We start from the raw sequence: 144179 nt of genomic DNA, 5'->3' as shown, positions 1-144179 counted from the left end.
GCTGAGTCACCAGGAACCTACGGTCATTTTTAAAATAGCCCCTGGATGACCTACTTAGTTTCCTGTCTTAGAATGTGATGGGTAGCAGAGAGGCTCCCGTAACCCAAATACGCAGATCGACAGTTAAGGGTCTGGTTACCCACGAAACACACACGTGAATAAAGATTTTTGGATAGTCAGAAGCTTTTTCCCCAGACTGGAATGGTTAGTTACTAGGGGGGCATAGGTTTAAGGTGTGAGGGGCAAGGCTTAAAGGAGATGTATGAGGCATGCTTGTACACAGAGGGTGGTGGGTGACTGGAACTCGTTGCCAGCGGAGGTAGTGGAAGGAGACACGATAGTGACTTCTAAGGGGGCATCTTGACAAATACATGAATAGGATGGGACTGGAAGGATATGGTCCCCGGAAGAGTGGGGGGTTTTAGTTCAGTCGAGCAGCATGGTCAGTGCAGGCTTGGAGGGCCGAAGGGCCTGTTCCTGTGCTGTAATTCTCTGTGTTCTTTCTTTGTCTGTAGAACTGCAATTGGGCACAACTAACTATGTACAGAATAAGAGAGCAACGGGTTTGATTCAAGGATTTGGTAAACTTTCTGAAGTTCCTGAATGGAGCAAAATACACCCATGTTAGAACATAAGAACTAGGAGCAGGAGTAGGCCATCTGGCCCCTCAAACCTGCTCTGCCATTCAATAAGATCATGGCTGATCTTTTCATGGACTCAGCTCCACTTACCCACCTGCTCACCTTAATTCCTTTACTGTTCAAAAATTGCCTTAAAATTCAAAAGTGTACCTATCCTTGCCTTCATGGGTTCTTCTTGTCCAACATCAGAGCAGCAGCGTTGACAGACAAGAGCTGTTTTATTGCCTTGTGAGCAGCTGTATTATCCTCTTTCCAGCAAACATTCATCATCCTACTATCCACACCATCTCCAGATACATCTTTTGTCCAGCTGCCACTTCCCTCAACCCTACAACTCCAACCCTTTAATCTCTCCTGCTCTCCATCCTGTCACAGAACACCCTCCCTGTTCTTCTTCCCTCTTCCCTCTTCAGAAAATCCCTACAGTACAGAAGGAGGCCATTCGGCCCATTGAGTCTGCACCGACTCTACAGCTGAGAATCCAACCAAGGCCGTCTTCCCATTTCCCCACAAATTTACCCGCTAATTCCACTAATCTAAACATTTTGGACACTAAGGGGCAATTTAGCATGGCCAATCCATCTAAACTGCATATCTTTGGACACTAAGGGACAATTTAGCATGGCCAATCTACCTAAGCTGCACATCTTTGGATATTAAGAGACACTTTAGCATGGCCAACCCATCTAACCTGCATATCTTTGGACATTAAGAGACAATTTAGCATGGCCAATCCACCTAACCTGCATATCTTTGGACATTAAGAGACAATTTAGCATGGCCAATCCACCTAACCTGCACATCTTTGGATCTAAGGGCCAATTTAGCATGGCCAATCCACCTAACCTGCACATTTTTGGACACTAAGGGGCCATTTATCATGGCCAATCCACCCTAACCTGCACATCTTTCAGACTGTGGGAGGAAACCAGAGCACACGGAAGTAACCCACACAGACATGGGGAGAATGTGCAAACTCCATACACACAGTGACCCAAGCCGGGAATCGAACCCAGGTCCTTGGCGCTGTGAGACAGCAGTGCTAACCACCGTGCCCCCAAAACACCCGGGCAGGGGGGGTGTGGAGGGGATGTTCCCTGTTGTGGGGCAATTTGATTTGATTCAATTTGATTTACTATTGTCAGTTGTATTAACATACAGTAAAAAGTATTGTTTCTTGCGTGCTATACAGACAAAGCATACTGTTCATAGAGAAGGAAAGAAGAGGGCGCAGAATGTAGTGTTACAGTCATAGCTAGGGTGTAGAGAAAGATCAACTTAACGTAGGGTAAGTCCATTCAAAAGTCTGGTGACAGCCATTCATGAGTCGGTTGGTACGTGGCCTCAGACTTCTGTGCCTTTTTCCCGACGGAAGAAGGTGGAAGAGAGAATGTCCGGGGATCTTTATTTATGCTGGCTGTTTTGCTGAGGCAGGGGAACTGCAGAAGTAGAAGGTGGAGAGTTTGCTGGTTATTTGGCTTTATAATAATGAGTTAAAGCAACTCCTATTAAAGAAGGACCTTAATCTCATCCAGGGAATTTCCTGCGTTTATTTTGTAGATGGGAAAAACAGAATTCTGGCATGGATAATGTGAATAACAATTGCTCTTTGTTCCTTGATTAAACATTGGGTGGACTGCTTGCATGGAATTGCTTTGTACAATCATGCATATAGAAGATTACAAGTGGCCTAACTGAGGTGATTTTAATTTGATTTGGCTTGATTTATTATTGTCACATGTATTACTATACAGTGAAAAGTATTATTTCCTGCGCCCTATACAGACAGAGCATACCATTCATAGAGAAAGCAAGGAAGGCGTGCAGAATGTAGTGTTACAGTCATAGCGAGGGAGTAGAGAAAGATCAACTTAATGCGAGGTAGGTCCATTCAAAAGTCTGACGGCAGCAGGGAAGAAGCTGTTCTTGAGTCAGTTGGTACATGACGTCAGACTTTTGTATCTTTTTCTCAATGGAAGATGGTGGAAGAAAATACATCCGACGTATGTGGGGCCCTTAATTATACTGGCTGCTTTCTCGAGGCAGCGGGAAATGTCGACAGAGTCAATGGATGGGTGGTTGGTTTGTGTGATGGATTGGGCTTCATTCATGACCTTTTGTAGTTCCTTGTGGCCTTGGGCAGAGCAGGAGCCCATACCAAGCTGTGATACAACCAGAAAGGATGCTTTCCATGGTGCATCTGTACAAGTTAGTGAGAGTCGTAGCTGACATGCCAAATTTCCTTCGTCTTCTGAGATAGTAGAGACGTTGATAACTTTCTCAACTATAGTGTCAGCATGGAGGATGATTAAAGGAGTTGATGTGGTGGAAAGAGAGAAACTATTTCCTTTTTGGAGGGCAGTGGGGGGAAAGATGAGGGGAGGTCAGGGCTGAATGCTTATTAAGTGGGTAAAAGGTATTTGAGGCAACCAGATCACCAAAAACCTGTCCTGGTCCCTCCAAGCTAACGTTATAGTTAAGAAAGCCCACCAATATCTCTGCTTTCTGATGACACGAAGATGAGTGGAAAAGCAAATTGCGTGGAGGGTACAGAAAGTCTGCAGAGGGATCTGGATAGGCTGAGCGAGTGGGCAAAGATCTGGCAGATGGAGTATAATGTTAGCAAGTGTGAGGTTATCCACTTTGGCAGGAATAATAGTAGGAGGGACTATTTTTTAAAAGGCGAAAAGCTGCAGCATGCTACGGTGCAGAGGGACCTGGGGGTCCTTGTGCATGAGTTGCAAAAACCCAGTCTGAAGGTGCAGCAGGTGATCAAGAAGGCGAATGGATGCTGGCCTTTATAGCGAGGGGGATAGAATATAAAAGCAGGGAGGTCTTGCTGCAACTGTACAGGGCACTGGTGAGGCCGCAGCTGGAGTACTGTGTGCAGTTTTGGTCGCCACACTTGCGCAAGGATATTTTGGCCTTGGAGGGAGTGCAGAGGAGGTTCACTCGGCTGATACTGGAGATGAGGGGGTTGGACTATGAAGAGAGACTAAATAGACTGGGTTTGTACTTGTTGGAGTTTAGAAGGATGAGGGGGGGATCTTATAGAGACGTATAACATAATGAAGGGGATGGATAGGGTGGAAGTAGAGAGATTCTTCCCGCTTAGAAAGGATAGCAGGACTAGGGGGCACAGCCTCAAGATAAGGGGGGGGGGTGCAGTTTAGATCGGAGTTGAGGAGGAACTTCTTCACTCAAAGGGTGGTGAATCTCTGGAATTCTCTGCCCGTTGAAGTGATGGAGGCTACCTCGCTAAATATATTTAAGTCATGGGTAGATAGGTTTTTGGTAGACAAGAGAATTAAGGGTTATGGGGAGAAAGCGGGAAAGTGGAACTGATCCACTTCAGATCAGCCATGATCTTACTGAATGGCGGGGCAGGCTCAAAGGGCTAGATGGCCTACTCCTGCTCCTATTTCTTATGTTCTTTCTCAGAAGACTAAGAAAATTCAATATGTCTGCTCCAACTCTCATCAACTTTTACAGATGCACTATAGAAAGCATTCTTTCTAGTTATATCACAGCTTGGTATGGGCTCCTGCTCTGCCCAAGACAGCAAGAAACTACAAACGATCGTGAACATAGCCCAATCCATCACACAAACCAGCCTCCCATCCATTGACTCTGTCTATACTTCCTGCTGCTTCGGCAAAGCGTAATCAAGGATCCCACGCACCCTGGACATTCTCTTCCACCTTCTTCCGTCAGGAAAAAGATACCAAAGTCTGAAGTCAAGTGCCAACCAACTCAAGAACGGCTTCTTCCCTGCTGCCATCAGACTTTTGAATGAACCCACCTTATATTAAGTCCCGAGAACTACGAGGCAGCAGTGCTAACCAGTGCTAATCTCCACTGGGACACTGTGTCGCACAGCAATCTCCCACAAATGGCCAGATAATATCGTTTGGGGACGTGGATTGAATACTGGCCAAGTTGGTGCCACATTCGCCTTTGGGAGTCCGAAGGTTGTGTGTTCAAGTCCTACTCCATCAGTCGGGGGGCACTGAATGTTGGGGTGATGCTCCAGCACTCTGTGCTGCACTGTTGGAAGTGTTTGTACAGGAGGTTAAAAATTGAGGCTCTATCTTCCTTCTCAAATTGGAGGAAAAGAGTTTATTTCAAAAATAAAAGCAGGGGAATTTTGAGAAGGGACGTCATTCTGCTTTGCCAGAATCTAAAGTTCAGCACATGAACACAAACTTCCCCTGTGGAGTTGAACCTAGTCCCAGTCACTCCAGCCTACCCCCTGTAACAATATCATAGAAAGAATCATAGAAACCCAACAGGACAGAACAAGGCCATTCGGCCCATCGAGTCTGCACCGACCACAATCCCACCCAGGCCCCACCACCATATCCCGAAATATTTACCCACTAATCCCTCCAACCTACACATCTCAGGACACTAAGGGCAATTTTTAGCTTGGCCAATCAACCTAACCCGCACATCTTTGGACTGTGGGAGGAAACCAGAGCACCTGGAGGAAACCCACGCAGACACAAGGAGAATGTGCAAACTCCACACAGACAGTGACCCAAGCCAGGAATCGAACCCAGGTTCCTGGAGCTACGAAGCAGCAGTGCTAACCACTGTGCTAACGTGCCGCCCAGTTACTGTTAAAATCCCCTAGTCACCACACTCCAGCGCCTGTTCGGGTACACTGAGGGAGAATTCAGCACGGCCAATGCACCCGAACCAGCACGTCTTTCAGACTGTGGGAGGAAACTGGAGCACCCAAAGGAAACCCACGCAGGGAGAACATGCAGACTCCACACAGACGACCACCCAAGCTGGGAATCGAACCCAGGTCTCTGGTGCTGTGAGGCAGCACTGTTAACCCACTGTGCCGCCGTGTCACCCTAATAGGGTTTGGAAATTGTGCTAACAACAGCCTGTGGCCAGTTGAGTTTAAAAGCACATTCGCATTGCTTGGAACGTACTTATCTCATATCAACTTACTAATATCTAGCATGTTTCTCAAACTTCCAAGAATTGTTATTTAGTCCAGCTCCCTGGCCTGTGGCACAGACGTATCATTTTACTTGGCTCATGTTTATGGGAATGAAGGGGAATTCTGAAACTTCAATGCCAATCACAGGGTAAGTCCAATTTGAATGGAACCTTGGCTTGAGTTCTGGACTAGCATCGAAGCAAGGACTAATTGTTCCACATTATTAGCATTTTTCTCTTAAAAAGCAAGCCACAGGAGTTGGTCCGTTTTCCATAAGTTATAGAATCCATATGGCCCATCGAGTTTGCAATGACAGCCCTCTCCCTGTAATTCCCCTGCTCTTGTTTTTGAAATGAACTTTTTTCCTCCAATTCGAGAGGGAAGATAGAGCCTCAGTTTTTAACCTCCCATACATACACTTCCAACAATGCAGCACTCCCTCAGCAGGGTGCGGGAGCGTCGCCCCAACATTTAGTGCCCCCGGCCGGTGGAGTAGGACTTGAATGCACAACCTTCGGGCTCCCAAAGGCGAGTGTGGCACCAACTCGGCCATTTGGCCCATCGAGTCTGCAATGACAACCCTTTCCCTGTAACCTTGTGTACTTACCCTGATAATCCCCCTGACACTAAGGGGCAATTCGCAGGGCCAATCCATCTAACCTGCACATCTTTGAAGTGTGGGAGGAAACCCACACAGACATGGGGAGAACGTGCAAACTCCGCACAGACAGTGACCCGAGGAATTGAACTCGGATCCCTGACGCTGTGAGGCAGCAGTGCTAACCGTTGTGCCACCGTGCCGCTCCAAATGACAATCGGTGTTAGTTTCACCATTGCTGTGGAGAGATTTGAACCCAATCCCCCAGAACATTAACCGGGGCATCTGTGTTACCAGCCCAGTGTCATTCCCATGACACCATGGTCTCTCTCTCTGATCAAAGTGACATGGTGGCACAGTGGTCAGCACTGCTGTCACACAGCGCCAGGGTTCGAATCACAGCTCAGGTCACTGTGTGTGTGTGTGTGTGTGTGTGTGTCTGTGTCTGTGTCTGTGTGTGCCTGCGTGTGTGTGTGTATCTGCGTGTGTGTTTATGCCAGGGTTCGATTCACAGCTCGGGTCACTATGTGTTTGTGTGTGTGTGTGTGTGTGTATCTGTGTGTGCGTGTGTGTGTCTGTGTGTGTGTTTATGTGTGTGCCTGTGTGTGTGTGTGTATGTCTGTGTGTGTGTTTATGTGTGTGTGTGTGTTTATGTGTGTGCCTGTGAGTGTGTTTATGTGTATGTGTGTGTGTCTGTGTCTGTGTGTGTGTGCGTGTGTGTCGTTTGTGTGTGTGTGTGTGTGTCCGTGTGTATGTGTGTGTGTGTCGTTTGTGTGTGTGTGTGTGTCTGTGTGTGTGTCATTTGTGTGTGTGTGTGTGTGTGCCTGTGTGTGTGTGTTGTTTGTGTGTGTGTGTCTGTGTGTGTGTGTGTCTGTGTGTGTGTGTGTGTTGTTTGTGTGTGTGTGTGCCTGTGTGTGTGTCATTTGTGTGTGTGTGTGTGTGTCATTTGTGTGTGTGTGTGCCTGTGTGTGTGTCATTTGTGTGTGTGTGTGTGTGTGTTGTTTGTGTGTGTGTGTGTGTCATTTGTGTGTGTGTGTGTGTGTGTGTCGTTTGTGTGTGTGTCTGTGTGTATGTCATTTGTGTGTGTGTGTGTTGTTTGTGTGTGTGTGTGTGTGTGTGTCGTTTGTGTGTGTGTGTCTGTGTGTGTGTCTGCGTGTGTGTGTCGTTTGTGTGTGTGTCTGTGTGTGTGTGTGTGTGTGGAGTCTCCCTGTGTCTGCAATAGGTTTCCTCTGGGTGCTCCAGTCACCCCACATTAATTATTCAATTCTTATTTTAGTCATTGCAATTGCCAAGACAGCAAAGGAAGCTTGTTAATCAATGTAACCTTAATTAATTAATTAATTAATTAATATAAAAGCAAGATAGAATTCCCAAATTTGCCCCTCTGTTGAATGCACACAATTAAAAATCCTGTCTCTGAAAAGAAACATAAACAAGTCTCCACACAAACACTGTACACACAGAATTCCTTCAAAAGATAAACAAGTGAATGGCTAAGTACACCCACACGTCCTCATGCAGGTTTCGTTCAAACGCATCTTGTCCATTTGTGATTTTTCTTTGTAAATTATATTTCTTTGCAGTTGAAATCATTTAACTTAGCCCGAAGATTTACGAGGATGTTGCCAGGCTTAGTGGGCTAGGGATCTTCTTAGTGGATTAGGGAGAGACTGGCCAGGCTAAGACTGTACAGTAAAAAGTCTGACAACACCAGGTTTAAGTCCAACCGATTTATTTGATAGTAAACTCACAAGCTTTCGGGGTTTGTCCCTTTGTCAGGTGAATGGAGAGTTCTGGCCTCAGACAGAGCATATAAAGCACAAACAGTTACTGTCTGTCTGATTACTGTAATCTGTAAACTGTCTGTGCTTTATTTGCTCTGTCTGAGGCCAGAACTCTCCATTCACCTGACAAAGGGACAAACTCCGAAAGCTTGTGAGTTTACTATCAAATAAGTCGGTTGGACTTAAACCTGGTGTTGTCAGACTTTTTACTGTGTTTACCCCAGTCCAACGCCGGCATCTCCACATCAAGGCTAGGAATCCCTTGGAGAATGAGGAATGGTCCTTCTGAGGTGCATAAAATAATGAGGGGCATAGACAGGGTGAACGCACATGGTCTTTTTTCCCACGGAAGGAGAATTGAAAACTAGAGGATGTAGTTAAAGGTGAGAGGAGGGGAAAGTTGCAAAAGGGGCAGGAGGGGTAACTTCTTCATGCAGAGGGTAATGGGTGTATGGAATGAGCTGCCGGAGAGGGTGGTCGAGGTAGATTCAATGGCAACATTTAAAAAGCATTTGGGTAAGTACGTGGATGGGAAAGGATTAGAGGGTTGTGGGACAAACGCGGGCAATTGGGACTAGCTGGGAAAGCACCATGCACCTGCTGGCCCTGTTTCTGTGCTGTATTGTCCAGGAGTCTCAGTGAACTCAGCGGGTAGTAAAGAAAGGACGGAGGGGGGGGGTTCCAAGGTGCTTCACAGTCGGTGGGATATCTTTGGGGGTGCAGTAATTGGAATGCAGGATGCAATGCAGCTCATTTGGGCAGAGCAAGCTCATACAAGCAGCAGTGAGAAGAGTGATAATGGTGCAGGAAGCAGAGGTCAGGACACAGAGGAGAACTTTCCTACCCTTCTTTACAAAAAGAAATGTCGTGGGTTTTTTGAAAGATCCCAACGGAGGAGGCATTCAGGACCTCAGACTGACATCTCGTCAGCACAGCACTCCCTCCGCGCTGTACCAGAGTGTCAGTCTACACTTTGTGTTCAACTCCCATGACATAGAGAGGCAAGCACTGTTCACGGAACCACAACTTGCACCAATAGTCATAGCACCATAGAATTTAGATTTGAAAAACTCCCTATTCCTCTCTGCCTCATATGCATACCAGGTACAGTAAAACAATGCAAGGTGGAACTCCATCAGAAACTCCTTAACCTACTTTCTTTTTAATACATTCGTGGGATATGGGCATCGCTAGCTGGCCAGCATTTATTGCCCATCCCTAGTTCCCCTTGGAGAGCAGTTCCGACTTAGCCATATTGCTATGACTCTGGAGTCACATGTAGGCCAGACCGGGTAAGGATGGCAGATTTCCTTCCCTAAGGGACATCAGTGAACCAGATGGGTTTTTCAGACAATGGTTTCATGATCGTCTGTAGATTCTTAATTCCAGATGTTTTATTGAATTCAAATTCTACCATTTGCCGTGGTGGGATGGTCCCCAGAATGTTAGCTGAGTTTCTGGATTAATAGTCCAGTGATAATAGTTAGCGTTTATTAACAGGAGGTTTGAGTTTAAGAGCCGTGGGGGTTATGCTGCAACTATATCGGACGTTGATGAGATCACATTTGGAATATTGTTTTCCGTTCTGGTCACCTCACTATAAGAAGGATGTGGAAGCATTGGAGAGAGGGTGCAGAGGAGATTTACCAGGATGCTGCCTGGTTTGGAGGGTAGGTCTTATGAGGAAAGGTTGAGGGAGCTGGGGCTTTTCTCTTTAGAGCGGAGGAGGATGAGAGGCGACTTAATAGACGTTTATAAGATGATGAGGGAGATAGATAGACTGGACATGCAGAGTCTATTTCCTCGGGTGGATGTAACTGTTACTAGGGGGGCATAACTATAAGGTTCATGGTGGGAGATATAGGAGGGATGTCCGAGGTAGATTCTTTACTCAAGAGAGTGGTTGGGGTGTGGAATGCACTGTCTGCTGTGATAGTGGAGTCGGACACTTTAGGAACTTTCAAGCGGTTATTGGATGGGCACAGGGAGCACCCCAGAATGATAGGGAGTGGGATAGCTTGATCTTGGGTTTGGACATAACTTGGCACAACATCGAGGGCCGAAGGGCTTGTACTGTGCTGTACTGTAATACCATGTAATACCACCAGGCCATCGCCTCCCCTATAGCAGGAGTTAATTGTTAAATCGTGAGGAACGTGTGAGAGAGAGGGTGAAGAAAGATTGACTTCCTTCCCCTGCTTAGCTTGAAACCTGTGGTATCATTTCTATTGACGTGAATTGAAGTTCTGGCTGTGATGTTCACTGTAAACCATCTCAAAAATCTCTGAAAATGAAATTTGTAAACCACATCTGACAAGCAAGTTTGCGTTCCTCAAGAGCCATGCAAGATTTAGTCAGCACTTTGGGTGAGCAAAGCCGCTTCGCGATATGATTGTGGAGATACTGCTGCAATTATCTGAGATGCTCTGCTCAGGAACCACAACATTACCAGGGATAGCTGGCATCCTGTTCATGTGCGATTCATGCAAGCAAAATGTCGATATTGCATCTTCAACCTAAGTTGGCCCAAAAATGATTGCTGCAGATATCTGCAGAGGAATAGTCAATGCATTCAGTACAGCATGTCTTAATCGTAGAATCCTGACTGTGTACAAGGAGACCATTTGGCCCATTGAGTCTTTACTGACTCTTCAACAGAGCATCTTACTCAGGCCCATTCCCCCCCCACTCAATCCCTGTAACTCCACGCATTTATCCCACTAATCCCTCCTAACTGCACATCTTTGGACACGAAGAGGCAATTTGGCATGGCCAATCCAACTAAACTACACATCTTTGGACACTAAAGGGCAATTAAACATGGTCAATCCATCTAATCTACACATCTTTGGACACTAAGGGGTAATTTAGCATGGCCAATCCAACTAAACAACACATCTTTGGACACTAAGGGGCAATTTGGCATGGCCAATCCATCTAATCTACACACCTTTGGACACTAAAGGGCAGTTTAGCGTGGCCAATCTCCTTAACCTGCACATCTTTGGACACTAAGGGGCAATTTAGCATGGCCAATCCACCTAACCTGCACATCTTTGGACACTAAGGGGCAATTTAGCATGTCCAATCCACTAACCTGCACATCTTTGGACACTAAAGGGCAATTTAGCATGGCCAATCCACCTAATCTACACATCTTGAGCCTTGGCTCTGAGATTCCGGGAACAGTTTTGGGAGTCTCAGGGTGGGGCAGAGAAGGGGAGGCCGAGGGAAAATAGAGGCTGATTGGGGCGCTGGTGGAGAGGCCAGCGTTGCACCAGGAGAGGCCCTGCAGTTACCAGAGCTTATGAATGGGAGCTTCCAATGATAAAAAGGGACTGTTGATGAAGGCACTTCCCCTCAAATTCCTACTGTTTGAACCTGATGTATTTTTGCCCCCCTCCCCCTCACCCCCTGCCATGGAACATCTCCTACCAGACTGAAAATTGAGGCTGGGTTGTAAACGGCCTTTAAGTGGTCAATAAGTGGCCACTTGAGGACCTCAATTGGGGAAAGGGATTGGTGAGCTGTCCCGAGACCTCACACATCTCAGCACAAAGCTGCAGGGAGGTCAGAGTGAGCAGGAACCCAGCGAGAAGCCCAGCTGGGGAATTTTACTCACATCCCACACCCTGCTGACAAACCCAGTGACAGGGGGGAGTGTAAAAATCTATCCGGGATTTCTTTTGAAGATTTAGTTGCTGAATGTGTGTTTAAACAGGAGTTGGGACACAGATTTGCAAGCCAACTTCCGCCTTTGAAAAAAGTTGACTGAATGATTGACATGGAGGCTCTCTTGGCTAAAAGAGAAAATGCTGGAAAATCTCAGCAGGTCTGGCGGCCTCTGTGAGGGGAGAAAAGAGCTGACATTTCGAGTCCAGGTGACCCTTTGTCAAATCCCTTGGCCAGGTTGTTTAGATCCACATTTTGGGCTGGCACGGTGGCACAGTGGTTAGCACTGCTGCCCATTAGCACCAGGGACCTGGGTTCAATTCCCAGCTTGGGTCCCTGTCTATGCAGAGTCTGCACATTCTCCCTGTGTCTGCATGGGTTAGGGTTTCCTCCTAGTGCTCCAGTTTAACATAAGAACATAACATCAGAACTAGGAGCAGGAGTTGACCATCTGGCCTCTCGAGCCTGCTCCGCCATTCAATAAGATCATGGCTGATGTTTTCATGGACTCAGCTCCACTCACCCGCCTGCTCACCATCACCTTAATTCCTTTACTGTTTAAAAATGTATCTATCCTTGCCTTAAAAACATTCAATGAGGTAGCCTCAACTGTTTTACTAGGCAGGGAATTCCACAGATTCACAACCCTTTGTGTGAAGAAGTTCCTCCTCAACTCAGTCCTAAATCTGCTCCCCCTTATTTTGAGGTTATGCCCCCTAGTTCTAGTCTCACTCACCAGTGGAAACAACTTCCCTGCTTCTATCTTATCTATTCCCTTCATAATCTTATATGCTTCTAAAAGATCTCCCCTCATTCTCCTGAATTCCTCCTACAGCCTGAAAGATACGTAGGTTAGATGGATTGGCCATGCTAACTTGACCCTTAGTGTCCAAAGATATGTGGGTTTGGCAGATTGGCCATGCTAAATTGCCCCTTAGTGTCCAAAGATGTGCAGGTTGGGTGGATTGGCCAGGCTAAATTGCCCCTTAGTGTCAGGGGGAAATAGCAGGGTAAATACCTGGGGTTACAGGGATGGGACCTTTGTGGGATTGTTGTCAGTGCAAACTTGATGGGCCGAATGGCTTCCTTCTGCACTGTAAGGATTCTATGTTTTTGTACAGCCCCAGTCAAGGCCTCAGGCCATTCCAACATTAAAGGCACTGAAATTCTTTCAAAGGATCTTCTGCTCTCCTTCTAAGATAGTGGCCACACAATAATCTCTTAACTCTACCCTCAAACACTTCAGATCAAGGTCTCAACTGAAAGATGGCACCTACGATCTCCCTCAGTCCTAAGAGATAGAGAGAGAGTGGGAATTGAACCCATGACTGATGAACTTGAGAGGTGAGAATGCTGCTCCCGGGTTGAAGCTGACACTTTTTCTATTAATTCATGGGACGTAGGCATCATTGGCTGGGCCAACATTTATTATCCATCCCTAGATGCCCTTTAAACTGAGTGTCCCAGTTCAGAGGGCAGTTGGGAGTCAATCACATTACTGTGGCTCTGGTTGTAGGCCAGACCAGGTAAGAATGGCAGATTTCCTTCCCTAAAGGACATTAGTGAACCAGATGAGCTTTTCCAACAATGAGTCATCAGTAGATTCTTAATTCCAGATTTTTTTCATTGAATTCAAATTCCACCGTGACGAGATGCGAACCCAGGCCCCCAGAACATTAGCTGAGTTTCTGGATTAATAGTCTAGCGATAATACCACAAGGCCACCGCCTCGCCTAGCCAACAAGCAAGTAATTGGATACTCAAAGGCTGTGGGCAACAGTCATAATAGGTTTGGTGATGGATGCAGTGCTGACAGTTCAAAGCATAAGAGCCAGAGACGTAACGTCACGATTGTCAACGATGTGCGCCCTCCGCAAAACAATTTAAGATATTGACTCCTGTTACAAAGCATTAGATGTCGCTAGCCCTTGTAGAAGTTAAAATGTCAGATTAGGAAAAAAACATGCCTTCTTTTTAACAGCTTGTGAGAATTTTGTTAGTTGCTTTGGATTAATCTTCTCCTTGCCTAGACCTTAAAACCTTCACCAGAGGGTGAAGAAGACCAGATTTTTTTTCCAGAACAAATGCCAAAGGTGAGATATGGGGATATGCTATGCAAATGAAGGAGTAGCAGAAGTCAATTTTTCATCGAATGAGAAAGGGCGAAAAGCCAGGATTTAACTGGCAAATATGCATGTCAGTGAAAGATATGTAAAATCTCTTGTTCCCGATTTGCTGTAATTGGCTATAACTGCTGCGTTGTTTCTCTGTAACCTCAGAATCACTGCGGCCATTTCGATGGAGGGAGTGGGGAGGGGGTTCTCCTTGTGCACAAGTAATTAAAGCCCTTGCATTGGATGCATGGTGTGAGCGCTGCTTGTATTAAGAATTGACTAAGTGTGCCTGAGGTTGCTGGTACCCAAAGATTTCCGATGCCCTTTGCCAAATCTGGCTTTGACGATGATGGAAAATTGGTGAAATTAAGTATTTACTAAGTAAACTTGCGAATTCTGTAAACTGCCACTTCTTGGAACAGGAAACATTACACTCAATACCTCATTTGAATGACACAAAAGCACCCTGCAAAAGCAGGACAGAAATGTTTCAGTTTCATGATCTATTGCTGTTGAGGCCAAGTGACCACTTTAGGAGCCTCGCATTTCATGCTAAAATAAAGAAAACTACTTTTATTATTTGGGATTCTAAAGCTTCAGGGATGGGCTGAATGGCCACCTCCTGCACTATGCTATAGAAACATAGAAGATAGGAGGAGGCCATTTGGCCCTTCGAGCCTATTCCACTATTATCACAATCACAGTAGGCTCACATTAACACTGAACAAAGAACAAAAGATAAAAGAAAATTACAGCACAGGAACAGGCCCTTCGGCCCTCCAAGCCTGCACTGACCATGCTGCCCGACTGAACTAAAACCCCCTACCCTTCCAGGGACCATATCCCTCTATTCCCATCCTATTCATGTATTTGTCAAGATGCCCCTTAAAAGTCACTATAGTATCCGCTCCCACTGCCTCCCCCTGGCAGTGAGTTCCAGGCACCCACCACCCTCTGTGCAAAAAACTTGCCTCGTACATCTCCTTTAAATCTGCCCCTCACACCTTAAACCTATGTTCCCTAGTAATTGACTCTTTCACCCTGGAAAAAGCTTCTGACTATCCCCTCTGTCCGTGCCCCTCATAATCTTGTAGACTTTTATCAGGTCGCCCCTCAACCTCTGTTGTTCCAGTGAGAACAAACCAAGTTTCTCCAACTCTCCTCATAGCTAATGCCCTCCATACCAGGGCAACATCCTGGTAAATCTTTTCTGTACCCTCTCCAAAGCTTCCACATCCTTCTGGCAGTGTGGCGACCAGAATTGAACACTATATTCCAAGTGCGGCTGAACTAAGGTTCTATAAATCTGCAACATGACTTGCCGAAATTTAAACGCAATGCCCCTGCCAATGAAGGCAAGCATGCCGTATGCCTTCTTGACTACCTTCTCCACCTACGTTGCCACTTTCAGTGACCTGTGTACCTGTACACCCAGATCCCTCTGTCTATCAATACTCTTAAGGTTCTGCCATTTACTGTCAGAATTAGACCTTCCAAAATGCATTATCTCACTGCAATGAAGTTATTGTGAAAATCCCCTAGTCACCACACTCCAGAGCATCTTAGTGTGCACTGAGGGAGAATTGTTTTAGCATGGCCACTGCTGCCTCACAGCACCAGGTTCGATTCCCGGCTTGGGTCACAGTCTGTGTGGAGCTTGTACATTCTCCCCATGTCTGCGTGGGTTTCCTCCAGGTGCTCCAGTTTCCTTTCTCAGTCTGACAGATGTGCTGGTTAGGTGCATGGGCCGTGCTAAATTCTCCCTCAGTGTACCCGAACAGGCGCCGGAGTGTGGTGACTAGGGGATTTTCACAGTAACTTCACTGCAGTGTTAATAAACCCAAACAATATCCCAGCTATATGGTCCGTTCACACAACAAGACTGAAACAAATCTCTCGATTAATTTTTAACTTTTTTTCTTTTAAACCTAGAGGAAAAAATATTTTTCTTACACCTATCTGTTGTGGGGGACAAGTGATGATCAATGAAGCATCAGATGTAGTGGGGGTAAGGTTCAAGACATGCTGAGAATAGTTTGTAACAAGAAAATTGGTCAACCCATCTAAAGAATAGCACATTAACTTTTCCTTTGACAAACTGCCACACTGTATATTGAAAGAACATTTTATTCTCTGTGGTTTAGTCTATTGGACTGTTGGATGCTAGAACAGCACAGTGGCGCCATGGTTAGCACAGCTGCCTCACAGCATTAGGGACCCAGGTTTGATTCCCGGCGTGGGTCACTGTCTGAGTGGAGTTTGCACGTTCTCCCTATGATTGTGTGGGTTTCCCCCAGGTACTCTGGTCTCCTCCCACAGTCCAAAGATGTGCAGGTTAGGTGGATTGGCCATGCTAAATTGCCCATCAGTGTCCAAAGATGTACATGTTAGGTGGCTTCGCCATGCTGAATTGCCCCTTAGTTTACAAAGGTATGTAGGTCGGGTGGATTGGCCATGCCAGAATGCCACTGAGTGTCCCAAGATGTGCAGGTTAGGTGGATTGGCCATGCTAAATTGCCCCTTAGTGTCCAAAGATGTGCAGATTAGGTGGATTAGCTATGCTAAGCTGTCCGTTAGTGTCCAAAGATGTGCGTGTTAGGTGGATTGGCTATGCTAAATTGGACTTTAGTATCGGGGGAATTAGTTCAGGTAAATGCATTGGGTTACGGGGATAGGGCATGGGTGTGGCTGTGATCAGTGCGGACTTGATGGGCCGAATGGCCTCCTTCTGCACTGTATGGATTCTATGATTAGCTGACTTGGAATTCTTTGAGACACTCAACTCCCAGTAATAATCCCAATTTGATTGGATTTATTGGTATACAGTGAAAAGTATGGCTTCTTGCACGCTATACCAAAGCATACCGTTCATAGAGAAAGGAAGAAGAAAGTGCAGAATGTAATATTAATCATAGCTAGGGTGTAGAGAAAGATCAACTTAATGTGAGGTAGGTCCATTCAAAAGTCTGATGACACCAGGGAAGAAGCTGTTTTTGATGTCAGTTAGTTCAAGTTAAAATTTATTTATTAGTCAGAATGAAGGCTTACATTAACACTGCAATGAAGTTACTGTGAAATTCGCCTAGTCGCCACAGTCGGGTGCCTGTTGGGGTCAATGCACCCTAACCAGCACCAGCACGTAGGTACGTGACCTCAGACATTTGTATTTTTTTTCCTAATGGAAGAAGGTGGAAGATAGTATGTCTGGGGTGCATGGGATCTTTAATTACATTTGCTGCTTTTCCAAGGCAGCAGGAAATGTAGGTAATGTCAATAAATGGGAGGCTGGTTTGTGTGATGGATTGGGCCACATTCACAACCTTCTGTAGTTTCTTGCAGTCTTAGACAGAGCAGGAGCCATACCAAGCTGTGATACAACCAGAAAGAATGCTTTCTACGGTGCATCTGTAGAAGTTGGAGAGAGTTGCAGTGGACAAGCCAAATTTCTTTAGTCTCCTGAGGAAGTAGAGGTGGTGGGCTTTCTTAACTATTGCGTCCACGCAGAGGGACCAGGACAGATTGTCAGTGATCTAGACACCTAAAAATCTAAAGCTTTCGACCATTTCTACTTTGTCCCCATTGATGTAGACAGAGGGTATCCTCCAATATTCCTCCTGAAGTCTATGACTAGGAGTACTTCATCTTTCTTCCAATTTCCCATTCCACCCCCATAACCCTTCCTCTCCCCTCTTGAAGACACACGGTGACCTTGGTATGCTGTTCCACGGTCTCCACTTGTCCTGTGGTGCCTTACTCCATTGGCAAACCTTCACAAGAGGTCCTAGACTGTTGAATGTTGGTAGGATTTAATCCTGCACTGCCTGCTCCAAACCATTTTTCTTAAAATTTATTTATTAGAGTCACAAGTAGACTCACATTAACACTTCCTACTCTGACCAAGACCACAAGAAACTACAAAAAGTCGTGAATGTAGCCCATTTTATCACACAAACCAGTCTCCCATCCATTGACTCTGTCTACACTTCCCACTGCCTCAGGAAAGCGGTCAGTATAATTAAGGACCCCACGGACCCAGGACAATTTTTCTTCCACATTCTTCCATCGGGAAAAAGATACAAAAGTCTGAGGACATGTACTAATCGCCACAAGAACAGCTTCTTCCCTGCTGCCGTCAGACTTTTGAATGGACCTACTTGGCATTAAGTTGATCTTTCTCTACACTCTAACTATGACTGTAACAATACATTCTGCACAGTCTCCTTTCCTCCTCTATGAATGGTCTGTTCCACGCCCAAGAAACAATACTTTTCACTATATGCTAATACAAGTGACAATAATAAAACAAAATCAAATCGAAATCCCCTATGCACCACACTCTTCGCCTCTGTCCGGGTATGTTGAGGGAGCATTTAGCATGTCAATCCACCTAACCTGCTCATCTTCGAACACTAAAGGGCAATTTAGCATGGCCAATCCACTTAGCCTGCATGTCTTTGGAACACTAAGAGGCAATTTACCACTGCCAGTCCACCTAACTGCTCGTCTTTGGAGTATGGGAGGAAACCGGAGGACCTAGGAGAAACCCACGCAGACAAGGAGAGAATGTGCAGCATCCTCACAGACAGTGACCCAAGCTGGGAACGAGTAAGGATGTGTGACAACGGACTTGGTTTGAGACAGCAAGTTATTTCAATTTGAAAACAAAAGCAGTTCTTAGCAGCCAGAGATAGGGTCACACAGACATAGTCACCAAGCAGAATCCAGACAAGCGCAGGTAGAAGGGCACAAGATAAGATGACAGATTATCTCCAAAGTTGGGCAAGGGGATGTGGTGGTGCATGGTCATTGGCCGGATGGGATCAAACAAGTGATTGACGTAAGGGAAACGACCAGCCCTAGAAGTAAAGTATCTTAGCAGGCGTTCAGAGGGAATGAGGGCTGTCTTCAATGGCAGAGAAGTCTTCCTCACTTCCCAGTGAGCTCAAGAAGACAGGGGACAAAGGAGAGGAAGGCTACCAACAGAAGAAAATGACAGCCCACCATGCCCTCTCTCACTCGTCATGTTTTCTTCTGTCTATTTAACTCATGTATCACATCGAAACTTACTTCAGCTGAGGAGAACCTTTGTCGCTCAGAGAGTGGTGAGTTTTTGGAACTGTCTTCCTCAAAAGATGGTGGAAGCAAAGTATCTGAATATTTTTAAGGCAGGGGTGGATAGATTCTTGATTAACAAGGCGGGGTGGGGAGTAAAAGGTTATTGTGGGGGGGGGGGGGAGGGTTAGGCAGGAATGCAGGGTTAACGTTAGATTTAACGATTATCAAGTCATGATCTTACTGAATGGCGGAGCAGACTCGAGCTCATTGCCACAGAAGGCTGGGTCATTGAGTGGATTTAAGACAGAGATAGATAGGTTCTTGATTGGTAAGGAGATCGAAGGTTACGGGGAAAGGGGTTGAGAAACTTATCAGCCACGATTGAATGGCAGAGCAGGTGTGATGGGCTGAATGGCCTAATTCTGCTCTTACATCTTATGGAGGGGCTAAACGACCTCATCCTGCTCCTAATTTGTATGTTAGTACACATCTTTGTTGAGTACTTGAGAAACGATTCTATATCACTCAGGAGTCCAACTGGTTCTTCTGGGTAATTTGAGACACTGAAATCTTAACCTTACATGGTGAAGGAAGGACTATTTTTGGGATCTCAACTGTTGAGAGAAACAATTTCTGCTCATCTCCGTCTCACACTAACAACCCTTATCTTTAAAAAGGACCCCTAGTTCCAGATTCTCTCACAAGGGAAAATATCCTCCCCACATCCACTCTGTCAATACCCCTCAGGATCTTAAAGGTTTCACTCAAGTTGCCTCTTACTCTTGCGTACTCTCCTCGCTTCTGCATGGGTTTCCTCCGGGCACTCCGGTTTCTTCCCACACTCCAAAGATGTGGATTGGTCATGCTAAACTGCCCTTTAGTGTACAAAGATGTGCAAGTTTGGTGGATTGGCTATGCTAAATTGTCACCTAGTTTCAGGGGGACTAGCTAGGGTAAATATTTGGGACTACAGGGGATAGGGGTTGGATGCAATTATGGTCAGTGCAGACCCGATGGGCAGTGACCCAAGGCCAGAATTGAACCCAAGTCCCTGGCACCGTGAGGCAGCAGTGCTAACCACTGTGCCACCACGCACATAGGACATGACAGCTAATTTGTGCTCAGAAGATATAAACTGGAGATATATGGAGTCACAATCACAGTTTTTAGTTATCCAAAAATAGGTTGTGGTAGGAAAGTAACTGCAGTGAGAACAGGGCAAGATCTTTTGAGTGCACTTTCTGAGTAAGTGCAGCTCTCCTCCAACAAGGAAGGAAGCTCAACCTGACCTAGTTCTGGGTAAAAAATTGGTGCAAAAGGCAACCTCATGAGCAAGAGGTGTTACAAAGAACAAAGAACAAAATCAGCCTGGGAAACAGGCCCTTCGGCCCAACGAGCCCATGCCACCATCACAACACCACCAGTCCACCTCTCTACCCACGACCCCTGTCTAATGTTTTATGGCCATCCAGATTGAGGGAAACTGATTTAGGGACAATTTATTCCTGCCAATCAGCCTAACATCACATCTTTGGGGTGTGGGAGGAAACCGGAGCACCCGGAGAAAACCCACGCAAGCACGGGGAGAATGTGCAAACTCCCACAGACACCGGCCCAAATCCATGTGTCTGCACAGCAATCAGCGATAGTCACTGAGCTGTCGTCTTGCCCAGTATCTTGTCCAGTTTAGGCACACACTAATGACTTGAAGCACTAGGCCAATCTCGAACAACCAAGAGCAGCCCCAGTACGACCCATCACGTGTATGCCCCTCGTTGGACATGAGGTGGACTGACTTAAAACCTGTGAATGAAAAGAGAAAAAACATTATTATCATACTATACCCATTTACATTACCAGGGACGCCCCAATGCTAATGACCCTTATTTAAAAGGATCTCCTATATCCACCCATCTCCAACTCAGTCATGTGCCTGTCTAAGTTACTCTTAAAGGACTCTAGCGTGTTTGCCTCCACCGCCTTACTTGGCAGAGCATTCCATACCCCACTACCCTCTGTGTGAAAAGCCTCCCTCTAATATCTGTGTTGTACCTCTCCCCCCTCACCTTAAGTCCATGGCCCCTTGTCCTACTTGTCTCTATTATAGGAAATAGCTTACCTCTGTTTACTCTATCTGTACCCTTCATAATCTTATATACCTCTATTAGATCCCCCCTCAGTCGGCATCTTTCAAGGGAAAAGTGCCCCAGTTTCTTCAATCTTTCCTCATACCCCAGTCCTTCCATACCAGGCAACATTCTGGTAAACCTCCTCTGCACTCTCTCCAGAGTCTCCACGTCCTTCCGGTAGTAAGGCGACCAGAACTGGACGCAGTACTCCAAATGCGGCCTAACCAGCGTTCTGTACAACTGCAACATTAGACTCCAGCTCTTATATTCTATACCCCTTCCTATAAAGACTTACCATAGGCTTTCTTCACCACACTCTCCACTTGCACTGCCACCTTCAAAGACTTGTGCACTTGCACCCCCAGGTCTCGCTGCGATTCTATACTCCTTACGGGCTTACCCTTTATCATATAACTTCCCCCTACATTATTCCGGCCAAAATGCATCACCTCACATTTATCCGGATTAAACTCCATTTGCCACGTATCTGCCCAATCAACCAGCCTATCAATATCCTGCTGTATTGCCAGACACTGCTCCTCACTGCCCGCCAATCCAGCCATCTTGGTGTCATCAGCAAATTTGCTGATCACACCACCTACTCCCTCTTCCAAATCATTTATATACACTACAAAGAAGTCCCAGTACCGAGCCCTGTGGCACACTAGTAGTGACAGACCTCCAGCTAGAAAAAGACCCCTCCACTACTACTCTCTGACTCCTCTTTGCAATGATGTGGGTATGCCGGCGTTAGACTGGGGTAAACACAGTAAAAAGTCTGACAACACCAGGTTTTAGTCCAACCTATTTATTTGATAATGTACTCACAAGCTTTCGAGGGGACTGCCTCTTCGTCAGGTGAATGGAGAGTTCTGGCCTCAGACAGAGCATATAAAGCACAGACAGTTTAGAGATTACTGATTAGAATGCGAATCCTTACACCTAACCTGCTGTTCAAGACCTGAAGTGGCTGATAATGTGAGTGGAAGGAGCACTGATCACAGTTTAAAGAGATGTGTATTGTCTCCAGACAGTACAGTAAGTGAGGTTTTGCAAACCCAGGCAAGTCACGGGGGTTACAGATAGTGCGACATGAACCCAAGATCCCTGTTGAGACCGTCCTCATGTGTGCGGAACTTGGCTATCAGTCTCTGTTCAGCGACTCTGCGCTGTCGTGTGTCGTGAAGGCCAGAACTCTCCATTCACCTGACGAAGAGGCAGTCCCCTCGAAAGCTTGTGAGTATATTATCAAATAAATAGGTTGGACTAAAACCTGGTGTTGTCAGACTTTTTACTCCTCTTTGCAAGCCAGTTCTCTACCCATCTAGATACCTGACCACATATCCCATGAGCTTTAAACTTCTGTACCAACCTACCATGAGGGACTTTGTCAAACGCCTTACTGAAATCCATATAGACGACATCAACGGCTCATCCTTCGTCAACCGTTTTTGTCACCTCCTCAAAGAATTCTACCAGATTCATAAGGCAAGACTTCCCCTTGACAAAGCCATGCTGCGTATCCTTAATCAGATCGCAACGCTCCAAGTGCGCATACATCCTATCCCTAAGAATCCTCTCCATCAACTTACCTACCACTGTCGTTAAGCTCACCGGCCTATAGTTACCCGGGCTATCCCTCCTACCCTTTTTAAACAACGGTACCACGTTCGCTATCCTCCAGTCCTCTGGGACCTCACCTGTGTCCAAAGAAGAGACAAAGATTCACGTCAGAGGCCCAGCAATCTCATCCCTCGCCTCTCTAAGCAGCCTAGGATAAATGCAAGTGTTCAGTCCAAATAACTTCAGGGGAGGACAAGGAGAAAAAAAAGATTCAAGGTCAAAAGTACAAGAATGGATTAAAAAAAAACCAAAGTTAGCGGATGTGGCACTGCCCAAATTAGAGGAAAAAAATGGCAAATGGAATGAGAAATTATCAATGGGAAGGGTTAAAACGTGAAATGGAAAGGTAAATGCAAGTATATTGGGTGAGATTTAGTGGGCCCGTTCACTGTAAATTAATAATCGTAGAATCCCTACAGCGCAGAAGGAGGCCATTCGGCCCATCGAGTCTGCACCGACCACAACCCCACCCAGGCCCTAACCTCATTACCCCACTATTGACTCTAGCTACACCCTCTGACACGAAGGGGCAATTTAGCATGACCAATCCACCTAATCCACACACCTTTGGACTGTGGGAGGAAACCGGAGCACCCGGAGGAAACCCACGCACATACGAGGAGAATGCGCAAACTCCGCACAGACTGTGACCCCAAGCCGGGGGATCACACCCAGATCCCTGGGTGCTGTGAAACAGCAGCGCTAACCACCGTGCCACAAATCCCATTATGGCCTAAAACCTTGCGAGATTAGCACTGGCAAGATTCGACTTTGAGATCTCCCTCGCTCTGTCAGTGACGTAACCGGGTTCACACCCAGGAAGGACATGAACTTGATTTGCATGATTTTAAGTGCATTACAATATCATTAAACATCTTTACTTGTATCTCCTAGCTGCGTGGAGCAGCCCCCCCATCCTTGTCACGCCGACGCTTATCACTACCAGCTTTCGAATGCAAGAACCATTTGTGATGACCATGCCGGGGACTGTGAAGGTGCCTGGAGGTCCCAGAGATGAGGGTTCAGACTGAGCATCTCCCTCCGGCATCCTAGCTAGAGGTGAGCATTGGTGGGAGAGGTGAGCACTGGTGGGAGAGGTAACCCTCTTCCACTGAGGGAGGGGCTGGAGTTTGTAAAATTCTGATTCTAAATGCAATCGCCAATGCAGAAGGCGGCCATTCGGCCCATCAAGTCCTCACTGACCACAATCCCACCCAGGCCCCATCCCCATAACCCCATGCATTTACCCTAACTAGTCCCGCTGACACTAAGGGGCAATTTAGCATGGCCAATCTACCTAACCTGCACATCTTTGGACAGTGGGAGGAAACCGGAGCACCCGGAGGAAACCTATGCAGACACGGGAGGGGAGAAGGTGCAGACTCCACACAGACAGTCACCCAAGGCCGGGAATCAAACCTGGGTCCCTGGCACTGTGAGGCAGCAGTGCTAAATACTGTGCTGCCTCCCCCTTCTCCCTTCACCCCCCTCCCCAGTCTGGATGACTGTAAATCAGAAAGGAATTACATCTTTTTGTCCCCACTTATAGTTGTGTGTAGGGATTATGCTGAAGATTGTTACAGACAGTTAACTCCTGGAAGTTGTGATCCAAGTCTTTTAGCGTAACTGCTCAGGGCTTGACATAGGCTGAATGAAGGGGTGACCTGGCATCAACCGGGCACAGGAGGGCTCAGAAGTCTCAAGAAAAAAGCAACAGGCTAAATAGCGAGTACAGATTGGCTAGTTTATTAGTAGTTTTAATTGTTAAATTTTAAACAATGCAATTCTTTGATGTTACAAAATCTTTGATTGCATAGTGTGTTCACTACAAGATTAAATTGATTCATATGTATGGGATCAACACAGGGACTAGCAGTAGGAATAGTCACACGCCCTGTCTAGTCAGCTCTGCTGAATGGCTGACTAATAAACTAAACCCACTGTCTCCAGATCCCTTGATTCCTTAAGAATCCTCGAGTCAATCAATCTCAGTCTTGGCCGCTCAACGACTAAGCATCTGAATTCAAAACTTCAAATGTATTAACACTTGGTTGAAAATAATTCTCAGTCTTAAGTGGCCAACCTTCTACTCCGAGGCAAAGTCTCCTCATTCTCGATTCTCCAGCCAGGGGAAACAGCCTCTCAGCATCTATTCCATTAAGCCTTCTCAGAATATTTTTAAGAATTATTCATTCGTGGGGCATGGGCGTCGTTGGCTGGGCCAGCATTTATTGCCCATCCCTAGTTGTTCCGAGGGCAGTTGAGAGTCAACCACATTGCTGTAGCCTCTGGAGTCACATGTAGGCCAGACCAGTAAGGACGGCAGATTTCCTTCCCTGAAGGGACATTAGTGAACCAGATGGGTTTTTCCGACAATGGTTTCATGGTTCATCAGTAGATTCTTAATTCCAAATTTATTATTATTGAACATATACAAATTCCACTGTCCACCTGGTGGGATTCGAACTTGGTTCCCCAGAACATCAACCGAGTTTCTGGATTAACAGTCTAGCAGTAATACCACTAGGCCATCACCTAGACAAAGAATCTTACTTGTTTCAATGAGATCATCATTCATTCCTCTAAATGCCAATGAACATAGGCCTGTAAATGCTCAAATTCCCCTCCCAGGACAACCCTCTCATTCATGGAAGTAATCTGCTGACCTTTGGCTGCATTCCCTCTGAGGCAAATACATTCTTCTTTGATGAGATGACTAAAGCTGTATAAAGTATCTGGGTGTGGTATCAACAAACGCCTGTACAACAACAGCAAGGCTTCATTATTCTTGTCCTCCAACACCCTTACAATGAAGGCACAACATCTCAATTACCGTCTCAATTGCTTGCAGCACACGTGTGTTAGATTTCTGCCTTTTGTGAACAGGAATACCCAAATCCCATTGATAACCAACATTTTACAGTGTTTCACCAATGGAAAACAAAATTACTTACCTCTTTGTCCTACTAATGTGAATAATTTCTCCTTCTCCCATCTCCTCATTTAATATGCAGACTCTGTGTCCTCACAGCTTACTTTGGAATCCCTACAGCGCAGGTAGAGGCCATTTGGCCCATCAAGCCTGCACCCAACAAACCCACCCATACCCTATCCACATTACCCCACATATTTACCCTGCTAATCCCTCTGACATCAAGGAGCAATTTAGCATGGCCAATCCACCTAACCTTCACATCTTTGAACTAAGGGACAATTTAGCATGGCCAATCCATCTAACCTGCACATATTTGGACATGAAGGTGGAATTTAGCATGGCCAATCTACCTAGCCTACATATTTTTGGGCAATAAGGGACAATTTAGCATGGCCAATCCACCTAACCTACACATCTTTGACACTAAGGGGCAATTAAGCATGGCCATTCCAACCAACCTCCACATCTTTGGACACTAAGGAGCAATTAAGCATGGTCAATTCACCTAACCTACACATCTTTGGACATTAAGGGGCAATTTAGCATGGCCAATCCACGTAACCTGCACATCTTTGGACATTCCTACCTGGCTTTTTATTGACAGCAAAACTGAATACCTCATATTCAGTCTCTTCAACTAAATCGTGGATTAGAAAGAACTGAGGCTCCTAAGCTAATCCTCGCAACAGCCTGCAACCTGAAATAGACCGGTTCACCCCAACACCCTGTCTTGTTTGTAAACCAAAGCTCTATCTGTGCAAATAAATTGCCCCGAGCACTGTGATTCCTTGTCTTGTCTCATTGCCGCTGGCTGATAAGTTTTCACACCTGCCTCTGGCTTCTTTGTTGGCATCTGAATTTATTACCAGAGCAGTAAAAACAATTTGTCTGAAGGCACTGTAAAATCTCTTGTCAGAGCTGATAATTTGTATAAATGCATACCAGTCTGTTTTTATTGGAGAATTGCCTATGTTTCCAGTTACAATTTGATATTATAAGTAAGTATCATGACACAGAACTCTCCAGAGCAGACCCAAGTTAAAGGTTATCATGCATAAAAAGAGTTTTACGTTCTACAACCTTGATCCCCTTTGTTTCATATCACATCTTATCAACAAAGCTAATAGTTCTAATCACCATTTTACTCGCATCTCTCGCCAATCTCAAAAAACATAAACTTTATTGCTCTTTAGGAATTACTTGAAAAGATTGGGTATTTGCTATAATCGGTAGCTTGTGTCACGAAGGTTTAAGTTTGAAGAATTGGGTTCTGATTGCACTAAAATGACTTTTTAAAAAGTTTTAGTCACAAGTAAGACCTACATTAACATTGCAATGTGAAATTCCCCTAGTCACCACATTCTGGCGCCTGTTTGGGTACACTGAGGGAGAATTTAGCACGGCCAATGCACCCTAACCTTTCAGAACGTGGGAGGAAATCAGAGCACCTGGAGGAAACCCAGGCAAACAGGGAGAACACGTAAACTCCGCGCAGTGACCCAAGCCAGGAATCGAACCCGGGTCCCTGGCGCTGTGAGGCAGCACTGCCAACCGCTGTGCCACCCACTTTGTATTAATTACTCAAAAAGGCGGACAAGGGAGGATAGGGATTCGAGCGCAGGTTCCAACAAGTAAAAATGCCGAATTGCTATCACACTGCCCAGTCAAGCCATGGTGGACTTACGCAAGGCTTCCCCCCGCACCTGCTTGATATTTGATGAGCAAGTTGAACACGCAACTCATTTTGTTAAAAAAAGCTATACATTCTCAAAGCGCCCATCTGCTCCGAGTGTGGACAATGGCACCAGGGTCATGCTTGATTGGGAGTGGTGAAATTGTTGCATTGCTCTTTCAGAGCTTTGCAACTCTGCAGTGAGCCCTGGGCAAATGATCCTGGGCGAGATTTTCTACTTGTTCAGAAGATTTATTTCTCTATGACTGCATTTCTCCAACTAATAAGATCCACAGAGGTAAGTTTGCGAAACTAAGTAAGTAAAGTTTATTTATTAATCGCAATCAGACTTACATTAACACTGCAATGAAGTTAGTATAAAAATCCCCTCGTTGCCACACCCCGGCGCCTGTTTGGGTACACTGAGGAAGAAATTCAGATACACAGGTAGAATACCTACAGCACAGGAGGAGTCTACACTGACTCTCAGACATAGTATCTTCCCCAGGCCCTATTCCGTAACCCCATGTATTTACCATCATGCCTTTGATTTTGCAGATAATCATTGCCCACCCCACCCCTCATCAAATACCCTGCCGACACACCGGCCAGATCTGTGGTCAATTAGATTGGAAAATTTTAACGTTTGGTTTTCCTGACCAACCCAATATTCACATTACAATGGGAAAGGCAGTCAAAATTTAGCCAGGCGGAACTCCTTGAGAATCACCGATTGCTGTGTCCACATGAAGGAAAAGTGGGGAGCTTCACACAGTTTGCTGGCTAGTGTGGATCTAGTTGGCAAAGATTTCGCCCATGGGAATCCAGATGTTCTTGCACTGCGTAGCATGGTACAGAAACTCCTCGCCGGCTCCCTGCCGAGGGTTCCGCCAATCACGCTGGACCCCGTAATTCACCCAAGTCCTCTTCAAATTCGCAGCCGACGCCCACTCGACAAGCTTTGACCCCTACAGCAGACAAAACAAAAGATGATTTAAAAAAAATAGAGAATCATAAAATCCCTACAGTGCAGAAGGTGGCCATTCAGCCCATCAAGTCTGCATAGACCACAATCCCACCCAGGCCCTGTCCTCCAAACCACTTATATTTACACTACCAGTCTCCAAGACATTGAGCGGCAATTTAGCATGGCCAATCCACCTAACATGCACATCTTTAGACTGTGGGAGGAAACTGGGGCACCCGGAGGAAACCCATGCAGACACAGGGAGAAAGGAACTGCAAACTCCACACAGACAGTGAACCAAGCTGGAAATCGAACAGGAGCACCTGGAGGATATCCACGCAGACATGGGGAGAATGTGCAAACTCCACACACACAGTGACCCAAGCTGGGAATCAAATCTGGGCCCCGGGTGCCATGAGGCAGCAGTGTTAACCACTGTGCTGCATACAGCTATAGATATTTACATAGATATAAAAAGTTCACAAACCTAAGTTATAGGGCACAGCTCCCGATACAGGATATTGCAAAGAGACACTGCTTGGTGCCAAAGATTAGACACTGACCTCCAAACCGCTCCATCAGGAACAAGATTGGATTTATTTGCCTTCTTTCAAAACCATTCCAAAATGTCTTGCGGGTAAAGAATATTTAGGGGACAGTGACTATTCATAAGGTTTGGAATGACTACGGAAAAGGACGAGTAACAGTTCAGAGTGAGAATTATCTGGGAGAAAGCCAACTTTATTGGGATAAGAACGTAAAAAGAATAAGTTGTAGGTTTTTTTATTCATTCGTAGGACATGTGCTTCACTGGCTGGCCATCATTTATTGCCCATCCTTAGTTGTCCTTGTTCACGTATAGGCTAGACCATGTAGGGGCAACACAGTGGTTAGCACGGCTGCCTCATAACACCGGGGACCTGGCTTAGGTCACTGTCTGTGTGGAGTTTGCACATTCTCTCCATATCTGAATGGGTTTCCTCCAGGTGCAACAGTTTCCTCCCACAGTCCAAAGATGTGCACGTTAGGTTGATTGGCCATGCTAAAATTGACCCTAAGTGCGTGACATTAAGGGAATAGGGCCTGGGTGAGATTGAGGTCAGTGCAGACTCAATGAACCAAATGGTCTCCTTCTGCAGGGATTCTACTCTTTGATTGAGGTAAGGATGGCAGATTTTCTTCCCTAAAGGACATCAGTGAACCAGATGGTTTGTTCCGACAATTGACAATGGTTTCATGGTCATGAATAGATTCTTAATTCCAGATATTTCTTATTGAATTCAAATTCCACCATCTGCTGTGGCAGGATTCAAACCCGGAACCCCAGAACATTAGCTGAGAGTTTCTCCATTGATAGTCCAGCGATAATACCACTAGGCCATCGCCTCACATCAGGTTTAGCAGAAAACTGGTAGCTAAACAGTGGGCTACCTTAAAAAAATAGGTATGTCGGCCACAATCAAGGCATTTTACCTCGAAAAGGAATGGTCAGAGTTCTGAAATGGTGCTTTGCACAAGTCATTAATATACATCAGGAAAAGCAAAGGTCTTAACCCTGACCTTGAGGGAATGCCAATACAAACCTTCCTCTGGCCTGAAAAACATCCATTAGCCACAAGTCTTTTTTAAATTTATTCGTGGGACATGGGCATTGCTGGCTGGGCCAGCATTTATTGCCCATCCCTAGATGCCTTTGGAGGGCAGTTGAGAATCAGCTACATTGCTGTGACTCTGGAGTCACTTGTAGGCCAGATCAAGTAAGGATGGCAGATTTCCTTCCCGAAAGGGGCATTTGTGAGCCGGATGGGTTTTTTCCAACAATCGGCAATGGAATTATTTTGGTGAGGTAACAGAGGAAGCTGATGATGTTTACATGGACATGACAAAAGGCTACTGATACAGTGCCGCACCATCAGACGTAGAACAATGAGAACTGCAACACAGGAACAGGCCCTTCGGCCCACCATGTTGTGCCAAACATGGCACCAATTTATGGTCATCATTAGACTTTTAATTCCAGGTTTCTATTGAATTCAAATTTCAACATCTGCCATGATGGGATTCGAACGCAGGTCCCCAGATATTACCCTGGGTCCCTGGATTACTAGTCTGTGACAATACCACTACGCCACTCCCCCGAGTTTCCTATCCTCAGCTAATTTTGTATCCACACTGCTACTGTCTCTTTCATTCCACGAACTACAACTTTGCTCATGTGCTTTTAGATAAGCACATGAATATGCAAGGGATAGAGGGATACAGAGCAAGGGCAAGCAGAAGGGATTAGTTTACTTTGCCAGGTTCAGCGCAACATGGTGGGCCGAAGGGCCTGTTCCTGTGCTGCACTGTTCATTGTTCTGAGTCTGATGTGTGGTACTGTATCAATAGCCTTTTGTCAAGTCCATGTAAACCTCATCACCTTTCTCTGTTATCTCATCAAAGAAAAATTCCAGCATGTTAGTTAAACGTAATTTTCTCTTAAGAAATCCATGCTGATTTCCTTAAATAAACATACGGTCATCCACATGACCATTACTTTAGTCCCAATTTATTGTTTCTAGAATTTCCCCACCATCGAAATTAAAGTGAGTGGCCTGTAACTTTTGCAATTTCTAGTTCTTTGGCATCACCAAGTCAAAGAAAGAGTCAAAAGACCAAACCCAGAGCTCCGTGGATGACAGAATAGATAGAATTAAGATAAAGTGCACTTATGGCGGCTGCCAGGTAGAAAATACAATTGAGATCCAAGCTGAATCATTGAATCCTCACAGTGCAGGAGGCCAGTTGGCCCATCGATTCTACACCAACCACAATCCCACCCAGGCCCCATCCCCATAACCCCACGTATTTAGCCTTGCTAGCCCCCTGAAAACTAAGGGGCAATTCAGCATGGCCAATCCACCTAACCTGCACACCTTGGGACATTAAGGGGCAATTTACCATGGCTGGCCAACCACCACCCCACCCCCCAAATCTTTGGACCATAGGAGGAAACCACAGCACCCAGTGGAAACCCACGCAGACATGGGATGAATGTACAAACTACATGCAGACTGTAACCCGACACCAGAATCAAACCTGGGTTCCTGGCACTGTGAGGCAGCAGTGCTAACCGCCATGCCGCCCAATATAGAAGGTTCAAAGGGAAAGTGAAAAAGCAAATCAGGAAAGCTGCTGTCAGTCTATTGAATGGACGTATCTTGCATGAAGGTGATCTTCCTTTACACCCTAGCTATGACTGTAACACTACATTCTGCACTCTCATTTCCTTCTCTATGAATGGTATGTTTTGTCTGTATAGCGCACAAGAAACAATACTTTTCATTACATGTTAATACACGTGACAATAATAAATCAAATCAAGATGTATAGGTTAGGTGGAATGGCCATGTTAAATTGTCCCTTAGTGTTCCCAAGATGTGCAGGTTGGGTGGACTTGCCATGGTAAATGTGTGGAGTTATGAGGATAGGGTAACCCATTAACCCCCACCAGGCAGCTGCTGAAATTAGTTTTCAACCACTTTGCACCCACAGGGGTTAATAATTTGCCCTTAGCAAGCTACTGACCTACATTGCAACAGGAAGAAATGACTTTAGGCACTGGGCCAAGTATTACTTAGGGGAATTTCACAAATTATGTTTAAACAGGACACAAAAGCAAGCCTCGCCTTATTTGATAAGTTTTAAAAAATACCACAGATGAACTACTAGTAGCAAGTGCTGTGCTGGACTAATCAGTTAAAAGCTAAGCCTCACAACATCTGCGTCATCGTATCGGGTGTCATACCTGGTTGACTTTTGCCATGGAGGGAGAGAAACGGGACTTTTGTTTTCTTCTCTCTGCCCAGTCAAAGGTGAGGGAATGGTGACTTATTAACTGTTAAAAGTGGACAAAGGAGAAACATACCTTTGGCAGGGAGTGTTGAGACTTAATTGCTAGTTTAGTGCAGTTGGCAGCAATGCCATTTGGCGCAAATACCCACGTCCAAACTCCAACTCACAATCTAAGCCAGTGACTCTTAAACATTTTCACTCAGATGAAATGAGACACCGGGTGGATCTCCTACAACCCCTTCCCCCAAACACTTCTCACAGTAAAAACAATCAGAACTAATGGGAAGGATCGTGGATTCATCAGTGTAGAAAGAGCCCATTTGGAGCATTAAGCCTGCAACAACAGCAATCCCATGCCCATGCCCTGCCCTATCCCTGTAACCTGTCATATTTACCCTGCTAACCCCCCCGAACGCTGAAGAACAAGTTAGCATGGCCAATGAACCTAACCTGCACATCTTTGGAGTGACGGAGCGGCACGGTGGCACAGTGGTTAGCACTGCTGCCTCATAGCGCCAGGGATCCAGGTTAGAATCCTGGCTTGGGTCACTATCTGTGTGGAGTTTACATGTCCTATGTCTATGTGGGTTTCCTCCAGGTGCTCAGGAGCCTAAAGATGCACAGGTTGGGTGCATTAGCCATGCTGAATTCTCCCTCAGTGTATCTGAACAGGTGCCGGAATGTGGCAACTAGCGGATTTCACAGAAACTTCATTGCAGTGTAATTGTAAGCCTGCTTGTGACTAATGAGTAAGCTTTGCTTACTTTACTTTTTTATTCTTTATTATTTTCCCCGTTTGTGGGCATTACTGAGGATCATAGAATCCTACTGTGCAGAAGAAGTCTATTTAGCCTGTTGAGTCTGCACTGACCACAATCCCACCCAATCCCTATCCCCATAACCCCATGCATTTACCTGAGGTAGTCCCCCTGACACTAAGGGGCAATTTAGCATGGCCAATCCCCCTAATCCGCACAACTCTGGTCTAGGGAAGGAAACCGGAACACCCTGAGAAAAACCACGCAGGCACGGAGAGAAGGTGAAAACCGCGTACAGACAGTGACCCGAGGCTGGGAATCAAACCCAGGTCCCTGGCACTGCGAAGCATCAGTGCTAACCACTGTGCTAGCGTGCTGCCCATATGTTCAAGGCGGCCAGCATTTGTTGCCCACCCCTACTGGTCCTTGAACTGAGTGGGTCACCACTTCAGAGAGGCAGTGAAAGTCAACCGCATTGCTGTAACTCTGGAGTCACATGTATGTCAGACCAGGTAAGTACGGCAGATTTCCTTCTCTAAAGGGATGTTAGTGAACCAGATGGGTTTTCACAGTAATTGATGAGAGATCATTGCCACACTCGCCATTACTGAGGCTAACTTTCAATTCCAGATCTTTCATATTAATTCAATTTAAAATTCCACCAACTGCCATGATGGGACTTGAACACATATCCCCTGAGCATCCTGAGCCTGAGGAGTACTAGCCTGCTGACAATATCATGACATTGGTTGAGACACCAATGAGGTATGGTCTGGTTTCAAGCTGGAAGGGGTTCAGTCTCAGGTTGGGCTCCACATTCACCCAGAGTCTCCTCTGTTTTCGCCCCATGAGTGTTGAAAATGCAATCGCATAGTTGTACATTGCTCTGAGTGGCAGCGGGTGCTTTAGAGTTGCAATGGCAAGTCCAGGTTACTTGGTGTGCACATGGGGGTCAAAAGTCTGTCAAACTTTCTTGTCGAAACACCAGTTTAGCTGACTTGCATTTTGGACCAGTTTATGCACCACATGGGGACCCATAGCAGACCACCAGTGGGGTGGTCCACCCAGCACGCTTTCAGAAGCACTGATCCAAGCTGATACCACCTGCGTAGAGGCGGGGGAGGCCTCTTTTGTTGAAGGCACTGTCCTTTTTAAGTAAAAGTTTATTTATTAGTCACAAGTAGGCTTATATTAACAATGCAATGAAGTTACCGTGCCTGTTCGGGTACATTGGGACAGAATTTAGCACAGACAATGCACCTAACCAGTATGTCTTTCGGACCAGCATATCTTTCAGGCAATGCGTTAAGGCGAGCTTAAGTTAAAGTTTATTTATTAGTCACAAGTAGGCTTACATTCATACTGCAATGAAGTTACTGTGAAAATCCCCTAGTTGCCACACTCCGGCACCTGTCGGGTATACCAAGGGATAATTTAGCAAGGCCAATCCACCTACCTGCACCTCTTTGGACTGTGGGAGAGCACCTGGAGGAAACCCATGCAGACACGGAGAATGTGCAAACTCCACAGAGACAGTGACCCAAGGCAGGAATTGAATCCAGGTGCCTGGCGCTGTGAGGTAGCAGTGGGCTAACCACTATGCCACTGTGCTTGGTTGAGTGTTGAGAGATTCAGTGGCACTAATTAACTTTGGAGCAAGGAGGCTGTCCCAGCGGCTGGTCCAAAATTCTGCTCTCAGTCACCAACAGCTAACCTCACTCAAAAGTAATCAAGATTATGGTGAAATTGTCACAGCACAGACAAGGGAGATCATAGATTACTGCAACACGTGATCAGTAGTTGGCCTGAGTTGAACTTCAAGACTCAAGTAAATGAGGCGGACTTTGACAATCCAACGCCAAAGTAATTTTACTTTTACAGTAAAATGGGCAATTTCATTCAGAGTCATAGAATACTGCAAATAACAAAGATGGTTATCTGGTCAACCAAGTCTTTGCTTCCCCTTTGAATGAGCTATCTACCTATATTCTGCATCTTCATACACACTTCTTTTGCTATGTTCCACTATTTCTTCACAGAAATGTCACAGACCCATTAGAATCCTGCCATGCAAATCCCCTCAGTTAACCCATGTCTTTTTAATATAATATTAATATTTGGGTGGCACAATGGTTAGCAATGCTGCCTCATGGCACCAGGGATCTGAGTTCAATTCCAGCCTCAGGTCACTGTCTGTGTGGAGTTTGCATGTTCTCCCTGTCCTGTGTGGGTTTCCTCTGGGTGCTCCGGTTTCCTGCTACAGTCCAAAGATGTGCAGGTCAGGTTGATTGGCCTTGCTAAATTCTCCCTTTGTTTCGGGGGGATTAGTGGAATAAATATGTGGGGTTATGGGGATAAGGCCAGGGTGGGATTGTTGTAGGTGCAGACCCGATGGGCCAAATGGCCTCCTTCGTACTGTCGGGACTCTATGATTTCTATATCCTGTAACATGATTGCTAGAAATTTGCATGTTATTATTCTGTCTATGGCATCCCCACTTTGTGAAGAAATTTACATGGACAATGTGGCTTTAGTTATTTCCTCCTCAACGTCCCTCAGCATTCTAAGATACAAGATGGACCAGTGTCTTCTCTCCTTTGAGTGCCAACTTTTAACATATCATTTTCTTATCTTGTTATCTTATCAAACTGTTCTATTTTCTCTTCCTGTACCTGTTGAGTCCCACCATCACATGCTAAAGCTAATGACAACTCAACTAGCGAGGCACAGCTTGAAGGGGAACAGTCCAGATGTCCAGCACACAAATCTCTTGAAAGTTATACTTTACAAAACTTAACAGCTGTGTGTTTATCCCATTTTCTCACATGATCATCTTGGCCTAGATCAAGCATCAGATCATGGCCAAGATAGGATGCAATGCCTTGTTGTCAGCTTGGATATTGTTCATCTCTCTTGGGGGAATCCATGAATTGGATTCAATTGGATTTTGAATTTGGTTTTTTGAAGCAAGCAAGGAATGGATTCAGGTTTGCCCAGTCCACTCTGGGCATTAAGAATGGAGTGAAATATTAAAAAGAAAATTTCCTCACACGGTCACAGATCTCCTCGTAGAAATGTGTCTTTGCAAAGAGAGTTTGGAGAGAGATGCGGTGGTATTTGTTGAGGTTTATCCTGAGCAGCTGTGACACAGGATTCTGTGCTCCACCGCCGGTTCCCAGAGATAAACATCAACTCCTATTGGAGGATCATCAACTCAATGAAGGACGCTCTTTGGTCTGCCAGAAGCTTGTTGATCTTCCAGTGCAAAGAACTGTCCTCAACAGTGTTTGATTTGATTTGGCTTATTATTGTCACATGTATTAACAGTGAAAAATATTGTTTTTTTGCGTGCTATACAAACAAAGCACACTATTCATAGAGGAGGAAATGAGAGAGTGCAGAATGTAGCGTTACAGTCATAGCTAGGCTGTACACTAGGATCAATTTAATGCAAGGTAGATCCATTCAAAAGTCTGACAGCAGCACAGAAGAAGCTGTTCTTGAGTCAGTTGGTACATGACCTCAGACTTTTGTATCTTTTTCCCAACAGAAGAAAGAATGTCCGAGGTATGTAGGTCCTTAATTATACTGACTGCTTTGCTGAGGCAGCAGGAAATGTAGACAAAGTCAATGGATGGGAGGCTGGTTTGCGTGATGGATTGGGCTACATTCACGACCTTTTGCATTTCCTTGTGGGCTTGGGCAGAGCAGGAGCCATACCAAGCTGTGATACAACCAGAAAGAATGCTTTCTATGGTGCATCTGTGAAAGTTGGTGAAAGTTATAGTTGACATACCAAATTTCCTTAGTCTTCTGAGAAAGTAGATGCGTTGGTGTGTTTTTTTTAAACTATAGTGTCAGCATGGAGGGACCAGGACAGGTTGGTGGTGATCTGGACTCCTAAGAACTTGAAACTCTTGACCCTTTCTACTTCATCCGTGGTGCTGTAGACAGGGGCATGTTCTCCTTTACACTTCCTGAAGTTGATGACAATCTCCTTCGTTTTGTTGACATTGAGGGAGAGATTATTGCCAAGGAGTACATGCTGAGGGGTGCAAGAGGTTTGGGGCAGCCATCATCAAGGCACAATGGAGAAAAGCTACGGTGTAGACCTAGGGGTTGGTAACTGGGTAAAACCCCTGGGACTGTGTATATAATCCTAACTGTTTAAATTGATCTCTGGAGAAAATGTATCATCAAACTTTACTGTTGGAATAACTGGAAATATTTGGTCATTTGTCTCTCAGATTTTATGTGAATAAACTTTTGCAAAAGAAAGAAAGATCCTTCACATAATGAGGCTCTCTAATTCGTCCCCCCAACCAACCCCCATTCATTCTCCCAACCCCCAGTCCCTCATCACCAACATGGCTTGGGTCAACGTCTGTGTGGGGTCTACATGTTCACCCCGTGCCTACGTAGGTTTCATCCGGGTGCTCCAGTTTCTTCACACAGTCCAAAAGAACATAAGAACTAGGAGCAGGCCATCTGGCCCCTCGAGCCTGCTCCACCATTCAATAAAGTCATGGCTGATCTTTTTGGGGACTCAGCTCCACTTACCCGCCCGCTCACTATAACCCTTAATTCCCTTACTGTTCAAAAATTTATCTATCCTTGCTTTGGTCATTGGCCATACTAAATTCTCCCTCAGTGTACCCAAACAGGCGCTTGAGTGTGGTGACTGGGGGATTTTCACAGTAACTTCATTGCAGAGTTAATGTAAGCTAAATTGAGACACTAATAAATAAACTTAAATGGATTTGACTCAAAGTGATCAAAAGGTAAAAGTGAATCATTCTTTTAAACAATTTAGAAGGCATGGTTAATAAGTTTGTAGATGACACCAAGATTGATGGCTTAGTGGACAATGAAGGATTGCAATGGGATGTTGATCAATTGGGCCAGTGGGCCGATGAATGGGAGTTTAACTTAGATAAATGCGAGGTGATGCATTTTGGTAGACCAAGTCAGGGGCAGGACTTACTCAGTCAATGGTAGGGCATTGGGGGGAGGACTGTTTGACTCCAAATTCATAAGGGTAGTACTGATGGTCAGACTCTTTCTAGGGGCAGCATGGTGGCACAGTGGTTAGCACTGCTGCCTCACAGTGCCAGGGACCTGGGTTCGATTCCCGGCCTGGGTCTCTGTCTGAGTGGAGTTTGCATGTTCTCCTCGTGTCTGTTGGGTTTCCTCTGGGTGCTCCAGTTCCCTCCCACATTCCAAAGACGTATGGGTTAGGCTGATTGGCCATGCCAAATTGTCCCTTAGTGTCAGGGGGATTAGCAGAGTAAATACCTGTGGCTGTAGGGATAGGGGCTGGGTGAAACTATGGTTGGTACAGACTCGATGGACCGAGTGGCCTCCTTCTGAACTGTTTCTTTTGAAGTTTATTCATTAGTGTCATAAGTCGGCTTACATTAACACTGCAATGAAGTTACTGTGAAAATCACCTAGTCGCCACATCTGGCATCTGTTTGGGTACAGTGAAGGAGAGTTTACCATTGCCAATGTACCTAATCAGCAGGTCTTTTGGACTGTGGGAGAAACTGGAGCACCCGGAGGAAACCCACACAGACACAGGGACGTGCAGACTCCACACAGACAGTGACCCAAGCTGGGAATCGAACCCAGGTCCCTGGTGGGGTGAGGCAGCAGTGCTAACCACTGTGCCACCATGCCGCCTGTGTTGAGATTCTATAAGGATTCTTCATATATTCATTGCATACGAGGCCCACTTTGTTATAATTTCAACCACTGGCCTCTCTGGGAAACCGTAGAGAGCGCAGACCTCTTCACAGTGGAAACAGTTACCGTTAAGCGAATCCAGGTCAACAACCCAACTCTCCTAACTATTTCCCAGGTCCAGAATTTGAGCGAATGATATTTAGTAACAGTCAGAACCTAAGAGGGGGTGTGAATACTCGGCTTCTATTTTTGCCTCAACAGATCAGAAACGCTGTCACGAACACACACACACACAGCCACCCTCCAGCTATTTCCTCTACATTAAAAGTGAGCGGGTGCTGGCTGCAGACTGTGATACGCACACCAGCAAGGCTCGCAGAGCTTTTTGATGTGTTTCAGAAACAATGCGCTTTATCCCACAACCTTCCCCAGTATGGAAACAGTGACTACTGCTGCAGGTCAATGCGCTCCAACTGCATTAAGAATTTCCAACTTTCAGGTTTATTAATCTCATGACACTGCCACTGGGCTGAAATAAATTGAGGTCAGTATTGCTTTTAATCACACCAAGAAAATGTCACAGAAATATATTGGAAATATTAAAAGCCCCCGCCACATCCTATACCCATTCTGCTGACTCCTATCCAGCCCACCATGCAAAAGGCTCCACTAATCCAAACCAGTTTTGTTCTCCCTGAGTTAATACATCGATTGCAGTTAAAATTGGCAGAGAATGAACTGGAAATGATCCATTTCTGATCCTGTAAAGTCTTAAGTAGGTTAGACGGATTCGCCATGCTAAATTGCCCATCAAGTGTCCAAATATGTGCAGGTTAGGTGGGTTGACCATGGTAAGTTGCCACTTAATATCCAAAGATGTGTAGGTTAGGTGGATTGGCTGTGCTAAATTGCCCCTTAGTGACCAAAGATGTGTAGGCTCTGTAAGTTAGGAGGGGATTGGCCATGCTAGATTACCCCTTAGTCTTAAAGACGTGCAGGTTAGGTGGATTGGTAAGTTGCCACTTCATATCTAAAGATGTGGAGGTTAGGCGGATTGACCATGCTAAATTACCCCTTAGTGTCCAAAGATGTGCAGGTTAGGTGGATTGGCCATGCTAAGTTGCCCCTTAGTGTCCAAAGATGTGTAGAATCTTGTAGGTGTGTAGGTTAGGTTGAGTTCATTCAGAAACAAAGCTTTAAAATCTCTCTACTTAAATAAGAGCTATCAAAACATACTGTAATCAAATAGCAACTGACTCTGCATTTTATCAAACTCTGTGTAGATCAGGCCTACAAACATGGACAGTGCCTATCTGAGCCTCAAGAGCAGAACCCAGCCAGGAACCCGCTTCAGGCATCGGTTATTTTGGTTAAAACCTTTCATTAGGTTCCAGTCCTGAATTCACTTCCAGGATCCCTCTTTTTCTATGTGGAAGCCATTAGGAACCTTGATTAGATTCCAGCCCTCGGCTGGCTTCCTGCTTTCTGTTGCACAATAGGTGACCATTAGGGATTCTCTACAACATTCCAGCTCTTATCTCAATCCCAAAGTGTCTACAATTCTGTACAGAAATTACCGGAAAGGTTTTTGCCTTTACTTCATTCCCTGGGAATTTTGTACTCTGTGTTGAAACCCTCAATTATATTTCCACATTTATCTCACTTCCTGGTATCTGGTATTCCCTGGCATTCTTTTGAGACTGAACCAGGCTTTTCCCAACCTATATGACTACGTGTCTTTGCCATTACGAAGAGTATCTATTTCTACCTCTGTATCATCTGACCACATCTTTGCTTCAAACTCCTCTGCTGTTGAAATCCACAAGCCTGCCTTTGTCACCACCAGTCTGGTTAATTCCACTGCACTCCAGACTCGTTCATCCTCTAGCTTGCATTTACTTAAAAGTCACAGAGAGCTCTGTGGCCCATATCTTAACCAGCACTAGGTCTAGGGGAGACAATGGCCTAGAGGTATTATCGTTCCACTATTAATCCAGAAACCCTGGTTCGAATCCCGCCACAGCAGATGGTGGAATTTGAATTCAATAAAAAATTGTATTTTTTTAATAAAAAAGTTTTTGTTTTATTAGTCACAAGTAAGGCTTACATTAACATTGCAATGAAGTTACTGTGAAATTTCCAATCGCCTCATGGTTGTCCCTAGGTGGCATAGTGGTTGGTACTGCTGCCTCACAGCACCAAGGACCCAGGTTTGATTCCTGGCTTTGGGTCACTGTCTGGGTGGAGTTTGTACATTCTTCCAGGGTCTGCATGGGTTTCCTCCGGGTGCTCCAGTTTCCTCCCACAGTCTGAAAGACGTGCTGGTTGGGTGCATTGGCCATGCTAAATTCTCCCTCAGTGTACCCAAACGGGCGCCAGTGTGGGGCAATTAGGGGATTTTCACAGTAACTTCATTGCAGTGTTAATGTAAGCCTTATTTGTGACGCTAATAAATAAACTTTACTTATTTTACTTTTCAATCATAATCCTACAGATGGTAGCTTCGTACCATTGGCTCCTCAGCCAAGCATATACACCAGATGTCTGAACCTACGATTCCTCTTGTAAAAAGCAGCAAGAATCCATTATTAGATTTCAGTCTGTAACTCACTTCCTTACTCCAGCTGATGAGTTATACCTGTAACTGCACCTTGCTGGTCAACCCCATTATCTGGGCCAGTGAAACTGCTTTGGTTCTCCCACTCCTTTCTTCCCACTCTGTGGCCGACCTAGTGCAGCACTGGTTTACAATGAGAACTCTGCACGTTCCCCGGGCAGTTTACCTTTTCGGATCCAAAATACCACATGGCTTGGACATCTTGATGCTCGGCTAGGAATTTACTGAGGTGGTCACGACAACCAGTCAGAATATTCACCACACCGGCTGGAAGATCTGACGTTTCAAAGACCTACAGAAGCAGAAATAAGAGTCTTTAATCCACAAGCTGGGTCTGTTAAGAGGATAATTTCCTCATAAAGCAGTTCTGAATTAGGAAGATAAAAGCAAATTACTGAGGATGCTGGAATCTGAAACCAAAAGAGAAAACACTGGAAAATCTCAGCACATCTGGCAGCATCTGTAAGGAGAGAAAAGAGCTGACGTTTTTGTCAAAGCTTTAACAGCTGTCCCAGTCACACCCTGTTGCAGCTTTGTCAAAGGGGTCACCTGGACTTGAAACATCAGATCTTTTTTCTCCTTACAGATGCTGCCAGACCTGCTGAGATTTTCCAGCATTTCCTTGTTTGGTTCCTGAATTGGGAAGGATGGTTCTACCTCAATAGTGTCATCAAGGCACATGGCTATAATGGCAAAGACTTATTTAATTGTTCAAACTTCTGCTTTGAATCTTTGGGGTGGCACAGTGTTTAACACTGCCGCCTCAGAACACCAGGGACTCGGGTTCAATTCCAGCCTCAGGTCACTGTCTATGTGGAATTTGCATGTTTACCCCCGTCTGCATGAATTTCTTCCAGGTACTCCGGTTTCCTTCCACAGTCGAAAGAGATGCAGGTTAGGTGGATTGGCCATGCTAAATTGTCGCGTAGCGTCCACAGATGTATGGTTACGTGGATTGGCCATGCCAAATTGCTCCCTAGTGTCCACAGCTGTATAGGTTACGTGGATTAACCATGCTAAATTGCCCTAATCATCCAAAGATGTGCAGGTTAGGTGCACTGGCCATGCTAAATTGCCCCTTAGAGTCAGGGAGATTAGCAGAGTAAATACGTGGGGTTATGGGAATTGGGCCTGGGTGGGATTGTTGCCAGTGCAGGCTCGATGAGCCGAACAGCCTCCTTCTGCACCATAGGGTTCTGTTACCCCGGGTTCTGGTTTACTAGTCCAGTGAAAATACCACTGTGCCATTGCCTTCCCTAAGAATGCAAGCTGTTTGTGTTTTGAGGCAGAGGTGAATCTACAAATCAATTGGAGAAGTCTGGAGCATGAAACCGGGCATGTAGAGACATCACTTGAATGTTTTAAGATTAAGACGAATGTAGAGAATAGGATAACAGAGGCTTAATCCTGTACCTGACAGGTTATGCCTGACAGTGTATGGCTGGTGAAAATACCAGTTCCAAAAGTACTTTGAATATTGGCATCAGCAATTCTCACTGAAACAAGCACCAAGTAGCAAGAAAGATGACATTAACCACTTCAAAGCAAGACATCCACCCACTATTGTACCAGACACAGGGAGGATAAAAACAAAGTGGGAATTATATTTCAGTGCCTGGTTTGTGATTTATGCAATCATATGTATTTACCCTCCTAGTCCCCCGACACTAAGGGGCAATTTAGCATGGTCAATCAACCTAACCCGCACATCTCTGGACTGTGGGAGGAAACCGAAACACCCGGAGAAAACCCATGCAGACATGGGGAGAACGTGCAAACTCCACAGACAGTGACCCAAGCCGAGAATCGAACGCAGGTCCCTGGCGCTGTGAGGCAGCAATGCTAACCACCGTGCCACCCATTCTTTTGCTCACAGCTCTCACCCGCTGATGACAGTGCTCATGGCACTGCTGTACAGTTGCTGGGACAGCTCTGGTAAACCGCACAAGTACCCGGGCTTCGTGCAAACCCAGTCAGTGAGCACTTTGAACAGGGAAATTTCAGTCCTGCCTTCACTAGAAATTTCTGCCTGTACTTTTCAACATGGGGGTCTCAGCAGCAGAAACCCTAACGCATCAACAATTACCCACCTGAATTCAGTTAGCTCAGCGTAACTAAGGGATGGAATCTATCACACCCTGGTCAAGGGTAGAAGGATGGCATAGTGGTTAGCACTGCTGCCTCATAGGACTAGGGACCTGGGTTCAATTCCAGCCTTGGGTGACTGTCTGTGTGGAATTTGCACATTCTCTCTGTGTCTGCGTGGGTTTCCTCCGGGTGCTTCTGTTTCCTCCCACAGTCCAAACATGAGCAGGTTAGGTGGACTGACCATGGAAAACTGCCTCTTAGTATTCAAAGACATGCAGGTGAGGTTGATTGGCCATGCTAAATTGCCCCTTATTGTCCAAATATGTGCAGGTTAAGGGGCTTGGCCGTGCTAAATTGCTCCTTAGTGTTCAAAGGTGTGTGGGTTAGGGGGAAATCGGCCATGCTAAATTGCCTCTTAGTGTTTAAAGGCATGCAGGTTAGGTGAATTTGCAGGGTAAATACATGGGGTTACATGGGATAGAGCCTGGGTAAGATGCTCTGTCGGAGAGTATGGACACAGTGGGCCGAATGGCCTCCTTCTGCACTTTCGGGATTCTGTGGTCTGGAAAACTCATTACTTTAAGTGGGTTGAGGCTTTCAACAATTTTTAACTTCATCTCACTGCAGTACAATTGTAGGATACAGGCGGGACGTGCTCTTCAAGGATAATTGAATGTATCTCACTGTTGCACAGATATCTTCAAACTTTTATCCGTACCTGGTAGAGTTCCAAGGCTGGCAGAGGGTACTTCTCACTGGGAACGATGATGACTGCGTTTCCTCGAACAATGGCTGGAGCGAAGAGACTCACAAAACTGAGTAGGGGATTCTCATCTGGGCAAGCAATGGCTATCACCCCAACCGGCTCCCGAACCATGACGGTTGCACCATAAAGCAGGGTTTCCTTCAGGGCAGGAGGAAAAGTGAGAGAAGTTGAGAGATTAAACTGTTAATAAACCACAACCCTTAAACTATCTTGCTATTCGGCAGTGTATGAGTACACAGAACATCGAATACAGAATTAGGATGTCTTGTTAAAGTTCTACAAGATGTCAGTAAGGCCAGACTTGGAATACTGTGTACAGTTCTGGTCATCCTATTATAGAAAGGATATTATTAAACTAGAAAGAGTGCAGAAAAGATTTACTAGAATGCTAGCAGGACCTGATGGTTTGAGTTATAAGGAGAAACTGGATAGACTGGGGCTATTTTCCCCTGGAGCATAGGAGACTTAAAAATGATCTTATAGAGCTCTATAAAATAATGAGGGGCATTGATAAGTCAACACCTTTTTGCAAAGTTGGGTTAAAGTTAAAGCTTATTTATTAGTCACAAGTAGTCTTACATTAACACTGCAATGAAGTTACTGCGAAAATCCCCTAGTTGCCACACTCTGGTGCCTGTTCGGGTACACAGAGGGAGAATTTAGCATGGCCAATGCACTAACCAGCACATCTTTGGACTGTGGGAAGAAACCAGAGCACCCGCAGCAAACCTACACAGACACGGGGGAAAATGTGCAAACTCCACACAGACAGTGACCCAAGCCAGGAATCAAACCCAGGTCCCTGGCACTGAGGGGCAGCAATGCTAACCACTGTGCCACCATGCCACCCTAAATCTAGATGGCGTAGGTGAGAGGGGAGTGATACAAAAGGGTCCAGAGGGGCAATGTTTTTACTCAGAGGGTGGTGAGTATCTGGAACAAGCTGCCAGAGGTAGTAGTGGAGGTGGGTACAATTTTGCCTTTTAAAAAGCATTTAGTTACATGGGTAAGATGGGTATAGAGAAATATGGGCCAAATGCAATTGGGACTAGCTTAGTGGTTTAAAAAAAAAGGGCAGCATGGACATATGAGACACAACCTTTCAGTTGCTTCCTTTTCCTTAGTCAATTTTGACTCCATTCTGCCACTGCCCCTTTCATCTCATGGGCTTTGATTTTTGACTTTCGAAGCCAGCATAAATGCTTCTAACAAATCCATCCTGGCTGTTACTTACTAACGTACTGTTTTTTCAAGTGATGTTACAAAGATTAGGAGGCAGGAGAAAAAAAACACTTTCATTACTGGACCTATGTAAGGAACAGTAACATCAATAAAGCTAAGATTAGGAATGCTTGCTACTTGATACAAAGTTCACCAACGCCTTTATTTTCTCAGAAGTGTAAGGAAATTTGGCATGTTGTCTACGCCTATTGCCAACTTTTACAGATGCACCACAGGAAGCATTCTTTCTGGTTGTATCTCAACTTGGTATGGCTGCTGCTCTGCCCAAGATCGCAAGAAATTACAAAAGGTCATGAATGTAGACGACCAATCCATCATGCAAACCATCCCCATTCACTGACTGTCTACATTTCCCATTGCCTCAGCAAAGCAGCCAGCATAACGAAGGATCCCACACATCCCAGACATTCTCTCTTCCACCTTCTTCTGTCAGGAAAAGATACAAAAGTCTGAGGTCATGTATCAACCGACTTAAGAACAGCTTCTTCCCTGCTGCTGCTCAGACTTTTGAATAGACTTAGCTTGCATTAAGTTGATCTTAAGCTACACCCTAGCTGTGACTATGACACTATAACTATAATTCTGCTCTCTCTCCTTTCCTTCTCTATGAACGGCATGCTTCATCTATGTAGACCGAAAGAAACAGTACTTTTCATTGTATGGTAATACACGTCACAATAATAAATCAAATCAAATCTTGCAGAGTTCATCTGCTTTTAAACACAGTGAGTTTACTGAATGTACAGGGCACAGTCACATAAGAAAACATGGCCATTTTCAGCAAATGGTTGAGACTTAAACATATTTGGCTGTTGTTCTGTTCACTGAATCTCTATTCATTCATGGGGCATGAGGGTGAATCCTATTCAGCAGCTGTTTTGATTCTTCCCAATGCAACGCCCGATCATGAGCGGTACGGTGACACAATGGTTAGCATTGCTGACTCACCACACCAGGGACCAGGGTTCAATACCCGGCTTGGGTCACTGCCTGTACAGGGTCTGTATGTTTTCCCGTGTCTGCGTGGGATTCCCCTCTGGTTTCGTCCCACAGTCCGAAAGATGTGCTGGTTAGGTGGATTGACCCGAACAGGCACTGAAGTGTGGCAACTAGGGGATTTTCACAGTATCTTCACTGCAATGTTAATGTAAGCCTTACTTGTGACACTAATAGATTAACTTTACTTCATCAGTTTACCCACCTGGACTGTGCCTCCATACTTGTCACAATAGGCACCCCAGTAGAAAAGTCTCTCAACGCACGAATCCACTTCTTTCAGGGCCTCCTCTATGTCGACTCCAGTCAGATTGCTAAGGTGCTGCGCCATCTCTTCCCGTCGTATCTCCAGGTTCTCCGCCATGTAGTAAACAATCTGAGCCCGGTTGTGCGCAGCTCGTTTCCCCCAGCTGTGGGGGCGGGGGTGCAAATCAAAAATCTTTCATTTATTCCCTGCTGCTTACTTTAGATTCTTCACCCTGACCCCATGCTGACCTTTCACCGGTCTCCACCTTCCCAGAATCAGCAGGAACAGCCTAATCAGAAATTAAACTGGACCAGGTTTCTTCTGCTTCCTCCAGGGCAGCCCACTCTGTACTTCCCTAAAGGAACAGGAAAAGGCCATTCAGCCCCTTGCGTCTGCTACACTATTCAATAAGATCATGGCTGATTTGCAGCCTAATTCCACGTACCTGCCCTAGGCTCACATCCGTCAATACCCTTGCTCAATAAAAATGCACCTATCTCAGATTTAAACCTAAGAATTGAACAAGCATCTACCACCGTTTGAGGAAGAGTGTTCCAAACCTCTCCCACTCTCTGTGTGTAGAAATGTTTTCTAACATCTTCCCTGAATGGCTTAGTCCTAATTTTTAGATCATGGCCCCTGGTTCTGGAGCCTTCAGCTGGGGAGCTGTTGGTGCAATGGTATTATCGCTAGACTATTAATCCAGCAGCCCAGCTAATGTTCTGGGGATCTAGGTTCGAATCCCGCTATGGCAGATGGTGGAATTTGAATTTAAAAAAAAAATGGAATTCAGAATCTACTGATGATTATGAAACCATTGTCGGAAAAACCTATCTGGTTCACGAATGCCCTTTTGGGAAGGAAATCTGCCATCCTCACAGGGTCTGACCTTCTTGTGACTCCAGACTCAGAGTAATGTGATTGACTCTGAACTGTCCTCTGGGGAAAAAAGTTAGTGAAGTAGTCATTTAATAAAATTAGTTCACTGTGAACCATTGAGGAAACAGAGATCTTAAAGCATGTGACTCCAGAACCACAGCAATGTGGTTGACTCTCAACTGCTCTTGGGCAACTTAGGAATGGGCAATAAATGCTGGCCCAGCCAGCAACACCCATGTCCCACAGAGGAATAAAAACAAACTAGAGGAAACAGTTTATCCTTAGAAGGCCATAAGATAGGACAGACTGAATAGACTGGAACATTTTTCTCTGGAATGTAGGAGGCTGAAAGGTGACGTTATAGGGGCCTATAAAACAATGATGGGCACGGATCAGCTAGATAGTCAATATATTTTTCCCCAAATGTAAGGGAGTCTAAAACTAGAGGGCATAGGTTTAAGGTGAGAGGAGAGACATAAGGGTGTCCAGAGGGGCAATTTCTTCACACAGAGGCTGGTGAGTGTCTGGAAAAGCTGCCAGAGGTAGTAGTAGCGGGAGTACAATTTTGTCTTTTAAAAAGCATTTAGATAGTTACATAGTTAAGATGGGTATAGAGGGATATGGGTCAAATGCAGGCAATTGGGATGAGCTTAGGTGTTTTTAAAAAAGAGGGCAGCATGGACAAGATGGGCCGAAGGGCCTGTTTCCATGCTGTAAACCTCTATGACTCTATGAGCAGAATTTTAGGCCATTCGACCCATTGAGTCTGCTCCACTTGTTCATGGCTGATCAGTTTCTCAATCCCATTCTTCCACCTTTTCCCCGTAATCTTTGGCCCCTTTGCCAATCAAGAACCTAACATAAGAACATAAGAAATAGGAGCAGGAGTAGGCCATCTAGCCTTTCGAGACTGCGCCGCCATTCAATAAGATCATGGCTGATCTGAAGTGGATCAGTTCCACTTTCCCGCTTTCTCCCCATAACCCTTAATTCCCTTGTCTATCAGAAATCTATCTACCCGTGATTTAAATATATTCAACGAGGTAGCCTCCACCACTACAATGGGCAGAGAATTCCAGAGATTCACCACCCTTTAAGTGAAGAAGTTCCTCCTCAACTCTGTTCTAAACTGCCCCCCCCACCCCCTTGTTTTGAAGCTGTGCCCTCTAGTTCTGTTTTCCTTTCTAAGCAGAAAGAATCTCTCTACCTTTACCCTATTTAGCCCCTTCATTATCTTGTAAATCTCTATAAGACCCTCCCTCAGCCTTCTAAACTCCGAGTACAGACCCAGTCTATTCAACCTACCTATCTCAGTTTTAAATACACTCAATAATCCAGCCTCATACAATTGCCAGGCAGAACCCAGTGCTTTATGGCCTACTTTACCTCCATGGGGTTCTCTCAGAGCAGAGTTGCACACACTCACCCGGGGGCCCCTGCATGAGCGGCCTCCACCGCGTTTCGAACATCCTTCCGGTTGCAATCACCGACATAGGCCACGGCCTTGCCACAATGGTCAAAAATGGGCCGCGAATACATGCTGTAAGGCCTCTTCTGAGCCCCTCCGTAGTACAGTTTATATGTACGGTCAACGCTGTTGGAAAATAGAACATGACAGCTGAGCACACAGATAGTCATGTTTCTCGGGCTTAGTGACAAAAAAAAATCCTACGTTTTCTCACCTCGGAATGGCATCAGCCTGGGCGAGCATGGGTTTTACAATGTGCCCTGGAATGGCTGGCAGGTCTGCTCCATGTACGGCTGCATAGGTGCTATACTGAATCTCCCCTGGGTTGGGATCAGGTCGTTCCTCCCAGGCAGGTCTCACATACTCGTACAAGCCCTAAACGGGAAAGTGGGGTGAGAGAGGATGAAAGGAAGGATGGTAAGCAACTTCAAGGCTACTTTTTCACTTCAACACAAGGCATACAGGATCGTAACGTAGAGTCCCCTACAGCACAGAAGGAAGCCATTCGGCTCATCAAGCCTGCCCCGACAATAATCCCACCCTATCCGCCTAGCCTCACACATTTATCCTGCTAATCTCCTGAAACTAGGGTCAATTTAGCATGGTCAATCAACCTAACCCGCACGTCTTTGAACTGTGGGAGGAAACTGGAGCTAAACTGCACCTTAAGATTCCCAAGATATGTAGGTTAGTGGGATAAGTGTGTGTAGTTACAGGGATAGGAGGGGGGTTTGGCTGGGTAACACGCTCTGTTGAAGAGTTGGTGCAGAATCGACAGGCCAAATCGCCTCCCTTCTGCACTGTAGGGGTTCTCCGATTCTTATTTTCTTTAGGTTCTTAGTTTCTACTGGGAGGAAGCAGGGGTTTCAGCCATGATCATAATGAATGGCAGAGAAAGCTTGAAGGGCTGAATGTAGAATGTTAGACTTTCTACATACTCTGCACAATGCTATATAATCCTACATTTCTTGATTGACACAGGCCAGTCAGCAACACCCATGTCCCACAAAAAGTTAAAATAAATCCATATTAAAAATCTAGCCTCCGTAATGATGACTAAGAAAGTAACAGATTGTCACGAAAATAAATCCGGGTTCACTAATCTGCCGTCCTTACCTGGTCTGGGCTACATGTGACTCCAGAGCCACAGCAATGTGGTTGACTCTTAACTGCCCTCTGAAATGGCTAAGCGTTGCCAATCCACCTAACCTGCACATCCTGGGACACTAAGGGCCAATTTAGCACGGCCAATCCAGTTCAAGGACATTAGGGATGGGCAGTAAATGATGGCCAGATGAATTTTTTAAAAAAAAGCCACAAGCAAATTCTCAATTTCCATGACATAATATTCAAACTTCCACAGAATCCAAAGAACAGCTATTAAAAATTTGCTTTACAGGGGAGTTCATGGGGATGTGTAATTAATCCAGAACAATCCAGGCTGCATATGAATTATGGCGGCGAACCTCTGCAGCACTCACCTCTTTTCCACCGTCCCGTCCAAATCCACTCTCCTTGTATCCACCAAAACCAGCTGCAGCGTCAAACATGTTGTGTCCGTTCACCCAGATCGTACCCGCCTTCAAACTAAGGAGAGCGTTTGTTTGTTATCAATCCGCAATATCTACACTTGGTGCGGTGCGGGGCGGGGCAGGGCGGGTGAGGGGTGGGAGGAGGCCCCCTGAGGACCAGGGAGGAGGGGGGTGGGAGGCATCCTGATGGCCAGAACGGACAGAGGTTGGGGGGGGGGGGGGGGGGGGGGCGGTGTCGAGGCACTATTATACAGAGAGGAGAGTACAGGGGAACAATGTCAAGATACAAAAAGTTGGTGGAGCAGGAAGAAAGGAAAAGACAGGGAGCAGGGAAAGCTGCTGCGTACCCCAGCCCCAACATGGCTGCCATCCCAATTCATCAGCAAACACACAGACTGTATCACCTCATTGCCACCTCCAGTGCTAAGGGCAGGTTTTCTGTCCACACGCTGCCAGCCAGTCCATACGGTGTGTTGTTTGCCAAAGCAATGGCCTCCTTCGCAGTTCGGAATGTCATAGCCACCAAAACTGGTCCAAAAATCTAAAGAATTAAGGAGGCAATGACTCATTAAACACAACAGCAGAGATCCACAACGCAAACACCTTCTCCCTGATGCCCAGAGACACTGGTTATCCCTGCACACAGGTCCAAAGACACCGTTTCGAAAGACGACAGGGCAGTCCTTCCCAGACTTTTGGCCAATATTTATAACTCATAAGTTCATAAGATATAGGAACATAACTAGGCCATTTGGCCCATCTGCCCCACCATTCGAGCACCCAGAGGAAACCAACGCAGACACGGAGAGAACATGTAGACTCTGCACAGAAAGTGATCTGAGGCCAGAATCGAACCTGAGTCCCTGGCACTGTGAGGCGTCAATGCTAACCACTGTGCCGCCGTGCTGCCCGTTATATTGTTTTATAGTTCAGTAAATTAAGAGGTACTAAAATACAAATCATTGGGTTAGTTGCTCTGTGAGAAAACTGAAACTTATCTTCAAGAAAGAGTTTACTGTGGTGATTTTAAGATCAAGTCGGCAGGCCTCAGAGGTTCAAACAAACCAAGAGTTTTATTGAGGAGATGCTGACACTATAGGCTGCGGTGTTACACTGCCCATTTGCCCACACAAATAGCTGTTGGCATCATGGGATCAGTCTTTTAAAATAACCTTGAACCAATGCAAGGCTGCTCGTGAGGAAACACTAGAAATACTTTGAATAAACAACACTTCCCTCCCCCTTACATCAAAGAGTGGCACGGTGGCACAGTGGCTAGCACTGCTGCCTCACAGCGCCAGGGACCCGGGTTTGATTCCCGGCTTGGGTCACTGTCTGTGTGGAATCTGTACGTTCTCCCAGTGTCTACGTGGGTTTCCTCCAGGTGCTCCGGTTTCCTCCCACAGTCTGAAAGTTGTGCTGGTTCGATGCATTGATCCGAACAGGCACTGGAGTGTGGCGACTAGGGGAATTTCACAGTAACTTAATTGCAGTGTTAATGTGAACCTTACTTGTGACTAATAAATAAACTTTACTTTTACTTTAAAGGTTCCTGTTATAATAATCAGTATAATATTATCAATTAGCAACATTAATGTATTGGTGGGACATGAACGTCGCTGGTTGGTCCAGCATTTGTGGCCCATCTGTAGTTGCCCTTGGAGGGCAGTTGAGAGTCAACCACATTGCTCTGGAGTCACATGTAGGCCACATCAGGTAAGGAGAGATTTCCTTCCCTAAAGGGGATCAGTGAACTGGTACTCGGGCCAGGTATTCGGGTTTTTCCAACAATCGACAATGGTTTCATGGCCATCGGTAGATTATTAATTCCAGATAACTTTAATTGAATTCAAATTCCACCAGCTGCCATGGCGGGATTCGAACCCGGGTGTCCAGAACATTAACCGGGTTTCTGGATTAATAGTCTGGCAACAATACCACTGGGTCTTCAATCAATGAACGCCCTTTCACACTGATCATTTCCAATTTTATTTCAACACAGCAAATTGGGTAAGGGTTTTAGAATAGTAGCCAGCTTAGGGACAAGCCTTCCATAGTAACTTAGTTGACCCAAGATAGATTGAAGTTGGTTCAGGTTCTGAGGAGTGAGTGCCTCTTAATGGCTTTGACTTTCAAAGGTGACTTATGCAGTCCCATTGCGTCTGTAACGACCCAGAGATTCAATCGAGGATGGGAAAAATTCATATTTATCTTTTCAGATGCTTAATTCACAATCTTCTAATCTTTGAAGTGTGGCACCTAGGCTGCAGAGAAATTCTTCCTCATTCTTTCCAGTAACCAAGATGTCATTCCAGTAACATGGGACTCAGGTGTTAAACTTGGTCTTTAGCTTGTTGAAAGGCTGGTGCAGAAGTGGTGCCAAATGGTAGACTTTTATATCAAAATAAAACCTGTGTGTCACAATAGTCAAGAACTTTGAATTTGGATCAACATTAATTTCAAGATGTGTTCAACAGAGTGAAATTTGCATGTTCTCCCTGTGTCTGTGTGGGTTTCTTCCAGGTGTTCTGGTTTCCTCCCAAAGTCCAAAGATGATGTAGAGATGTTGGCGTTGAACTGGAGTGGGCATGGTAAAGAAGTCTCACAACACCAGGTTAAAGTCCAACATGTTTATTTGGAATCACAAGCTTTCAGGTGAGTGATGAAGGAGCAGTGCTCCAAAAGCTCACAATTTCAAATAAACCTTTGGTCTTTAACCTAGTGTTCTGAGAGTTCTCATTGAGTCCAAAGATGTGCAGGTTAGGGGGACTGGCCTGCTAGATCGTTCCTTAGTGTCCATAGATGTATACATAAGATATGGGAAGATATAGATTAGCTATGGGAAATGTGTGGGGTCATGCGGATAGGACAGGAGTGAGCCAGGGCAAGATATTTTGTCAGAGAGTCAGTGCCGAATGGGATTTTTTAGTGGTGTCACTGGCTGGTCAGGATTTATTTCCTATTGCCCTTGAGATGGTGGTGGTGAGCTGCCTTCTTGAATCGCTGCAGTCCATGTGCTGCGGTTGACCCACAATGCTGTTAGGGAGGGAATTCTAGGATTTTGACCCAGCAACTGTGAAGGAATGGCTGATACATTTCCAAGGATGGTGAGTGGCTTGGAGGAAAACTTGCAGGTGGCAGTGTTCCCATTTATCTGCTTCCCTTGTCCTTCTAGATGGAAGTGATCGTGGGTTTGGAAGGTGCTGTCTAAGGATCTTTGGTGAATTGCTGCAGTGCATCTTGTAGAAAGTACACACTGCTGCTATTGAGCGTCAATGGGGGGGAGGGATTGAATGTTTGTAGGTCTGGTGCCAATTAGGCAGGCTGCTTTGTCCTGGATGGTGTCAAGCTTCTCGAATATTGTTGGAGCTGCACCCATCCAAGCAAGTGAGGATTCTATGATTCCAAGACTGAAGTCAATTTTACTGAGGTGCTGGCCTCCTGTCAACCCAGTGAATAAATCAGCAATCCGAGGCAAAGGGTACTGCTCTGTACAGAGTGCAGGATTCATAGTGACGCTGCAATCATCGCCAGGAAACACTAGAAATGCCACAAACACACAACACTTACCTCTTCACGGACAACACGGGAGACCGTGTTCACATGGGTGATGAGGGTGGGTGGGTAGAAGAGTCCCTTCTGAGCTTTCTGATGCATTCCTTGACACATCTGATACACCTGCAATGAGAGGGAGGGATAATTAATGCAGCTGCCCTGGGTCTAAGATGGCCATTGTGAAGCAGGAAGGCCCTGTCTTTGGAACAAAGAAAAGTACAGCACAGGAACAGGCCCTTCGGCCCTCCAAGCCTACGCTGATCACGATGCCTGCCTAAACTAAAACCGTACGTACGCACTTAGAGTCTGTATTCTTCCATTCCCAACCTATTCATGTATTCATTTAGTTGCCCCTTAAATGCCACTATCGTACCTTCTCCCACTACCTCTCCAGGCAGCGCGTCCAAACATTCACCACCCGCTGTGTATGAAAAAAACTTACCTCTCACATCTCCTCTAAACTTTTCCTCACGCACCTTAAACCTATCCCCTAGTACTTGACTTTTCTACCCTGGGAAAGGGCATCTGACTATCCACTCTGTCCATGCCCCTCCTAATCTCGTAAACTTCAAACAGGTCACCCCTCAACCTCCATCATTCCAGTGAGAACGGACCATGTTTAGAGAGCATCTGGCCCATCATGTCTGTGCCAGCCAAATAAGCAAAGAGGTAACCTGCTTAACCTACATCCCAGCTCTTGATCCAAAGCACTGCACATTATGGCATGCACAAAGTAACCATGTATCATGATACTTGGATGGTTTAGTTCAGTTGGCTGGGCGACTGGTTAGTAATGCTGAGCAGCACCAACAGAGTGGGTTCAATTCCCGTACCAGGTGAAGGTTATTCATGAAGGCCCCCGCCTTTTCAACCTTGTCCCTCGCGAGGTATATATACATCTACACTTCAAGAGCACAGCCAAGTGTTTTTTCTCTTAAATCCAGTGAAGGTTTCTGCCTCTTTATCGGAAGAGAGTTCCAATGCCCCATAGGTGAAAATATTTATATTCAACTCCCCTCTAATCTTGGCACAGTGGTTAGCATTGATGCCTCACAGCGCCAGGGACCCGGATTTGATTCCCAGCTTTGGGTCACTGTCTGTGTGGAGTTTCCATGTTCTCCCACGTCTGCATGGATTTCCTCCAGGGACTCCAGCTTTTTCACGTAGTCCAAAAGGTGTGCTGGTTAGGTGCACTGACCCAAATAGGTAACGAAGAGGAATTTCACAGTAACTTCACTGCAGCGTTAAGATAAGCCTTACATGTGACTAATAAATAAATAAATTAATTAACAAATAAACTTTTGCCAATTATTTTAAACCTGTTCCTCCTGATATTTGACCTTTCTGTTGAGGGACATGGAATCTCCCCAACCACTCATTTTTATACACCTTAATTAAATCTCCTAAGGCATCTCGATCCCATAGCTAAAAAAAACCCAGAGGTTATCCCAGATTTCGTCACTGCTGCATTTTGACAAAATCCTTGTAAATTTCTTCTGTACCCTCTCTTTTTACGATCACACCTGTGGTCCCTTTAAAAGCTGTTTTTGTGTTAAGCACTTGAAATGTTTAAAATGCAAGTATACAGGGTACACAGATTGCAACATTTGTAGCAGAGACCAATACATCAGGATTGCCTCAGCAACAGGCTTTGCAGGTCTTTTTGCATTTTGACAGCCTATCAGTTTAAAGAAGACACTCAGCTATCAGGAATCTATCAAATTTGAATTTGCTGTCGTTGACAACATCAGTCATCTGGTAAAAAAAAATTAAGTCATCACAGCGATAAAAAGGAGAACTCAACTGCCTGCCTGGAGTTTCACAGAAGAGCTGCCATCTCAACACAGAGGGGGCAAGTGCAGCTTCCTGCCAGCTTAAAATATCCCTTAGAGAAATTCTATCTATCCAACAAAGGATACCAAAAATCCGATCGTGTATAGACAGCAAAATCACCAGAAGAATTTCTAAAGGTTTCTCCAAAGCCACAGAACCTGTTTGTATTCTTTTTGAGTCTGACTAAATTATTGTTTTTTGGGAATGAATGATCCATGTCTTTACTTGAACACCTTCCAGTAGAACCTTACTTTAATTGAAATGTTATTTGTTTGGTTTAAGTTCCTGGTTGGTTAATAACTTGTTGATTATTCACTTAAAGCGAGTGTCAGATCTTTCTGTTAATGGCCCTCTAAATGTTAATGAGGAATAGTTAACACCTTTTAGCAGACTATGAAGTGAGGTACACCTCTTTGGTGGATTCAGCATAACTTTTATAAAGGGGATCAACCTCTGCATCGTAACACACTCTTCTGGTAAAGTGGCAAGCAGAACTGTGCCTCTTTTTGCCCCACTTGTTCCGAGTGAGAATCTGAGAGTCAGCAAAGCAGAAGTAAATTACCCTTTGGATGAAGGTATACATCAGGATGTATGGTCAGTATAGCTCAGTTGGCTGGACGGCTGGGTGGCTGGGTAGTGACGTGGAGCAGCACAAACAGCGAGGGTTCAATTCAATTTTGTGCAGGTTAGGTTATATTTCAAAGATGTGCAGGTTAGGTTGATTGGTCATGCTAAATTCCCCCTTAGTGTCAGGAGGATTATCAGAGTGGGGTTACAGGGATAGAGCCTGGGTGGGATTGTTGTTCAAATGAGTCATATAGCCTCCTTCTGCACTGTAGGGATTCTATAATTCTCAGCCTCTTCCAACGAAAACAATCACAGCTGACTCAATCTTATCAAATCTGGCTAAAATCAGTGAAAATTCTCAACTGTTACAGAGTAAATGGGACTAGAGTGCATTAGGAATAAAGATTATACAGATATAAGCTCCCCTGATGGTCCCATGATCCGCGCAAGGAATCTAACAGACTAAAACACTGCAGCAATCCCTGGTCTGTGTTGACTTTATTTACTAATATGATATTATAGCACTTCAAGTTCACATCCAATTATTTTTCAATGTGTGACGCTTTTGGCTTCCACTATCCTTTCAGGCAGCGAGTTCCAGGACCCCACCAATCCTCTGGGTGAAAAACATTACTCAAGTCCCCTTTAATCATTCCAATAATTATTTGAAATTCATGTTTCCTGGTTACTGACGTCTCTGCTAGTGGAAATAGGTCCTTTCTATCCCCTCTATCTAGACCTCTCAATTTTATATTTCCCTCAAAGATGTGGTTAGGTGATTGGCCATGCTAAATTCCCCTTGGTGTCAGGAGGATTATCAGAGTGGGGTTACAGGGATAGAGCCTGGGTGGGATTGTTGTTTGATGAGCCAAATAGCCTCCTTCTGCACTGTAGGGATTCTATAATTCTCAGCCTCTTCTTCCGAAGAAAATGATCACAATCTTACCCAATCTGGCTAAAATCAGTGAAAATTCTCGACTGTTACTGAGTAAATGGGGCTAGAGTCGCATTAGGAATAAAGATTATACAGATATTAGCTCCCCTGATGGTCCCGTGATCCATGCAAGGAATCTAACAGATTAAAACATCTGCAGCAATTCCAGGTCTGTGTTGAGTTACCTTAGCTGATCCATCTCAGGTTAACAGCATCACATTTGGCCTCAGCATCCTTGAGGCAGGGTAACAGGGGAAAATAAACGCACAGATGGTTACTACATGGCGAACACAACCAGAACAGCAATGTGGGGTCTTCTGTATGGTTTGCCCAAATAAAGGGCTTCATTTTAAGGTATCTGTGATCACCAACAACCTGTCTAGGTCCCTCATGCCAACACAATAGTTAAGAAAGCCCATCAACGCATCTACTTTCTCAGAAGGCGAAGGAAATTCGGCATGTCAGCTACGACTCTCACCAACTTCTACAGATGCACCATAGAAAGCATTCTTTCTGGTTGTATCACAGCTTGGTATGGCTCCTGCTCTGCCCAAAACCTCAAGGAACTACAAAAGGTCACGCGTGTAACCCAATCCATCACGCAAACCAGCCTCCTATCTATTGATTCTGTCTATACTTCACGCTGCCTCAGCAAAACAGTCACCATAATTAAAGACCCCACGCACCCTGGACATTCCCTCTTCCACCTTCTTCCTTCGGAAAAAGAATACAAAAGTCTGAGGTCACATACCAACTGACTCAAGAACAGCTTCTTCCCTGCCAGACTTTTGAATGGAGCTACCTCACATTAAATTGATCTTTCGCTACACCCTAGCTGTTGCTGTAACACTACATTCAGCACTCTCTCCTTTCCTTCTCTATGAACGGTATGCTTTGACTGTATAGCATGCAAGAAACAATACTTTTCACATGTGACAATAATAAATCAAAATAATGTAACTATCTGTGCTTTGCTTTAAGCTAACTTTAGATATTGACAATAGTAAAGCCACACTTGGAATACTGTGTACAGTTCTGGTCACCCTACTATAGAAAAGATATTATTAAACTAGAAAGAGCGCAGAGGAGATTTACTAGGATGCTACCGGGACTTGATGGTTTGAGTTATAAGGAGAGGCTGGATAGGCTGGGGCTTTTTTCTCTGGAGCGTAGAAGGCTGAGGGATGATCTTAGAGATCTATAAAATAATGAGGGGCATAGATCAGCTAAATAGTCAATACCTTTTCCCAAAGGTAGGGTAGTCTAAAACTAGAGGGCATAGGTTTAAGGTGAGAGGGAGAGAATAAAAAGGGTCCAAAGGGGCAATTTTTTCCCCACACAGAGTGGTGAGTGACTGGAATAAATTGTCAGAGGCAGTAGTAGAGGCGGGTACAATTTTGTCTTTTAAAAAGCATTTAGTTACATGGGTAAGATGGGTATAGAGGGACATGGGCCAAATGCGGGCACTTGGGGCAGTATAGACAAGTTGGGCCGAAGAGCCTATTTCCATGCTGTAAACCCTCTACAACTATAACTTAAGCTCATTTGGCCACATCAGCTTGGAATTCTGGCTTTAGTTTAGGAACTTGGTTACATTTTTGAAATGAAGTGTTAAGCAGAAATGATTCTAGTCATAAACGAGCTCCATAGTCACATATATGAGTTGTTTTTCGAAAGTTACATACATCATTTGTACTGTTTGCACTCCTGATAATTTCATAACGTAAGGTAAGTTATAATGCTCCATGTAGCTAAATGTTTGCAGTTCAGTTCTATTCAGTTTTTTTTTGAAAGTTTATTTATTAGTCACAAGTAGGCATACAAGTAGGCACAAGTGATTCACACTGCTGCCTCACAGCAGCAGGGACCTGGATTCGATTCCTGGCTTGGGTCACTGTCTGTGTGGAGTCTGCATGTTCTCCCCGTGTCTGCGTGAATTTCCTCCCACATTCTGAAAGGTGACCCAAAGAGGCACTGGACTGTGGTGACTAGGGGAATTTCACAGTAACTTCATTGCAGTGTAAGCCTTACCTGTGACTAATAAATAAATTTTAAACTTTAACACTGCAATGAAGTTACTGCGAAAATATCCCAGTTGCTGCACTCTGGTGCCTATTCAGGTACACTGAAGGAGAATTTAGAAAATTTGGCATAGCCAATGCACCAAATCAGCACAACTTTCGACAGGAGGAGGAAACCGGAAGAAACCCGTGCAGACATAGGGAGAATGTGCAAACTTCGCGCAGATAGTGACCCGAGGCCAGGGTCCCCAGCGCCCTGAGGCTCACCACTGCGCCACCGTGCCATCCAACATGCAATGATTTAGCTGTTCTGCTTGGTTTCAGATTCTCATTGTGCGTGCGCGCTGGTTTTACTCTTAGCCCATTGTTTTGCAGACATGGGGGGAATGTGCAAACTCCACACAGACAGTGACCCAAGCTGGGGATCGAACCCGGGTCCCTGGCACTGTGACGCAGCAGTGCTAACCACTGTTTCACTGTACCGTCCATGCTGTACAAGCAGTTGCTCCTCTCTCTCTCAACGGTAAAATTAATCTCTTCTACTTTCTGTAAAATGCTAATTATAAAGGATGCTGAATAAAGGAGTTTCCACTTCAAACCAGCCAATTTTATTCTGAAGAAGAAAATAGACCCTGCAGGCATGCTGTCTGTATCATCAACGATAGAGCCAGGCTCAATCATATCAGTCCCCACCAGTCAAACTGCTTGCTGACATTCACTGCCAAGGTCCCATGTGTAACAGCAACTTGATGAGGTGCTGGATGACACCAGCTGAACTTGGGAGGAAAGGCACTCAGACAATTGTTATCTAATGTTGCCAGAAGAAATTGGCGAGTTCGCCTTGGAAGAAACTCAGAAGTGGATGACCTGAAGAGGCCGCAAAAGCAGAGCAATAGGCTGAGAGTAAAACTAGTGCACACGCACAATGAGAATCTGAAACCAAGCAGAACAGCTAAATCATTGCATGTTGGATGGCACGGTGGCACAGTGGCGAGCTTGGGATCCTGGCATCGGGTCACTATCTGCGTGGAGTTTGCACATTCTCTCTCTGTCTGTGTGGGTTTCCTCCCACATTTCGAAGATATGCAGGTTAGGTGGATTGGCCATGCTAAAATGTTCCTTAGTGTCCCAAGATCCTAGAATCCCTACAGTACAGGAGGAGACTATTCAACCCATGCAGTCTGTACTGACCACAATCCCACCCAGGCCCTACTCCTGTAACGCCATTAATTTACCCTGCTAATCCTGCTGACACTAGGGTCAATTTGGCATGGCCAATCAACCTAACCCACACATCTTTGGACTGTGGGAGGAAACTGGAGGACCCGTAAGAAACCCACACATACATGGGGAGAACACGTAGGCTACACACAGTCACCCAAGCCAGGGATCGAAGCCAGGTCCCGGGCGCAGTGAAGCAAAAGTGCTAACCGCACTGTGCCACCGAAGATGTGCCGGTTAGGTGGATTACCCAGGCTAAATTGCCCCTTTCGTGTCCCAAGGGCTGCCAGTTAGGTGGATAAGCCACGCTAAATCGCCTCTTCAAGGTCTGGAGATGTCCGGGTTAAGTGGATGGCCGTGCTAAATTGCCGCTTAGTGTCAGGGGGATTAGCGGGGTAAATACGTGGAGTTATGGGGATAGAACCTGCGTGGGATTGTTGTTGGTGTGGACTCGATGGGCTGAATGGCCTCTTTCGGCACTGTCGGGTTTCTAAGCAATGGGAAGAAAAACTAACCAAAACCAAATCGATGCAACGGCTGCAATTTCCCTAGCTTGATCGCAGTAGGTGGATTCAGCAACAGGAGTGGAAAATATTGACAGAATTGCAAAGTCACGTTTTACATTGGTGTGAATACATGAGACAATTGCCCTTCCCACCATTAGTGGTGTAATTGAAATATATTAACCTATAATTATCTGGCCCGTCACCACCGCCCCCCCCCCCCCCCCCCCCCCCGCCCCACAAACACCGGTGTGAGGGCAGAAAGGTGGGAATCACGACTGATCTCCCAAGAGATGCACCTGGCAAGCAGGCTTCCCAGGGAAGCTCAGGTGAGTGCAGCACTCATGGGGAGGTTATGCCCGACCACTGCCCAGCTCCTGGCACTTCCCAGGCAGCGCCAGGGGGCCTGATCCTCAGCTGACTAAGTTGGTGATGAGACATGTGAATACACCATGTGACCTGACCCTTTAAGATTCCACCCCCCGCACCCTGGACTATCAAAGAGCCCCCAGAGTGCAGAAGAGACCATTTGGCCCATTGATTCTGCACCGATTCTCTGAGAGTATCTTACCCACCCTATCTCTGTATTCCCAGACATTTACCATGGCTTATCCCACCTAATCTACACATCTTGGGACACCAACTGACAATTGGGCATGGCCAATTCGCCTAATCCAGGGAAACCAGAGCACCCAGAGGAAACCCACACAGACACATGGAGAACGTACAAACTCCACACAGTCACCCAAGGCAGGGATCAAACCTGGCTCCCTGACACTGAGGCAGCTGTGCCACCACTGGCAGAAAGCCACCAGTGCTGTCAGTGGCTTCGATACTCATCCAATGTCAGCTTTTGCCAGTTTCAGGAAAGATCTCACCCAGTCAGTGAAACACAAACTGTTGGGGACAGGGCAACTTGTCTAGTTCCCAACTGCTGAATCAAAAAAAAGGAACTATAAAAAAACATTAATGTAGCCCAATTCTTCACGCAAACCAGCCTCCCATCCATTGACTCCATCTACACTTCCCGCTACTTCGGAAAAGCAACCAGCATAATTAAGGACCCCATGCACCCCGGACATTCTCTCTTCCACCTTCCTCCTTCAGGAAAAAGATATAAAAGTCTGAGGTCACGAACCAAGCGACTCAAGAGCAGCTTCTTCCCTGCTGCCATCAGCTTTCGAATGGACCTACCTCGCATTAAGCTGATCTTTCTCTACACCCTAGCTATGACTGTAACACTACATTCTGCACTGTCTCATTTCCTTCTCTATGAACAGTGTGCATTGTCTGTACAACGCACAAGAAACAATAATTTTCATTATATGTTAACAAATAAATCAAAATCAAATTTTAGGTTCCAAAACTAATTTCTGCATTACAGCTCACCAAGCTAGATAAAGGAAATTTGTTGATGCCAATGTTTTGCGTTCTAATTGTTTGAAAATCATAAGAGCAAGAAATGATTGAGAGCAGTGGAGTGGTTCTGAAGCCACTGAAAGAATCATTTTAAACTGAACATGACATAATGAGCTTCGATTCCAATAATGCCCCAGTCAGCAAAGAGCCGTGTTGGGATCATCGATCACTAATCATAAATTGTCACTGCAGGGTGCCTTTTTTTTTTAAATAGTGCACTCAACTGATGAAGAAGCAGCGCTCCAAAAACTCGAGCTACCAAATAACCTGTTGGAGTTTAACCTGGTGTTATGACACTACTTGCTGTGCCCACCCCAGTCAAACGCCGGCATCTCCAGATCATCATTTTCTTAAAATAAAGCTTATTTATTAGTGTCACAAGTAGGCTTACATTATGCAATGAGGTTACTATGAAAGTATCTGTGTGGAGTTTGCACACTCCTCCCATGTTTGTGTGGGTTTCCTCCGGGTGCTCCAGTTTCCTCCCACACCCCAAAGATGTGTAGATTCAATGGATTGGCCAAGCTAATTGACCCTTATTGTCCAAAGATGTGCCGGTTAGGTGGATTGGCCATGCTAAATTGCCCCTTAATGTCCGGGATGCGTAGGTTAGAGGGATTAGCAGATAAATATGTGGGGTTAGGGGAATAGGGACTGGGTGGGATTGTTGACAATGAAGACTCAATGGGTCAAATGGTGTCCTTCTGCATTGTAGAGATTCTACAATCCCCTAGTCACCACACTCTGGAGCCTGTTTGGGTACACCGAGAATTTAGCCCAGCCAATGCACCTAACCAGCATGTCTTTTGGACTGTGGGAGGAAACCGGAGGACCAAAAGAAAACTCAGGCAGACGTGGGGAGAACATGCAGACTCCACACAGACAGTGACCCAAGCCAGGAATCAAACCCGGGTCCCTGGCGCGGTGAGGCAGCAGTGCGCCACTGTGCATTTCCAGCTTCTTCTGGGGTTCTTTGTTGCAAATATCAGGATTTTCTGACAGATCAGTGCCTGGTTAGACAGTCTGAGGTTTCAACAGCTGCAAGGTAATGGAGACATCAGATATGATTTTTTTTTAAAACCTCTTACTTCTGCTCCTTCAGCCTTCGCCTGCTCCACATACTCCATGATTGTCTTCTTCTGCGATTCATCCACCAGTGCACCCATGTCGCTGCCCTTGTCCAGGCTGTCACCGACGTATAGGCTTTTCATTCGCTGCTTCAGCCGGCCTATCAGGTCGTCAGCAATCGATTCCTGCATCAGCAGTCTGGAGCCTGCGCTGCAGACCTATGGGAAAGGAACACTATTAATCCTGGAGCAACGAAGAACACGGCACATCTATTTTTCAGCTGCCACAGGGCAAGGGATGCCAACACAGGGGAGGCTCTTGGGATGCCAACACAGGGATGGCGAGAGCCTAGTGATATAATCACTCGAATATTAACCCAGAAACTCAGCTAATGTTCTGGGAACCCGGGTTCGAATCCCACAGTGGAATTTGAATCCAGTAAAAAAAAAATCTGGAATTAAGAATCGACCATGAGACCATTGTCGATTGTTGGAGAAACACATCTGGTTGACTAATGTCCCTTTAGACAAGGAAATTACCCAGTCTGGCCGACACATGACTCCAGAGTTTCAGCAACTGTGGTTGACTCTCAGCTGCACTCTGAAGTGGCTGAGCGAGACGCTCAGTTTGAGGTCAACTAGGGATGGGCAATAAATGCTGGCCTAGCCAGCGCTACCCATGTCCCACGAATGAATGAGGTAAGAAATACCAGAGGGAGAGCACTTTGTATTTAGTACACTTAGTGGCAGTTTGTTATCTGGACAATTACAGCACGCAGGAGCAAGTCAGCTGGACCCCCCTGCCGCCGAGAATAGCCTCACCTGTCCTTGGTTGAACCAAATTGCATCCACCAGGCCTTCCACCACGCTGTCCAAATCAGCTGTATCAAACACAATGAAAGGAGACTTCCCGCCAAGTTCCAGTGATAGTTTCTTGCCAGTGCCAGCTGTGTCTCGACGGAGAATTTGCCCGACCTGCGTGGCACAGGAGGGGGGTCAGGTCACATCACTAAACATACAAGATCCGGAAAGGGTTTGACAGGAGAGATTGCTTCCCTTAGCTGGGGAAATTGGGAATCGGGAACACTGGTCCACTCCTCAGGTTAACAGGTCGATCAGTTCCGGGTGAGAGGAGGAGAAATGCCTTTCATTGTGAATCTTTGGAAAGGTCTACCCCAGGAGGTTGAGAGGAGAGGGGAGCAAGGTGGTAATATCACTGAACCAGTAATCCAGACTAATGATCTGGGAATAAAAACAGAAAATGCTGGAAAATCTCAGCACATCTGACAGCATCTATGCGAAAGAGAACAGAGCCAAAGTTTCAAGTCTGGATAACTCTTTGTCAGAGCTAAAAACAAAGATCTAAAAATGTGCATTCAAGTCCCATCAAATTGCCAAAATGGAAATAAAATTCATCAAACAATAAATCTGGAATTACAAAGCTGGTCATTAAAACTATCAGTTGCTGTTATAAAAACACACCTGGGTCATTAATGTCCTTAAGGGAGTAGGAAATCTGCCGTCCTTACCCAGTCTGACCTACATGTGACTCCAAAGCCACAGCAATGTGGTTGACTCTCAACTGCCTTCCAAGGGTAACTAGAGATGGGCAATAAATGCTGGCCCAGCCAACGACACCCATGTCCCATAAATTAAAGAAGAAGAAAACAAAAACAGGGGTGGGTAGAACACTTTGTATTTAGTGCACTCAGTAGCAGTGCCAGACATTTCCTGGGAGTTTGTTCTCTGGACAATATACAGCACACAGCATACATCAGCTTAATTCCCCCACCCCCCACCATAGAATCCCTACAGTGCAGAAGGAAGTGATTCAGCCCATCAAGTCTGCACCGACCACAATCCCACACAGGCCCTATCCCCGTAACCCCATGCATTTACCCTGCTAATCCCCCTCACACTAAGGGGCAATTTAATCATAGAACCCTACAGTGCAGAAAGAGGCCCTTCAGCCCATCACCGAACACAATCCCACCCAGGCACTACCCCAATATCCCTACGTATTATACCCACTAATCCCTCTAACCTACGCATCCCTGGATACTAAGGGGCAATTAAGCATGGCCAATCCATCTAACCTGCACATAGGGGGGGTGGTGGTGGTGTGTGAAGGAACCGGAACACCTGGAGGAAACCCATGCAGACACAGAGGGAATATGCAAACTTCACGGAGACAGGGAACCCAGGACGGAATTGAACTCAAGTCCCTGGTGCTGTGAGACAGCAGTGCTAACCACTCTGACACCCAAGCACCTTTCCCTATAGCACCTTTTAAGGCCTAAAGAAAATTAAGTCTACATGTAATTCAGGTTAAAGTTTAATCCAGTACATTTTTGCAGGAATTTCAGGTCTGAGAGTTAATCGTGCATTCTTCTGTCCCAGGCCTTAGGAACACAGTATCATATCTCTTTTCAGGAGACCAGTGTGTTCCAACCAACTCAATAGGACCAGAACTAGGAGATCCCCCTCAAACCAAACCACATATGTACTTAATTGTTGCGTTGCTTTTTCTTTTATTCTTCACCTTGGCCCTGGATGCCTTAAGATGAAGTCTAAAAGAAAAATTAAATCTGTAATTGTGTTAATAATATAATCATAATCCATTCACACCACATTCATATCCTATATTTATTTAAAGAGATGTCCAAGGGACAAGTTGCTAAATTAAGAAAGGGAGGATCTAGAATTTCTTAATATTGTGCCAGAGATTAATTAGGTGCCACATTTCAAATCTACGTCAGGTGTAAAGTAAATCAGAGTAAATTCCCACATATGTTGGGTTTATTTCTTAGGGAGTGGTTAGTGTTTGGAATTCTACACTCCAGAGAGATAAGGAGTGAGAGGGGAGAGATACAAAAGGATCTAGAGGGGCAATTTTTTCCACACACAAGTTGGTGGGTGTCTGGAACAAGTTGCCAGAGGTGGTAGTAGAGGTTGGTACAATTTTATCTGTTAAAAAGTATCTGGATAGTTACAATAGGCATAAAGACAAGAGACAGGCTGGTAGATTGGGCAGATAGATGGCAAATGGAATTTAATCCGGAGAAATGCGAGGTGATGCACCTTGGCCGGAATAATGTGGAGGGGAGTTATACGATAAAAGGTAGAACTATCCGGAGTATAGATACGCAGAGAGACCTGGGGGTGCAAGTGCATAAGTCCCTGAAGGTGTCGGTACAGGTGCAGAATGTGATGAGGAAAGCGTATGGTATGTTAGCCTTCATAGGAAGAGGTATAGAATATAAGAGTAGGAGTCTGATGTTGCAGTTGTATAGAACGTTGGTTAGGCCTCACTTGGAGTACTGCGTCCAGTTCTGGTCGCCGTACTACCGGAAGGATGTAGAGATCCTGGAGAGAGTGCAGAGGAGATTTACCAGGATGTTGCCTGGTATGGAAGGGCTGTCTTACGAGGAAAGATTGGATGAACTTGGGCTGTTTTCCCTTGAGAGACGTCGGCTGAGGGGGGATCTAATAGAGGTTTATAAGATTATGAAGGGGATAGATAGAGTAAATGGTGGTAAGCTTTTTCCGCTACAAGAAATGGATAGAACGAGGGGTCACGGGCTTAGGGTGAGGGGGGCTAGGTATAAGACAAATATTAGAGGGCAGTTTTTCACGCAAAGGGTAGTTGGGGTGTGGAATGCACTGCCGAGTAAGGTGGTGGAAGCAGGCACGCTAGGGTTGTTTAAGAGTCACTTAGACAGCCATATGAGCGGGCTACATATAGGGGGATATAGTAGGCCTTACTGAACATTGTAGGCTTGGGAATATGTTTTGCCTCAGGAATGTTAGTCTTTGCCTGTTTAATAATGAATTTTTTTGTCTCCACAGGCATTTAAGTCCAGCAAGGGGCATGCAGGCGGCAGGTTGTAGTGGGCTGCTCTTGGATGTTGCTTCGGGAGTTGCCTATTGCTTCATGTCGTTAGTGTGCTTAAACTGGACCATCTCGAGGGCAACATGACAGCTCAGAGACTATCTCTGTTGCTGTGCGGACACATGGATTTGGGCCTGTGTCTGTGGGAGTTTGCACGTTCTCCCCGTGGTTGCGTGGGTTTCCTCCGGGTGCTCCGGTTTCCTCCCACATCCCCCAAAGATGTGCTTTTAGGCTGATTGATTGGGTACTAAAATTGTCCCTAAATTGGACCTCCCTGATCCTCGCACGTTAGGCGTAGACTAAAATCATGAATAGGTCACTGAGATAGTAGGACGGCGGCGCGGGCTCGTTGGGCCGAAGGGCCTGTTTCCCGTGCTGTGTTGTTCTTTGTTCTTTGTTCTTTGAAAAGGGATATGGACCAAATGCGGGCAATTGGGATTAGCTTAGGGGTGTTTAAAAAAAGGGCGGCATGGACAAGTTGGGCCGAAGGGCCTGTTTCTATGCTGTAAACCTCTATGTCTCTATGACAGTACCAATATTACAACATCTTGAAATATCCTTGATGTATGATTGCAAGGGTTCATTTCAGTACAATTTCAACACTGCAATTTAGTTCAGCAATTCCATTCTCACAAGAATGCTTTAATTCAGCATTGATTTAACCCAGATGTAATTTTGGTCTTTGAGCCACACCCCCTCCCCACAAACAAACATCATTATTATAGGGCAGCACAGTGACAGTGGCTAGCTCTGCTGTCTCACAGCGCCAGGGATCTGCGCTCAATTCCCGGCTTGGGTCACTGTCAGTGCGCTCTCCCCGTGTCTGCGTGAGTTTTCTCCGGTTGCTCCGGTTTCCTCCCACAGACCGAAAGCCGTGCTGGTTAGGCCATGCTAAATTCTCTGTGTGCCCGCACCGGAGAGTGGCAATTAAGGGATTTCATTGCAGTGTAACTTTAACTTCATTGCAGTGTTAATATTAAGCCGACTTGTGACTAATAAATAAATTTTAAAGTGGATTTTTTTTAAACTTTCATTGACGAAGCTCTTTGGAAGTTTCAACTGCATTGCTATTTTCGTAGAATCACAGAATCCGACAGGAGGCCATTTGGCCCATCGAGTCTGCACTGACCACAATCCCAACCAGGCGCCATCTCCATAACCCCATGCATTTACCCTAGCTAGTTGCCCCGACACTCGGGAGTAATTTAGCATGGCTGATCCACCAGGCAGCTCCTCTCGCACTGACTAGCTTTCTGTCCTGCATTATCGAAAGTAATTTGACCATTCACAATTTTATCCCTTTTCTGAAGGCGATTTTGGGTTGGGCTAGTGACCTGAGTGCTACCAGCCTTCTCACACATGCCCTAAGTCATATGAGAGATGAGACAATGTCAACCATGGACTCTAAGTCAGTAGCTGCTCACCAACAGCATCCAGGAGCAGGAACCCTGGTTGACTTTCCCCCTCCCAAATGCAGGGGCACAGAGGTAACACACCAAGTGCTGTCCCAGCTCAGATTAGAGGCCAAACATTTATGGTGGTTCTGTTAGAGTTTCACAACACTGAGTGGGTTGGGCCTATACTCATTGGAGTTTAGAGGAATGAGAGGCATCCTTATGTTGAGACATACAAGATTCTCAGGGGCCTTGACAGGATAGATGTTGAGAGGCTGTTTCCCCTTGTGGGAGAGTCTAAGACCAAAGGGCATGATCTCAGAATAAGGGGGTCACTCGTTTAATAGAGAGTTGAGGAGGAATTTCTTCTCTCATGGAGTAGTGAATCTGTGCAATTCTTTACAGTAGAGGGTGGGTCATTAAATGTGTCCATGGCTGAGATAGACAAATTTTTAATCGGTAAGGGAATCAAAAGTTACAGAATCACAGAATACTACATTGCAGAACAGACCCTTCAGCCCATCAAGTCTGCACCAATGCACTGACCTGCCCATCTAATCCCACTTGTCAGCAACTGGCTCACAGCCTTGAATGTTACGGCGTGCCAAATACTCATCCAGGTACTTTTTAAAGGATGTGAGGCATCCCGCCTCCACCACCCTCCCAGGCAGCGGAGACCATCTCCTGCCTCCACCAGGCTTTCAGGCAGCGTAGACCATCACCACCCTCTGGGTGAAAATGCTTTTCCTCAAATCCCCCCTAAACCTCTTTCACCCCTCACCTTTAACTTGTGTCCCCTCGTAACTGACCCCTCAACTGAAGGGAACAGCTGCTCCTTATCCACACCTCTCATTCAGGTCGCCCTCCCCCAGTCTCCTCTGCTCCAGAGCAAACAACCCAAGCCCATCCAACCTCTGACGGGGATAAGGCAAGAAAGTGAAGTTAATGTTTATTCAGCAGTCACAGAAAAGGCTTACATTCACACTGCAATGAAGTTACCGTGAAATTCCCCTAGTCGCCACACTCCGGCGCCTGTTCGGGTCAATGCACCTAAGCAGCACATCTTTCAGAACGTGGGAGGAAACCAGAGCATCACAGCCACACAGACATGAGGGAGAACGTGCAAACTCTGCACAGAGTGTGATTCAAGGTGGGAATCAAACCCAGGTCCCTGGCACTGCTAACCACTATGCTGAGGATTATCATATCAGATTAGAACAGACGCGATCGGCCAAATGGCCCACTTTGGCTCCAACGTCTGATGGTCTAACACTGATCATTACGGAGGAAAGTTGAAGTGTAAAGAATAGCGATAGCAAAGCTTGCCACTGAAAATAAGCTGCACAGCTCTCAATACATAATTATTGTTCTGGTCTGGGAACCATATCACAAAGGAAATGGGAGGAGGGAGGTTGTACAGAGTTGTAACATGACACCATATAACGACCAGTTAATGGAATTTACCAACCTGCAACTGGATGGAAATAAAGTTAGTTAATTTGTTCGTCACAAGTAAGGCTTACATTAACACTGTGATGAAGTTACTGTGAAACTCCCCTAGTTGCCACAGTCTGGCACCTGTTCAGGTACACTGAGGGAGAACTTAGCATAGCCAATGCACCCTAACCAGCACATCTTCAGACAATAAGGGGCAACTTAGCATGGCCAATCCACCTAACGTGCACATCTCTGCACTGTGGGAGGAACCAGAGCACCCAGAGGAAAGCCACACAGACACAGAGAGAGCATGCAAACTCCACACAGACAGTGACCCAAGCTGGGAATTGAACCCGGGTCTTTGGCGCTGTGAGGCAGCAGTGCTAACCACTGTCGTTCTAATTGCGGGACCCGAAGGGAATGTTGTATGCTGGTTAACTGTGCACCTTATAACCTCTGATATGGGGACACAACAAACTAACAGCAATGAGGTCAGATAGCTGGTACGTAATCACTCATAGTCACTGAAACTTAACAGTGAGGCACTGTAAAATTGTGTCCATCATTTGCTCTCCCACACAAAACACCTACAATTTTCCATCCCATTTTGTTGCTACTATTACTGTAGCAGCAGTACAAACCTTCTAACCATGGATAATCAAGTTTCATGTGTTGAAGCAATCATGTTGATATAAAGCCTTCCCCAATTTACAGTAAGGTTAACAAAGCAAGCCAAAACAAACAATCACAAACATTAATGGCCAAAACCCAGCTGGACTGCATATCAGCTTTCTTCTGTGTTTGTTTCATATGCCTAAGGAAAAGACTATTAGCATTTACCAATTCAGACAGTGGCTGTCAGCAGCAAACTGAACTTTCAAGTATCCCCTGCCAGCACAGGTTATATAAAGTGCAGAAACACCTTATTAATCTCTTGCTCGACAGTCTGAGTTAAATACAAAAGTAATCTCCCGCTACAGGACTGCACAGTGATTAGTTAGCACTGACTCACAGCGTCAGAGCTGCTTTGTCCTGGATGGTGTTGAGCTTCTTGAGTGTTGTTGGAGTTGCACTCACCCAGACAAGTGGAGAGTATTCCAGCCTAACCTGGGTGGCATAATGGTTAGCACTGCTGTCTCACAGTGCCAGGGACCTGAGTTCAATTCCCACCTCAGGTAACCGTAATGTTCTCCCCCCCCCCCCCGGTGTCTACGTGGGTTTCCTCTCTCAGTCCAAACATATGCAGGTTAGGTGGATTAGTCATGCCACATTGACCCTTAGTGTCCAAAGTTGTGCAGGCAAGGTAGATTGGCCATGGTAAATTGACGCGTAGTCTCTCGGGATATGCAGGTTAGAGGGATTAGAGGGGTAAATACATGGGACGCCAGGGACAGAGCCTGGGTGGGATGCTCAGACTCGGTGGGCCAAATGGCTTCCTTCTGCACTGCAGGGATTCTGCAATCACGTTTCTCAAGCACTTATAGGCCAATTACTGTTTACATTTGATGCAGACAGAACTCCAGTTAACATTTATCGAAGCACTGAACTTTTGTGCACTTGGCTACAGGAACTCCCAATGTATAAATTGAAGTGCAAATGTAACGAATAGCGACGATCAAACCCAGCCAATTCTCTTATTTAAACATTAAATTGGAAACTGCAAATTAACTGGCTTTCTCCCAAGTGTGAGGGACTTGCATTTCTTTGATTTTGCAGCTAGGGCTGAGCTCACTAGTATCATGAGGGATGTAGTTACAGAAACATTAAAAATTTTGTGTTCTGAGCTCGTGCCCTCCCTCCGCGTATGTCCCTCTCCCGCACCCATCGCTGCCTCTTGCCCTCTAAAAGTTTACTTACTAGTCACAAGTATTCTTATATTACATGGGCAGCACGGTAGCAGTGCTAAGCACTGCTGCTTCACAGCACCAAGGACCCAGGTTCAATTTCTGGCCTTGGGTCACTGTCTGTGTGAAGTCCGCATGTTCTCCCTCGTGTCTGCATGGGTTTCTTCCCAGGCTGAAAGACGTGCTGGTCAGGTGCGCTGGCCTGAACAGGCGCCAGAGTGCGGCAACTAGGGGATTATCACATTAACTTCATTGCAGTGTTAATAAAGTTTATTTATTAGTCACAAGTGAGGCTCACATTAACACTGCAATGAAGTTACTGTGAAATTCCCCTAGTCGCCACACTCCATCGCACTGTCAGGAGATAAATATTGGTGGAAAAGCACACCACAACCTCGATAGCAAGTTGATACAGCCTGTCCTCCAAGGTAAAAGTTCGGCAATGGTATGGCGCAGAGTCAGAGACCACAGGAGCTTAAAGTTGTGAGTGGGACAGTGGAATATAATACCATGAGGCATCGGGGCAGAATGAGGCCACTTGGCCCATCGAATTTGCTCTGCCATTCAATCATGGCTGATATTTTTCTCATCCCCATAACCCCTGATCCCATTATTAATCAAGAACCTCTCTGTCTTAAAGGCACTCAATGACATAAGAACATAAGAAATAGGAGCAGGAGTAGGCCATCTAGCCCTTCGAGCCTGCCCCACCATTCAATAAGATCATGGCTGATCAGTCGCTGCTCAGTTCCACTTTCCCGCCCTCTCCCCATAACCCTTAATCCCCTCTCTTATCAAAAACCCATCAACCCGCGTCTTAAAAATATTTAGCGAGGCAGCCTCCACCACTTCAACGGGCAGAGAATTCCAGAGATTCACCACCCTTTGAGTGAAGAAGTTCCTCCTCAACTCCGTTCTAAACCACCCCCCTTTTATCTTGAGGCTGTGCCCCCTAGTCCTACTGTCTTTTTTGAGCGGGAAGAGTCTCTCCACCTCTATCCTATCCATCCCATTCATCATCTTATACGTCTCAATGAGATCTCCCCTCATTCTTCTAAACTCTAACGAGTACAAGCCCAGTTTATTCAGCCTCTCCTCATAGCTCAACCCCCTCAACTCTGGTATCAGCCTAGTAAACCTCCTCTGCACTCCCTCCAAGGCCAAAATATCTTTGCGCAGGTGCGGCGCCCAAAACTGCACACAGTACTCCAGCTGCGGCCTCACCAATGCCCTATACAGCTGCAGCAAGACCTCCCTACTTTTATATTCAATCCCCCTCGCTATGAAGGCCAGCATCCCATTCGCCTTCCTGACCACCTGCTGCACCTGCAAGCTGGGTTTTTGCGACTCATGCACAAGGACCCTGAGGTCCCTCTGCACCGTCGCCTGCTGCAGTTTTTCACCCCGTAAGTAATAGTCCTTCCTACCATTCTTCCTACCAAAGTGGACCACCTCACACTTGCCAACATTAAATTCCATTTGCCATTTCCTGGCCCATTCGCCCAGCCTATCTAGATCCTTCTGCGGACTCTCCACACCCTCCGCACAATTTGCCGTTCCCCCAATCTTGGTGTCATCAGCAAATTTCGACACCCTACACTCGGTTCCCTCCTCCAGATCATCTATATAAATGGTAAAAAGCTGAGGCCCCAGCACCGACCCCTGGGGCACTCCACTAGTCACCAAGTTCCCCAGATTCACCACTTCTGACTGAAGAAATTTCTCCTCATCCCTGTTTTGAAGGATTGCCCTTTAGTCCAAGGTTGTGCCTTCTGGTTCTAGTTTTTCCTACTAGTGGAAACATCCTCTCCATGTCCACTCTTTCCAGCCTTGCGGTATCCTGTAGGTTTCAATATGATCCCCCCTTCATCCTTCTAAACTCCAACGAGCACAGACCCAGAGTTCTCCACTTTCCTCATACGACAAGCTCTTCATTCCAAGGATCATTCTTGTGCACCACCTCTGGACCCTTTCCAAGGCCAGCGCATCCTTCCTTAGACATGTGGCCCAAAGCTGTTCACAATTCTCCAAATGAGGTCTGACCAGAGCCTTATACAGCCTCAGAAGTCCATCCCAGCTCTTGTATTCTTGCCCTCTCAACATGAATGCTAACATTGCATTTGCCTTCCTACCTGCTGACCAAGCCTGCACGTTAACCCTGAGAAAATCTTGAACAAAGATTCCCAAGTCCTTTTGTGTTTCTGATTTCCTAAGCATTTTCCCATTCAGGAAATAGTCTATGCCTCCATTCCTCCTTCCCAAGGGCAAATCTCACACAGATCTAAAAGAAAGGTCTCAGATAAATTGATGCAAGGTCATACCGCGGTAGAGCCGGTGAAGGCGACTTTGTCCACAGACGGATGTGTGGCCAATTTGCTGCCAAACGCTCCGTTTCCTGTCACCACATTGAACACGCCAGGTGGCAGGCCGGCCTCTGCACAGATCTCAGCAAACAGCAGGGCAGTCAATCGAGTGTAGGACGCCGGCTTCAACACCACCGTGTTACCTGCGGGGGGGGGGGGGGGGGGGGGGGAAGAGGGAGAGAGAGAGAGAGAGAGAAGAGGGAACAGCTCAGACTAGAGATAGCCATTCAAAGAAGCACAGAATCAAATCTTAGAGTACAGGCAGTGGAGAATTGGCCCTTTGGCCCATCATGTCTGCACTAACATTTCGACAGAGGATCCCACCCGGACCCTTTCTTGTAACTCCATGTACTTAGCCCTCCAAGCCCCCTAACCTGCACTTCTTGGGTCACTAAGGGGCAATTTAGCAGGGCCAATTGACCTAACCAGCACGTCTTTCAACTGTGGGAGGAAACCAGAGCACTCGAAGGAAACCCATGCGGACACGGGGAGAACGTGCAGACTCCGCACAGAGAGTGACCAGATGTCAGAAGCAAACGCACATCTCTGGCGCTATGAGGCGGCAGTGCTCACCACTGCTGTGCCGCCCCTTTATGAACCTCCATGAGCTGCACTAACGCGCCTTCAGGTTACTTACTATTCATGGGTCACTATGCGAATAAAACTCACCTTGACTCTCAATCTTTACCCTTTTGCAGTGAGGGCCGGAAGCGGGAGGAGGGGTAAAGACTGGGGGTCGAAGTGACCTTTAAGGTCACATTAATGATTTAACAGTGGCCCAGGGTTTCCCCGTCTGGGAGTGGAAATTCCGGTCTAAAGCCAACAGAACTTTGGCTGGTCCATCAAATTTTCCAGATGGGACTTTCTAGTCCCATGGCACGTAGGATCAGAAAATCCTGTCCCACGTCTTTTCTTCGGATATTTTTAGTCTCTGATCAAAAGAAGGAACTCGCATTGATATAGCAGCTGCTGTCATAATCATGGGACATCCGAAAGCATTTTACAGCCAATTAAATTCTTTTAAACTACGGTCACTCTTCTAGTGTCAGAACATATGTTCGCCAATTCACCTAGAACAAGCTTAGGAAGCAGCAATGAGATAAATGGCTGGATCGTTTGCATCAACGATGTTGCTTGAGACACAAAAGCTGGCCAGGAAAACAAAAGAAACTCCTGCTTTTTGGCAAATGCTGTACAGCCAAGGAGTTAAAAGTCTACTGATGACCATGAAACTATTGTCAATTGTTGTAAAACCCCATCTGGTTCACTAATGTCCTTTAGGGAAGGAAATCTGCTGTCTTTACCCAATCAAGGGGCAGCACGGTGACACAGCGGTTAGCACTGCTGCCTCAGTGCCAGGGACCCGGGTTTAGCTTGGGTAACTGCCTGCAAGAAGTTTGCATGTTCTTCCTGTGTCTGCGTGGGTTTCCTCCGGATGCTCCAGTTTCCTCCTGCTGTCCAAAGTTGTGCTGGTTAGGTGCATTGGCCATGCTAAATTCTCCCTCCATGTACCCGAGCAGGCGCCGGAGTGTGCTGACTAGGGAGATTTTCACAGTAACTTCGTTACACTGTTGATGTAAGCCTACTTATGACTGATAAATAAACTTTTAGCTTTTTTTATTAATTCGTGGGACATGGGCGTCGCTGGCTGGGCCAGCTTTTATTACCCACTCCTAGTTGCCCGAGGGCAGTTGAGAGTCAACCACATTGCTGTGCCTCTGGAGTCACATGTCGGCCAGGCCGGGTAAGGATGGCAGATTTCCTTCCCTAAAGGACATTAGTGAACCAGATGGGTTTTTCCGACAATGGTTTCATGGTCATCAGTAAATTCTCAATTACAGATTTTTTTTTGTTGAATTCAAATTTAATCATCTGCTGTGGCGGGATTTGAACCCAGGTCCCCACGTTAGCCAAGTTTCTAGATTGTCTTGCAGTAATACCGCTAGGTCTGACCTACGTGTGGCTCCAGAGCCACAGCAATGTGATTGACTTTCAGATGTCCTGTGAGACGCAGAGCGGTCAGACATAACCAATAAATGCTGGCCCAGTCCAAGAGGTTCACGGTAGGCACCCAGTTTATTGTCTCACCAGAAAGACTGCACCTCCTACAGTGCAGCACTCCCTCCCTTTTGCATTAAAGTGTCAGCCCCAGAAATGCATTCCTTCATCTCAGAAGGATCTGAACCCATCACCGGCTGACTCAGAGGTGAGGGTGAAATCACGAGCCACATCTTACTAATGAGATACAAGTGTGCAGGGGGCTCTTCCCTGTCAATCACAGAACTCAGAGAATCCCTACAGTGCAGGAGATCAGCATTTGGCCCACTGAGTCTGCACTGACCACAATTCCACGCAGCCCCTATCCCCGTAGCCCTACATATTTACCCTGCTAGTCCCCCCGACAGCATGGCATGGCCAATCAATCCAATTCACACATCTTTGGAATGTGGGAGGAAACCATAGCACCCGAAGGAAAGCAACGCAGACACGGGGAGAACGTGCAGACTCTGCACAGAGAGCCAAGCCGGGAATTGAACTCCGGGTCCCTGGCGCTATGCGGCAGCAGTGCTCACCATCGTGTAGCCCAATGGAAATCGGAATGCTTTGAAAATTCAGGGACAGAGGGAGCGAGTGGAACACAAGTGGGTAAAAGCAATGTCACCTTAACCTTTCTCAATTAAAAGTGGGTGGAATTGTTAAGGTTAGGTAGAGGTCAAATAAATATTAAAATAAGATTGAAGATTTGGGAGAGAAGGCAGACAGGCAAGATGGGCAGAATTGTTCAAAAACATATTTAAAACTATTTCTAATATCTCATGTTATTTCACACATAATTATCTTCTATCTGCACACAAAACCTTATTTCCTGTTTTTACATTTGTGACATTTTAATGCCACCTTTTTCCTTTTTAAGTTTATATTTCCACGTTTGACATGCATCACGAATACTGGCAAATAACTTCCTACAAGCTGTACCTCAGGATGTGGGGCCCCCAAGATCTGGAATCACCTTCCTAAAACTGCCCAACTACCTCTCGCTTTCATTAAAAAGCAACGCGAAATCTTCCTCGAGTCAAGCTTTTGGTCATTCCCACTCATGTCCCCTTATGCAGCTGGATATTTTTGCCTGGCAAAGCTTTTGTCAAGTAACGGGGGTCTCTTCCATCAGGAAAAAGATACAAAAGTCTGAAGTCACGTACCTACCAACCCAAGAACAGCTTCTTCCCTGCTGCTGCCAGACTTTCGAATGGACTTACCCTGAATTAAGTTGATCTTTCTCTACACCCTAGCAATGATGGAAACACTACATTCTGCACTCTCTCCTTTCCATCCCTACTATGCGCTCAATGGACAGTATGCTTCGTCTGTATAGCGCATGAGAAACAATACTTTTCATTGTATCCCAATACAAGTGGCAATAATAAATCAAATCAAATTACAAGATGGGGATAGGGCAGGAAGGCTAAGCTCAGGCTTGACCTATTGAATAGTGGAGCGGGCTCAAGTGGAAGCTTGGCCTACTCCTGCTCCTATCTTGATTTTGTATAAGGTGGCATGGTAGCACAGTGGGTAGCACTGCTGCTTCACAGTCAGGGACCTGGGTTCGATTCCCCGTTTAGGTCACTGTCTGTGTGGAGTTTGCACGTTCTCCCTATATCTGCATAGGTTTCCTCTGGGTGCTCCAGTTTCCTCCTACAGTCTGAAAGATGTGCTGCTTAGGTGCTTTGATCCGAATAGGTGCCAGAATGTGGCGACTGGGGGAATTTCACAATAACTTCACTGCAGTGTTAATGTAAGCTTCACTTGTGACTAATAAATAAACTTCACTTTAAAGGCAAATTATTGTTACAGGGTTTAGTTTTAAGTTTAAAAGTGTATTAGTGTCACAAGTAGGCTTATATTAACCATGCAATGAATTCACTGTGAATATCCCCTAGTCGCCACTCACTGGTGCCTGTTCGGGTACACTGAGGAAGAATTTACCAAGGCCAATACACTCTAACCAGCACATCTTTCGGACTGTAGAGGAAACAGGAGGACCCAGAGGAAACTCACACAGACACAGGGAGAATGTGCAAACTCCACAAACACAGTGACCCAAGCCAGGCATTGAACCCCAGTCCCTGGTGCTGCGAGGCAGCAGTGCTAACCACTGCCACCCACCTCTCGCGTTGCCCCGAGAGCCTTGTTATCAGTGGTCTCAAAAAGAGGAGGGGAAACTGCTGCAAGATCTGAGATGCAAGATAGTTGTGCATCTAACCCACTGCTAGCTAACTAGCTTCAGTCTCCTCCAACTCTTAACGCTGTGGAACATCATTTACTACCTCATACAAAGTAGGGGATTGCAGTCCGATAAAGACAGAGCAGGTGGAGGGGGGGGGGGGTTTACATCTCCTCTGAGGACACATCAGCCCTGACACCGAATGAGTCTAGCAGTCAATTTGCCATCCTTGGCACCGCGTGAAGGAAGAGTTTTTTTAATAAAACACAATAGCTGGAATAAACACCTTCACTGCTAAAAACCATAAACTGATGCAAAAAAAACTAAGATAAGTGGCTGATCAGTTTATAGGCCTCAAGAAACAAAAGATTTCAGATAATAATCTTCTGATCTCTGCAAACAGCTATTAAGCAATAGCTGGCTAAGAAATCTTAAAATCATCTTATCATTCCGGAATTGGCAACAGTTGCTGGCAGTAACGCTGCAAATTATATTCCACCTGCTTATAGATAGCATTGGCCTAATTAAATTAGGGACTTTTCAAACCTGACAACCCATCGGATGGGTACATAAGGTCCCCCGGCACTGCTTTCATGCAGGGTTGGGAAGGTCTCTTCAGTGTTCTGGGAAGTATCTCCCTCCTGGCGCAACACCACGAGAAACCAGATCATCCGGCCGGGTTCACGTTTGTGGGAGCTTGCTGTGCACAAACTGACTGCCTTGTTTCCCACAACAGCGACGACACCACTCCAAAGGCACTGCATTGGCCATAAAGCACTTTTGAGATGCCGCAAACTTGTGAAAGGCGCGATTAGAAATGAAAGCCTTTCAGTGTCGAGGGTTGGGCGGCATGGTGGCTAGCACTGCTGCTTCACAGGTCCAAGGACCCGGGTTCGATTCCCGGCTCGGGTCACTGTCTGTGTGGAGTTTGCACATTCTCCTCGCGTCTGCATGGGTTTCCTCCAGGTGCTCTGGTTTCCTCCGACAGTCTGAAAGGCATGCTGGTTAGGTGCATTGGCCGTGCTAAATTGCCCCTCGGTGCCCTGAGAACTAAAGCTTACAGTTTATTTATTGGTGCCACATTAACACTGCAATGAAGTTACTGTGAAAATCCCCTAGTCGCCATACTCCAGCATCTGTTCAGGTGTACGGAGGAAAAATTTAGCATGGTCAATGCACCCTAACCAGCACGTCTTTCGGACTGTGAAAGGAAACTGGAGCATGCAGAGGAAACCCACGCAGACACGGGGAGGACGCACAAACAGTGTCCCAACCCAGGAAATGAACGTGGATCTCTTGCGCTGTGAGGCAGCAGTGCTAATCACCGTGCCACCCCTGTAGGTTAACGGGATAAGCAGGGTAAATGTGCGAGGTGACATGGATAGGGCTCGAGGGGTTGGGTCCAGGAAAGATGCTGTGTCGGAGAGTCAGTGCAGACTCGAAGGGCCGAATGGCCTCTTCCTGCACTGTGGGGATTCTATGACCACCCTCGTACGTGGTGCACAAGCTTTGGAGGGTGAGTTGGGGGGATTCAGGAGGTGAGTTACGTGCAGCAGAACATCCAGCCTCACACAAGTGCATTAATGATTGGGACGCAAATACCAGTCTTACCAACAACACTCACACCAGTGAATGGATTAAAAAGATGATCTTACCCATTGCGAGAGCAGGACAAATCTTCCACGTCAGTAACATTAAAGGGAAGTTCCAGGGAACGATTGCCGCAACAACACCTGAATAGAGACAGAAAGGAAAAGATAAGCTGGAGGATTGAATAAGGATGCATCTTAAAATAATGCAATCCCCACAGTGAGGAATCATGACATTTTTGCATTCAGTTCTCATCTGGGGCGGCACGGTGGTTAGCACTGCTGCCTCACAGCGCCAGGGATGTGGGTTTGATTCCCGGCTTGGGTCACTGCTGTGCAGAGTCTGCATGTTCTCCCCATGCCTGCATGAGTTTCCTCCGGGTGCTCTGGTTTCTTCCCACAGTCCAAAAGATGTGCTGGTTAGATGGATCGGCTAAGTTCTCCCTCAGTGCACCCAAACAGGTGCCGGAGTGTGACGACTAGCAAATTTTCACAATAACTTCACTGCAGAATTAATATAAGCCTACCTGTGACTAATAAATAAACTTTATCATCAGATGAGGATTAAGTAATTTGCCATAAAGACAAAGAATTTAAATTGGTGCCGATGGGGAGTAGTGGACACAGTGGATCAGAATCCAGCAGAAAGCAGGGGTATGATATCTATACTGGCAATAAGATTCCCTTCATCTAAACTCAAGGTTCCTTTTTGGAAGATGCTTCTGAGTTGTTAAACTTGCAAAGAGTGGGAAGCAGCTGCACCCCAAACTTACTCAGCCACATCTGACCCCAGGTTTTCAGTATCACACAGAGGTTGCTGTGGGGAATTTGAACAGATCACAGTGGGCCCCTCTAAGGTTAAGCTTAGTAAACTAAACCAGTCAAGCTATAGGTGATCCAGGGATGCTCCATGTGACAACGTAGACAAACTTGTATCTTGCATCTCACCCAGGCATTGGCTGCCTTGGGAATCCTTGATGAAGCAGTGTCAGAGGATGAATGGTGCATCTCAATTATGCATGACTCAGATTGGGAATGCAGGACAGGCACTGTAGAGAGAGTTAACTGTAATCCAAGCTGCACAAAAGAGTGTCTGATAGTGACAGTGTACTGAGAGCTTTACTCTGTATCTAATCCCGTGTTGTACCTGTCCTGGGACTGTTTGATGGGGGACAGGGAAGAGGGAGATTTACTTTGTTTCTAACCCTGTGCTGTATCTGTCCTAGGAATGTCTGATGGGGACAGTGTAGAGGGAGCTTTAATCTGTATCTAATCCCGTGTTGTACCTGTCCTGGGACTGTTTGATGGGGGACAGTAAAAATAAAAATACAGTTGGCAATAGCTCACTGGTCAGGACGAGCTTCAGGAACTCTGCTGGAGTTTCTCCTAAAACAATATCACAAACGACAATATCGTTCCTGCCCTGTTTTCACCACAGCCTCAACAACGCTACCTTGTCATACCTCCTGGCAAGACCGTGGGTGTTGGTGCTCCAACTTTCAGTGCTTCCCGCTCTGTCGTTTTCCATTCCAGTTAACTGCAAACCGCAGCCAGCAATTCACAGAATCAGAAGGAGGCCATTCGGCCCATTGAGTCTGTACCAACCACAATCCCACCCAGGCCCAATTCCCATAACCGCACACATTCACCCTGCTAACGCCCCTGGAGGGGACCCACGCAGACACAGGGGAGAACATGCAGACTCCACACAGACAGTGACCCAAGCCAGGAATTGAACCCAAGTCCCTGGAGCTGTGAGACGGCCGTGCTAACCACTGTACCACTCACGTCACCCATGCTATTCAGCCCCTTTTGTAGTTGGGGTCAATTTATCACGGCCAATCCACCTAACCCGCACGCCTTTCGGGCTGTGGGAGGAAACCGGAGCACCCGGAGGAAACCCACGCAGACACGGAGAGAACGTGCAAACTCCAAACAGAAAGTGACCCAAGCCAGGAATCGAACCCAAGTCCCTGGAGCTGTGAGGCAGCAGTGCTAATCACAGTGCCACCTTTGCCGCCTACACAGGTTCAGACCCACTTGTAGTTGGGGTGAAGGTGAAGCAGAGAGGGGTTTCGGGAGGGAGTTTGTGCAGGTCTTTCCCAATAGTTAGATTGAAGCATGTCTGGGCCCTGACAACTCAGCATCAAAGTTGCCTTGTTTCAACATTTTCAGTCTGCTGCCTCCACCTGCTGGTGAAATGGAATATTATAGCACGACACAAGCATGTTGAGGTTGTCTTTAATGCCAAGGTCTAAATGGGAATGAATGCTGCTTTGAAGTAAGGAGCAAACATTTTACAGCATCTTTTACAGCCTTCTGACATCCCAAAGCACATTTACAATGAAGTGCCGTCACGTAGGAACCACAGTCGCCTATGTTGGACACAGCATCACTACTCTAACGAACTGGTAAATTGTTTTAGTAGTGCGGGCAAAGGGTTAAATATTAATCAGGACAACAAGGATAATAACTTCACCGCTCTTCTTCCCAATAGAGAGATAGTGGTATATTGGTATTGTCACCCGAGTAGCAATCAGAGACCCAGGGGTAATGCTCTAGGGACCCGGGTTCAAATCCCACCACGGCAGAAGGCAAAATTGATCTCAGTAAAAACCCATCTTGTTCATGATTGAAATCTGTCGCCCTCACCTGGTCTGACTCCAGACCCACAGTGATGTCCAAAGACGTGCAGGTTAGGTGGATTGGCTATGCTAAACTCATAGAGTCATAGAACTCTACGATGCAGAAAGGAGCCATTTGGCCCATCGAGTCTGCACCGAACACAATCCCACCCAGGCCCTTTCCCACATATTTTACCCACTGATCCCTCTAACCTACAGAGGGGCAATTTAGCATGGCCAATCAACCTAACCCGCACATCTTTAGACTGTGGGAGGAAACTGGAGCACCCAAAGGAAACCCACACAGACACGCAGAGAATGTGTAGGCTCCACACAGACAGTGATCCGAGCAGGGAATTGAACCCAGGTCCCTGGAGCTGTGAAGCAGCAGTGCTAACCACTGTGCTACCATGCCGCCCAAATTTGATCCTTAGTATCCGAAGGTGAACAGTTTAGGCGGATTGGCCACGCTAAATTACCCCTTAGTGTCCAAAGATGTGCAAGTTAGGCCGATTGGCCGTGCTAAATTGTGTTCCAAGATCATAGAATAGAATCATAGAAGATGTGTTGATTGGATGGGTTCACTATGGTAAACACGTGGGGTACACGGATAGGACTGGTGAGAGGGCCTGGGTGTTAAGTTCTTCAGAGGGTCAGTGCGGGCTTGATGGGCCGAGTAGCCTCTTCTGCAGTGTAGGAGTTCTACGAAAGGCGGTTGGCTCTGAAGTAGCACAATCAATGCCGGCCCATCCAGCAACACCCACATCCCAGGAAGAAACACACCCGTGAGGTGTATCTTGTCCAAAAGATATTCCCTCCGATGGTGCGGTGCACCCTCAGTGCTGGGGATCCAGCCAGGGTGACATGCCTCTGGAACATACAACCCTCCAACTCAGAAGCAACAAAGAAATTCACAGCACAAGAACAGGCACTTCAGCCCTCCAAGCCTGCACCAATCATGCTGCCCGACTTAATTAAAACCCCCTAAACCTGAGCCGCCCACCAAACAATTTCTGACACAAAGCCCGCGTCGGGCTCGAGCAGTGCCAGAGCACACTGCCTGATTTTATTTCAGGTCGGCAGCATCTTAATGCCAAGGTCTAAATGGGAACGAATGCTACTTTGAAGAAGGGAGCATGCATTTCAATGCCTCTGGGGACCTCTCGGCCACTGGTTGGTGCGGCTGTAGGTGGACCCGTACTGACCTACTGGCTTCCAGTCCTTCATTTCGACATCCATGAGCTGTGCCCAGCCGGCGTGGTGGTAGAAGTGTCGCACGACCAGCGGGACGTCGCAGTCCCGTGACTCTCGGATCGGCTTCCCGTTGTCCAAGCTCTCCAGCACGCTCAGCAGCCTCTGGTGCTTCTGAACATTTCTGGCGACACTGCACAGGCAAAACAGCACAGCACACAGTGAGCACTGGGGCGTACCGCACCTGACACGCACCCCCAATCATTCCAAAACCCCCACTCTGAGCAGCCCCCACACGCAGCGAAATCCACAAGTCCAATATTCACAGTGCCAAGAGGGTTTTTTTTTCACTAATTTTGTTCAATAGAAGCATGCAGTAATGGTTCTCATTCAGAGAAAAATTAAAATACTGTACAGCCCAGGGAGTGGGGAGATTGAAATACGTCTGTACCCTTTGGGAGCTGTGCATTAATTAGCAAGAATTTAATGGGTGGCACAGTGGTTAGCACAACTGCCTCACAGCACCAGGGATCCAGGTTTGATTCCCAGCTTGGGTCACTGTCTGTGCTGAGTTTGCACTTTCTCCTTGTGTCTGTGTGGGTTTCCTCCGGGTGCTCTGGTTTCCTCCCACAGCCCGAAAGATGTGTTGGCTGTGCTAAATTCTCCCCCAGTGTACCCGAACAGGCACCGGAGTGTGGCTGGGGGATTTGGACAGTCTCATAATGACCACAGAGTGCAATTGATGCTAAATTCTGCTGCAAATTCGAGTGGCACAGCGGTACGGTGGTTAGCACTGCTGCCTCACAGCACCAGGGACCCGGGTTCAAATCGTGGCCTGAGTCACTGTCTTTGTGGAGTCTGCAGCTTCTCCCCGTGTCTGCGTGGGATTCCTCCGGGTGCTCCGGTTTCCTCCCACAGTCCAAAAGATGTGCAGGTTAGGCGGATTGGCCATACTAAATTGTCCCTTACTGTCAGGGGAACTAGCTAGGGTAAATGCATGGGGTTATGGGGATAGGGCCTTGGTTGGGATTGCGGTCGGTGCAGACTCGATGGGCCAAATGGCCTCCTTCTGCACTGAAGGATTCTACCATTCTATAATCTCAAATGGTAGAAGCCAATTATTTTGGCACTAAAATGGACACTGCAGCCTCATTCTGCAAATCAAAACTGCAAACAAATGGATGCGACAAGTAATGACTCCTAAAGAATGTGTCAACTATTCTAGACATTATATCTTTTATTGCAACAAAGGATAGTGCAGAATAGGAGGCCATTCAGCCCATTCAGTCCACCTGAGCTCTTCTTCCAGTTAGTCCCTCTACCCTGCCCTTTCATCATTTTACTGCAATTTCTCTCTCACTCAGTGCATATACAATCACCTTTTGAAAGCAACTATTAGATCTATTTCCACCACCCTATCAGGAGCACATTCCAAAGGTCAACCATTCAATGCATCAAAAAGCTTTTCTCCTCTTGTCACCTGTAGCTCTTTTCCCTGTAATTTTTGATGATTAATCCTGCAGCTTCTGGAAAAACATTATTTACTCTGAACGCTTCATGATTTTAAACATGCTTCTCCAATTGGTTCCGAGGAGAAGAACTGACTAGCTAAGCCTGTTTACTTACAAGGTACACACTCGGAATGTTGTGGAATACTCCCCAATCGCCTGGATGGGTGCAGCTCCAACAACATTCAAGAAGCTCGACACCATCCAGGACAAAGCAGCCCCGCTTGATTGGCACCACATCTGCAAACGTTCACTCCCTCCACCACTGACAGGCAGCATGTGTACCATCTACAAGATGCACAACAGCAACTCACCAAAGTTCCTTCATCAACACCTTCAGAGCCTGCGACCTCTACCACCGAGAAGGACAAGGGGGTGCAGTTGCATGGGAACGCCACCACCCGCAAGTTCCCCTCCTTACTGCACGACATCCTGACTTGGAAATATAATCGGCGTTCCTTCACTGTCTTTGGGTCAAGACGCACGGAATTCCCTCCCTAACAGCACTGTGGGTGTGCCTACACCTCAGTGCTTCAAGAAGATGGTTCACTAATGTCCCTTAGGGAAGGAAATCTGCCACTCTTACCCGGTCTGGCCTACACGCGACTCCAGAGCCACAGCAATGTGGTTGACTCTCAGTTGCCCTCCAAGGGACAGGCAGTAAATGCTGGCCAACCAGTGATTCCCAGGTCCCACAAATGAATTAAAAAAAACCCACAACCTTCTCAAGGGGCCACCAGGAATGGACAACAAATGCTGGCCGAACCAGCAGTGACTACATCTCATGAACAAAAAAAAAGTGATATCCACTTCTGTATTATCATAGAACCCTTAAGTGCAAAAGGAGGCCATTCAGCCCATCGAGTGTGCACCGACCACAATCTGTTAAAAAGTTTAAATTTAACATTTACATCTTGTAAACTTACACCGAGCATATCAGACGTACAAGTTTCAAGTATCATTTTAAACGTTATACAAGTTCAAAGGTATCCCAATGCAGACTACAGTGTATTTACAAACACTCATTACAGTGGATGACTTACTCCACTGTTTCCATTTATTCAACACAACGTCCATCAAATACAAGTATGCATTGACCACGATCCCAATCAGGGCTATCCCCATAACCCCATGCATTTACCCTAGCTAGTCCTCCTGACATTAAGGGGCAATTTTAGCATGGCCAATCCACCTAACCCGCACATTTTTGGACTATGGGAGGAAACCGGAGCATCCGGAGGAAACCCACACAGCCGTGCGGGGAGGATGTGCAGACTCCGCACAGATGGTGACCCAAGCTGGGAATCGAACTCACTGTGCCGTCGTGCCACCCTTTAATGTCAGCCTACTTGAATAAATTTTACTTGAAATGAGTAATCTCCCTGTCACCGTACCCCTCAGCCACTAGTCTAGGCAGCGGCCTAGTTGGAAGAAGGCCTGGGGGCCCAATGGTTTATCTCTGTTCCTGTTCCTTACGTCACTAATTCTTGAGGGATTGGTAACCCAATATATACACCCACCCCCAACATCCCCACATTCCTGGGGATCTGTCAGGTTATGACAGGAGCTCTGATCAAATGCAGCAGGGTAGGTGCCAAAAATGTAGCTGCGACTTAACTGTAACTGTTGGATAGGCCTATGATGGTGTTATCCTGCCAAGAGACCAGAAGTGCAGCCAGTACTTTAGCTCGATGAATAATCAGAACCAACAACCTACCTGGATGCTCTCCAGCTTCTCATTGTGGCAAACTACAATATATGTCCAACACCACTCCACCTGTCAGCTGGTACCTCCAGTTAATGGATGAGATTGATTTTGGCTCACTATTCACCCAGGATTGAAGGCCAGCTGTACGATAGGGACTTCATAAAAATGACCTGAGCACCGAGATTGATTCTTCCTATCCAACCAGCAAGATTAAATCACTGCCAAAAGCAAGCTCAGGAAAATAGAGCAGAAACACTATTTTAAGCTGAGGGAGCTTAACTTTAAAGTTCATCATTTAATGGTCATAAGTAAGGTTTACATTAACACTGCAATGAAGTTACTGTGAAATTCCCCTGGTGGCCACATTCCTGTTGGGGTACACTGAGGAAGAATGCAGCTAAACAGCACGATTTTTGGACTGTGGGAGGAAATCAGAGCACCTGGAGGGAACCCATGCAGACACGGGGAGAATGTGCAAACTCAGCACCGACAGTGACCCAAGCCAGGAATCAAACCCTGGTCCCTGGTGCTGTGAGACAGCAGTACTAACCACTGAGCCACCGTGTGACCCAAGTGGCTAAGAGACTTTGGGCAGGCAGTGGTGTAGTGGTATTAATTGCTGTTAAGGGCAGCACTTTTATATCTGAATAAACATCTTGATAACATCCACTGCTGCTCAGGTCCAGAGCTTCATTTCATAGAATCCCTACAGTGCAGGAGGCCATTCAACCCATCAAGTCCGCATCGATCACAATCCCACCTAGGCCCAGCCCCATGCATTTCTTGCATTTAGTCCCTCTGGTATTCAGGGGCAATTTTAGCATGGTGAATGCACCCACATCTTTGGACTGTGGGAGGAAACTGGAACACCCACAGGAAACCCACACAGACACGGGAAGAATGTGCAGACTCCACACACTGACCCAAGCTGGGAATCAATCCCGGGTCCCTCGCACTGTGAGGCAACAGCGCTAACCACTGTACAAGGGTGTGACCCAAATTTGCAGCAGAATTTAGCATCAATTGCACTCCACGGTCATTATGGGACTGTCCAAATTCATTTTAAACAGCACTCCTGTCATTAGGGCAAAGAAAATTACAGCACAAGAACAGGCCCTTCAGCCCTTCAAACCTGCACTGACCCATGCTGCCTGACTGAACTAAAATCCCCCACCCTTCCGGGGACCCTATCCCTCTATTCCCATCCTATTCATGTTTTTGTCAAGACACCCCTTAAAACTCAGCATTGTATCTGCTTGCATTATCTCACTCGGCAGCAAGTTCCAGACACCCACTACCCTCTGTGTAAAAAAACTTGCCTCGTACATCTCCTTAAAAGCTTGTCCCTCGTACCTTAAACCTATGCCCCCCCTGTTAATTGACTCTTCCACTCTGTTGATGCCCCTCATAATCTTGTAGGTTTCTATCAGGTTCCACCACCCCCGACCTCCGTCGTTTCAGTGAAGGGGCAAGGGGAATTTGCAACCCAATCAACTTAGATAGAGTCCAACCCGATTCCGTGATTTAGTTATTTACTGAGACACACGGCATCACACAGTACCTGTACAGGTGCCTCGCTCTCACGTGACACGGCAACTTGCTCCAAGACTCAAAGGCCTTCTTTGCAACTTTAACCGCGAGGTCCACTTCGGCCTCCTCGCCCTCGATGGTGCTGGCCAGACATTCCCCTTTGGAAAAATACAAACAAGGCACTTTCAATCAAAGCGGTTTCCTCAGCTGGGTATGGGAACAGTAACAGGGTGAGGGCGTCTGTCTGTGTGGAGTCTGCACATTCTCTCTGTGTGTCTGCATGGGTTTCCTCCGGGTGCTCCGGTTTACTCCTGCAGTCCAAACATGGGCAGGTTAGGTGGATTGGCCGTGCTAAATTGTCCCTTAGTGTCCCAGGATGTACAGGTTAGAAACTTAGAAACGAGGCATTTTCTTTTCTTTCCCCCCAGAACAAAGAAAAGTACAGCACAGGAATAGGCCATTCAGCCCTCCAAGCCTGAACTAATCATGATGCCCTAACCAAACTAAAAAAAGAACCGTCTGCCCTTATTTGGTCTGAATTCCTCTATTGCCTCCCTATTCATGTACCCATCCAGATGCCTCTTAAACATTAGATAGGCGGATTGACCATGCTAAATTGCCCCTTAGTGTCTCAAGATGTGTAGGTTAGTTGGATTGGCCATGCTAAATTGCCCCTTAGTATCTAAAGATGTGCAGGTTAGGTGGGTTTGCCATGCTAAATTGCCCATTAGTGTCCAAAGGTATGTAGATTATTTGGATTGGCCGTGCTAAATTGCCCCTTAGTGTCGAAAGATGTGCAAGGGATAGGGAAGAGGGCGTAGGTAAGATTCCCCTTCAGAGGGTTGGTGCAAACTTGAGGGGCTGAATGGCCTCTTCTGCACTGTAGGGATTCTATGATTCAGTGCACAATACCAGGGTGGGGTGAACTGTGGAAACGTGAGTGGTGTTGGGAAGCAAAGAAATCCTACAGCAGATGGGGCCTGACCCATAACTTACTGCAACCCTGAGGCATGGCCAAACTAACAGGATGAGGAAAGGGAGGGCAGCAAGCGATACCAACTGTTTTCATAACTTCCAGTGAGAGGAGAAGATGGCAGTGCCAGGGAGAAGCTGCGTTAAGCTTCTATTTGGAAAAGACCAGCGCTCCTTACCAGTAGCAGGGTTCTTTGACATGGAGAACTTTCGATCTTCAGGCTTCACCCATTTTCCACCAATGAAATGTCCGAAAGATCGCTTGTGATGGTCCAGCCAGGCCTGGCAGAGAGAAACTTAATGAAAAGACCTTTGCCTTCCCTTCACTGAACAACCTACCCTTCTTGACATCAGATACCAAATCCTGCTAGAATATAGGTACAGAGCCATCAGCTGTGCTCAACCAAGTGGTCACGGGCAGCAGGGTGACACAGTGCTTCGCACTGCTGCCTCACAGCACTAGGGGATCCGGGTTTGATTCCCGGCTTGGGTCACTGATTCTGTGCACGTTCTCCCCATCTCTGCGTGGGTTTCCTCCGGGTGCCTCCTACAGTCCGAAAGACATGCTGGTTCCGAGGCTGGAATCAAACCTGGGTCCCTGGCACTGAGAGGCAGCAGTGCAAACCAACTCCACTCCACAGCCCTTTATCCAGCTTTTCAAGAGCAATTTATCCATGCTAAATTCTCCCTCATTGTAGCCGAACAAGCACCGGAGTGTGGCGACTAGGGGATTTTCACAGTAACTTCGTTGCACTGTTAATGTAAGCCTACCTACAACACTAATAAATAAACTTTATTAAAACTTTAAGATTGACAAGCAATGCCCAGATAGTGGCACAGCGGTTAGCACTGCTGCCTCACAACGCCAGGGACCCAGGTTTGTTTCTGGCCTTGGGTCACTGCCTGTGTGGAGTTTGCACGTTCTCCCTTGTGTCTGCGTGGGTTTCCGGAGGTGTGGGTTAGGTGGATTGGCCGTGCTAAATTGTCCCTTAGCGTCAAGGGATTAGCAGGGTGAATGTGCGTGGAGTTGCAAGGATAGGGTCTGGGTAGCATTGTCAGTACAGGCTGAATGGCCTCCTCCAGCACTCTAGGGATTCTATTCTATGACTTCCTGGCAAGATTTATCCAGCGGGTCGGGGGGGTTTCACTCTTCTACCTCGCTGTAAGATCCTCCGACCCCAGCACTAGGCAGAAATGAGGATTCAGGTTTTAATGGGGTGCATTTGCAGAGCCACATTAGAATGTTTTCTTTACACGCCGTAAAGAACTAACATTTTCTCGTTTACAAGCACAGAGTTAGGAACTACAATTGCTGGAAAAAAGACTTGCATTTATAGAGCATCTTTTGCAACCTCAGAATGGACCCAAGTGCTTGACAACTAACGACCATAGGAACTAGGGCAATTCAGCCCTCTGAGCCCACTCTTCCATTTAACTGATCTTCACTCAAGAATCATAGAATTCCTATAGTGTAGGAGGAGTCCATTCAGCCCATCAAGCGTGCACCGACCACAATCCCACTCAGGCCCTATCCCCATAACCCCATGCATTTACACTAGGTAATCCCCCTGACACGATGGGACAATTTAGCACGGCCAATCCACCTAACCTGCATATCTTTCAGACTGTGGGAGGAAACTGGAACAACTGGAGAAAACTCATGCAGACACAAGGAGAACATGCAAACTCCACACAGATAGTGACCCGAGGCCAGAATTGAACCCAGGGTCCCTAGCGCTCTGAGGCAGCAGTGTTACACAGTAAAATGTCTGACAACACCAGGTTTCAGTCCAACCAATTTATGAAAATAAATCGGTTGGACTGAAACCTGGTGTGGCCAGACTTTTTACTGTGTTTACCCCAGTCCAATGCCGGCATATCCACATCATCCACAGCAGTGTTAACCACTGTGCCACCGTGCTGCCCCGGGGAAGCAGGGTCACTGAATATCTTTAAGGTTGAATTAGATAGATTCTTAACTGCCAAGGGAGTCAAAGGGTGGACAGGAAAGTGAAGGGCACAGTCCGAACAAATGGCAGAGTGGGCTCGGGGGCAAATAGCTTGCTCCTGCTCATAATGCACTGCAATGTTTACGGTCTCAGAAGCTGGTGCCAATGAATTACAGCGTCAGTGTTATACCAGGAGTATCATAGCAATGGAATATAAAGAGTTTAACAAACAGATACAAGACTGAGGATTGCTATTTTTAAACAAAGGGCCGGGAATTCAGGCAGGATTCCTACCGCACATCGGGGGAACACAGAGGTGATTGGGCAAGAAGATCTATGCAGATGGGTAGCCAATTCAATCTGGTAAATGCTCCATTGAGGTCAATTGTCCCCCTCCCCTCCCCACCAAACACATGCGCCTCCCACCCCCGCGCGCACACCCAACCCCGTGCACCCAGCCACCCCGACGCATCCGCGTACCCACCAACCACCCCCTGCGCGCCCCCACCCACATCCCCAGCATGCATATCCCCATCCACCCTCCACATGTGCACGTGCACCCCCCCCCCCCTGCAAGCGCTCCCACCCCCCTCCGCACGTGCTCCGCAACTAACTGGCCAAGTCTGGGAAAAGCACTGCAATCTGACTGTTTCGATGCATAGGAGGATGGTGACCCCCGTTTGACCCTGCCTTCAGAATCCCAACTCAAAACTCAAAGTGCTGCCCCTTGATTTGGAACAGTAAAGCTAACACAATGGTTATCATTGTCTAATAAGCTGCTTCTACCAGATCACAAGATCTTAATCCGCTCAGGGGTTGACTTCTAGTGATCTGCATCAGCACTCAGATCAGAGTCAGAACCTGCAGTAAACACAGAAGGCGGCACCTAACAGTCCAAGTTTTATTTGGTAGATTTTCTTCTCAGACTGGGTGAGAGCATTATGTAGGAAAGTGGCAGCAAACCAACCCAAAATCTACCCTGAGATACAAGGTGATTTGGAGGTCTGGTTCTGTGGGGTTAGTGTCCCTGTCTGTACTGACCACAATCCCACCCAGGCTCTATCCCCATAACCCCATGCATTTACCCTCACTAGTCCCCTGCCACCCAGGGACAATTTAGCATGGCCAATCCACCTAACCCACACATCTTTGGGATGTGGGAGGAAACCCACACAGACATGGGAAGAACGTGCAGACTCCACGCAGACAGTGACCCAAGCCGGGAATAGAACCTGATTCCACGGCGCTGAGAAGCAGCAGTGCTATCCGCTATGCCACCATGTCGCTCCACGTCCATGCTGCTTTTGTATTCATCCGCTCAAAATGAATGCTAACATTGCATTTGTCTTCCTAACAACCAATTCAACCTGCAAGCTAACCTTAAGAGAATCCTGAGCTCGGACCCCGAGTCCCTTTGTGCTTCCGATTTCTGAAATCTCTCGTTCAACTCGAGGTGATATATACTTAGCAAGTCTGTGGTCTCTCAAAGTTTTGGAATAAGGATGTCAGGAGGAATCACAGAATCCCTATGGTGCTGAGAGGCACCATTCGGTTCATCGACTCTGCACCAACAACAAACATATCCAGGGCCTATCCCCACATATTTTACCCCACTAATCCCCAAGACACTAAGGAGCAATTTAGCATAGCCAATCCACCTAGCTTGCGCATCCTGGGACACTAAGGGGTAATTTAGCATGGCCAATCTACCTAACCTGCACATCTTTGGACTGTGGGAGGAAACCGGAGCACCCGGAGGAAACCAATGCAGACACGGGGAGAACATGCAAACTCCACACAGAGTGATCCAAACTGGGAATCGATCCCAGCTCACGGTGCTGTGAGGCAGCAGTGCTAACCACTGTGCCACCCGCTGTGCCACAATGCCTCCATTTATTCCCAGTGAAATGCTTCCTTGTGCTTCAGATAATTGAATCGAATCTGGTGCATCACCAGTTCTCTCATCATCTTGTGACCATTTTACTTATTAACCAATTAAAATGACAAGTGTTGATAAGACACACCAAGAATGGGCATTCAATAGTCTGCCTCCTTCTGGCCAAAGACTGGAAAGATCTTGGAGCGAACTTAACCAAACCACTGTAGACCAAGCAATTCAGGAAAATGAGTTTTAATGATAAGTAATTTTGGTCTTCTGGAATTCTTCCAAACTGATCCTGTTTAAATTTGCTGTTTGATTTGATGTTATTGTCACATGAATTGCGGATAACAGTGAAAAGTATTGTTTCTCGCGCACCGCACAGACAAACCACACCGTTCCTAGAAAAGGAAAGAGGCCACTGCAGTTGTCAGTGCTTTGCCCACTTCAATGCCTGTCTTAATACTCTCCTAGTCAACGAGCTCATCCCAAACTGCCACAGATGACAAGTTACTTGTGTAGCGGAAGCTGTAATGTCATAAGCTGGTCGTTCACACTCTTGGGCAGACTAGCAAGTTTCCGAACAAGGTGACTCCTTATGATGAATCCAACTCCAGCATCACGATGCTCATCGCTGCCACGACCGCTCCAGAAAAAGTGTATCCACCTCCAGTTTCAGTCAACTGACCAATGTAGGCAAGTCTCAGGGCTGCAATGCCAATGTTGTACCTTGCAAGCTCTCTGGCAACTAAGGCTGTTCTTCTCTCTGGTCTGTCTGCTGTAGGGTTGTCCAAAAGCATGCGCACGTTCCAAGTGCCAATGGTGAGTGGTGTCACCTTGTGGCTTCTACAAATGTTGCGGGACTATTGACATGATTTTTGCCGCATGCCAACTTCAGAAGTGTCAGGAGCAGAAGTGCAAGCTCCACACAACCTTTGTTGGCCTCGCGAAAGCCTTCGACACTAAGCCGACAAGACCTGTGGAGGATCACGTCAAAGTTCGGCTACCCCCACCCCATCCCAAAATTCATTCAGATGGTACGCCAGTTCCATGATGGCCAGAGTACTGGATGGCGGAGAATCCTCTGAGGCATTCTCAGTCACCAATGGCATCAAACAGGGCTGTGTGCTCGTACCCACACTGCTCAGCATGATGTTTACTGCCATGCTGAATGATGCCTTCCAGGACAGTGTTGCTGGAATCAGCCTCAAGTACAGAGTGGATGGGAAGCTCTTCAACCTGAGACTTCAAGCTATTACCAAAGTGAAAGAGGCTGTTCTGAGAGACTTCCTCTTTGTCGATGACTGCGCTTGTATACTGACTCAGAGCCATAAATGCAAATCAGTATGGACAAATTTTCCATGGCTTGTGACAACTTTGGACTCACCATCAATATTAAAAGGACCGGAGACATGCACCAGCCTTCTCCTCATGCACCATACACAGAACCCATAATCACAATAAAAAGACAGAAACTACAGGCAGTGGACCAGTTCACTTATCCTGGCAGCAACCTCTCCCAAGCAGTGACTATTGATACAGAAGTTAACTGCAGAATAGCAAAGGCAAGTTCTGCTTTCGGTAGACTGCGCTCCACTGTGTGGGAACGTTGAGGAATCAGCCCAGCAACAAAACTGAAGGTCTACTGTTAAAATCACTACCCTCCTGTATGCCTGTGAAACGTGGACTATGTACTGAAGGCATGCAAGACAGCCCAATCACTTCCACGTGACTTGTCTTTGCAGAATATTACGCATCAGATGGCAAGACAAAGTACCAGACACTGAAGTTCTCTCTAGAGCAAGTCTACCATCGGTCTACACACTGCTGATAAGCGCGCAGACCCGGTGAGCAGGTCATGTCAGACCAGCACATACACAAGCAGCTCCTTTTTGAGGAACTCACTGCTGGAAGACACTCGCATGGAGGGCAGAAGAAACGTTTCAAAGACACACTCAAGCCCTCCCTGAAGGTGCTTGACACAGACACGACCACCTGGGAAACGCTGGCACAAAACTGCCCTACCTTGCGCTGCCTCATCCACAAAGGCTGCCAAGCTTACAAAGCAAGATGTATTGCTGAAGCACAACTTAAGCCCGAACTGTGCAAGTCCAGAGCCACCAGCGCAACAACTACAGTGCCTACACAAGTCTGTCCAATATGTGCCAGGACATTCCATGCCCGAATTGGCCTGATCAGTCATCTTTGGACACACCGCAACCAGCCTCAAAATGACTAATAGCGTTGAGGTGCTCATTGATGTCGATGGGCGAACAACAACAACGTAAGCCTACATGTGACACTAATAAATAAACTTTATTCAATCTTCCAACTCAATCCCAGTCTATCATACAAACCAGCCTCCCATCCACTGACTCCGTCTACACTTACCACTGCCTCAGCCAAGCAGCCAACATAATCAAGCATTCCACGCACCCCGGACAATCTCTCTTCCACCTTCTTCCGTCGGGAAGAAAGATACCAAGTCTGAGGTCACATACCAACTGACTCAAGAACAGCTTCTTCCTTGCTGTCATCAGACTTTTGAATGGACCCACCTTATTTTAAGCTAACCTTTCTCTACACCCTAGCTATGACTGTAACACCATATTCTGCACTCTCCTTTCTTCTCCACAAAATGGCATGTTTTGTCTTGATATGCAAAAAACAATACTTTTCACTGTATCCCAATACATGTAACAATAATTAATCAAATCAAAGGACAGCTTCTTTCCTACTACCATCAGACTTTTGAAAGGACCTATCTTGCACTAAATTATATAAGGTCCTACTTCCTCAGGAAGCTAAGGAAATTTGGTATGTTGGCTGTGACTCTCATCAACTTTTACAGATGCACCATAAAAAACATCCTTTCTGGTTGTATCACAGCTTAGTTTGGCTCCTGCTCTGCCCAAGACCACAAGAAAATACAAAGGGTTGTGAACTTCACCCAACCAGCCTCCCATCCACTGACTCTGACTACACTTCCCTCTGCCTCAGGAAAAGCAGCCGGCATAATTAAGGACTCACGCAACCCGAACATTCTCTCTTCCACCTTCCTCCAATGGGAAAAAGATACAAAAGTCTAAGGTCACGTACCAACCAACTCAAGAACAGTTTCTTTCCTGCTGCTGTCAGACTTTTGAATGGACCTTCCTTGCACTAAGTTGATCTTTCTCTACACCCTAGCCATGACTGTAACATTACATTGTGCACCGTATTCTTTCCTTCTTTCTGAACAGTATACTTGTCTGTATAACATGCAAGAAACAATACTTTTCACTGTATGTTAATACATGCGACAACAACAAATCAAATCAAAAAAAGCAGCCAGTATAATTATGGACTCCACAGAGCCCGGACATTCTCTCTTCCACCTTCTTCCGTCAGGAAAGAAATACAAAAGTCTGACGTCACGTACCAACCGACTCAGGAAAAGCTTATTCCCTGCTGCTATCAGACTTTTAACCTACCTTATATTACGATCTTCCTCTACACCCTAACTATGACTGTAACACTACATTCTGCACCCTCTCCTTTCCTTCTCTATGAAGGGTGTGCTTTGTCTCTATAGCACTCAAGAAACAATACTTTTCACTGTATGTTAATACACGCGACAAAAATAAATCAAACTCCAGTTGAACCAAGTAAATACCAAGGAGGTTGTACACTCACAATGCAGCAACACCTATCTCCCTCAGGACACGTAGGAAGGAAAATAAAGTTTTGTTTAGGGGGGAATTTGCAAATTTAATGCTCCTTCCCTTCTACAGAAAGTCCATTTGAACCTGACAGCCAGAACCAGGGCAAAGTTCACTGGGAACTTTCTGGAATGCAGTTTTTCTTCCTTTTTCACTGCAAACAGAAGGGGGAGAGTGAGCTATTCCTCACCTGGGCGTTGCTTGGGGTCTCTGGAGCGGGTCCATAGCTCATGCTGCTAAATATGTCGCTGACACTAGGCTTCTGTACAGCAGCACCGGCCGCCATGACACCTTTCCACAGCCTGAGGGGGCGGGGTGAGCCGCTGTCAATCACCCAGGGCCACACCCGCCGGAAAATAGGAGGGCGGCTGGTCAGTCACCCGCGACACAGCCTTCCGCCGGAAGGAGGTCAACGGTCCACCCGGGAGTCCCGTCCGCCAGAAGAAGGTCAGACCTTCCCCCTGTGCTGGGTTCCTTCCCCTTTCTTTCGGCATATCTCGCGCTGCCTCTCGCCGGGTTTTTAATTTGTATGTTATTTTTAAGCCGGTTGGGCCTTTGTGAGACTTTTTTTTCACACGCTGGTCGCAACCGGAGTGAAAAGGGGAAATTTCAGGCTGGTGTGCTGAGCTTTGTTTACTCAGCCCCGGGTCCTGGGTGTCGGGGGAGGGTTTGGGACGCTGCGCATAGCAACGAGGCTGCAGGTAGGAAGGTGCGGGTGAAGGGGGGGGGGCGGTGGGGAGGGGGAAGAGTGGGCGCTGGGGGTGGGGGGGGGGAAGAGTGGGCGCTGGGGGTGGGGGGGGGGAAGAGTGGGCGCTGGGGGTGGGGGGGGGGAAGAGTGGGCGCTGGGGGTGGGGGGGGGGAAGAGTGGGCGCTGGGGGTGGGGGGGGGGAAGAGTGGGCGCTGGGGGTGGGGGGGGGGGAAGAGTGGGCGCTGGGGGTGGGGGGGGGGGAAGAGTGGGCGCTGGGGGTGGGGGGGGGGAAGAGTGGGCGCTGGGGGTGGGGGGGGGGAAGAGTGGGCGCTGGGGGTGGGGGGGGGGAAGAGTGGGCGCTGGGGGTGGGGGGGGGGAAGAGTGGGCGCTGGGGGTGGGGGGGGGGAAGAGTGGGCGCTGGGGGTGGGGGGGGGGAAGAGTGGGCGCTGGGGGTGGGGGGGGGGAAGAGTGGGCGCTGGGGGTGGGGGGGGGAAGAGTGGGCGCTGGGGGTGGGGGGGGGAAGAGTGGGCGCTGGGGGTGGGGGGGGGGAAGAGTGGGCGCTGGGGGTGGGGGGGGGAAGAGTGGGCGCTGGGGGTGGGGGGGGGGAAGAGTGGGCTCTGGGGGGGGGGCGGTGGGGAGGGGGAAGAGTGGGCGCTGGGGGTGGGGGGGGGGAAGAGTGGGCGCTGGGGGTGGGGGGGGGGAAGAGTGGGCGCTGGGGGTGGTGGGGGGGAAGAGTGGGCGCTGGGGGTGGTGGGGGGGAAGAGTGGGCGCTGGGGGTGGGGGGGGGAAGAGTGGGCGCTGGGGGTGGGGGGGGGAAGAGTGGGCGCTGGGGGTGGGGGGGGGGAAGAGTGGGCTCTGGGGGGGGGGGCGGTGGGGAGGGGGAAGAGTGGGCGCTGGGGGTGGGGGGGGGGGGAAGAGTGGGCGCTGGGGGTGGGGGTGGGGGGGGAAGAGTGGGCGCTGGGGGTGGGGGTGGGGGGGGGGAAGAGTGGGTGCTGGGGGTGGGGGGGGGGAAGAGTGGGCGCTGGGGGTGGGGGGGGGGAAGAGTGGGCGCTGGGGGTGGGGGGGGGGGAAGAGTGGGCGCTGGGGGTGGGGGGGGGGAAGAGTGGGCGCTGGGGGTGGGGGGGGGGAAGAGTGGGCGCTGGGGGTGGGGGGGGGGAAGAGTGGGCGCTGGGGGTGGGGGGGGGGAAGAGTGGGCGCTGGGGGTGGGGGGGGGGAAGAGTGGGCGCTGGGGGTGGGGGGGGGAAGAGTGGGGGGTGGGGGGGGGGAAGAGTGGGCGCTGGGGGTGGGGGGGGGGAAGAGTGGGCGCTGGGGGTGGGGGGGGGAAGAGTGGGCGCTGGGGGTGGGGGGGGGAAGAGTGGGCGCTGGGGGTGGGGGGGGGGAAGAGTGGGCTCTGGGGGGGGGGCGGTGGGGAGGGGGAAGAGTGGGCTCTGGGGGGGGGGGCGGTGGGGAGGGGGAAGAGTGGGCGCTGGGGGGGGGGCGGTGGGGAGGGGGAAGAGTGGGCGCTGGGGGGGGGCGGTGGGGAGGAGGAAGAGTGGGCGCTGGGGTGGGGGGCGGTGGGGAGGAGGAAGAGTGGGCGCTGGGGTGGGGGGCGGTGGGGAGGGGGAAGAGTGGGCGCTGGGGGGGGGGGAAGAGTGGGCTCTGGGGGGGGGGGGGCGGTGGGGAGGGGGAAGAGTGGGCGCTGGGGGGGGGGCGGTGGGGAGGGGGAAGAGTGGGCGCTGGGGGGGGGGCGGTGGGGAGGGGGAAGAGTGGGCGCTGGGAGGGGGACGGTGGGGAGGGGGAAGAGTGGGCGCTGGGAGGGGGACGGTGGGGAGGGGGAAGAGTGGGCGCTGGGAGGGGGACGGTGGGGAGGGGGAAGAGTGGGCGCTGGGGGGGGGGCGGTGGGGAAGAGTGGGCGCTGGGGGGGGCGGTGGGGAAGAGTGGGCGCTGGGGGGGGGGCGGTGGGGAGGGGGAAGAGTGGGCGCTGGGAGGGGGACGGTGGGGAGGGGGAAGAGTGGGCGCTGGGAGGGGGAAGGTGGGGAGGGGGAAGAGTGGGCGCTGGGAGGGGGACGGTGGGGAGGGGGAAGAGTGGGCGCTGGGAGGGGGACGGTGGGGAGGGGGAAGAGTGGGCGCTGGGGGGGGCGGTGGGGAGGGGGAAGAGTGGGCGCTGGGGGGGGGCGGTGGGGAGGGGGAAGAGTGGGCGCTGGGGGGGGGGGGCGGTGGGGAGGGGGAAGAGTGGGCGCTGGGGGGGGGGGAGCGGTGGGGAGGGGGAGAATGGGTGCTAGGGGGGTCCCTGGTGCAGTGAGGCAGCAGTACCAACCGTTGTGCCACTGTGTCATCACAAAACAACTTTGAGGAATAGAGACGGAATGGGTTGAGGGATGGTGTTCCACAAAGACTGGAACTTGAGCAACTGAGGACATGGCTGCCTGTAGCAGAGCAAATCAAATCAGAGATGCTCCCAATATTAACAAGATGTGCTGCTGGGGGAGGGGTGATCGCAGAGAGGTTGGAGGGGTGAGGCCACGGAGACCCTGAGGAGGAGAATGTGACAGTCAACATTTAAATGTTTAAAATTGAGGCAAAAGTTAGCAGCTTGGCATCAGATGGTAGGCTGCCTATTGCAAGACCAGCCAGGATGTTACATAGTTATAGTTACCCCCCACAACCCCATCTTAATATTGTACCCTCTTGTCCTAAAACATATCTTCAAAAGAAAGCAATATGGAACCCATGACAGCTTTATTAAATTCTCCTGCTTTTGTGCTATTATTTGTGTTAAAATATAGCAGTCCCGTCGATCTTGGCACTCAGTCTTTTGGTGCTTGTTGAAAGGCCAACTTTTCAACGGCTGTTGGTTGGACCATGGCTACGACAGATGACAGTTTGCTCTCGGCTGAGATGACCAGTGAGGATGCACTGTACGAGCAGCTGCTACTGCAGGTAGGCACACAAACCCGCCCTGACCCATGCAAGAGCACTCAAGATTGAATAGCTGAGCCAGTGCAGCTTTTAATTGTCAGATTACTGAACGTACATTTCTCAATGCTTCCCCCCCCCCAGGCTGCGCAGGAGATGCAGAATCAACTTCCGACGGCACAGGAATCCAAGCAGATCAGACCACAGCCAGGTACGTCGCCCCACCCCTTACGTCCCACCCACATAGCTATAAGATAATGGAGGAGATTTCGGCCATTCAGCCCATTGTGGCTGATATTTTTCTCATCCTCATTCTCCTGCCTTCTCCCCATAACGCCTGATCCCCTTTTAATCAAGAACCTATCTACCTCTGTCTTAAAGACACTCAACCTGGCCTCCACAATCTTCTGTGGCAAAGAGTTCCACAGATTCTCCACTGTCTGGCTGAAGAAATTCCTCCTCCTCTCAGTTTTAGTGGAGCTTGTCTTTAGTCTGAGGCTGTGCCCCTTGGTTCTAGTCTCTCCCACTAGTGGAAACTTCCTCTCTGCAGCTACTCTATCTGGGCCTCGCAGTACCCTGTAAGTTTCAATTCGATCCCTCCCTCATCTTTCTAAACTCCATTGAGTACATACCCAGAGTCCTCAATCATTCCTCGTATGACAAACCCTTCATTCCTGGGATCATTCTTGTGAACTTCTTCTGGACTCCTAGCACATCCTTTCTTAGATTTGGGGTCCAAATGGGGTCTGACCAGAGACTTATACAGCCTCAGAAGTACATACCAGTTCTTGTATTCTAGCCCTCTAGAAATGATCCCACAAAAGTGGCAAGCAGCAAGAAATATTGAGAAGTTACAGTGCAGGAGAAGGCCATTCAGCCCCATTGTGTCTGCACCGACCAATAAAAGAAACTAGCCGCTTATTTCTATTGCACTTGTGGCACCTGGTCTGTAGCCTTGCAGGCTACAGCATTCAGATGCAGATCCAGCTGTCTTTTAAAACATGTTGTGTCTTTCAGCCTCAACCACCACCTTAGGCTTCACATTGGTTCTTCTTTGCCAAAGTGATCAGCTAATCCACACTTAGCCCTCCCTCTGTCTCCCCCCTCAATCATGGTGGCACAGTGGTCAGCACTGCTGTCTCACAGCGCCAGGGATACAGGTTTAATTCTGGCCTCAGGTCACTGTCTGTGCGGAGTCTGCACATTCTCCCTGTGTCTGCATGGGTTTCCTTCAGGTGCTCCAGTTTCCTCCCACAGTCCAAAGCTGTGCGGCTTAGGTTGATTGGCCATGCTAAATTGTCCCTTTGTGTCAAGAATATTAGCAGGGTAAATATATGAGGTTACGGGAAAAGGGTTGAGTGGGATTGTGTAGGTGCAGGCTCGACAGGCCAAATGGCCTCCTGCACTGTAATAGCCTATGATTCTAACCACCACCTTAGACAGCTTTCTCCTTCACCTTGGCTATTCTCGGCCAAAGTGTTTGGCTACTTTGCCCTCCCTCCGTCTCTCTGCCTCTCCCTCTGTCACTGTGGCACAGTGATTAGCACTACTGCCTCACAGTGCAGGGACCCGGGTTCGATTCCCGGCTTGGGTCACTATCTGTGCACTGTCTGTTCTCCCCGTGTCTGTGTGCGTTTCCTCCAAGTGCTCCAGTTTCCTCCCACTGTCCAAAAGACTTGCTGGTTAGGCGGCATTGGCCATGCTAAAATCTCCCACAGTGTACCTGAACAAGCGCTGGAGTGTGGCGACTAGGAGATTTTCACAGTAACTTCATTGCAGTGTTAATTAAGCCTATTTGTGACACAAATAAATAAAACTTAAACTTAATGGAGACTCTTCCCGCTCAAAAAAGACAGTAGGACTAGGGGGCACAGCCTCAAGATAAAGGGGGGGCGGTTTAGAACGGAGTTGAGGAGGAACTTCTTCACTCAAAGGGTGGTGAATATCTGGAATTCTCTGCCCGTTGAAGTGGTGGAGGCTGCCTCGCTAAATATTTTTAAGAAGCGGGTTGATGGGTTTTTGATAAGAGAGGGGATTAAGGGTTATGGGGAGAGGGCGGGAAAGTGGAACTGAGTCACGACAGATCAGCCATGATCTTATTGAATGGCGGGGCAGGCTCGAAGGGCCAGATGGCCTACTCCTGCTCCTATTTCTTATGTTCTTGTGTTCTTATGTAATCCATAACTTGAAATCAAGTTCCTCTTGATCCAGGAAGTAAGAGTGAGAGCAAACAAAGTGAAGCAATGCATGGCCAAAATGTAACAGTCTGTTAACACATTTAATGAGAACATAGCGTGGGACAAAGGCAAGCGGATTTCAAATAATCGTCACACTGTGTGGCTCTTCTTAACTCATCACAAGTTGCACTGGCTCTTGGTAAACAGGAGTTAAAGAAGTATAGTTATTCAACTCTCTGACCTTTGCCTTTTGCTCTGTGACTCACGACTACTGAACTATCATATCTTCTGTGCTTTGTCAGCTTTGAGCTGCTTCTATATTAGAATCACAGAATCCTTACAGTGCAGAAGGAGGCTGTTGGGTTCATTGAGTCTGCACTGACAACAATCCCACCCAGGCCCTAGACCTCACGTAAACCCCATAACACTTGGGAACTCCACCCAGACCTGTTCCCCGTAACCCCAAGAATTTATTCCATTAATTCCCCTAACCTATACATCTTGGGACACTAAGGGGCAATTTAACATGGCCAATCAATCTTCTACCTTCCATCGGGAAAAAGATACGAACGTCTGAGGTCACATAACAACCGACTCGAGAACAGCTTCAGACTTTTGACTTCCTCGTGTTAAGTTGATCTTTCTCTACACCCTAGCTGTGACTGTAACACTACATCCTGTGCTCTCTCTTTCCTTCTCTATAAACAGTGTGTTTTGTCTGTATAGCACACAAGAAACAATACTTTTCGCTATGTTGATACATGTGACAATAACAGATCACATTAAACAGACTCCCCTTTCCACAGGCTTCTGTGTGAAGACAAAGATGAAGAATGGTGAGAAGGTTTTCATCAACGTATGCAAATCTGATCAGATCCCGCCACCACCGGATCTCTCCGAGGAGGGCTTGGTGACCCTTCTGGAATCGGATGATCCTTCCGGATACAGGATTCCCATGAGTCTCGGTGAACCGCATGCTGAAATTGACAACAGTACGTGTTTGTGTTTTGGGGGAGGAGGAAAGGAAGTTATTCTGTGCTGGCTTGGGAGTTGGGTGCTGGAGGAGAGGGGGTGGTGGTGGTGCGGGGGGGGGGGGGGGGGGCGGCGTTGGGGAGGGAGAGAGACAAGGGTGCGAGTTAGGGAAGGGTGTCAAAGAACAGTGCGGCACAGGAACAGGCCCTTCGGCCCACCAAGCCTGTGTCTACAAATGACACCTTTTCTAAACTAAAGACTTCTCGCCTCTCCGCGGTCCATATCCTTCTATTCCCTGCCTATCTATGTAGCTGTCAAGATGGCCTGTTAAACATTGCTATTGTATCTGCTTCTACCACCTCCTCTGGCCACACATTCCAGACACTTACCATCCTCTGTGGAAAAAAAACTAGCCCCTCCAATCTCATTTAAATTTTCCCTCTTTTACCTTAAACCCATGTTCTCTAATAACTGACATTTCTACTCTAGGAAAAAGACTCTGACTATCCATTCTGTCCATGCCTCTCATAGCTTTATAAACTTCTATCAGGTGGCCCCTCAGCCTCAGACTTTAAAGCCAGTATCATTGAACTGAAAAGATCACAGTTCTGATTATCTGAATCTGTGCTGATCATGCAGTAGTTACAGAAGGAGACCATTCAGCCCATACGTCTGTGCCAGCTCCCTGCGAAAGCAACTCAGCCAGTCTCGCTTCCTTTCCTCTTTTCCCCAAAAGCTCTGAAGATTATTTTCGCTTCCGGTAATTATCCAGTTCCCTTTTGAAAACCACAGTGCCACAGCGGTTAGCAATGCTGCCTCACAGCACCAGGGACCCAGGTTCGATTCCCAGCTTGGGTCGCTGTCTTTGTGGAGTCTGCATGCCCTCCCTGTGTCTGTGTGGGTTTCCTCCCGATGCTCCGGTTTCCTCCCACAGTCTGAAAGACATGCTAGTTAGGTGCATTGTCCATGCTAAACTCCCCCTCGGTGTACCTGAACAGGTGCCGGAGTGTGGCAACTAAGGGATTTTTACAGTAACTTCATTGTAGTGTTAATGTAAGCCAACTTGTGACACTAATAAATAAACTTTAAACTATAGAAAAACTGACACTTCTTCCAGCACACACCCAGGCAGTAAACCTATTCCAGATCCTAACCATTTGCTGTATTTCAAGGAGAGTTTTTCTTCCTATTGTCTTGTGGTATTTCTACCCGTCACTTAAATTCGGTATCCTCTGGTCCTCCACTCCTACGTACTGTTTCATGCCTGCTCCGCCATTCATTTTGATCATGGCTGATTATCAAATTCAATATCTTGGTCCCCCCTTCCCCTCCATATTATTTGATCCATTCAGCCCCAAGAGATGAAGAGCCCTAGAACCTCCCCTATAACACAAGATCTTCCATGCTACCATCAGACTTTTGATTGGGCCTACCTCTCACTAAGTTGATCTTTCTCTACACTCTAACTATGACTGTAACACTACATTCTGCATTCATGTTTCCATCTCTACGAACAGTATGCTATGTCTGTACACAGCACAAGAAACAATACTTTTCACTGTCTGCTAATACGTGCAACAATAATAAATCAAATCAAAAAGCTACATCTAATTTCTTCTTGAAATGAGACAGTGTTTTGGCCTCAATTCCTCAGTCAGTGGGGACAATTTCTCCTTGTCTAGACCCCGCACAAGTTCAAATATCAAAATCTAAATATCAAAATGTGGCAATGCCGGCATTTGACTGGGGTGGGTACAGTAAGAAGTCTCTCAACACCAGGTTAAAGTCCAACTGGTTTATTTGGTATCACGAGCTTTTGAACGCTGTTCCTTCATCAGGTGAGTGGAGACACCTACCTGATGAAAGGGCAGTGCACTGAAAGCCCGTGATTCCACATAAACCTGTTGGACTTTAACCTGGAGTTGTGAGACTTCTTACCATAAATGTCAAGTGAGGGCAGGATTGAGCTTGAGGTGCGGTCTTCCTCGCAATGGAGAATCCTTGTCCGAGCTCGCATGGTGAACCCTCTGAGGCAAAATGCCAGAGGGCAGCTATCAGTGTGCCAGTGAGCACGTGAATAATTAGGACAGGAAAATGCCGCATTGTGAGTGATTAGTATTGTCTTTTTCTCCCCAGGTGGAAATGGATGCACCGCCTATGACATAGTCATCAATTCAAAATTTTATACCAAAATTCAGGTGAGGACAAAACATCATCTCTGCATCCAGCCTGTGCAGCCTTGTCTATAACTGGACGGTAGCAGATCATAGAATCACAGAATCTTACAGTGTAGAAGGAGGCCATTCGGCCCATTGAGTCTACACCGATCACAATCCCACCCCGGCACCATCCAAACAACCCGACTAATTTACCCTACTAAACCCCTAACACCAAGGGACAATTTGGCATGGCCAATGCCCCCAATGTACACATCTTTGGACACCAAGGGGCAATTTAGCATGGTCAATCAACCTAACCGCACATCTTTGGACTGAGGGAGGAAACTGGAGCACCCGGAGGAAACCCAGGCAGACATGGGGAGAAAATGCAGACTCCACACAGACAGTGACCCAAGCCAGGAATCGAACTCCGATCCCTAGCGCTGTAAGGCAGCAGCGCTAAGCACTGTGCCATCATGCCACTCTAGGGAAAGTGGAACTGAGCCACGTCAGATCAGCCATGATCTTATTGAATGGCGGGGCAGGCTCGAAGGGCTAGATGGCCTACTCCTGCTCCTATTTCTTATGTTCTAATCTTGAAGGATTTTCGGGCTGGAGCTGGTTACTGAGATGGGTAGGAGCGAAGCTGTGGAAGCTGTTTGGAAAAAAGGGGCAAGAATTTTAATATTGAGGAGTCACTGTAATTGAGCAGCCATGGGTGAATGTGATCTAGTGCAAGCTCTGGGCAGCAGAGTTGCGGCTGTGCTTGAGTTCAAAATTATTGAACACAATTTGACACAGCCACTTGATGGGATATTATGCCAGGTGGCTAAATTTTGGGTCTTGGGAGCATCTTAAATTGTTGATTTGATTTATTATTGTCACATGTATTAACATACAGTGAAAAGTATTGTTTCTTGCGTACTATACAGACAGACCATACCATACATAGAGAAGGAAACGAGAGAGTGCAGAATGTAGTGTTACAGTCATAGCTAGGGTGTAGAGAAAGATCAACTTAATGCGAAATAGGTCCGTTCAAAAGTCTGACAGCAGCAGGGAAGAAGCTGTTCTTGAATCGGTTGGTACGTGACCTCAGACTTTTGTATCTTTTTCCCGACGGAAGAAGGTGGAAGGGAGAATGTCCAGGGTGCGTGGGCTCCTTGAATATGCTGGCTGCTTTTCTGAGGCAGCGGGAAGTGTAGACGGAGTCAATGGATGGGAGGCTGGTTTGCGTGATGGATTTGACTACATTCACGAACATTTGTAGTTCATTTGCGGCCTTGGTCAGAGCAGGAGCCATACCAAGCGTGATACATCTGGAAGGGATGCTTTCTGCAGAGCAGAGCTTTCTAAGGAGCAGAGCGAGTTAGAGCTTTAGGGAGGGGATTCCTCAAGTTGGAGCCTCGGCAGCAGAAAGCTGAGCTGCCAGTGGAGAAGGACAGTTTATAGTAACGAAGTGATTTGTGATTGTGTGCATCTCCAAGTCTCTCTGCCCTCCAGTTTCCAGAGCTACAATCACACTGCAAAGTGACAAAAGCAAATGAACCAAGACCGTAATTTCACGCTGACAGTGTTGCAAATTACAAGCATCTTCCAAAATGCAAAGGGCCATTAAACCCTGCCCGACTTCTGGCACTGTGTAGGCACTGTCACAATTTAGATTCTGTTGCTCGAATACAATACATCCTCGTAGCAGGATGATCGATTGTACCTATTGAACTCTGGCTGTAACAACGCTACAGTCAATTGGCTAAAATTACTGATACTTGTGTGAAATCTCACTGCTATTTACACAAAGTAAAAAGTTTATTTATTAGTGTCACAAGTAAGGCTTATGTTAACATTGCAATGAAGTTACTGTGAAATTCCCCTGGATGCCACACTCTGGCGCCTGTTCGGGTCAATGCACCTAACCAGCACGTCTTTCAGAATGTGGGAAGAAACTGGAGCACCTGAAGGAAACCCACGCAGACACAGGGAGAACATGCAGAATCCACACAGACAGTGACCCGAGCGGGGAATTGAACCCAGGTCCCTGGCTCTGAGCTAACCACTGTGCCAAGTGTTGGATGATTTTCATGGTCAACCAGCTTGTTTCCTTTTAAGTAGTGCTCTGCAATGCATGTATATTTATTTTATTCATTTGTGGGACATGGGCATCACTAGTTGATCAGCATGTATTGTCCATCCCTAGTTGCCCTTGGTGGGCATTTGAGAGTCCACCACATTGCTGGGATTCACATGTAGGCCAGACCAGATATGGATGACCAATTTCCTTCCCTAAATTCCCTAATGACATTAGTGAACCAGATGGGTTTTTCCGACAATTGACAATGGTCATTAGTAGCTTCTCAATTTCAGATATTTTTTATTGAACTCAAATTCCACCATCTGCAGGATTCAAATTTGGCTCCCTGTCAAATAAGCTGAGTTTCTGGATTAATAGTCTGGTTGTTGCTATTATTCCACAGTATAATGCAATCCTTTAAGCGTTGCTTATGTTAGGGAACAGATCAGAAACTCCAAGGTATATTACCAAGATATGACAAGGTATAATTCTGAACAACTAGCTATTGCTATAGCTCCAATGTAAGCAGTATCCCCATAGATATAAGTCCTTTTTGGAATCAGCTCAAAAACAGACATTTTCACATAGATGCTAGATTTCCAGCCTTTTAACATCTCTGGACAGCGATCCAGACAGCCACCAGCCTCCTGACTCTCATACAGCAGACTTCAGAGAAACATCCACGCCCAAACAGCAGAATCTCAGAGAAAGAGAGTTATTTTATGCAGATCCTAGTCTCAAAATCCAGAGAGGAAAAGAGAGGCATTTCTCTCTAACACCTCCAAACAGGATCTAAGTTTGATTTATCTGTGTAAGCCTAGCTCCATCCAGTCACCTGATTATTGTATTAAAAATGACTTACTTATTAGTCACAAGTAAGGCTTACATTAACACTGCAATGAAGTTATTGTTAAATTCAAATCCTACTCTGGGAAAGTCCTGGATGAAACACTAAAGAAACAGAACAGCATTAGTACAGGTTAAAACAAACATTTTTATGCTGCTGCAATAACAGCAGAGGCTGCCGGTTATGGACCCAGCGGCACTGGTGTTAGACTTAAATATATTTCTTAAAGGTGTGGTAACTCACATTTGATCTAAGGATTTATTTATCCTTTGTACAATTGCAGAAGCATGAATACCCTGCCTATTTCATAGAATCCCTACAGTGCAGAAAGAGGTCATTTGGCCCATTGAGTCTGCACCGACAACAATTCCACCCAGGCCCTATGTCGTAACCTGACATATTTACCCTGCTAATCCCGCTAACCTTTAATGGTAACTTCATTGTAGTGTTAATGTAAGCCTTGCTTGTGACTAATAATTTTTTTTTAAACCTATGCAGCTTGGGACACTAAGGGGCAATTGAGCACAGCCAATGCACCTAACCCGTTCACTTTTGGATTGTGAGAGGAAACCGGAGCACTCGGATAAACCCACGCAGAAATAGGGAGAATGTGCAGACTCCACAAGACAGTGACCCAAGCCGGGAATTGAATCTGGGTCCCTGGAGCTGTGAGGCACAGTGATTAGCACTGCTGATGCCTTACTGCCTATGTTTGGACTGTGGGAAGTAGAAGAACAAAGAAACTTTGATTTATATAGCATTTCTCACAATGTAAGGACGCTTGTAAATTTGCAATTCTGGGTCAGCATGAGGAGCAGATATGTTCTCCTGTTGTACAGGGCAACGCTTACCCCTCAGCCAGCATCACTAAAAAAGATTATCTGGTCATTGTCTGCCACGTTTCCTATGTTACAACAGTGACTACACTTTAGAAGTACTTCATTGGCTGTAAAACACTCTGGGACATCCTGAGGCCGCAAAAGGTGTTACGTAAATGCAAGTTTTCCTTTCCTTAATGTCGGAGAGTGATTTATTTTTCTTGTTTCATTTTTGGCACAGAACAACAAACTCTTCATGGAATTCTTTCTTACAATCGGCTTTGAAGGGCTGGAGAACAAATATAACTTGGAACTGACCAGAGGTAACTACCACAACTGTTGTTTAGCCTGGCCACTTGCAGCTAGACTCGAACCCCATCTCTTTCTAACCTCCGAACAGAACCGTCACGTGCAGAGCTACAGTTGACAGTGGTTCCAGCAGTGGTGCGAACGCGTGAGCAGAATAAAATTTATTCATTATTGTCACAAGTAAGGCTTACGTTAGCATTGCAATGAAGTTACTCTGAAATTCCCCTAGTCACCACAGTCTGGCGCCTATTTGTCAGTGCACCTAACCAGCAGGTCTTCCAGAATGTGGGAGGAAACTGGAGCACCCCGAGGAAACCCACGCAGACACGGGGAGAATGTGCAAGATAGATAGTGACCCAAGCGGGAATCAAACCCAGTTCCCTAGCACTGTGAAGCAGCAGTGCTAACCACTGTGCTGCCCTACTGTGTTGCAAGTGAACCCAGATTCCAGGTGTGAAAGGCCTGTGTTCCTATTGCGCTGCTGATATTTGTTACAATCTTGTCCCCAGAATGGCGAATGCTGAAAAACAGGAAATTTTTGGGATCCATAATGGAACACAACATCAGAACAAAGTCAAAACCTGTTATCCAAGAGCTGGAATCCAGGTAAGGTGATCGGCAAAAGAACTTGCATTTGTATAACATCCCACACAATCTTGATGTGTTCCCTCTTTGCACATCAATGGCGTAGTGTTGCAAACAACACAATGGCACCCAAATCACACAACTTAACAAGAACCCATCATGGTCCATCATGCCTGAAGGAGGCTATCCAATTAATCTTAATCCGCTCCTCCCCACAGCCCTGTGATGAACACAAATAATCACAACCTGCAGCTGGGGTTCTGATCCAAATGTTGTTACTTTTTTTATTTTTAATTCATTCATGGGACATGGGCGTCGCTGGTCAGGCCAGCATTTATTGCCTATTCCTAGTTGCCTGAGGGCAGTTGAGAGTCAGCCACATTGCTGTGGCTCTGGAATCACATGTAGGCCAGACCATGTAAGGACATTAGTGAACCAGGTGGCTTCTTCTGACAATCAACAATGGTTTCATGGTCATCTGTAGATTCTTAATTCCAGATTTTTTTTATTGAATTCAAATTCCACCATCTGCCGTGGTAGGATTCGAACTGGGTCCCCAGAACATTAGTTGTGTTTCTGGACTAATAGTTTGGTTATTGCTATTACTCTGCAGTATATTGCAACTTTAGGTGCTGCTTGTGTTAATATTTGAGCAATACCAGTAAGCCAATGTCTCTATCCGGTCCTGAGATGTGAGCATTGCTGGCTAGGTCAGCATTTGTTAGCCATCCCCAGTTGCCTTCGGGAAGTTTGTGGTGAGCTGACTTTTTCCTTAAATTTTTCACATAAAATGATCTAAACTTGTGGGCACTGTACAAACCCCAATGGAATGATGCTAAACCCATCCATCCTCTTTTGTTTTGACAGCACTTCGTCTCCAGGAAGCTCCAGTAACCCCTTGATCTCAGAAGTAGAAAGGTAAGATTGCTTCATCTTATTTCAGAGTGGGAGAAATTAATTGATTAGGTGACTTAAAATAACTTGTAATTAATAGAATATTTTGCGATTGTAGGACCACTCTTAAGGATCAAATCAGAAACTCCAAGGTATTTTATGAAGTTAGATTAGACCCCATCAATGTTTGATTTTGGCATTAGTGTGAGGATAAGGTGTTTGACTCCAGGTATGATTCAATTGACCCACTAAAAAGCCTTTATCAAAACAAACTTTATTTAACAATACGATTTAACTGTAATAAAAAGAATTGACATCACTTTTACCATATGATATACTTAGACATAACAGGGTATAATTAACTGCTAACCAATCTCTATTATTTGCAATTTAAGCAATATTCCTCATAGATATAAACCCCTCAGCAAACAGTCTTGCATGCTGGTATATAGGTTTCTAGTCCTCAAATCTCCAGAACACCTCTGAATCATAGTCTCCCTATAATACAGAAGGAGGCCATTCAGCCCATCGAGTCCCTATCCCTATAACCCCACACATTTACCCTACTAATTCCCCGACACTAGGGTCAATTTAGCTTGGCCAATCCACCTAATCTGCACATTTTTGGACTGTGGGAGGAAATCGGAGCACCCGGAGAAAACCCATGCAAACATAGGGACTCCGTGCAAACTCCACAGTGACCCAAGCTGGGAATTGAACCCTGGTCCCTGGCGCTGTGAGACAGCATTGCTAACCACTGTGCCACTGCACCCCTAAAGAGAGATACCTTTTTTCTAGCAGGTCCCAGACTTCAATCTCCAGAGAGAGAGAGAAAAGAGCTGCTGCTTCTTGCAACTGTAAACAGAAACTGCCTGCTTTTCCCTCTGTAGACCTAACTCCACCATTAGCACAAGATGCGCTCTCATCAATCAACTTAATTTAACCCCTACTCTGAAACCCCAGGGAACAACACAAAAAAAACTGCATTAACTTAGATTAAAACCAACATTCCAATATCTAGGAGCAATTACTCTTCTGCATTCTCAGCAGGTGGGCTGCCTGAAGCAGATAAAGCAGCACAGTGGTTAGCACTGCCGCCTCCCATCTCCAGGAACCCAGGTTCAATTCCCGTCTTGTCACTGTCTGTGCAGAGGCTGCATGTTCTCCCCATGTCTGCATGGGTTTCTTCTGGTTGCTTTGGTTTCCTCCCACAGTCCGAAAAATTGGTTGGGGTGCATTGGCCATGCTAAATTCTCCTTCAGTGTACCCAAACAGGTGCCAGCGTTTGGCAGCTATAGGATTTTCATAGTAACTTCATTGCAGTGTTAATGTAACACTTGCGACTAGTAAATAAACCATAATCAGCGCTGAAGTTTAGAACATTCTCTTCACAAGAAACATTATACAAAATACGTTTTTTTAAGATGCACACCTTGTTCAACTTAGAACAAGGCATGAGTTTATTTATTCAGAAAGAGGCATTAGGACTGCTGACACAGAATGTACGTTGTTACAGAATTGTTAACATCCTCTCTTTCTTCATTTCGGCAGCACCTGTGTGGAGCCGGAATACACGATAGTGGCTGAACCTGCAAGTGAACATCCCAGCTTCCTGGTAGCAGAGATTTCCTTACCAAAAGTGGTCAGTATTTAATACCCAGCCAGCTACGTTTTGGGGAGGATGGAGGCAGGTTCTGCAGGGTCATGATTTAAGATTTGGGAATCAAGTTATAAAATATGGAAGCAGTTTCCTAATGAGCTTTATCAGTAACGAGCAGCAGAAAGCCCAGCCAGCGCTGTACAGAGGTGCACTAAAACCTAGAGTGTGTGTGAGTGAATGGGAGGGAAAGAGAGAGCGGGAGCAAAAGAATGCGTGCGTGTGTGAGAGAGAGGGAGAGAGTGAGTCTGCATGTTTCAGTGAGAGAGGAAGTGTATGAGAGTGGAGGAGAGAGAAAATGTGCGTGGGAGGGACAGAATGTGAAGGGGAGAAGGAAAAGTGTGTCGGTGAGAGGGAGGAAGAGAGAGGATGTTTCAGCGAACGAGGAAGTGTGCGAGTGGAAGGAGAGAGAAAATGTGCGTGTGAGGGAGAGAGGGAAAAGGTGTGTGTTGGTGAGAGGGAGAAGGGAGGGTGTGTGTCAGTGGACAGGAGGGTGGAAGAGCAAGAAAGAATGAAAGGGAGGGAGCGAGGGAAATGTGTGTATGTGTCCTTGAGAGGGAGAATTGGTGTGCACATGGGAGGGAGGGAGAGAAAGTGTGTGTGTTAGTGAGAGGGGAACAAGAGGAGGTCTGTGTGTGAGGGTGAGGAAGAGGGTGGGAGTGTAAGTGAGTGGAGGGAGAGAGAAAATGTGTATGTGACAGAGAGAGAGGTGAAGAGGTGTGTGCGAGTGAGAGGGAATGTGCAGTCTCCGCACATATACAGTGACCCAAGCTGGTACTCATACCCAAAGTTGCAGAAGAACAGGGAAAGAGCTGGGGAGGCAGAATGACCTCGATTGCTGTTCGAAGGAGCAGGCCCAGATTCAGTGGGCTGAATGGCCTCATGTTGTTCTCTCTGTTCTCTCTCTCTCGTTCTCTCGCTCCCTGTGCCGCAGGATTCAGCGGGATCATTGCTCCTTGACCTTGGGGAAGACCGGATCGTAATGTGGGCACGGCCAGATCTTTATCACCTGGACATTTACATCCCATATAACATTATTCCGGAGGAAAGTGGCTCTCAGTTCAATCGGAACACCAGGGTAAGGATATGTCAAGCTTTCAGGCAGATCCTGAGTCCTCCTGCTACTCCAATCATCTGTGACAGACACCAGGCGCAATAAACATATTGCGGAAATCCCTTTTTAAACGGAAAGATGGAGTGCGGTTCGACAAGTTTACAAAATTTCTTCGGGTTGCATTTCATTCATAGAATCCTTACAGGGCCATTGAGCCCATTGAGTTTTGTTGAAGTTGTTCAAGACATTGGTAAGGCCACACTTGGAATACTGTCTGCAATTCTGGTCACCCTATTATTAGAAAGGATATTATTGAACTAGAAAGTGCAGAAAAGATTTACTAGGATAATACCTGGACTTGATGGATTGAGATATAAGGAGAGGCTGGATAGACTGGGACTTTTTTCTCTGGAGTGTAGGAGGCTGAGGGGTGATCTTATAGAGGTCTATAAAATAATGAGGGGCACAGATCAGCTCGATAGTCAATATTTTTTCCCAAAGTAGGGGAATCTAAAACTAGAGGGCATAGGTTTAAGATGACAGGGGTTACAAAAGTGCCCAGAGGGGCAGTTTTTTCACACAGACGGTGGTGAGTATCTGGAACAAGCTGCCAAAGATAGTAGTAAAGGCGGGTATAATTTTGTCTTTTAAAAAGCATTTAGATAGTTACATGGGTAAGATGGGCATAGAGAGATATGAGCCAAATGCAGGCAAATGGGACTAGCATAGGGGTTTTTAAAAAAAAATAAGGGTGGCATGGACAAGTTGGGTCGAAGGGCTTGTTTCCATGCTGTAAACCTCTATGACTCTGAGTCTGCACTATCTCTCAAAAGTATCCTAAATAGCCCTACACCTTACCCCATACGTTTATTCCACTAATCCCCCTAACCTTAATCTGCACATCTTTGGACACTAAGGGGCAATTTAATATGGCCAATCCACCTAACCTGCACATCATTGGAGTGTGGGAGGAAATGAACACCTGGGGCAAACCCACACCGACATGAGAAGAACATGTAAACTACACACAGTCACCCTAGGCTCGAATCAAACCTAGACCCATGGCGCTGTGAGCCAGCAGTGCTAGCTACTGTGCTGCCCTTTTACCTGTTTCTGTCTGCTGTATTTGTGCAATGCTGGTACAGAGGCACTCCCGTGCCATATAGCATCAGACAGGAGTGAATTGCCCTTCTGTACCCAATGCGTGCTGTACTTGCACAAGAGCAGGCATGCCATATTGCACCAGACAGGAGGGAAACGAGCATTTGTTGTCAGTATGGCAAGGCAAGCGGAGGTCAATGCCAAAACAAATGAGGAAACTCGCTTTGAGAAGGAAGTGAAGTGTAAGGGGGTGATCTTACCAACTTGTCATGTCGGTCGATTAGCATGGCGAGCCGGTGAGATTGGGCAAGAGGCAAAAAACCAGGTTCGAGCCTGGTTTCTGATCGATAAGGGAATTAAGGGTTCTGAGGAGCAGGCAGGTAAGTGGAACTGATCCACTTAAGATCAGCCATGATCTTATTGAATAGTGGGGCAGGCTCGAAGGGCTAGATGGCCTACCCCTGCTCCTATTTCTTATGTCCTTATGTTTCTCTCTTGCAATGTTACTGTCCCATTGTGCGGCATAAGCAGCCTGCGCATCTGTGATCAGCCATGTGCAGGGCGTTTGGGGGGGCTGTGTTTGTAGCAGTTCTCTCGGTACACTGTGTTCACATGTACATAGTGTACTGGGAGATTGGCGTGCCTGCGCAATGGCGCCGCCAGCAGTGTTCAGGCAGCTTCCCGGCTAGTTTAGGCTCCATCCACTCCCCTATGGCATGAATCACACTTTGCCTCCGTTTCTTCTTTCTTTAAGTGACGTATAATTGCATCTGGGGGCTCACCCAAAAAATGGGTGCAATTCTGCCCCTTTTCATGCTCGTTGGGCACTAAAATTGCCCGCTAAGGTGCTTAAAGCGCAGTGCAGAATTGTTCAATTTGCGTCCCCTCTTTTTTTGGCAGGTTCTGACGATAATGATGCCAGTGCAGCCAGCTTAAAACCAGGATCGCTGCCAGGACCAGGGATCAGATAACAGGACCTTTGGAGTGTGCACGCTGTCAGCATTTACAATGTTGAGTTGTAATGACACGTCGTCCACTTTAAATCACGTTTTTCACTGTCGCACTAGTGAAAATTAAGTTCAAAAATAATTGATGTTCTAAGTGCCTGGCCACCGGCTCCCCTCTGATATCTTCCTCCAAGTATTTTTCTCTCAATGTTCATTCAAGGGATGTGAGTGTCGCTCTCAAGGGTGGCATTAATTTGTTCCTAATTCACCTTAAGGAGGTGGTGGCAAGCTGTCACTTCAGTGCAGCTATACACCCAATCAGAGGGGTGTCAAGAGTCACCCATGTTGTTATGGATCTGCAGTCACACGGAGGCCAGACCAGATCAGGAAAGCTGGTGGCGCAGCGGTTAGCACTGCTGCCTCACAGCACCAGTGACCTGGCTTTGATTCCCGATTTGAGCCACTAACTACGGAATTTGCACATTCTTCCTGTGTCTGCGTGGATTTCCTGCAAATGCTCCGGTTTCCTTCCACAGTCCGAAAGACGTGCTGGTTAGGCCCATCGGCCATGCTAAATTCTCCCTCAGTGTACCCAAACAGGCACCGGTCTAAGGAAGTTTCACAGTAACTTCGTCACAGTGTTAATGTAAGCCTACTTGTGACTAATAAACTTTATTTTAAATTCTCTTCATCAAATCCTGTTTTGCGCCAAACTCTCCTGTTGATTCCATGTATAGCCCTCGATTCTTATCTCCTTTTCAGTATCCTGCCTCCATGTGTTTCTTGGTCTTCCTTGCTTTCTCTTTCCTTTTAGGTTCCATTGAGAATTTGATGTGTGACTTCGCTCCCTGGCTTCCTCAAAGTATTACCTTTCCAATTCCACTTTCGCCTTTGCCCTCCCAAGTTTATTGCCCATCCCTAATTGCCCTTGAGATGGTGGTGGTGAGCTGCCTTCTTGAACTACTGCCGTCCCTGAGTCGTAAGTGCACCCACAGTGCTGTTAGGGAGGGAGCTCTAGGGTTTTCACCCAATGACAGTGAATTAACAGCGATTATATTTCCAAGTCAGGATGCTGGAACTTCCTAGTAGTGTTCACAGTTATCTGCTGCCCTTGTCCTTTGGAAGGATTATCACAAACAACATCAAAAGAGGTGCAATACTAGTGCAGACATGATGAGGTGAATGGCTTTCCCTCTGCTGTAACAATCCTGGGATTGGGAAGTGCTCTTTATCCAGAGCCCAAGTCACATCAAAAGCATTTCCCTTCAAACTCTGATTAACCAGTTGTCTTTGCATACCTTGTGATTACTGCTATTGTTTTAGATTTAAAGCCTCCAAATCTTTCTTTTGGCTATCAATCTATATTTCACTGCTTGGATACAATGTTTGAGGGCTTCTTTTGAAGTATGTTCCAATGCATTAAATTTCTCTAATGTAAGAGTGAGACTGTGAGCCAGTTTCCCCGAGTCTTTGAGTGCAGTGAGTTCTTGGCTCTGCTCATCTTTAGGCTTTAGGGTGGCACAACGGTTAGCACTGCTGCCTCACAGCACCAGGAATCCATGTTCAATTCCCATCTTGGGTCACTGTCTATGTGGAGTTTACACATCCTCCCCATGTTTGTGTGGGTTTCCTCCAGGTGCTCCAGTTTCCTCCCACAGTCCGGAAAGACATGCTGGTTAGGTGCATTGGCCATGCTAACTCCTCCCTCAGTGTATCTGAACAGGTGCTGGTGTATGACAACTAGGGGATTTTCACAGTAACTTCATTGCAGTGTTAACGTAAGCCTTACTTGTGACACAAGTAAACTTTAAAAAAAATTCTTCTGCCCTGCAATCGCAATGTGTGAACAAAATGGTTCTGGCTCTCCAAGCAGTGAAATGTGGAGGCATGGAGATCATTCTTGCTTTTACAGGCACACATTTCAATGGAGTCATCATCCATTATTCCTGGTTCTTGTGATTTTGAGAACTGGCCATTCTTTGTGTTTGTTTCGCTCACTGCAAAAAGACTTGTGTTGGTCATTTAGATGAGGTGGAGGAGACAGAGGGGTGTGAATTGGAATACGGCAGGACAAGTCTGTGTGGATTTCCTCCGGGTGTTCTGATTTGCTCCCACATTCCAAAGATGTGCGGGTTAGGTTGATTGCCCATGCTAAATTGCCCCTTAGTGTCAGGGGATTAGCAGGGTAAATGTGTGGGGTTATGTAAATAGGATCTGGGTGGGATTGTGGTCAGTACAAACTTGATGGACTGAATGGCATGCTGTAGGGATTCCATTATTCACATATTAAACAGCACCACTCTCAAAAGCAGCACCTGTTGCTTTGTTAGGTTCACAGCAAGCAGTGCTTCCAACCCAATCCAACCCCACCCCTGTGTTGTCCTGAATTTGACCCTTAAAATTCATTTACAGTACGTAGGCATTGCTGACAAAGCCAGCATTTATTGCCTGTCCCTAGTTAGAATCATGGAATCTTACAGTGCAGAAGGAGGCCATTTGGCCCACCAAGTCTGCACTGACCACAATCCCATGCATTTACCCTGGCTAGTCTCCGTGATACTAAGGGACAATTTAGCATGGCCATACCACCTAACCCACACATCTTTGGACTGTGGAAGCACCCAGAGGAAACCCATGCAGATCCGGGGAGAACGTGCCCTTCGAAAGTCAGTGGTGAGCTGCCTTCTTGAATTGCTGCAGTTCCTGAGATGTTGGTACACCCACCCTGCTGTTAGGGAGGGAGCTCCAGGATTTTGACCCAGCTACAGTGAAAGAACGGCCGTTATATTTCCAAGTCAGGATGGTGAGCGGCTTGGAGGGGAACCTCCAGTTGTGGATTTCCCATGTATCTGCTGCCCTTGTCCTTCTCGATAATAGAGATCGTGGGTTTGGAAGGTGCTGCCTAAGAAACCTGGGTGACTTCTTGCAGTATATCTTGTACATGAATCATAGAATCCATACAGTACAGAAGGAGGCCATTTGACCCATTGGGCCTGCACCAACAACAATCCCACATATTGCTAATCCCTTTGAAATTGAGGGACAATTTAACATGGCCAATCAACCTAATCCGGACATGTTTGAGCTGTGGGAGGAAACTGGAGCACCCGGAGGAAGCCACACAGAGAGGAGAATGTACAAACTCCACACAGACAGATACCCAAGCCGGAATTGAACCCGGATACCTGGAGCTGTGAGGCTGCAGTGCTAAGCCACCATGCTGCTGTACACACGGCTGTCACTGTGTGTCAATAGTGGGGGGATTAACTATTTGTAGATCGGGTGCCAGTCGAGCAGGCTGTTCTGTCCCAAACGGTGCCAAACTGCTTGTGTTGTTGGAGCTGTACCCATCCAGAAAGTTGGGGAGTATTCCATCACACTTGTGCCTTGTAGATTGTGGACAGGCTTTGGGGAGCCAGAAGGTGAGTTACTCAACACAGTATTCCTGCTCTTGTAGCTGCAGTATTTATATAGTTGGTCCAGTTCAGTATCAGTGCATTACCGTTGGAGGCACAGCAAACGATTTACAGATATGATTTGTCACTTGAAGCTTGTCCATAGTTTTGTGTTAACATGTGAGGGGGGATAAAAACAGGCCAAATTTTGATTTGATTTATTGTCACATGTATTGGAATAAAGTGAAAAGTGTTGTGTCTTATACACTATACAGACAAAGCAAACTGTTCATGGAGTACAAATCACAGAATCCTACAGTGCAGAAAAGGCCCTTTGGCCCATCACCAATGCATGAAAGGCCCTGACCTGCCCATCTAATCCCACTCACCAGCACTTGGCCCATAGCCCTGAATGTTATGATGTGCCAAATGTTCATCCGGGTACTCTTTAAAGGATGTGAGGCATCCCTCCTCCACCACCCTCCCAGGCAGTGCATTCCAGACCATCACCATCATCTGAATAAAAAGGTTTTTCCTCAAATCACCCCTGCCCCCTGTAAACCTCCCACCCTTCATTTTTAACTTGTGTCCCCTCATAACTGACTCTTCAACTAAAGGGGACAGCTGTTCTCTATCCATCCTGTCCATGTCCCTCAATCTTGTACACCTCAATCAGGTCTTCTCTGGTCCAGAGAGAACAACCCAAGCCTATCCAACCTCTCTTCATAACTTAAATGTTCCAGCCTAGGCAACATCCTGGTGAATCTCCTCTGCACCCCCTTCCAGTGCGATCACATCCTTCCTATAAATGTGGCAACCAGAACTGCACACAGTACTCCAACTGTAGCCACACCAAAGTTCTATGCAACTCCATCATGACTTATCTGCTTTTGTAATCTATACCCTGATTGATAAAGGCGAGAGCCTTTTTCACCACTTTATTAACCTGCCTTACCGCCTTCAGACATCTATGGACAAACATACCAAGTCCCTTCGTTCTTCCGAACTTCCCAGTGTCAGACCTTTCATAGTATACTTCCTTGGGGAAGTAGGGGAGAAGAAAAGGAGAGGGTGCAGTGTATAGTGTTACGGTCATAGCTAGGACATAGAGAAAGATCAGCTTAATGTACAGTAGGTCCACTCAAAAGTCTGATGACAGCAGGGAAGAAGCTTGAGTCAGTTGGTGTGTGACATCACACTTTTGTATCTTTTTCCCGATGGAAGAAGGTGGAATTATGCTGGCTGCTTTTCCAAGGCAGCGGAAGGTATAGACACAGTCAGTGGATGGGAGGCTGAATCGCATGACGGACTCGAAAGGTAAGTGAGCAATGCTTGATGCACACACATTTAAAGGTGTAAATGCATTATCTGCGAAATGCCATGGCACACAAGGCCATGGACCCAGGTACAGGAAAATGGTGGTAGAACGAAGGTAGAGGATTTCAGCTGGTGACTACAAAGCATTGCAAAAAAAGTAAATTGGAAGTTAAAGAATTAAGAAAGATTTGTCAATGAAAATGATGAGATAGCACTTCAAATACTTTATTTGCTTGTTTCTCAGGTACGTTGTTACAGTAAAACTAAATCCATATTGCTTGCAAAGACTAATACAGGCACATTGTTGGTACAATTGTGTCAGATGAAGCTAAGCGCCGACAATGGGCATGTTATCGTACCACATAGTTAACAGGCTGCAGTACCAGTTTGGTGTGGACTTTAGCCCAGAGGTGAGTTAGCTGTGGGATTGGGATGGGGTGGAATAGTGTTGCAAGGTCAGAAAACCCGGAAAAAGAAAATTCATGAATGTTCTGTCCAATCTAACTTTGGGGCTCCTTTGGGTGGGTTACAACCCCCTGCCCATCCCACCCCCTCACCCATTCCATCCACCGGCACCTTGATTTGAAAGGCTGGAATTTTTTTGCGCTGGGACACCTACAACAGCAGGCCAGTATTTTGGGGGAACTGGGAGATTGTGAGGGGTGCAGCATGTTGGGAATGAAGGAAGGCTGCTCTAAGCCCACAAGCAACGCTATAAAAGCGATTATCCTTGGCCCTTTGTTTCTGGAATTGGACACCCCTCCATGGCCAATAAAGCACAATGGTCAAATGAACTTTGGAGGTCTGGGGTTTCAGTCAGATGACACAAGAAAGGCCAATGTGGAAATTGCACTTGTTGGATGAGCTGCAGTTGACTGCCTGCCTTGTTCACCTTAAATTAATGTTTTTTGATTTACTAGTCACAAGTGAGGCTTATATTAACATATAACAGTTACAGTGAAATTCCTCCAGTCGCCACAGTCTGGCGCCTGTTCGGGTCAATGCACCTAACCAGCATGTCTTTCAGAATGTGGGAGGAAACCCATGCAGACTCAGGGAGAACATGCACACTCCACACAAGACAGTGACCCAAGCCAGGAATCGAACCCAGGTCCCTGCCACTGTGAGGCAGCAGTGTGAATCACTGTGCCACTTAACATAAGCCTACTTGTGACTTGATGATCTAAATGGTGTTGGGGCAGGAGGAATGAGGGTTTAAATGGTAATACGGCCAGAAGGAGGGTGTCTAAACTGATGGGAGTGTTTTGGGGGGGGTGAGATGGTATAAACGGTGGTGGGACCAGATTGTGGGGGGGAGGGGGGGGGATGTTGTTTTAAATAGTGACATGGCCAGGGTTGGAGGGGGGAGAGGTTTTAAATTGTGGCGGGGGAGGGATTCTAAATGGTAATGAGGTGGGAAAGGCCCAAAGGGTGACAGGGGATGGGGTGGGTCTAAAGAGTGATGGGAGGGGGGATTCTAGATGGTGGGGCTGGTGTCTAAATGGTGATGGGGCTGGGGTGGTGGTGGAGGAGGTGGTGTCTAAGTGGAGCCAGGCAAGATGTCAAAATGGAATTCTAAATAGTGAAGGAGAGCGACAAAATATCCTTGTGGCACCACAGCTTGTGTGGATCCTGGGACACAATGATAGAATTCCATCATATCAGAAGTTACCCCTTTGGCTTTTTTATTGCGAAAAATATCGAGGCGTTTGAGGGGAGGGTGCGGGCAGTAGTAATTAAACAGACCTTCTATGATTATTCCACGGGTTGTTAAGAGCTGTTGAAGTGGAGCTGAGAAAAGCCTAGGGTGTAAATTCTAACACAACACAGAGAAAGCTTCAGCAGTTGGATTGCTGAGGGATCCTGCATTTCAACAGCTTCAGGTAACTGTCGATTTTGTTGGTGTCTCGGCGGAAGCAGTGCAGGAGGTTGGAGAGGTGCGACATTATTGAGCCCCTGGTTTCAGGCAAAGCTTGGACCCACTGCACCATTCGCTGAATGGTCCCACTGTGCTGTGTGACCTGGAAGGAAAGCAAGGAATGTTTCACTGGTAAGTACATCACAGCATCAACCTCACACTCGCTGAAAGACATTGCCCCCACCCCCCACCCAATCTGGCAACGTACCACTTTTAAAAACTCTCATCCTCGAGTTCAAATCCCTCCATGGTCTCACCCCTCCTCTCTCTCTCTCTCTCTCTCTTGCTTGCAGTATACAGTTTAGATGGATTGGCCGTGCTAAATTGCACCTTAATGTCCAAAGATGTGCACATTAGGTACATTAGCCATGCTTTTCTGCCCCTTAGTGTCCAAAGATGTGCAGATTAGGTGGATTGGCCATGCTAAACAATCCCTTAGTCTCCGAAGATCTGCAGATTAGGTGGATTGGTGGGGTAAATGTATAGGTACAGAGATGGGGCAGGGGCTGGTTCTGGGAAAGGTGCTGTCTTGGAGAATCAGTGCAGACCTGATAGGCCAAATAGCCACCTTCTGCTCTGTAGGGACTCTGAAGAGATAGTAAAACATTATTTCCCGATCAATCCAAAATTAATCCTATTGGCCTGTGTTTCTTTGGTAGCGAAGATTTGAGTATCACTTGAGAGAAGTGATCAGGAAACTCTAGGCTGACACTTTAGAACAGTACTGGGGGAGCACCGCACTTTTGAAAGTGCCATGTCTTCATGTGACACAGTAAACTGTCTCATGCTGGCTGAAGTGGGCACTTGAAGAGGAGCGGTGGAATTCTCCCTCATGCCTTGGCCATGAATCCTTCATGTAACAATAAAAAGCATTACTATTTATTTGCTCATTCTCAAAGAACAGTAGAGCTCTTCGGTCCTCCAAGCCTGCACCGATTACTTTTACCTATCTAAACCAGCTGCTTATATCCCTCTATTCCCTGTTTGTTCATATGCCTATCAAGGTAAAGTCTTAAATGTGGCTAACATAACTGCCTCAGCCACCTCACTTGGCAGTGCATTCCAGGCCCCAACACCCTCTGCGTTTAAAAAAAACTTTACCCACACATCTCCACCGAACTTTTTCCCTCCTTATCTTGAACTTGTACCCTCTTGTAATTGTCATTTCCGCCCTGAGAAAAACCTTCCAACTATTCACCCTATCTATACCTCTCAAAGCTTTATTAACCTCCATCAGGTCGCCCCCTGAGCCTCTGTCTTTCCAGGGAGAACAATCCCAATCTATTCAGTCTCCCCTCGTAGCTAATACTCTCCGTACCAGGCAGCAACATCCTAATAAACCACTGCTATTTGTGGGAGTTCTTCATGTGTAGATTGGCTACAATGTTTCCCTGTGTTACAATAGTAACCGGACCTCAACACTGCAATGCTGTTGAGTCTATATCACTGTACCTGCTCACTTATCCTCTTCAATCCTTTCGCAAGTTGCTTCATTTGCTTGGCGATCTTCATTGAATTATTCAACATGGAGCTGGTGATCCCATGGGTGTTGCTGAACTCCAAGATTGCGTGCTGCAGAGGGCCTTGCCAGGAACGGAGTATGGCAACCACAAGGTTCAGCAGGTGCTCGCGCTAAAGTGAAACACTTTGCAAATCATTTTCTCTTAAATTTTAAATGCTATCGATCTTTATTCCGTACTCTTCGCTGGATGTGTCATTAGCCCTTATCATAGCACAGGCAATTTGTGTCCAAATGTACTCTTGTACCCTACACGATGGCACAATGGCTTAGGACTGCTGCCTCACAGCGTCAGGGATCTGAGTCCGATCCCTGGCTTGGCTCACTGTCTGTATGTGCTCCCCGTGTCTGCGTGGGTTTCATCTGGTGCTCTGGTTTCCACCCACAGTGTGAAAGAACTGCTGGTTAGGTGAATTGGCCATGCTAAATTCTCCCTCAGTGTACCCAAACAGGTGCCAGAGTGTGGCAACTAGGGGATTTTCACTGTAACTTCATTGCAGTGTTAATGTAAGCTTACTTGTGACAATAATAAATAAATGTTAAGCTTTAAACCACGCAGAAATAGCCCACAGATACTCAGTATGTTGGTTCCCACAGAAGAAACATTGATCTGGGAAATAACGGAAGCATCTCGTAGAATCATGGAATCCTGCAGTACAAAAGGAGGCCATTCGGCCCATCAAAACTGCATCAAATACAATCCCACCTAAACTTTATCCTATAACCCTATGCATTTACCCTGGCTAGTCCCCCTGACACTAAGGGACAATTTAGCATGGCCAATCCACCTCATCTGCACAACTTTGAATGGTGGGAGGAAACCCATGCAGACACAGGGAGAACGTGCAAACTCCACACAGACGGTGATCCAAGCCGAGAATCGAACCCGGGTCCCTGGCACTGTGAAGCAGCAGGGCTAACCACTGTGTTACCCATGCCGCCCAGATGTATGTGTGCTGCTGGAGTTGGGGAAAAGAATCAGTTCCTTTCCCTATGTCTCCACCACCCTTCCCGCTCTTTGAATTTACCAAGGAAACTGCGTGAGTGGCATGCCAGGGGTGGGGAGGCCATTTGGCCCATCATATCAATACTGGCTCATCGTATGCCATATAGGAAAGTGCAGCAAAACAGATGCTTGCAGACAGGGCCAGGTGCCAACTTGAGTGGGGCTTGCTAGAGGTAAGTCTACCTCCTTTGTCTTCCATTCTTCGTCACCTCTTAAGACATAGAATGCCTACAGTACAGGAAGCCATTCGGCCCATTGATCCTGCACATACTGTAATCCCACCCAGGCCCTACTCCTGCAATCCTGCGCATTTACCCAGCTAATTCTATACTAAGGGCGGCATGGTAGCTCAGTGGTTAGCACTGCTGCTTCACAGCTCCAGTGACCTGGGTTCAATTCACAGCTCGGGTCACTGTCTGTGTGGAGTTTGCACATTCTTCCCGTGTCTGCGTGGGTTTCCTCCGGGTGCTCCAGTTTCCTCCCACAGTTCAAAGGTATGCAGTTAGGTTGATTGGCCAAGCTAAATTGTCCCTTAGTGTCCTGGAATACGTAGGTTAGAGGAATGAGCAAATAAATATATTGGAATATGGGGATAGGGCCTGGGTGGGATTGTTGTCAGTGCAGACTTGATGGGCCGAATGGCCTCTTTCTGCACAGTAGGGTTTCTATGGTTCTAAGTTTCTATGGCTAATTCCCTTGGCTCTAGGGTCAATTATCTTGGCCAATTAACCTAACCCACACATCTTTGGACGCTTTTGGAAGCAATTTCCCACCTGCCCTCCTGGCTAGCCAGTGGTGTGTGGCAAAGATCCTAGTTATCGAGGGATTAATGATTTTATGGAATTGAGGAGAACAGGTAAAATTTGTGGGCTTTTACGCTGTGAAGTGTTCCATCAGAAATACTCACACTTATACGCAAGGCATCTTCTTTGTTCTGAGGTGTCACGATGGTGGAGGTGTGGCAACTATTGGTAAAGCTGAGGTTAAGACGTTGGCCTTGAATAAAGTGCTGATTCTGTTAACGAGAGGACATTGCGTGAGAAACCAGGAGCAAAAATGGACCATTTGGCCCATCGAGTCTAATCTGCCAATTGATAAAATCACTGCTGCTTTGATTCTGGTATTAACTCCACCTTCCTGCATGTCCCCCATTCACTTGTTCATTGACCATCTCCCCTTCTCTGCCTTGAATATTTTCACTGAGCCAGCCTTCTCTGCTCCTCAGGGAGAATTCCGAAGATTAATGACCCTCTGAGAGATCTCATCTCCTTCTTAAATGGGAGGCCCTTATTTTGTAACTCTCCTACCCCGTTCTGGATTTCCCATCAGGGGAAACACCCCCACCCTCAAAATCTTTTGTTTCAATCCGATCACCTCTAATTTTTTGAAAATGCTTAAGAATTTCTCGCACCAGAGATAGTTGATACACAATATTGTCACAGTGTGCAGTGGCAGAGGGCCGGAGTTCTTTAAAATGGTACGTTGCAGTGCCAACCAAGCAAGTTGCTTTGTGCTGAATGGTGTTAAGCTTGGTGGTGTTGCACTCATCAGGTTAACGCTAACTAATTACAAACATTAATCCTCAATCAACACGCAGAGGGGCGGCACGGTGACACAGTGGTTAGTACTGCTGCCTCGTAGTGCCAGGGACTGGGGTTCAATTCCCAGCTTAGATCACTGTCTGCGTGGAGTTTGTACATGCTCCCCATGTGAGTTTCCTCTGGGTGCTCCAGTTTCCTCCCACACTCCAAAGATGTGCGGGTTAACTTGATTTGCCTAAATTGCCCATACATATCAGGGCGTTAGCAGGATAATTAAGTAGGATCATGGGGATAGGGCCTGGATGGGATTGTGGTTGGTGCAGACTTGATGGGCTGAATGGCCTTCTCCTGCACAGTGATCTGATACCATTTCATTGACAGATATAAATAATCATTTGTTGTTTGTCCCTCTCAGATCCTTTCAGGATTTTGAAGACTTTCATTTTATCCTTTGGTTCCTTTCATTGCCAAGAATTTTGTTCAATCTAGAATCATATAATCGTACAGTGCAGAAGAGGCCCTTTGGCCCATTGAGTCTGTACTGACACACGAGAAACACCTGACCTCCCACCTAAAAAAAAATTGCAAGGCATTGGGGTAAGTTACAGAACTTAGCATGGTGTCACAGTGGTCAGCACTGCTGCCTTGGGACTTTGTTTCGACTCCCAGCTTGGGTCACTGTCTGTGTGGAGTCTGTACATTCTCCTTGTACCTGTGTGGGTTTCCTCCGAGTGTTCCAATTTCCACCCACTGTCCAAAAGACATGCTGGTTAGGTGGATTGGCCATGGTAAATTCTCCCTCAGTGTACCAGAACAGGAATGTGGCGCCTAGGGGGATTTTCACAATAACTTCATTGCAACATTAATGTAACGCTACTTGTGACTAATAGATAAGTAAGAAAAAGTAAAATAGTTCCATCAGCCAGCACTTGACCTGTGGCCTTGATTGTCATGATGTGTCAAGCACTCATCCAGATACTTTTTAAAGGATGTGAAGTTTCCATCACCCTCCCAGGCAGCACGTTCCAGATTGTCACTACCCTCCGGGTAAAAAGGTTTTTCCTCTCATACCCCCCCACAAACCTCCTACCCCTCACCTTGAACCTGTGACCCCTTGTGAGTGACCCTTCAACTAAGGGGAAAAGCTGCTCCTTGTCTACTCTGTCCATGCCCTCATAATCTTGGACACCTCGATCAGGTCGCCCCTCAGTCTTCTCTGCTCAATTGAAGCTACTCAACCCTACCCTTTGTAATGTTCCAGCTCAGGCAGCATCCTGGTGAGTCTCCTCTTCCTACTCCCATCCCACCCCCCACCCTCCAGTGCAATCACATTCTTCCTATAATGTGGTGACCAGAACTGCACACAGTACTCAGCTGTGGCCTCACCAAAGTTCTATCCAACTCCAACATGACGTTCTTTACTCCCAAACTGGTCTCCTCTTTATTGGAGAGACCAAGTGGAGACTGGCTGATCACTTTGCTCAGCACCTTCAGTCTGTGCGCAATCAGGACCCTGACCTTCCCATTGCTTTACATTTTAGCACACGATCCTGCTCCCATGCCCACATGTCTGTCCTTGGCCTGCTGCAAAGTTCCAGTGAAGCTCAATGCACATTGGAGGAAGAGCATCTCATCTTCCGGCTCAACACTTTACAGCCTTCCCGTCTCAACATCAAATTCAACAACTTCAGATAATTAGCTCTAGCTCCCCCTCAACCCCTTTGTTTTTATTTCATTTCATTTTTAACTGTTCTCTACCTTTTATTTCTTTATTGTCTTTCTTTATTCTTCCCCCCCCACTCTTTCCCCCTATTTTATCCTCTCTTTCCTTACCTTTTCTCCCCCTTTGCTTGCCCTTTCCCCCTTCTTCTCAATTTTACCTCTCCCACCCATCTCCCCGTTCCCCCCACATCTTCATCTGTCACAGCTTACCCTCTGATTTCAGCTTCGCTACCATTTGGCCATTCACACCTTCTATTCTCTCTGTGGGCTGCCATTAGCAGCCTTTCCCCTTGTTTTTGTGACTGTGACTAATCTTTCATTCCCTCGCTATAACAGTATAAATATCTCGCACTTTCTCTACCTTTTAGCTTTGACAAAGGGTGGAATGCTCAGGCCGTGCTGGTCCAAAAACTGGAAATTTCCACCCGACTGTCAATGGATCTTCACATTGTCCACAACCCACCCACTACAATTGCAGTGGCCAAAGGGTCACCTGGGCTCAAAACGTAAGCTCTTTCCTTACAGATGCTGCCAGACCTGCTGAGATTTTCCAGCATTTTCTCTTCATCTTATATTCGCTCATGGGATGTGGGTGTTGCTGGTTGGGCCAGCATTTATTGCCCATCCTGGAGGGCTTTTAAAAGTCAACCACATTTCTGTGGCTCTGGAGTCACATGCAGGCCAGACCGGCTAAGGACGGCAGATTTCCTTCCCTAAAGGGACATTAGTGAACCAGATGGGTTTTTACGACAATCGACAATGGGTTCGTGGTCATCAGTAGATTTTCATTGAATTCAAAATTCACCATCTGCCAAGGCAGGTTTCAAACCCGAGTCCCCACTGCATCATCCTGGTATCTGACGGGGCAGCACAGTAGAACAGTGATTAGCACTGCTGCTTCACAGCAACAGGGACCTGCTGTGGGTCACTGTCTGTGCAGAGTCTGCACGTTCTTCCCCGTGTCTGTGTGGGTTTCGTCCAGGTGCTTCTGTTTTCTCCCACATTCTGAAAGGTTTGCTGGTTAGGTGCATTGACCCAAACCGGCGCCGGACTGTAGCAACTAGAAGAATTTTACAGTAACTTCATTGCAGTGTTATAAGCCAACTCGTGACACTATTAAGTAAACTTTCAATGACAATGCCACTAGGTCACCATCTCCACTTTTGGTTTCAGATTCCAGCATCCGTAGTAACTGGCTTTAAAAAGTCAGTTTATTTATTAGTCACAAGTAGGCTTGCATTAACACTGCAATGAAGTTACTGTGAAATTCCCCTAGTCACCACACTCCGGCACCTGTCCTGGTACACTAAGGGAGAATTTACTATGGCCAATGCACCTAACCAGCATGAATTTTGGACTGCAAGAGGAAACCGGAGCACATGGAGGAAACCCACGCAGACACGGGGAGAGCATGCAGACTCCACACAGACAGTGTCCCAAGCTGGGAATTGAACCCAGGTCCCTGGCACTGTGAGGCAGCAGTGCTAACCACTGTGCCATCAGTGCTGCCCATATCCAGCATGACTTCCCTGCTTTTGTGATCTATGCCTCGGTTGGATCTAGATAAGCAGTTTTCCAACGGAGCAGTTTGTAAAGGGAAACTGGCTTTGATGTACTCACAAATTCATTGAGCATATCCGTGGACAGAGCGTGTATCTGGTGGGAGATCTCAACTGCCCGATCAAACATTTCCCCCATTGAAATTGTACGGCAGTCACCACGTCCATTGATACAAACGGGCATAACCGTGGTAACGCCAGACCCAACTTGAACTCCAAACGCCAACATTAACAGGGAAAGTAAATCTAGGAGTGAACAAAAAAAGATGGTTACCAAAAAAAAGTTCATTTACTAGTCACAAGTAGGCTTACATTAACACTGCAATGAAGTTACTGTGAAAATCCCCCAGTCGCCACACTCCGGCGTCTGTTTGGGTACACCGAGGGACAATTTAGCATGGCCAATGCACCTAAGCAGCACGTCTTTAGGAATGTGGGAGGAAACTGGAGTACCGAGAAGAAACCCATGCAGACGCGGGGGAGAACGTGCAAACTCCACACACACAGTGACCAAGCCAAGAATTGGGCCTGGGTCCCTGGCACTGTGAGGCAGCAGTGCTAACCACTTTGCCATCCCATAACCTACCAGTAAGTTAAGCCCTGATTACATTAATAACAGTCATTGTTATGGAGACAAAATAAGCCAGATGTAGGCCAGACCAGGTAAGGATGGCAGATTTCCTTCCTTAGGCAGTACAGTGGCACAGTGATTAGCACTGCTGCTTCACAGTGCCAGAGATCCAGGTTCAATTCCAGGGTCACTGTCTGTGTGGAGTTTGCACGTTCTCCCCGTGTCTGCGTGGGTTTCCTCCAGATGTTCTAGTTTCCTCCCACAAAGATGTGGTTGATTAGGTTGATTAGCCTTGCTAAGTTGACTGTAGTGTCAGGGGATTAGCTAGGGTAAATATGTGGGTTTAAGGAAATTGGGCCTGGATGGGATTGTGGTTGGTGCAGACTTGAGGGGCTGAATGGCCACCTTCTGCACTGTAGAGATTCTATGATATTAGTGAACCAGATGGGATTTTACTGTAATTGACAATGGTTTCATGGTCATCAGTAGACTTCTTCATTGTAGATTTTCTTTAAATTGAATTCAAATTTCAGCATCTGCTGTGGTGGGATTTGAACCTGAATCTCCAGAGTTTCACCCCTGGGTCTCTGGATTACTACTCCAGCAGTAATACCACTATGCCAATGCCTCCGCTACACAATTTATGGTCCCCACAACAGAGACAAGCAAGATCCAAACTGACTAGATAAGGCACTGCACCCTATCTTAGGCTCAATCTAATGCTTAATCTTGGCCAAAAGTCTTTGAAAAGTAAGGACTTTGAAAAATTGCAACCGGCGATGCCTCAGTTAAACCTCACTGATCACCCTGATATCTGACTCCCTCCCTAGCCTGGGAAATGACCTATCTAGGTAGAATCATACTGTGCAGAAGGAGGCCATTCGGCCCGTTGAGTCTGCACTGACCACAATCCCACCCAGGCCCTATCGCCATAACCCCAGCTAGCCCCCGACACAAAGGAGCAATTAAACATGGCCAATCCACCTAGCCTGCACATCTTTGGACTGTGGGAGGAAATTGGAGCGTCGGGAGGAAACCCGCACAGACACGGGGAGAACATGCAAACTCCACGCAGAGCATGAGCCAAGGCCAGGATTCGATCCCGGGTGCCTCGCGCTGTGAGGTGGCAGTGCTAACCACTTTACCATTGTGCTGTCCTAAGTGACTAAGAGACTAAATGACTGTGAGGAGGCGTGTGCATCACAGTATTATCACTGAATTAGCAATCCAGAGACCTGGGGTAATCCTTTGGGGACCCAGGTTCAAACCCCACCACAGCAGATGGTGAAACTTGAATTCATAGAGGTTTACAGCATGGAAACAGGCCCTTTGGCCCAACTTGTCCATGCTACCCCCCTTAAACCCCTAAGCTAATCCCAATTGTCCGCATTTGGCCCATATCCCTCTATACTATCTTATCCATGAAACTATCTAAATGCTTTTGAAAAGACAAAGTTGTACCCGCCTCTACTACTACCTCTGGCAGCTCGTTCCAGACACTCCACCCTCTGTGTGAAAATATTGCCCCTCTGGACACTTTTGTATCTCTCCCTCTCACCTTAAACCTATGCCCTCTAGTTTTAGACTCCCCTACCTTTGGGAAAAGATATTGACTATCTGATCTGTGCCCCTCATTATTTTATACACTCCTCTAAGATCGCCCCTCAGCCTCCTACGCTCCAGAGAAAAAAGTCCCAGTCTATCCAGCATCTCCTTATAACCCAAACCATCAAGTCCCGGTAGCATCCTAGTTAATCTTTTCTGTACTCCTTCTAGTTTAATTATATCCTTCCTATAATAGGGTGACCAGAACTGCACACAGTATTCCAAGTGCGGCCTTACCAATGTCTTGTATAGCTTCAACAGTTAAGAGTCAATCACATTTGCTATGGGTCTGGACAAGACATTCCAACTCCTGTATTCAATGTTCTGACTGATGAAACCAAGCATGCCGAATGCCTTCTGTCCACTTGTGACCCCACTTTCAAGGAACTATGAACATGTACCCTAGATTTCTTTGTTCTGTAACTCTCCCCAACGCCCTACCATTAACTGACTAAGTCCTGCCCTGGTTCGATCGACCAAAATGCATCACCTCACATTTGTCTAATTTAAACTCCATCTGCCATTCATCAGCCCACTGGCCCAATTGATCAAAATCCTGTTGCAATCAAAATAGCTGGAATTTAAAGTCTAATGATGCCCATTAAACCATTGTCGAGTGTTGTAAGAACTCATCTGGTTCACTAATGTCCTTTAAGGAAGGAAATCTGCCATTCTTACCTGGTCTGGTCTACCAGACTCACCTGAGGAAGGAACAGCACTCCGAAAGCTCGTTATTCCAAATGAACCTGTCGGATTTTAACCTGGTGTTGTGAGACTTCTTACCCATCCCAGTGGCATTTCCACATCATTGACCATGATGGCTTATCTTGGCCAAAGAGAGAGTAGGTCAGAAAAACAGTCAGCATTTCTGCTCTTCTGCTCCCATTAGCTATCTGTTGACTTTTTTCTTCTCCCTACCCCCAGCCCATGGATGGGGGGGCAAGAGTAGAAGCAAAAAGTGTTGGAAACACCCTGCAGGCTGGTTAGCCCCAGTGGAGAGGGAAACTAAAGGTGATGCTTTGCTATTCTCAATATAAATGATTGAGATGAGGGAACTAAACGTTAAGCTTCCGTCAGAGGATTCATCATAAAAATCATAGAATCCTTACGGTGGAGAAGGAGGTCATTCAGCCCATTTAGTCTGCACCAACAACAATCCCACCCAGGCCCTCACCCCATCACCTCACGCATTCACCCTGCTATCCCCCCTGATACTAAGAGGCAATTTAGCATGAGCAATCCACCTAACCCACACATCTTTGGGCTGTGGGAGGAAACCGGAGCACCCGCAGGAAACCCATGAAAATTCCACACAGGCAGTTATCTAAGGCTGGAATTGAACGTGGGTCTCTGACGCTGTGAGGCAGCAGTGCCCACTCAACAAGAATAGCTGAAATGAAATGGAAGATCACCATAATGGCACCCTAGAAACCATTTTTTCTCGATGGGTCTGTGGCATTTTCTTTTAATATTTGTTTAGGTAATGTGGGGTCACCGGTTAGGCCAGCATTTATTGCCCATTCTTAATGAATTTCTCACTAGGCCACTTCAGAGGGCACTTAAGAGTCAACCACATTTGCTGAGGGTCTGGAGTCACGTGTAGACCAGACCAGGTAAGGACGGCAGATTCCCTTCTCTAAAGGACATTAGTGAACCAGATGGGTTTTTCTGACAATTGGCAATGGTTTCATGGCCATCATTAGGCTTTTGATTCCAGATATTCTATTGGATTAGGGTGACATGGTGGCACGGCGGTCAGCACTGCTGCCTCACGGCGCCAGAGACCTGGGTTCGACTCCTGGTCTTTGATGACTGCCTCTGTGGAGTTTGCACATTCTCCCCATGTCTGCGTGAGTTTCCTTGGGGTGCTCCAGTTTCCTCCCACGCTCCAAAGATGTGCAGGTTAGGTGGACTTGGATTGGAATTCAAAAATCACCATCAGCGGTGGTGGGATTTGAACCCAGGATCCCAGATCATTGCTCCTGGATCCCTGAATTACTAATCCAGTGACAATACCACTATGGCACCACTTCCTGCTGTAACAGAAAAGCATGGAAGCTTAGCTCCAGATCTAACCCATGCTATACGTTCCATCCTTGGAGACTCTAAGACTGATACTGGTCTCCTAAGGTACAAAGCATCCCATTTTCTAATGCTAACATCCCTTACCTTGCTAGAAGCAAAATGACATTGTCAAGATAGGTTAAGAAATGTCCATACCATTAAACGAAATGCGACCATATACTTGAAGGATGACCATTGTCGTTTGATATTCGTTTAAACAGTGAAAATCAAAGCCTCAACTTGTCTTGTTACTTACCAAAGCACTTGGAGCAATTTATATACCTGGTCCCAATAATATTCATTAGCTGCATCATTACGCATTGTCCCTCAAACAATTAATATTCAGTTGAGACCTTTCACCATACAATGAGTCACAAATTGGAAAGATATTGTATGGTTAATTAATAGGCAATCTTTCTCTCCAGGCTTAATTACCTCCGAACCAATGCCCCTTAAAGAGAGCCTTATATTAAGAGAATGAAGTGGACATTTTGTCTGGGTGAATAAGAAGAAGAAACATGAGTATTGGAAACTCTGAAGAAACAATCACAATTCATCTGCAGGTTAAAAAAAAAGAAAGGTAGGTTAGCTCTACCAGTGTAACCCTTTATTAAATCAGTATTATGCACAGAACCTGTTTTCTCTAAATCTAGGATGCTACCAGGATTTGAAGGTTTGAGTTATCAGGAGAACGTAGAAAAACTACAGCACAAACAGGCCCTTCAGCCCACAAGTTGCGTTGATGATATCCCTACCTACTAGGCTTACCTATAACCCTCAATCCTATTAAGTCCTGTGTACTCATCCACAAGTCTCTTAAAAGACCCTTTTGAATTTGCCTCCACCACCACCGACGGCAGCTGATTCCACTCATCCACTACCCTGTGAATGGAAAAACTTATCCCTGACATCTCCTCTGTACCTATTCCCCAGCACCTTAAACCTGTGTCCTCTTGTAGCAACCATTCCAGCCCTGGGAAAAAGCCTCTGAGAATCCACCCTATCTATACCTCTCAACATCTTATACACTTTATCAGGTCACTTCTCATCCTTCGTCTCTCTAAAAGAAAAGACCGAGCCCCCTCAACCTATCCTCATAAGGCATGCCACCCAATCCAGGCAACATTCTTGTAAATCTCCTCTGCACCCTTTCAATAGCTTCCACATCCCTCCTGTAATGAGGCGATCAGAACTGAGCACAGTATTCCAAGAGGGGTCTGACCAGGATCTTATAAAGCTGCAGTATTATCTCCCGACTCCTAAACTCAATCCCTTGATTGATGAAGGCCAGTACACCATACTCCTTCTTAACCACATCCTCTACCTGTGAGGCCGATTTAAGAGCCCTATGGACCCGGAAAGGCTGGGTGGACTGGGAATTTTTTCCCTAGAGCGTAGGAGGCTTGGGGATGATTTTTTTTATTCATTTGTGCGACATAGGTATCATTAGTTGGACCAGCATTTATTGCCCATCCCTAGTTGTCCCTTGAGAAGGTGGTGATGAGCTGCCTTCTTGAATCGCTGCAGTCCGTGTGCTGTGGTTTGACCCACAATGCCGTTAGGGAGGGAATTCCAGGGAAAAAAAAACAGGTCCATAAAATAATGAAGGGCACAGATCAGCTAGATAGTCAACATCTTTCCCCAAAAGTAGGGGAGTCTAAAACTAGAGGGCATAGACTTAGGGTGAGAGGGGAGAGATACAAAAGGGTCCAGAGGAGCAATTTTTTCACACAGAGGGTGGTGAGTGTCTGGAATGAGCTGCCAGAGGTAGTCACAGAGGCAGGTACAATTTTGTCTTTTAAAAAGCGTTTAGACAGTTAGATGAGTACGATGGGCATAGTGGGATATGGGCCAAACGCAGACAATTGGGACTAGCTTAGTGGTTTAGAAAAGAGGGATGGCATGGGCAAGTTGGGCTGAAGGGCTCGTTTCCATGCTGAAAACTTCTTTGACTCTATTGTACTATCTGAAGAAGAAGAGTTCTTTGTTTCATTTCCCACATTACGACAGTGATTACACGTCAGAAAAGTACTTCTGAGAAGAACTCTGGAGTGGGGGGGGTTTATTTCTTTGTTTAATTTTTTTCTTTTATTCGTTTGTTGAACATGGGCATCGCTGGTTGGCCAGCATTTATTGCCCATCCCTAGCTGCCTCTTGAGAAGGTGGTGGTGAGCTGCCTTCTTGAAGTCCACGTGCTGTGGGTTGATCCCCAATACCATTAGGGAGGCAATTCCAGGATTCTGACCCAGTGACTGTGAAGGAACCACTGTCATATTTCTAAGTCAGGACGCTGAGTGGCTTGGAGGGGAACTTGCAGCGTTTCCATGTATCTTTCTTGATGGAAGTGGTGGTGGGTTTGGATTGATTATTGGTTCTTGGAATGTGGGCATCACTGGCAAGCCATTCATTGCCCTACACCCATAATTCTGTTGGGCGTTGAGTTCCAGGTTTTTGACCAACCTTTTGGACAGTATGTTCCTGATTCCCACCATCCTCTGGGCAAAGATGTTTCTCCTCAAATCGCCACTAAATGTCCTGCCCCTTATCTTAAATTGACCCCGTTCTTGTTATAGCCTCCTTGACAAAGTGGAAAAGTTTATTTCTATCTACCCTATCAGTGTCCCTCATAATATTGCACACCTCAATCAGGTCCCCCTCAGCCTTTTCTGCTCAAAGGATAACAACCCCAGTCTAACCAGCCTCTCTTCGTAGCTGAAACCCTCCAGCCCAGGCAGCATCCTGGTGAATCTCCTCTGCACCCTCTCCAGTGCAATCACATCCTTCCTACAGAGTGGTGACCAGAACTGCACACAGGACTCTATCCATGGCCTGACCAGTGTTTTATACAGCTCCATCATAACCTCCCCGCTCTTACATTCTATGCCTCGGCTAATAAAGGCAAGTGTCCCATATTCCTTCTTAACCACCTTATCTACTTATCCGTGCACTCCAAGATCCCTCTAGATATCTATACATCCCAGCGTCCTATCATTCATTATGTATTCCTTTGCCTTGTTAGTTGTCCCAAAATGTACCTTACACTTTCCTGGGTAAATGTTGCAAAAGTTCATGTATTATGGAATGGGGTCAGTGGAGAGGCGATGAGAGGTCCACCTGATACACACAGGTGACATGGTGGCACAGTGTCACACAGTGCCAGGTTCGATTCCTAGCTTGGGCCACTGTCTGTGCGGAGTCGGCACATTCTTCTTGGGTCTGCGTGGGTTTCCTCTGGGTGCTCCGGTTTTCTCCCAAGGTTCAAAAGACGTGCTAGTTAGATGCATTGGCTGTGCTAAATTCTCCCTCAGTGTACCCAAACAGATGTCGGAGTGTAGCAATTAGGGATTTTTACAGTAACTTCATTGCAGTGCTAATGGAAGCCTACTTGTGACTAAAAGTACATTAGTCACGAGTAAGGTTTACATTAACACTGTAGTGAAGTTACTGTGATAATCCCCTAGCCGTCACATTCCGATGCCTGTTCGGGTATACTGAGGGAGGCTTTAGCACGGCCAATGCACCTAACCGGCACGTCTTTTGAACCTTGGGAGAAAACCGGAGCACCCAGAGGAAAGCCATGCAGACATGGGGAGACTGTGCAGACTCTGCACAGACAGTGACCTCAGCCGGGAATCGAACCCAGGTCCCTGTGAGGCAGTAGTCCTAACCACTGTGCCACCCATAATAAATAAACCTGAAACTTTACAGGTATCACTTCTACACTGGTGTCATAAGAACAAAAAAGTGCTGCAAATAGATAGCAATGTAGCAGCGTCTGTGAAGACAGGGACAGAGTTGACGTTTCGATTCTTACCTGGTAGGATACAGCCGATGATCGGGCAGGTTGATTTCCCAGGCTAGGGAGGGAGTCAGATATCAGGGTAGTCAGTGAGGTTTGACTGAGGTGTCGCCTGTTGCAATTTTTCAAAGACTTTTGGCTAAGATTAAGCATCAGATCAAACCCAAGATGGGGTGCAACGCCTTATCTAGTCGGCTTGGATCATGCTTGTCTCTATTGTGGAGATGATGAATTGCGTAGGTGCGGCATTGGCGCAGAGGTATTGCCACTGGAGTAGTAATCCAGAGACCTAGACATGAAGCTCTGGAGACTCGGGTTTGAATCCCACCAATGACCAATGATGAAATTTGAATCCAATTTGGGAAAAAACACATCTGGAATTAAAAAGTCTACTGGCGACCATTGTCGGAAAAACCCACCTGGTTCACTAATGTCCTTTAGGGGAGGAAATCTGCCGTCCTTACCAGTCAGGCCTACGTGTGACTTCAGAGCCACAGCAATGTGGTTGACTCTTAAATGGCCTCAGGGATGAGCCATGAATGCTGGCCCAGCCAACGACACCCATGTCCCATGAATGAATATAAAGAAAAATCAATTTGATTTCATGGAATAAAAATTAGAAAAATAAAATGTTTAATAACCTTTCGTGACCGGTCCGTTCTTGTGCCTTTGGAGACATTTGAGATATATTGCATTTCTACTACATGCCCTTTGGAAACACGTATTTGCTTAACAAAGAGTTACAGAACTCAATAGATTTAAATATTCATTTTCACACACTCTGATAATCCCATCATATTCATTGGTCTGTTTCCCTTTGTCTGCAAATGGGGGAAACATTGAGAAAGATGTCAAAACAAAGATTAGTTATCTTCTTAATTTAGCAATTTGTTCTACAGGGTCCATATGTTCTCCACATAGCCCTCTACGCACACAGGAAGACATAGTGCGTCATTATGTGCTAGCAAGTAACAGACCACAGTCACCGCGTGTGCCTTCCTGATAGCCCCACAGCAGAAAGAAAGGCTACATTTATGTGGCATCTTTCAGAACCACGCGATGGGTCCATGGTACCTTGCAACCCATCCAGTCAGTTAACCTCAGCTCGTGCAGAATGGACACGACCAGGTCTTACACTCTGGATGTCAGAATAGACAGAGGATAACACAGCTTGATTTTGTAATTGGGGCATGGACTACAAAAGAAAAACAACTTATGCTAAACCTTCACAAATATCCACACCACTTCTGCTTTTGGGCACCGCTCTTCAGAGGAATCATCACAAAATCAGAGAATACCCACAGTGTGGAAAGAGCCTAACTGACAACAGTCCAACCCATGTCTTGTCCCTGTAACCTCACATATTTACATCACTAATCCGCCTGACGTTAAGGGTTAATTCATCACGGCCAGTCAACCTAACCCGCACAACTTCGTTAAATGTGCACAAAGAAACCAAAGCACCTGGAGGAAACCCAACACAGACATGGGGCGAACGTGCAGACTCTGCACAGACAGTGACCCAAGTTGGGAATCACACCCAGGTCCCAGGCGCTGTGAGGCAGCAGTGCTAACCACTGTGCCAGAAGGGCCACTCAAATTGTAAAATCTAGGAAGTCGCGGCCTTTCTTCATACATTTGGCCATTGGTTGATAACCCTTGAGCATTTACACTTGGAAGAACAGCCTTGATGACTGACCACACATTGATTCCTGGTGAGCGGATCCCACTCAATCTGCAAGTGGCTCCAACCTCCAGCCAAAGCCTTTAGTTTAACCCAGCAGTACCTTGGTCTCAGTTATTCTGTCATCAAGGCTGGTCAGCCAGTCCCTCTGTCCCAATAGCCTCTTCTCCCAGCTCAAACCAAAAGCATTGGGGGAGTGGCGAGAGTAGAAGATGGAAATAAAGGCGATAGCATGTTTTTTTGCATTCATTCATGGAATGTGGGCATTGCTGGCTGACCAGCATTTATTACCCATCCCTAGTTGTCAAGTTTCACGGTCTTGGCGAGAGTGCAAAGGAGTCTTAGCTGGATGACGGCCAGGAATGAAGGGTTTACTATAGACTCAAAAAACATTACAAGATAGAAAGAGACCATTTGGCCCATTAAGTTTGAACCTGCACATGCTAAGAGCAATCTAGTTGTTCTCTCTCCCAAGCTCTTCCTTTGTATCCCTGCAATTCTTTCTCTATCAAGTATTTCCTTTGGAAATGCTATAATAGTTGATTCTCTCCATCTTATTAAGGTAGTACGCTGTAAATCCTAACCCCAGATTGTACTACTGTGTGTCAAAGAAACAAGTCCATGTGTTTCCCAACCAGAAACCATTGATGAACAGGGATATCCGCTGCTTGCTGAAGTCCAGGTCTGAGGCATTCAAGTCAGGCGACCTACTGACTTAACCGACACAAGAAATCCAGCTATAATATATGGAGATCCATCAAAGATGCCAAAAGGCAGTAGCGGACCAAGCTAGAGTCCCAGGCTAGCCATACGGACTCCCACCAACCATGGCAAGGCCTGAAAAACATAGCAAGCTACAAGACGAAGGCATGTAAAATCGCCGGCTTCATCGCACCCCTCCCTGATGAGCTCAACACATTCAATGCCAATTTTGAGCAAGAGGTTAGCCAGAGTACGCCCTCCAACCTGAAAGCCTCAGCTAAACCCAAATCCGAGGTCACCATCGCAGATGTCAGATCAGCCTTCTCGAAAGTCAACTGACGGAGAGTAACTGGCTTGGATGGAGAACCCAGATGAGCACTCAGGTCCTGCGTGGATTTAAGGAAATTGCCCCTTAGTGTCCAAAGATGTGCAGATTAGATGGATTAGCCATACTAAGTTGCCCCTTAGTGCCAGAGATGTGCAGGTTAGGTGGATTGGCCATGCTAAATTGCCCTTTAGTGCCAAAGATGGGCAGGTTAGGTGGATTGGCCATGCTAAATTGCACCTTAGTGTTCCATGATGTGTAGGCTAGGTGGATTGGCCATGCTAAATTGTGTCTTTGTGTCCCATGATGCATAGGTTAGGTGTATTGGCCATGCTAAATTGTCCCTTAGTGTCCCATGATGTGTAGGTTAGGTGGATTCGCAGGGTAAATATCTGGGATAATGGGGATAGGGTGAAGTTGACCTGGATAAAATGCTCTGTCGGAGAGTTGGTGCAGACTCGATGGCCCAAGTGGCCCCCTACTGCACTGTAGAGATTCCATGATTGAGGGTTATGTTTATGATACTTGACTGAAGTTCTCAACCGTGCCTCAAATTCTTCCATGGTCTCACCCCCTCCACTCCCTGACCCCTGACACCACCATCCCTGTAATCTCCTCTAGTCCTGTAATGCTCTGGAAACTCTTCAACTTTGGCCTCATCGTAGAACCATAGAATCCCTACCGTGCAGGAAGAGGCCATTCGGCCCACTGAGTCTGCACTGACCACAATCCCATCCAGACCCTATCCCTGTAATCCCACATATCTACCCTATTAATTCCACTGACACTAGAGGCAATTCTTGATTTGATTTGATCTGATTTATTGTTGTCATATGTGTTAACATACAATGAAAAGTATTGTTTCTTGTGTGCTATGCAGACAAAACATCTGTTCATAGAGAAGGAAAGGAGAGAGTGCAGAATGTAGTGTTACAGTCATAGCTAGGTTGTAGACAAAGATCAACTTAATACAAGGTAAGTCCATTCAAAAGTCTGATGGCAGCAGGGAAGAAGCTGTTCTTGAGTCGGTTGGTACGTGACCTCAGACTTTTGTATCTTTTTACCAACGGAAGAAGGTGGAAGAGAGAATGTCCAGGATGAATGGGGTCCTTAATTATGCCGGCTGCTTTGCCTAGGCAGCGGGAAGTGTAGACAAAGTCAATGGATGGGAGGCTGGTTTGCTTGATGGAATGGGCCATATTCACGACCTTTTGTATTTTCTTGTGATCTTGGGCAGAACAAGAGCCATACCAAGCTGTGATACAGCCAGAAAGAATGCTTTCTCTGATGCATCTGTAAAAGTTGGTGCCAAATTTCATTCGTCTTCTGAAAAAATAGAAGCGTTATGGGCTTTCTTAACTGTAGTGTCGGCATGGGGGGACCAGGACAGGTTGTTGGTGATCCGGATGCCTAAGAACTTGAAGCTCTCGACCCTTTCTCCTTCGTTCCCATTGATATAGACAGGGGCATGTTCTCCTTTGCGCTTTCTGAAATCAATGACAATCTCCTTCGTTTTGTTGACATTGAGGAGAGATTATTGTCACCGCACCAGTTCACCAGATTCTCTATCTCATTCCTGTACTCTGTCACGTCATTGTTTGAAATCCGACCCAATACAGTGGTGTTGTCAGCAAACTTGAAACTTGAATTGGAGGGGAATTTGACCACACAGTCATAGTTGTAGAAGGAGTAGAAGGCTGAGAACACAGCTTTGGGGGACACCGGTGTTGAGGATGATCATGGCCAATTCACCTAACCCACACAACTTTGGAGTGTGAGAAGAAACCAGAGCACCCAGAGGAAACCCATGCAGATATGGGGAGAATGTGCAAACTCCATACAGACAGTGACCCAAACCGGGAATCAAACCCAGGTCCCTGACACTGTGAGGCAGCAGTGCTAAGCACTGTGCCGCCCCAATGCACATGCTCTCCACACGTTGACCTAACAAAGGCTGCCTTGCTTTCAGCTGTCTGCACCTCAAGCTCTGCAATGCCCATCCTAAAGGAGGGAGAAGTTTTAGTCTTAATTTATTTATGTCACAAGTATGCTTGCATTAACACTGCTATGAAATTACTGTGAAAATCTCCTAGTCGCCACACTCTGGCGCCTGTTTGGGTACACTGAGGGAGAATTTAGCGTGGCCAATGCAACTAGCCAATGTACTGTGGGAGGAAACCCACGCAGTCACAGGAAGAATGTACAAACTCCGCACAGACAGTGACCCGAGCCAGGACGCCTAGCGCTATGAGGCAGCAGTGCTCATTGCTATGTCACCCACTAGAATCATAGAGTCCCTACAGTGCAAAAAGAGGCCATTTGGCCCATTGAGTCTGCACTGACCACAGTCCCACCCAGAGTTTTGGGAAAGTGTCCAGCATCCTGAGCCCAAGTAAGGTCACCACAGTCCCAAAGGCTGCACTCCCTTTTTGAAGAAGAACTGACCAATGGTGATTTAACCTGAGGATCACCACACTTCAGGCAAGGGGCAGGATTGAGAATGTGGGGGCCTTCATGGATAACCTCAGCCGGTGTGGGAATTGAACCCGCGCTGTTAGCGATGCTCTGCATCACAAACCAGCCGTCCAGCCAATTGAGCTACCCCCACCCCTCTCTTCATTGCACTGGGTTATGTATCTGAGAGTGCACTTTGCGCTTGTTACACCAGGTGGCACTATAAGCATGTCAGGTACACGAGCAGGAAAGGCAATTGTTTTTTGGAATGAGCGCCTGATAAAGCCAAGCAATTCACTTCTGTTTGGTCAATTATTTACTGGGGTTAACGTCGATGGTGTTTATTGCCCATCCCTAATTGCCTCTTGAGAAGGTGGTGGTGAGCTGCCTTCTTCAACCCACTTCTGTTCATGTGGTGTAGGTACACACACTGTGCTGTTAGGGAGGGAATTCCAGGATTTTTACCCAACGGCAGTGAAGGAGTGGCCGGCATGTTTCCAATATATTTCCATCTTTGCATTATTGGTGGGGTGGGGGTGGGGGGGGTGGGGCAGCGTGTGGTCGGTATGGTGGTTAGCTCCGGTACCTCGCGCCAGGGACCCGAGTTCAATTCCAGCCTTGGGTTACTTTCTGTGTGGAGTT

General features: G+C 46.7%; 3 protein-coding genes across 3 annotated transcripts; 1 reads left to right on the top strand and 2 right to left on the bottom strand.

Annotated features, from left to right (window-relative positions):
• Window positions 1–27483: 27483 nt before the first annotated feature.
• aldh16a1 (aldehyde dehydrogenase 16 family, member A1) lies at window positions 27484–97496 on the bottom strand. Its single transcript, XM_080217583.1, has 17 exons — window positions 97373–97496; window positions 89833–89935; window positions 88713–88839; window positions 83950–84128; window positions 80187–80264; window positions 74268–74452; window positions 64202–64354; window positions 63401–63598; window positions 53830–53937; window positions 50664–50800; window positions 50209–50314; window positions 48942–49102; window positions 48686–48853; window positions 46339–46543; window positions 43848–44033; window positions 41208–41333; window positions 27484–28148 (listed from the first exon to the last, which is right to left on the bottom strand). The coding sequence occupies exons 1-17, from the start codon at window positions 97466–97468 to the stop codon at window positions 27975–27977; spliced, it is 2490 nt and encodes an 829-aa protein (XP_080073709.1). The 5' UTR covers window positions 97469–97496; the 3' UTR covers window positions 27484–27974.
• Window positions 97497–97825: 329 nt separating this feature from the next.
• pih1d1 (PIH1 domain containing 1) lies at window positions 97826–117052 on the top strand. Its single transcript, XM_080217595.1, has 11 exons — window positions 97826–97883; window positions 100636–100789; window positions 100910–100976; window positions 103749–103934; window positions 106051–106112; window positions 110051–110132; window positions 110628–110724; window positions 111571–111621; window positions 113149–113239; window positions 114189–114332; window positions 116310–117052. The coding sequence occupies exons 2-11, from the start codon at window positions 100712–100714 to the stop codon at window positions 116343–116345; spliced, it is 894 nt and encodes a 297-aa protein (XP_080073721.1). The 5' UTR covers window positions 97826–97883; window positions 100636–100711; the 3' UTR covers window positions 116346–117052.
• Window positions 117053–122906: 5854 nt separating this feature from the next.
• Window positions 122907–130541, bottom strand: LOC145361688 (prolactin-like). Its single transcript, XM_080217596.1, has 4 exons — window positions 130395–130541; window positions 126419–126526; window positions 124439–124618; window positions 122907–123089 (listed from the first exon to the last, which is right to left on the bottom strand). Exons 1-4 carry the CDS (start codon window positions 130515–130517, stop codon window positions 122907–122909), a joined length of 594 nt encoding a protein of 197 aa, XP_080073722.1. The 5' UTR covers window positions 130518–130541.
• Window positions 130542–144179: the final 13638 nt, after the last annotated feature.

The sequence above is a fragment of the Carcharhinus amblyrhynchos genome, chromosome 35, assembly GCF_965287045.1.
Source record: "Carcharhinus amblyrhynchos chromosome 35, sCarAmb.v2.hapA, whole genome shotgun sequence".
In the NCBI taxonomy this organism is placed as follows: domain Eukaryota; kingdom Metazoa; phylum Chordata; class Chondrichthyes; order Carcharhiniformes; family Carcharhinidae; genus Carcharhinus; species Carcharhinus amblyrhynchos.
Note: the sequence above shows the minus strand (reverse complement) of the source record. Positions and strands in the feature narration are given on the sequence as shown.

What these genes read in the sequence shown, in the direction of transcription:
- aldh16a1 (XM_080217583.1), bottom strand. Translation starts at nt 97,468, where the DNA reads ATGGCGGCCGGTGCTGCTGTACAGAAGCCTAGTGTCAGCGACATATTT. An exon ending in TTGTCCTGCTCTCGCAATGG is followed by an intron (nt 74,453 to 80,186) that starts GTAAGATCATCT and finishes CCCCCCCCGCAG; the next exon opens with GTAACACGGTGGTGTTGAAG. An exon ending in GCACTGGAGGTGGCAATGAG is followed by an intron (nt 50,315 to 50,663) that starts GTGATACAGTCT and finishes CGCTCTCCTTAG; the next exon opens with TTTGAAGGCGGGTACGATCT.
- LOC145361688 (XM_080217596.1), bottom strand. Translation starts at nt 130,517, where the DNA reads ATGCCCGTTTGTATCAATGGACGTGGTGACTGCCGTACAATTTCAATG. An exon ending in CGGATATGCTCAATGAATTT is followed by an intron (nt 126,527 to 130,394) that starts GTGAGTACATCA and finishes TCTCGTTAACAG; the next exon opens with AATCAGCACTTTATTCAAGG. An exon ending in AAGATGCCTTGCGTATAAGT is followed by an intron (nt 124,619 to 126,418) that starts GTGAGTATTTCT and finishes GTTTCACTTTAG; the next exon opens with CGCGAGCACCTGCTGAACCT.
- pih1d1 (XM_080217595.1), top strand. Translation starts at nt 100,712, where the DNA reads ATGGCTACGACAGATGACAGTTTGCTCTCGGCTGAGATGACCAGTGAG. An exon ending in ATCCAAGAGCTGGAATCCAG is followed by an intron (nt 110,725 to 111,570) that starts GTAAGGTGATCG and finishes TTGTTTTGACAG; the next exon opens with CACTTCGTCTCCAGGAAGCT. An exon ending in TTGATCTCAGAAGTAGAAAG is followed by an intron (nt 111,622 to 113,148) that starts GTAAGATTGCTT and finishes TCATTTCGGCAG; the next exon opens with CACCTGTGTGGAGCCGGAAT.